The 144,179-nt window shown below is 36.0% G+C and overlaps 1 protein-coding gene across 2 annotated transcripts; it reads left to right on the top strand.

Moving 5' to 3' along the window:
- Positions 1-28,749: 28,749 nt before the first annotated feature.
- On the top strand, positions 28,750-132,152 carry LOC131876373 (agamous-like MADS-box protein AGL8 homolog). 2 transcript variants are annotated; one of them, XR_009372680.1, is made up of 5 exons: positions 28,751-29,048; positions 109,310-109,419; positions 131,602-131,663; positions 131,771-131,870; positions 132,107-132,152. XR_009372680.1 is itself a non-coding variant. In XM_059221573.1 (4 exons), the coding sequence occupies exons 1-4, from the start codon at positions 28,867-28,869 to the stop codon at positions 131,783-131,785; spliced, it is 369 nt and encodes a 122-aa protein (XP_059077556.1). In that variant the 5' UTR covers positions 28,750-28,866; the 3' UTR covers positions 131,786-131,871. The 2 variants fall into 2 exon arrangements, 1 of the variants encoding a protein (XP_059077556.1); XM_059221573.1 differs by lacking the exon at positions 132,107-132,152 and having other exon boundaries at positions 28,750-29,048; positions 131,771-131,871.
- The last annotated feature ends 12,027 nt before the right edge of the window (positions 132,153-144,179 follow it).

Here is a 144,179-nt window from a genome sequence, read left to right as displayed (position 1 = left end):
ATGAATGGAGTCTTGGAGTGGGACATATGCCTTGCATATCCTTTCCATTTCTTGCTCGGTTTCAACTTTGATGAATAATGATGAACAATAGATACCCTAACTAGTACTGAGAGGGGGGGTTGAATCAGTGCAGACAAAAAATTTCTCAACAACTTATCAAGTTAAAGTAATACCAACCGGTTATCTTCATCACTGAACTTAACTATGGCAATACCGGTTAAACATAGTAAGACTTTAGAGAACATAAACTGATAAGTTTGAAGACTCCAAATACATTCAATACTTGATAACAACTTCACCCATAAACATATGCATGTGGTGTAACAGTAATACCATAACCTATTAGCTCTGTATGCATAATCACTCAAACAAAGAACCCTTAATCATCACATGAAAAATGCACAACACATGGCACACATATTTTTCACATTGAAACCCAAATGGGAAAAACCACGATGGGGATGAATACCCACAAACTTGTTTTTGAACTCTTTTGAAGCTCGCTCTATTAGGGGCCTAGTTTGGTTAAAGACTTTACAATTAGGTTCTGCTAGGAACCGATCCTGTTAAAGATCACCTGGTTAAGGGATGGTTATATACCCTGTTAAAGGTTGAAACCCTGTTAAAGGTTACCTTGCTAGAGGATTTAAAGAACTCAATGAACTTGAGTCACCTGGTTAGAGGATTTACAGTAAGCCTATTAAAGCTACCTGGTAAAGGGATTTTCCAACTGTTGAAATGGTTAGAAGACAACAAGTAAAAACTCTGATCTGATAACAACACTACATGCCAAGGCAGATCCTTTTTAGTTCCTCTACTTCTGCAATCACACTCTACAGTTTTCTTTTACTGGTCTGGCAGGTATCTCATCACTTGGATACACACACAATATTTGCCAATAACTTACAATAACAAACATCATCGACCTTATAGACAACAATTAGGTCAGTAGCATAAACCTTAAACCCTAAGCATCTAAGGTTTAAAATACAAGCGGTCCAATCCTGACCATCCAAACACTTTGCATAGAGCAATACAATCTCAAATAGATCACAAGACAACCTACATCATTCATTCTTCACCACACATGGGAATCAATAACTCATCACGCTTTCTTCTCATACTGCTAAGAAGAATGTTCATTCCCGAGGTAGACTTTTAATGCAGTCAATCTTTTCATGCAAGATCCTCAAGGAAATCCTTCATGTACACAAAGCTGATGTGGCACCTCGATCTCATCCTCATCTCTTAGCTAACTTATCACAAAATGTCATCAGTTGTATCACACAAGCTGGATTGCCAAACTAGAAACCCTAGAGCTGAGACTCCCAACCGATAGTCGCACTTAGTGAAACCCTGACACTGGTTCACTGCATTTCTTCATACCAGTTCACCAACTTCTTTCAATCTACATACCGGTTTACTTACACTTATTGACATCAATGACAACATATATTGTCATCATATCAACATGCTGGTTCATCATATGCTAGCAAACTTGACTCTTAGAAATATTAGAGTAAAAGAAAGAAACATTGGAGGTAGAGGCAAGATACTTTCCTCCAGATTCAATAGCTTTCTTCAACAGAATTCCATTATGAGATAGAGTCATTTTGCCACTTTCAATGTTCTTTGCCAGTTTATCTCCATATTTCTTCTTGTGGCTCTTCTTAGCAGACATTTGAGCAGCATCTTCAAGTGACTTGATTTGATCAGATGCATCTACAACTAGCTGACCAAGTTTGCTAATGGGTGTAGGAAGATGTGCAACAGTTGTTTCCAATAGTAAACTAGATAAAATCTCTACTGCATTCTGGATTGTCTTTGCTTCAATCTTTTTCTCTTTCAGTCTCTTCTTGTGTGCTCTAGATTGCATAACATTAGCAATCTTCATCATTTCTGACGCACTCAAAGTGTTCGTGTCAATGGGTCCTAAAATACTTAAAGAATCATCATCATCATCTTCAAGTAGTTTCTACTTCACTGGTTCAGGGGGTACACTCTTAATGATAGCTCTCTCTATGTTCTGCTCTGTTGTCTCTTTAGGTAACTGAGTGACAACTCTCTCAGTAGACTCCTTTTGAGTATTTTCAATTACCGGTGGAGATTAGGGTTTCTCCAATTGTTTTGTTGTTGGTTCATTGTCCACTTTTAGTTGAACAACCGGTTGATCAACTAATGTAACTTGTACTTCAGTGATTGTAGGAGGCTCCATATCTGGTGCAGTGATGTCTCTAGATAGGTTTACTGTGTTTTGAACATCTTCATCAACAAGAATAATGAAATCATCCTTCTTCTTGATTGGATAGACTATGTCAGATTGTACAATCTCCTCTTCATCCATTTCCGGTTGAGGAACATCATCTGTAGTATCATCCTTATTGCTAGAGTGGATGAGTTCTTCCCTCTTTTTTATTACACAGGCTAGCTGATGTGTCTCAGACTCAATAACTACCCTTTTTGCATTAAGAAGCTTCAATCTTCTCATTTTAAAATCAAAACATACTTTGTATTGCTCAACTAAAGCACTAATTCCATCCGATGATAAATTGGGAAAATATTGTACAAATATTTCATCAATAATCTTCTTTTCCAATTGAATAGCTTCCTCCCATTTATCTAAAAGAGTATTATACAAAGAGATTGAAATATCTTTTTCCAAGTCATGCGGAAATCTTTTGTAATGACCCAAATAAGTTATTACCTGTTGAATGACTTGCTTCTACTCATCTTCAATGAAAGAATCAAAATATTTTTTGACATTGTAAAACCTATTTCTTCTTAATGTCTTCATTGTTCTCTCAAAAACTGTGTTAGGTTTGTAGGTAGCAATATCTATAGGTGTAGTTTCCTTCGACACTACCTTTACCTTCTTGGGTGTTCTGCCAGTTGATTTTTCCTTCTTTGGTTCTTCTTCAGAATCTGTACCCTCAGACTTTGGTTGCAAAATCAATTTTTGATTTCTCTTCTTTGGTGCACTCTCCTTCTTTACATATACTTTAGGTGTGGGTTCCTTTTTGGTTAGGACACTCCAAGTCACCCTTGTGATCTTTTTCACGAGAGACTTTTCATCAGACTTCTTTTTCTTTCCTTTCACATTGGTTACAGGTACAATACTGGTTTCTGTTGGTGCAACTTGGACTGCCACATTGTCCAATTTTTCCCGTTGTTATCTTTAGGCAATGCTAACATGGTATTAGCATAGCCAACCAATAAATCATGATTAACCTCATAGCTCATATCTTCCATCTCTTCCTCTCTAGGTTCAATTGCTTGCATTAAGCAAAAGTCAGTGGTAACAGTGAAGACTATGTCTTTTGCAAAGTGTTTTACCACATCTTTAGGTAATCTCATTCTCATGCTTATATTTTTCTAAAATTCATTAAAATACTTATTCACGGCAACTGAAAAAGTATTCTTCATAGCCTTAATGTTGTTCTTGATCTGTTCATTGACCGGTAGGTCTTTGGACCATTCAATCTCTCCAATACCCAGTAGGAAGTTCTGAAAATAGAAAAATAACCCAGCTAATAGTTGACCATATTTGAACTTTTGTGTGTTGTCCTTCTTAATGGATTGCAAATTTTGAAATAATTGCACTCTGATGGCTTCACAAAGATCATAATCTGCATTATCAACAATCAATCTATGTGTTGTATGAATTGATGTAGATGGAACACTGTTAAGTCTACTGGAGTAAAATACCTGGTAGCCTATCACCATTGCTGCTAGTTTCACTGCAGGGTCTCTAATATTGTTGATAGAAAAAGCACGCTTATCAGATGTAGAACCGGTTAATTTGAAGATAGTATCCTTTGAAATTCTTGTTAGCATAGGAATTTCACCGGTTGAGAAATAACTCGTTACAACCTGAATAGCTTCCTTGGTTATTATATGAGTCCTTTCTAAATACATGTTCTCTTCGTGGACTCAACTCAAAATGATTCTTATGTGTTCTTCCTCAAAATATTCAAGAAAGTAGGTGTCATTATGAAAACCTTTTTCAAAAACCCTAGCATATTGTGTTTCAATCTTTCCATTCTTATCACAGAGTGATTTCAACTGTGTATAAATGTAGAGTTCCTAAATCTTCTATCTTGCAATCTATATAGCTAGACAAGTCACCTTTGACCACAACACTGCTCGCGATTTGCGACAATGCATTATAAGACATAATTTGGTCTTCCTTTAGAGCTTCCTCGGGCTCAACAATGATCATCAACCTCTCTACAGACTTAGAATTAGATGCCATTCTAGATAAGAAAGTTTCAAAGTGGTATACAAAGAAATGCCTTGTTTCTTGCACGTTGCTCCATTTCCCAATTGAAATGCCCAAATGCACACCCGTTCGCCTCTCTGCAACTTTCGATTCAACTTGATTTCTCTAAACACAAATCAATTCGCCAATTGACAACAAGAAAATCTTGTTCAGCTCTGCAATCACTTCAAATTTATTTTTTGAAAGAGTTAGGGTAAAAATGATAAAGTAAAACTTGATTTTATCCCATTTTACAAACTGTAATAAATGCTCACACTTTAGGTTACAAACCCTAAATTCATCGCTTAAGTGAAATACCGATTGATAACATGTCAACAAAAAGTCACCAAAATTCAAGATTCACAAATTCTTTCCCGCTCATTTTACAAGGGGTCCGGAGATGTTTTACCATTAATCTCTCCTTGGCCATGTTAAAACAGGCTTAAGTCACCGGTGTTGGGTTCTCTTCACTAGGTGAAGGAACACTTTCTTCTCTAGGCGATTCATCACCTTTCTTTTTCAAAATTTGATTCATATGTTCTCTGGTTTCCTCAACATCAACTTTATGCTTTCCTTTCTGATCCTTGAAAGAGTTGATTGGTTTGCTATTTCTTGATCTTCAAAATTTTGCTAAGTGCCCCAGTTTGTTGTACTAGTAATAGACCATACCAGATGATCTCCAAGGTCCTACATTTCCTCTTCCTGTTCTTCTTCTACACTTCATAGCCACATGACCAAAGTTATTATAGAAGGTGTAAATTGATAACTTAATGATGAGCAAATAGTACCAAACCGGTACTAAGAGGGGGGGTGAATCAGTACAGACAAAAATATAGTCCAAAACTAGTTTGATATCAAACACTTCAAAAGACTGGCAAACAGTGAAACCGGTTTGAAACAGAGTGCAATCAGTAAAGCTAAGAATGTTTGAGACAAGCATTAACCGGTTACTCACTTAGCTTTTCACTCAATTCAAGACTACTCTACCATTTCACCTTTATGCATAAACAGGTGATCTATCATCAGATCATAATAACAGCTAGTTCATCATGTTTTATTGATAGGCATAAAACACAGAACCATCATATCCTTGACAAACAATAGCAAAGCATCACAAGATAAAAGCATCACACATGACACACATATTTTTCACGTGGAAACCCAACTGGGAAAAACCACGGTGGGGATGAATACCCACAAGCTATTTTTGAACTCTTTGGAAGTCTGCTCTATTAGGAGCCTTGTTTGGTTAGAGACATTAAAATAGGTTCTGCTAGGAACCTATCCTGTTAGAGATCACTCGGTTAAGGGATGGCTACAATACTCGATTAAGGGTTAAACCCTGTTAAAGGTTACCTTGTTAGAGGATTTCAAGAACTTAATAGCTAAAGGACTTCGAACTCAGTATCTTAGAGTTACCCTATTAAAGGATTTACAGCAAGCCGGTTAAGGCTACCCTATTAAGAGATTTTCCAACTATTGAGGTGGTTAGAGATCAACAGGCATTACACTGATCTGGTAACAACACTCAATGCCAATGCAGATCCGCTTAAGCTCCTCTTTACCTTCTGTACTTACACTCTGCAGGTATCACTTCTCTCCTTTTGGTTTGGCAAGAATCACATATCCCTTCTCTTGGATACTCACACATAACTTTTGCCAACAACCCTAGAAACAGTCACAACATCGACCTTATAGAAAATAGTTAGGTCAGTAGCATAAACCCTAAACCCTAAACCTAATAGGTTAAGGAATTCAAACGGTTCAATCCTGACCATTGAGCATACTGCATTAATCTCCATCATTTGTTTTTCGTTGTTTTCATGGCGGTTGATAACCCATCACATGTTATCACCATTTTACAGTCTTCTCATATTCCTGAGGTAGATAGGAAATATCTTCTTCATGCACGATCCTTCACGCACATAGGGCTTACGTGGCAACACGGTCTTGTTCTTTGTTGTCATGCTAACTCATTGTACAAAGTCACCGGTTGAGCCACACAGGCTTGAAACACTTCAACCGAAAACACTAAAGTTGAGACTACCAACTGGTAGTCATACAGCGCTTCCATGTGTCAGTTCCCATAACCATATGTCAGTTCACCTTGAACAAGCACACCACTTCACTTTGGCACAAATGTCGGTTCATATTGTTATACCATTTCTCACATATGCCGGTTCACACCTCTGCAACATATTGACATCAATGACAACATACAATGTCATTATGTCCTCATACCGGTTCACATAATGCCAACAATCTCCCCCTTTGGCATTGATGGCAATATACAAAGATATCTCCCCGCTTCGCATCTTCTCCCCAAATTTCAGGAGATATCTTCTCCACTTCACATCTTCTCCCCCTTTGACAACAATGCCAAAGTGGAGGCACAAGCTTCCCTGTTCCATTATGCTGCTCCCCCTGAGGAGTAGCATCCTTCAACACATCAATCCAAAATAAATTTGACTATGCAATACCTGACTGATGTGGAGCATATGCTTTTAGTTCACCTCGTGAAGGGGCAGTACCCCTAATTCACCTCTTAAGTATGTAAATGTAGTCTTTGGGAGAGGCTTGGTGAATATGTCTGCTAACTGCTCCTTACTGGACACATGCTCTAGTGCAATCTCTTTGTTCTGAACCTTTTCCCTCAAAAAATGATACTTAAGCTCAAAGTGCTTGGTTCTAGAATGTAAAACCGGATTCTTGGAGATATTAGTTGCACTAGTATTGTCACAAAATATACTTACCGATTCAGATACAGGAACTTTGAAGCCATTCAATACATGCTTCATCCAAATTGTCTGAGTGCAGTTCATGAAAGCTGCAACATACTCCGCTTCCACTGTAGACTGAGAGATACAACTCTGCTTTTTATTCATCCAGGAGACTAGTCTACCACCAAGGAAGAATGCACCACCAGTTGTGCTCTTCTGGTCATCTACATTACTAGCCCAATCAGCATCTGTGAACACTTTCAAGTTGAAATCCTTGCTATATGGATACCACAATCCATAGTCAACAATTCCCTTCAGATACCTAAGAATCCGCTTGACTGCAACCAAGTGGGATTCTCTTGGACTTTTCTAGAACTGTGCAGTAATGCCAACTACATTTGCAATATTTGGTCTGCTATGCACTACATAATGCAATTTACCAATCATTGATTGGTATTCCTTCTCATCAACCAAAGCTGAGTCATCCTCTTTGGATAGTTTACAACTGGTTACCATCGGTGTACCAACCAGTTTGCTATCTTCCATGCCAAAGGTCTTCAACACCTCTTTGACATACTTGGACTGAGTGATAAAGATTCCATATCTCATCTGTTGGATCTGCAGTCCAATGAAGAAATTAATCTCCCCTATGAGTGACATCTCAAGCTCTTTCTTCATCTCATCTGCAAACACATGACTCATCTTGTCGTCTCCACCAAAGATAATGTCATCAAAAAATACCTCACAGATTAGGATCCGATCTCCTTCAGACTTCAAGTAGATATTTCTATCTTCACTTGTTCTCTCAAATCCAATCTTCACAAGATGGGAATGCAGGCGTTCATACCATGCTCTAAGTGCTTGCTTTAGACCATATAAGGCTTTATGTAGCCTACACACCATGTCACTGTCTTCAGTTAGGGCAAACCCATCTGGTTGCTCAATATACACCTCCTCTTCAAGTACACCATTTAGGAATGCAGATTTTACATCCATTTGATATACTTTGAAGCCTTTAAAAGCTACATATGCAAGAAGCATACGAACTCCTTCCAATCTGGCTATAGGAGCAAAGGTTTCTCCATAGTCTTCTCCTTCTTCTTGAGCATATCCTTTGCACACCAATCTGGCTTTGTTCCTAATCACTGTGCCATCCTCATTCAGCTTGTTTCTAAACACCCATTTGGTGCCAATGACATTTTTATGCTCCGATCTGGGTACCAAGGACCATGTACCATTTTTCTGTATCTGGTCAAGTTCCTCTTCCATTGCCTTGATCCATTCTTCATCTTTATGAGCCTCTTTGAATGATTTAGGCTCAAATTCAGAGATCATACATGAGTTTTCTCTAATCTTTCTTCTTGTAAGGATTCTTGCATCCTTATCTCCTATGATCTGCTTAGGATCATGATTCAGCTTGACATACCGAGGAATAGTCTTGACTGGTTCTTCTTGCTTTTCTTCTTCATCCTCATCTTCATCAGTATCAACATCTACATCTGCCAGTGTAGGAACACTGTTACTAGTACTCGGTTGATTAACAACCGGTTCCTAGAAGGTTGCAACTGGTTCACTTACCGCTTGCTCATTACCGGTTTCCTCAGTTTTCTCAGAGGTTTCATCAACTCTTACATTGATGCTTTCCACAATTCTCTGAGTCCTATTGTTGAAACACTTGAGAGCTTTGCTCTTGGTGAAATATCCTAAGAATATTCCCTCATCACATTTCGCATCAAATTTGCTCTGGTGTTCACTTCTCTTAATGTAACATTTGCTACCAAACATTCTAAAGTAGCTAACCACAGGTGTCTTACCGGTCCAATACTCATAAGGAGTTTTATCCTTACCTTTCTTGATGAGTACCCGGTTCATTGTGTAGACTGTAGTGCTTATCGCTTCTCTCCAAAAGGTGTGAGCTACCTTTCCTTGAATCAACATGGTTCTAGCTGCTTCAACCATAGTCTGGTTTTTCCTCTTTGCTAGGCCATTCTGTTGTGGAGTCTGGGGGGCATAGAATTGCCTCTCGATGCCATGTTCTTCATAGTACTTCTTGAATTCACCGGAAGTGAATTCCCCTCCTTGATCAGTTCTCAGGTACTTGATCCTTTTACCGCTTTCCTTCTCCACTGATGCTCTGAAAGCTTTAAACTTTACAAAGGCTTTAGACTTATCTTTCAAGAATGTGACCCACATCATTCTTGAGCAGTCATCAGTGAGAATCATGAAGTACCTATCACCCTGCACACTCCTAGTTTTCATAGGACCACACAAATCAGTATGCACAAGATCAAGCGAGTTGTCAGCAGTGAAAGATTTACCTTTAAAGGTTGAGGAAGACATTTTCCCCAATTGACACTCTCTACACAAAGTTTTATCCAGTTTGCTTAGCATCGGCAACCCTCTAATTGCCTTGATCTTACTGGCCTTTACAATGTTATCAAAGTTTACATGGTAGAGTCTCCTATGCCATATCTAGCTATCATCAAATTTAGCCATAAGACATGTACTTATATTTGCATTTAGATGAAATAGGTTACCTTTGGTCTGCATGCTAGTGGCCACCAATACACCATCTTTTCCTTTGATTCTGCAAACTCCATTCTTGAATTCCAGAGTGAGGCCACTGTCATTCAGCTGGGCAACACTCAGAAGGTTGTGTCTGAGACCATCAACCCAGTACACATTGTCAGCACTACTCTTTCCATTTAAAGAGATGGACCCTCTGCCTTTGACCATGCATGGCGCATCATTTCCAAAGCGAACCACATCACCATCATACTCCTCCAAGGATAGAAACTTGCTCCGGTCACTAGTCATATGGTGAGAATAGCCACTGTCAATGATCCACTCATTGGAATTATCAAACCGGGAGACAAGAGCCTTCTTGTCTGACACATCTTGTTTGACAACAACAAACACAATATCTTCATTTTCTTCATCCTCTGATTCTTCATCAATGACACCTTCATCAACTGCCACAAAACAGTTTCTCCGGTTTCCTCCTTTGAATTTCTTGAACCTTTCCGGTTTGTCCTTGTTGTCACCATTAGGATAGTTTACAGCAATATGTCCTATCCGGTTACAAGAGAAGCATTTCAAAGGTAGCTTACCTTTGTATTTGTCGGTTCCCTTAGGAAGTTTCCTAGCAAGGAGAGCTTGAAATGCCATCAAAATCTCCTCATCATCCATTTCTCTGCTATGTCTTGGTTCACCACTAGTGCTAGCTTCTTTTCCTTTTCTAGATGGTATAGCAGAAGCTTTAAAAGATGTTTTCAGTCTTTTGAACACTTCCGTCAAAACTATTTAGCTCATAGGCTATCAAATTTGCTATGATGGAGTCCAAGGATACCTTAGTCTTGTCTATTGATCTCAGCTCCTAAATAGCAACAACCCTTATTGCATAGACCAGCAATAGGGATCTCAAGACTTTGCTTACCACAGTGGAATCTTCTATTTTACCACCTGCACTCGTGATATCTCCAACAACGGTTTTGATTCTTATTCCATACTGTTGAATAGTCTCACCTTCAACAATCCGCATATCTTCAAACTTTCTTCTCAAACTTTCTTCCTTAGCCTGTTTTACATGTTCATCATCGCCATAGATATTTTCAAGAGCATCCCATACCTCTTTGGGATTTACCTTGTCCTGAACATCAATAAACTCAATGTCAGATAAACTACTAATTAGGGCTTCCATGACTTACCCATTTTCTTGTATCTCTCTCTTTTGGTCATCGGTGAGAGTATCGGTAGGGGCAGCATAAACATTCTCAACATAGCTCCAGTGTTGAGCACCCATGCTTTTGATGAATATCTTCATCCTGTCTTTCCATATATTGAAATTTTCTCTGTTAAACTTTGGATCTTCCCTCTTCATCATTTGACTGGGATCTTTACCTCAAGCAGTTAAGCTGATAACACAAAGGACCTGGAGGACACTCTGATACCAATTGATAACTTAATGATGAGCAAATAGTACCAAACCGGTACTAAGAGGGGGGGTGAATCAGTACAGACAAAAATATAGTCCAAAACTAGTTTGATATCAAACACTTCAAAAGACTGGCAAACAGTGAAACCGGTTTGAAACAGAGTGCAACTGGTAAAGCTAAGAATGTATGAGACAAGCATTAACTAGTTACTCACTTAGCTTTTCACTCACCTCAAGACTACTCTACCATTTCACCCTTATGCATAAATAGGTGATCTATCATCATATCATAATAACAGCTAGTTCAACATGTTTTATTGACAGGCATAAAACACATAACCATCGTATGCTTGACAAACAATAGGAAAGCATCACAAGATAAAAGAATCACACATGACACACATATTTTTCACGTGGAAACCCAACTAGGAAAAACCATGGTGGGGATGAATACCCACAAGCTATTTTTGAACTCTTTGGAAGTCCGCTCTGTTAGGAGCCTTATCCGGTTAGAGACATTACAATAGGTTCTGCTAGGAACCGATCCTATTAGAGATCACCCGGTTAAGGGATGGTTACAATACCCGATTAAGGGTTAAACCCTGTTAAAGGTTACCTTGTTAGAGGGTTTCAAGAACTCAATAGCTAAAGGACTTCGAACTTAGTATCTTAGAGTTACCCTATTAAAGGATTTTCAGCAAGCCGGTTAAGGCTACCCTGTTAAGGGATTTTCCAGCTGTTGAGGTGTTTAGAGATCAATAGGTATTACACTGATCTGGTAATAGCACTCAATGCCAATGCAGATTCGCTTAAGCTCCTCTTTACCTTCTACACTTACACTCTGCAGGTATCACTTCTCTCCTTTTGGTCTGGCAAGAATCACGTATCCCTTCTCTTGGATACTCACCCACAACTTTTTCCAACAACCCTAGAAACAGTCACAACATCGACCTTATAGAAAACAGTTAGGTCGGTAGCATAAACCATAAACCCTAAACCTAATAGGTTAAGGAATTCAAAAGGTTCAATCCTGACCGTTGAGCATACTGCATTAATCTCCATCGATAACCCATCACATGTTATCACCGTTTTATAGACTTCTCATATTCCCGAGGTAGATAGGCAAGATCTCCTTCACGCACGATCCTTCACGCACATAGGGATTACATGGCAACATGATCTTGTTCTTTGTTGTCATGATAACTCATCGTACAAAGTCACCGGTTGAGCCACACAGGCTTGAAACACTTCAATCGAAAACCCTAAAGTTGAGACTACCCACCGGTAGTCATACAACGCTTCCATGTGCTGGTTCCCATAACCGTATGCCGGTTCACCTTGAACAAGCAAACCACTTCACTTTGGCACAAATGTCGGTTCATAGTGTTATACTGGTTCTCACATATGTCGATTCACACCTCTGCAACATATTGACATCAATGACAACATATAATGTCATTATGTCCTCATACCGATTCACATAATGCCAACACAAATAACATTTGTTACCTTTTCCATCTCGAATGGACTAAACCAGTTGTCGTAGGATCTTTACCAGTTCAGGTTTACCCGACTATCAAAGTTTCTTATCCGGTCACCATTTGATCTAGGATGCATGTGTGGTACAAAATTGTTTGCTCCATATCTTCACTCAATATGTCTATCCCCATACATTCCACATGTGAAGCAATGACCTTCAAACTTTCTAGACACGTACCTAGCATTACTACTGTAATTTGCATTTATGTTAGGTTTGTCTCTACAGACATTTGCAGTATGACCAGGCTTATGAGAAACAAAGCAGACAGGTTTAAAAACCTTCTTACCGATAGTCTTATTGAGTTTAGGAGTAGTTTTGTTCTTTGTACTAGAGGATTCACCTTTTTCAGTTGTATGAAAACCAAGTCCAGAGATATCACCATTCATTCTCTGTGATTGAATTTGTTCTTCCAGTATGGTAGAACTTTTGATGAACTTCTCCAATTTCTCAATGGCTTCAGTAAGCTTTTTGACAAGATCTTCATTATGCTTAGACAGGTTCTCTTTCATAGATGATGCCAGCTCAAGATCTAGCTTTAGGTTTTCCTTTTCTTCTGTTTCAGCAATCAAGTTCTCATGCATAGTGTCTTTTTATCATTTGATCTTTATATTCTCTTAATCTCTTACCTTGATAAGATCTTCAACAGCTCTTCTGGCTTCCAGTTTTTGACTCATGTGGATAGTTAGACCTTCTAGCTCCCTCCTTAGATTCAGTTTCTCACCATTCACCTTTTCAACTTCATCTGCTAAAGCTTCAATATTCACTTCATCTGAAGAACTATTATCAGATATTTCTAATAGTTTTTCAGATAGCTCTCTCCTTTTGACTTGATAAGCTTTTAGTTTTCCCCTAAGGGATTCAACTTCATTTCTGCTAGCTTCTAGGTCTCCAGCCATCTCGAAGTAGCTTATGTCCCCCATGGTAGTTTCAAGACTCCCTTCTAAGCGGCTAGGCTTCAAAGAAGTTAGGCTTTGATACCAATTGATGGACTTGAAAAGAACTGAGAGGGGGGGGGGGTGAATCAGTGACACCAAATAAAACACTACTTCAAACACTAACCGGTAGATGAACTTAACCAAGCATTAAAACAAAATACATGCTATCCAAAATGATATAGCAACATCCACAAAAAGTAAAGCATCCACCATAACACAAGTGTTTATACATGGAAAACCCAAATAGGTAAAAACCGTGGTGAGATGGAACTCACAAGTTAACTATCTGTAGTAATAGATAATTGACCGGTTAAGGTCTTACAAAGTGCTCTTCAAGGAGTGAATCTTGTTAGAGATCCCAAAGCTTGATTAGAAGCTTATACCCTGTTAAGAGTACTACCCTATTAGGAGTAACCTCGCTGGAGGATTTGAGAATCCAAACTAATGGATCACCTTGTTAGAGGATTTGTACAATGAAGCTTGTTAGAGCTAACCTGGTTAGCGGATTTGATTCTATTGTAATGATTAGAAAACAACAAGAGTGGTTTGATCTATTTTGAGTAGCACAATATCTACTTGATCAGATCATTCTAAGTACATTCAACACTGCTCTTCATCTTAACACTTATCGCTCTTCAACATAAGCTTTCACTCTTGATGTATATCAGTATTTGCATAACATCATTCTCTATCACTATATGTTTCAAATGATTCACTAAGATGTCTTTAAATAGGCATTCAAATCTTATGTCGACCTAAGGAAATCAAAACACAATTTCCTAGGTGCAGTGTATCTAGACAAGTAATCAAAACTCATCACAAAAATGACCACCAAGAAAACAGTGTTGGTAACTCATCACAAAATTAGATACCGGTTAGAACAATCAATATCGGTTGGAATTAAAACATGTGAACCATTGTCCTAGAATCTTCTACTTGATCTCCATCTTCATCTTCATTTTGATTCTGACTTAGTGTAGCCACAGGTTATCTCTTAAGCACATACCGATTGACACAAAGTACTGGTTAGAGATAAACCATAAACATACTGGTTGACAGTGTAAACCAATTGAAGTTACATCGGTAGTCAATGTAATCATATGTGTGTGTGAGAGTGTTTCATTAATGACAACAAGTGATGAATACATTACAATCATCATCAAGCCAACAAAAATATGCAACTCAGAGGGATCCAGAGTGAAACACGGTAACTGAAACACAGAACTAAACAAAACTAAAAGCAAATATTTTTGGTAGATGCAAGGTCGCTAAGAACCAAGGATGCTCCTACATAAAAAATAGAAAGGTAAAAATTAGTCTCTGAAAATAAAAATTTTACAATCAGAAATGAAAGCACTAAAATAAATCATCTATGTGATATCTTGTGGTATGAATGTGCTATTCTTTTAAACCAAAACGCTAATCTGTAAAATTAAAATGCTAATCTATGAAACCAAAATGTTAATATGTGAAAGCAAAGCACTAATCTGTGAAGCCAAAATCCTAATAGAGATGACGTATGTGCTGGAACAAAAGCTTGATGTGCCAAACTTAGTCACTAAAATGCAAGACTGGGTCTTCCAATGTACCTGTCAAGAAAAAAATATGCAAGAAAACTATTAAAAATTTGTGGTTGGGCCCCATGGTGGGCACCAAAATGTATGTGTATAAATCTATTTAACAATTATTCAACACAAAATTCAATGAAACATTACATTAGAGAGTAAAACACATAAACAAGTTAAAGCACTCCCTCAAATTGTCCCATTGTTCTCTATTCTCAAGGACCTTGCGGGTCTATGGGCTGGCTCTTAGCTGCATGATCACAAGATGGCTACCTGAGAACAAGAGTGAAATGATGCAATTCTATGATCTAGATGATGATATGCAATTCTAAATTATCATGATAGCTATGCTAAGAATGCAATGAGTGTCATTATCATGCAATGATACTATTGATATGCTAAATTATGATGTTGAAACCATGCTTTTAGGAATGCTGCTAATGATGCTGAGATTTCTAAAAATGCTAAGAATGCTAAGGGTCCTCTCATGGTTGAGAAGAGATGTATTTATAGATTTTATAAAGCCAAAGATGAGGTGGCAGGAGTCAACGATGGAGATTTGGTCTGGAGAGATCAACGGTCAAAAATGAGGAAGTTGGAGAGAATCAGGGAGATATGACACTTGTCATCCTAGAGAGGACAAGTGGCATAGAATAATCCTAAGAAGGCCACACGTGTCCCTTAAGAGGGAAAGTGGTATGAAATAATTAGACATGTGGCAAGAAAGCCATGTATCATCAAGAGAGGATAACCAATCCATAGGACTTTAAGATAAAATTGGTTAGTGATAGGGAGACTCTCTCAAAAGAGTTGCAATTTGGTTTATAGATTAGGAAAAGGTATTATTGTGGGATTCCTCATTTTTTTATGCCCTACTCTCCTTTCATGAATCTATCCCAACACCCAAACTCCTTTGGAGAACTCTCTACCAACTAGATTGCTCCAATTACTCAAACCCAAGGTTAGAACTCACTTGAGTAAGTTCAACCTCCAACATGCCTAATTCAAGGCTCTTCACTTGCACGAGAGTAAGAAGGATCTGACATGTTTTACCAACTACCTCCATTCTTTTTGGTGTCTAATCCCTTTCATTTTCCTATCATTTTCATAGTTCCTATAATTAAGGGCTTGTAGCCCTAAGAGCCCCTTTTAGCCCTCCTTTAATGGTTTTTGCTTTTTGGTTCTAAAAACTGTCAAAGGACTCCTCAGAAGATTTGTAGATATGAATACCCATTTGGACACCCTTCAATATTTTTGGGGTTAGGTGGTCTGTTATGTTCGTACAGGTATTGTCCCCAAAATGGCACTTTTCAAGGGTTTTAGACTTGTGTGCATTCACCAATGGGGTTTACATGTCTCAACATCCTGTCAAGCTTCCACACTTACACTAAAGCTCTGTCTAACATCCATCCTCAATACCAAACACTTGGCACTATTAAATTTATCCACCCCTGCAAGGACTAAGGTATAGTGCAATCATGTTCCCTAGTCGGGCTATGGCAGAGCTCGCCTAGGGCATGATTTTAAAATGATCAAATGCAACTTCCTGGTCACAAAATTTACACTACACATAGACTCCATAGCTTGAATTCCAAAGGCTTTTTGGAACCCACAATGGGAATTCAAGATGGAGTCATTTTTAGGGCCTAAACCCCTTGCACAGACCGAGAACAACGAAGAAAAGAAAGAATTTAAATACACCTACTAAAATTGCAAAATGAAAGGACACAAATACTTTTTAAGAACCACAACAAAAATTTCTAAGCCTCCATGAAAGTCAAGTATGAAAACTAGTCCATTTGGTACGTGTAGCGTCGTAAATTGTATGCACTTGCTAGGGTGGTACAATTTCACACCTAGTTTAGCACCCGCCTTGGCGCATTTTGTATTTTGCATTGCATTTCCCCTTTAGCACTTAATTAATTAAATTAATTAGGTCTAAGGTCCTATTTTATCATTTCCTACATCATAAAGTTGGGCCCTTTCATTAAAGTGTGCCCCTTTCATTTTATTCTTCCAATACATCATTTAATCAAAAACCCTAATTAGGTCCTATTTTGAACTTGGGGGCTTGATTTCGGGGGTCAAAACATCTCGAAATCAGCTGTAACTTCGGGATTCTCTCTAAAATCATCATATCCGACGGCCCTGAAAATTTGGTGAAAAGTTGTCGGGACCATGGCGCCCGGAGTGCAACATGGTCCCGGACATTTTTCCCGAAATTTTAGGAGCACAATCCAATCATAAAATAAAGCTTAACCCCAAGAAATTGGTGGGATATTCAATCTCTAGGTCGGCCAAAAGATGAAATTAAGACCTAGGGTTTCATACATAAGAGCTCTCTTTCTTCATTTGAAAGGATCCGAATTTTGGTTTCAGGGACCTTCTATGCAGCGAAAGAGCAGATCTTTGAAGACTTCAACAACATTCAACATCCTTCTATCAAGCATTTATCAATTTCATTCATCCATTTAGGGCTTGGAAGACATTGAAGAACAATAGGAGATTACCGACTGAAAATTGGCTTGTACTCCTCCCTTGAGGGTTGGGTATGATTTCATGTTGTTTTCATGTCTTTGCATAAGCTTCAATATATCACTTATTCATGCTTTAGATCACTTTGCATCTTGATTTAGAGCATTTACATTATCATTCACAAGCAATTAGGGTTTACTTTCTAGGTTGCTCTAGTTTGCTTTCTTGCATTTAAAGACCTTGCACACACACTAGGTCTGCACACACAATACATTTTACAATACAACTTGGCTATTCGTGGAGGTGGAAATCACCGAAGTGAGGGTTTGACTAAGGCAAAACCCTATATAGCCGCCCAAACACCTTTTCAGATATAAGTGCAGGTTTCAAAATTCGGACGACACCGCAAGTTACAGATCCGGAAGACGCAGACGGAGAACGAACAACACACCAAATCTCAAAGCAAAAGACCAGGACAGGGGCGTGGGGCGCCCTGGTCCTGCCAGGACAGGGGCGCTGGGCGCCCTGGTCCCTGGGACAGGGGCGCTGGGCGCCCTGGTCCTCCTGACAGACAGCATTTTCAGCATTTTTGACAGCTTTTTTCCAAAGTGCAAAACAGCAGTTTCCGGAGCAGTTTCAGGGGTAGAATCAGGACAGTGGTGCCCGCGCCCCCGTCCCGAACATTTTCAGTCAAATTTTAACTCCGGGTACGCATTTTCATTCTTGTCTTATCCTTGTGTTTACAGCTTTCCATCATTTAAGTTCAATTCTGTAAACTTGTTATTAGTTCATACTTGCACTTTGGGGTTAGGGATTGAACTTGCATCATTTTATCTTTCAATTACAACAAAGGAATAGAAATCCTAATAGGTAGCCCGTGGCTCTCTCTTCCACAAGAAGAAGTAGCCAATTGTGTGATACCTCTAGGCTCTTTCGTATTCCACAAGTGTGTGGTTGAAAGTGAGATTAGGGCATGTTTGCTTAGTGTCACTTTTTCTCCCACACAGTACGGACTGCAATAAGCAATTTGACAAATTTAAATGAAAACCAGGAAATTGCTTCAGTTTGCTAGTGAAAATTCAATCACAAAGGTTCTAACTCTTCTACAATGTTTTGAGTGGCCTTATATATGCCCATAAAATCATATCCATCCACCAATCAGACCACTAACTACCTCTTTTAGCATTTTTCCAAAATTGCTCATTTTTGACAAAATGTTAAAAATGTTGTCAAGCCACCATGCCAACTTTTACTCTATAATGCATTTTGACAAATATGTCAAATCTTCACAATCTTTACCACCTAGGATGATTTCCTAACATCAAATAAACATCTTTAAAATCCTTATGAGGCCTTACAAGGACTTTTTACAAGGTTTGCTATGTGATGCCATTTAAGGCTTACAAAGGCACATAGGCCCAAAACAGAGTAAGAAGCTAAGTTTAATGACAAAATAAACTATAAAATAAACTCAAAGCACACTTTTGGACTCTTCAATAGTCCTTTATTCAACCATTGACCCAATGAGGATCAATCACAACAAAAATTGAAAGTTTACTAAGAAACCTCAGGTGCTCCTGCACCAGTTAGAGGATAAGAGGTTAGGGTAACCTATGGTTAGATAGAGGTTGAGTTGGAGGTAGGTTAGAAGGTGGTTAGGAGTAGGAGACATATGATTTAATTTAAATTTAAAAATTCAAATTAAATGAGAGACACATGTGGGATTAATTTGAATTAAAAATTCAAATTAAAAGGGAAGAATAATTAAATGGAACAAATTAATTACCCTTAGACATTTAATGGAGAACTGAGGAAATCATTTAGAAAGGAATGAATTTAAGAAAATGAACCATATAAATTAATTATTCTTTATTTATAGGTATAAGACTTAAGAATTCATTAATTAAATATCTTGTATATAATTAGTTCTCTAGACCACATTTTAGGGTATATAGAATGAAATTCAATGTTGTCACAAAGTCTGATAGAACACAATAATATGGACAATATAAGGACTGATTAATATGATCGTATAATAATGCTAAACTAAGAGAGCTTGTAACCCTTACAAGATTGTTATAAAATCATATCAATTGCAAACTCGTTGCTTAATGTATGTGGGACCCTCTCTTAGGTACGCCACTCCATAGTGGATGCCTAACCCCTACCACATGGAGCCAAGAGGGATGAAGCATCTCCTCTTGTGATTAAGAGAGGAGGTGGTTGTGATGCGAGGGAAAAATGATAGGATACATCACTAGGTATGCCACTTTATGATGGATGCTTAACACTTGCCACATGGAGCCAAGAGGGATGTAGCATATGCTCTTGGGCCTAGGGTGGAGGGTCTCTTGGACACCATATCCAGCGAGCCTACCCTAGTGCACTAAGAATTGGATAATAAAGAATGGAAACTAAACTACAAATCTAATTTTATTTAACAAATATAATACTAATGGTAATTAATACATTAAATAATTGTATTACTCAATCTAAATCATTAGTATATGTTTCAATTTATAAGTAATACTTTATATGTGTTCTATAATTTTGTGTTGCAGGAAAACAATATACAAAGGTACTCCCATAAACTTAATTACCTATTTCAGATTTGGGAAAATTTTGGTTAATTTAAAGCATAACTAATTAGAGTACATTACATATTCTAGCATGTGATATAACTTCTTATTTTATAATATTTGTAACAATATTGGTATCCGTAAGACACAATAAACACAATAAACATACACCTTCAAGCAAGATTAGACATTTCTAACATCTATATACAACGATAAAATGAATAGATAAGCATTTGCACAAACAATATGCACATACATACTCATCCACATCAAAGGGAAGTACACATCACAAAGATACACAAGAAGCATGTTTTTCTAGACAAGTACCCATGCTTAGTCACAAAGAGCATCCAAAACCATTGCCTATAGTCCGAGATCCATAATTCACAACTCTCACTTAGTGGATTGATGGTGCTAGGCCACAGACATATACGATGAGACCATCCATACACGACCACAATGCATATCGCTTGTTTGTGTAAGGTGGTTAGCCTCCAAGAGATAGTCACCACACTTAGGTGGGTAGTGGATCCTAGTTGCATAACAGCCTCGCATACCTCCATCCTCAAGGTTCCCAGCATGTAAACTTCCTTGTTTACACTCAACCAAGTTTGCCTCATACGTCCTTGGGGAGAAATCACATTACCACACCAAACTAGCATTCAAAAACAATAAATATAAACTAGTTTAGCCACCAAAATTCATAAATGAAAGAGAAAAGAGAATTTATATTATCAATTTCAATAATAAAGTAAGGAAAATTATGGGAATTGACAATATTAAATCAAATGTAAGTACAAAACTATGATAATTCTTCACAAACTATGGTTAAACTATCATGGATAAAGATAAATGAAGTTGATGGTCTAAGCAAACAAAATAAAAGGAATTGTCATAAATTATATATTACATCACTATGTGACTAAAATTAGCCACCAAATGAGGAAGGAGGGAACAATGTCTCCAAACCACTCTTCGACGAGAAGAATACACCACATATAAATATACATCCGATTCTTCACAAATCAAAGATCCACTCACACCACACTCAAACTTGAGGGAAAAAAGGCTAAGAACATATGACCATGCAAAGGGGGTCCAACATAAAGTGAAGTAGTGAGTACTTTTCTTGAGATGTGGAAGTTCAGGCTGCTTCATGCCACAATTACTCTTTCATCATTTCGTGCAACCCAAGGAGCTTGTTATTTCTACTATCCCTTCATAAGGTGTTCTGGCAACAACTCGTGGGTTGACACTCAATGGGTAACAAATAACACATAAATGATATGGTATCCCCATAGCCTATAAGCAACAACATAAACTCCATGAATGATTACATAATTCACCATCCCATGGGATTCACAACACCCATCAAATGCATTGGTACTGGATATTCACATTTATGGCATTACTCTACCAATAACAATATCATTCCTTAAGAAATAAACTTCAATAATTTTCACATGATAAATAAAATTAATATCACTTTTCCAATTACAAATACTCCAAGCATCCATGATAATTTTCTTTCCCAAAATAACATTTCTAACAATTCACTTTGCTTTACATAATATGAAACTAACCACCCAAGCCATACTTGTTAACAACTACATTTTTGTTTTCACGAGATATCACACTATGTAATGCCTACCAAAATACCCTAGAGAAACTAACCAACTAACAAGGAATATAGACTATTTTTAAAAAAATAGTCTAATACAACACATGTAAACTCAAGATAAACATATATATTCAAATAAACATCATCATAAGAACATAATTATGCAAGAAAAAATAAACGTACATCGCATAGATTAAAATTCCTCTAGGGTATCCCAGCATCATCACTTAACATAACAACAAGATATGAGTTACATCAATTAATACTAATGCATAATTTTCCCTTTATTATTCCTAACATTCATTTCATCATAAAAAAGGAGAATGAATATGTAACTACAACATATCACATACATGGATTAAATAACAATGTCCATTAACCATATTATCCTTTAATCAAGAATCCAAGACATATCAATACTACAAATACGATGAGATCATTTTAAGATACCAAATCCAAAAGTTCCTACTAAATAGTCCCAACCAATAGATAACCATATCAATTCTAAACATTGTCATTAGCCAGTTTATAATAGAGACAACCACGTAGATATTTCATATATTATACAACTCCTATTACAATGGATACAAATAAAATCATTTACTCCAACAAGAACCATAATCTATGTTTACAATAATAACAATTATCCAAGGTTCATTTCGTGTCTTACAAAAGTATATCCTCGTATATATAACATCTACTATAATTATGAATCATAGTCTCAAGCTTACAATATTAATATCCAATGTACATATGATATAATGATGTCTTCCAATCATGAAGACTACATAATAATTTGCTTCAAGAATCCAAGCTCAAGCTGAAGGGATAAATAATCTTCATCACGCACACAAACATCCAATGAAGAGAAAATCCCAATGGAAGAAGGCATGAAACCACCCGACCATGTGGAACCAATAAGGTCCACCCCCATGCTCCGGAGAATGACATGGGGTCCCCCACACACTCTAGATCGTGTGCCTTCTGTGTTGGTGTTCTGCATTGATCGTTGAGCTTGCAATTGATAATTTTCTTCGGTGTATTGGTGTTCTTCATGTTCTTTGCCAACTAGATGCTTGTAGCCTGTTGTGGATATTTGAGACATAATTCTTGGAGGTGTTTCATGTTCAAGGTGATGATTTAGGTCCATGCTATGTCTTAGCTGACAATGCTTTGGTCCACATGAGATTATTTGTATCTGATCAACAACTATATCATTGAAATTGTTTTATGTGTTTCGAGCCAAACTTGTTGATTTTTCCAAGGTTGATGTTATGTATAAATAAATGTAATAATATTATGTGAGGCATGTAGAGTGAGAGAATAATCTATTGATCTTTCGAAGGCAAAGAAGAAGTGTGGAGAAAAGAATGAAGTTGTCATGTGCTTAACCAAAATTGTAACCAGACATTAAGGATGTTATTTCTCAGTTTATGATTTTAAGAAGTAATCCGTAATTGTTTGTAAGACAGTGAGCCTTCCCTAGGTTGTAGCCCTTTTTATTTTTGAGCACTGAGCTCTAGGTAGTGTGCCTGAATGCATGTGCATTCCCCATTGTAATACTTCTAACATAGTATACCTATTTTGTGGGTTCATCCCCGCTATGGTTTTTACCCTAACAGGGTTTCCACATAAAAAATATTAGTGTTACGTATGTTGCTGATTTATGCTTTCATGCTTAATTATTGGATCTGAGAACAAGTTCAAATTGTGTAGGTTTTTGGTGATTATTTGATTCAGAGATATTTCATCATTTTCATCACAGAACTTTCTAAGTCGCACTTAAGGAGGGTGGTGGTGTGAACAAAGGTATTTCCTATCCATTTTCCCGCTTTTCAGTGTGAACAAGGTATATTATCTAGGTAATTTCTAGTTAGGACCTTTTCACACATGTTCACATGTAAAGTTTACTTAGTGAGATAGTAATCTTTCTATAAGACCTTAGGTGTTATGTGATCTTATCCTATCTTATCACTATTTGTCATATGACATAAGATTAAGACACTTGTCATCATCATAGTTAGTCCTATCTCTCAACATTGCCTATATAAACATGGTCCCATATGTATATTTCACTGTATTGCATTATAGGTTGTATATGTAGGGTGAGTGCAAGAAGTTGGGTACCAATTGGGCGGAACTCGGAGCATTGGAAAAAATATCACTAGGAACGCGACCCTGTTATTTTCTAAATGGGGCCCCCGTTATGGCTCGAGTCCCAATTATTTTCTAAACGAATCTCATTACGACTCAAGTCCCTGAAGCCAAAAAATAACTAGGCCCCATTATGCATCGGGGCCTAGATTATAATGGGGCCCCATTCTATTTTCATATTGGGGTGTCATGCTTTAAATTTATGTTCTTTCTTTTCTCTCTTGTGAAAAGTTATTTTGGTTTTTATAGATGATTTTGGGAGCTCGAGTCCTTAAGTGACTCTAACAATCCATACACAAAAATGTTGACAGTTATCCAAAGTCTAGAGTACCACTTGTAACATATCCAAACTCTAATCATAAAAAGGGAAAAGTACCTAGTTGGTAAACAAAACAAAATGAGAAACCCAAAATGTGAATAGGTCTAAGAATACCCAATTCGCTAACATCAAACAAATATCCAACGTTTCATCCAATAGGCACTTAGCTACTCATTAATAGTCTTAAGTACATAAAACCACACATAATGCACCAAATTGGAACCAAAGGAGGGCCAAAAAGTCTCCATTAATACAACCACAAGAGAAAAATGCAACCCACTAAGGTTTTGCAAGAAAAAGATATTAGATGTACAACATGACCAATCAAATTAATATTCCTTACGTTGTAGTATATGTATGCTACATTCAATCCCTCAACATTACTTATACTAGCCTAGAAAGTTTTGTTGCCTACCCCTCTTGGTAGCAACACACATTATTACCATAGATTTATAATTTGGTTTATTTCCCAGTCTGTACTTGTATAACATGAATGCATCACTTATTGGAAAAGCCCTATGAAAAAAATGTTTATAATTTTGGTTGTGTTGAAAAACATATCTTCCTTAATTGAAAAAACCTAAAGGTGACTCACTTATTTGATATACAGATTACTGGAGATGACTGCAAAAGGTAAAGAAAAAATAATGAACTTATAAGTTAATAAAAAAATTAGAAAAAATAAATATATCTTGCATTGCTTTCAAGAATATGTAAGAAAATTGAATAGGTTGTCAAGGAGCTTGGACATGTTTTAAGTTGGACATGTTGCCACTAGACTTGCAACAATGGAGTTGAAGCCTATGACAAATGAGATGTATCCTACATGGGGCGTGAAGAATCCTACAACAAAGGCAATGACAAAGGATAGTTTATGTTTGGTGATTTCTTTATATTAGTAAATATTAGATAGTTTAATATGAGTTTTTAGGTAACATTAGAAATAGGATATTGTGTAAATAAGTTTAGGTTTTTTAAGAATAATATTAGTTTAAAACCGTTTAATTAATAATGTCAAGTTGCTTAATTTTATGATTTTAATTTTTCATATTTATGAGCAAATAATTTTTTTAAAGATGATGGTAATGTGGATACGAGAGTGTTTGTACTTAATTTAGGGAGAATATGTTCAACTATTGGTGGAAGTAAGTTTAATTATGGGTCATGGTGGGATATTGGTGTTAGTGAAAGAAAAAGAAGGGCATCTCATTCAGCTTGAAAAAGAGGACTCCAATAAATAGTTTTTATGGTTTAAGATCTCAGAAAATTACAATTTTATTAGGATTGCAGCATGTTATTTTGCTCCGCAGGTCTCCAAAACTTACAAGAAATGTGGTCTTGACAGCAAAGACCCCTTTGCTGCCCTAAAAAAAGATATTGATTTGTTCTCTCAGCTTGGCGAGGTCCTCCTTGTGGGGGATTTCAATGCTAGAACTGCAAGTGAACAGGCTTGCATCTTTAGCTGTAAAGATGATTGTAATCCTATTTAGCTCCTAGAAGAAGAAAATCATCAATAGGAGAGAGTGTCAGAAGACACCAATGATTGCAACCAATTTGGGGAAGAGTTGGTTACTCTCTGTGGCATGTTTGACTTAATTATCTGTAATGGTCTGATTAGATGGACAAATTCCAGCAATTTCACTTGCAAAACTTACAATGGGGTGAGTGTGGTTGACTACGTTGTTTGTTCGCATAGCCTATGTGAAAAAATCGAAGATATGGTGATTGGTGAACATTTATGGGACCTCAAATCAGATCACAAACCGATCTATTTAAGTGTTGTTTGGGCAGAAAAGAGGTATTATGTGGAAAAAAATCAACCTTCCCTACAACAACATTCAAAGGGCAAAATTCTTTTGACGCAAGAAAATGCTTGTATCTTCCAGGTTGCTTTGGAGAGACTTCTTAAATGGGAGAAAAAGACATTTCATGATCTCAACAATCATAAGTTAACAAATATGATCCATGTGGCCCTCTTAAAATGCAAAAGAACAAAAAACAAAAAATCTGAGACAAATTGTTGCCCGGTGAATGCTTGGTTTGATGAGGAATGCAAAATGGCTAGAAGAGGTTTAAGAAAGTCAAATAATAAAGAGACTCACATCAAAGCTTACAAACAGATTTTAAAGAAAAAGAAAGCTGATTTTATGTGTATTAGGAGGGAAGAGTTAATTTTTCTTAGCAAATATAATCCCAAACTTTTTTGGAAAGAGCTGCAATAAAAAAAGAAATAGATTGACAATAGTATCACAACCACTCAATGGTTTGATTATGCTAGGCAACTTTATGAACATGATTTGGAGGTGGCTCCCCCACCCTTGGTCAACATTTCTACCAATCTTTTCACCATGCACGAAATTGAATTGGGTATTAAGAAATTGGGTGTTGGTAAAGCTAAAGACTTAGGTGAACTTCAAGCAGAGTTTCTCAAGTGGGGCATGAAAGTCTTTGCCCCTCATATTGCAAAAATATTCAATAACATCATTCCTCATGGGTTTCCTAAAGATTGGACTACAAGTCTTGTTATACCTCTTTTCAAAAATGGAGATGTTAATAACCCCTCCAACTATAGGACTATAATGATCAATCCTTTGTTTGTTAAGTTATTTGGCAGCATGATATAAAATAGAATCAGCAAATGGGCAGAAGAATATCATAAACGTGCAAAAGGCCAAGCTGATTTTAGACCTAAACATTCCACAGTTGATCATGGTATTACTTTGAGACACATCATCGAAAAAACCTGGGAGAAAAAGGAAGATGTCTTCTGTTGCTTTGTTGATTTCAAAAAAGCTTTTGACACAGTCCTGCATGACAAACTATGGCACATAATGGAAGAGCTTGGTATCCCGGCTCATCTTAGGGCTGCTGTTCATAGGCTTTATGAGGAGGTTAAAGTGAAAATCAGAACTCCTGATGGCATTTCAACTAGTTTTAGGAGTGATATTGGTGTCAAACAAGGGTGTCCTCTTTTCCCTACCTTGTTTGGCTTATACATTGACAAACTTGAAGAATGGTTAAACATACAGAATGGTGATGGTATTCAATTGGGTGAATTTGTGATAAGGCTGCTCCTTTATGCTGATGACCTCATTTTGCTTGCTAATTCCGCCCTTGGTTTGCAAGAGCACTTATTTGCCCTTGAGCACTTTTGCAGTATTGTGGGAATGCAAGTTAACATCAACAAGACGAAAATCATGGTTTTCTCAAGTAGAAGGAAACAAGAGCAACATAAGTTTTACCTTGAAGGTAGCATTCTTGAAGAAGTTGCAGATTACAAATACCTTGGAATTGATTTCAACAAGAGTCTTAGTTGGGAAGGTTGCAGGAAGAAGAGAACTCTAGGCGGCTGGAAGGCACTCTATGCACTTCAAAATAGATGCAGAGAGGCTGAGCTTTGGGATTGGAAAACCATCCAAACACTTTTTAGGCTTTTGGTGTTGCCGGTTATTCTATATGGTTGTGAAGTTTGGGCCAGTAGTACCTTAGATTCAAAATGGAAGCAGATTGAGAGAATTCAAAAACGTTTGATCACAAGCAAGTTCAAAATTAAAAGCACGGTCCCATATGATATCATGTTAAGTGAAATGGATGCTACCCCTATTGAGGCAGCTGCTATGGTGCGTCTCATTAGCTATTTAAAAAGAACCGAGCAAATGGGAGAAGATAGATGGCCTAAGGAGGTTGTCAACGACACTTTGTGCAAAAGGAAGAAGATGTGGATGAAACAAAACATCAAATGGTTGAAAAAATGGGATATTTATTTGAACTCATGCCCCACAAACAACAAGGAGATAAAGGTCTTCGTTATGGAAAAGTTTTACAAGAAAAATTGGAGTATTGGGTTAGCAAGGAAGAAACAATACTATATTAATGAGTTCAATCCCAATTATGATCATCTTCAAAAAGTCTATATAGGGGCTAATATATCATGGAAGGCTAAAATTCTAATCGGACAACTTAGAACCAACTCTCACCAACTTCGGTGTGAGACCGGGCGGTGGAAAAGGCCAAAAGAGATTTGGGAAGAAAGAGTTTGCCCGTTTTGCGTCAGCGGGAGTGTGGAAACTGAAAAACATTTTATCTTAGAGTGTGAAGCACTTAAAGTCAGCCGGGAGAAGTTTGCCAATTTCCTAACTGCTAGCACATGGTATAACCTGTTCAGCGAGGAGCATATCGTGAAGATGGGTGCTCTCATCATTAGCCTGAATAAGCAGAGATCAGACCTTAAAAAACTGATTCAGCTTGATCAGATTGTCCCATAGGCTATTCTTAGCCTCGTGGACGTTAAAATTCTTTCTTTCTTTCTTATGGGTATGGTAATTAACTATGATGATTTATGCATCCAAAAGATATGTTTTTACACTTTCTACAATTACACATTTGAGACATCAAAATTAATGATGAGTATTTGAAACGTTAGATTTAAGAGTAAAGTAGACAAAATAACACCGAAACAGCTGTAGAAAATTTAAAATCATTCAATATTGACACATAAGATTTTGAAAAACACAAAACTAGAATACACCATAAGTACCATAGGGGTGGTAAGTTTTAATTTTGTGGGCACATCGTCTCAGGCCATTTGTGAAAAGGCCAAGTCAACCATCGGCGATGATTTCAAATAAACGCAAGCAAGAGATTTGAGTAGTGTGGAAATTACTAAAAGGAGGATAGACGGTGTATTATTATACCGACTTGCGAGTGTGGTGGGGAGCTCTTCTTCGGCTGAACACTATTGCGGTCTGCATAAGATAAGATACAGAATGGTGAGGGGAAAGGTACATCTGAAAAAGATAGAGAACCCTGTAAATCGCAGGGTTACATTCTCCAAACGGAAGGCGGGACTATTGAAGAAGGCTAGCGAACTTTCTGTTCTCTGCGAAGCTGAAATTGGCCTCATCATTTTCTCATCCACGGGGAAGCTCTTCGAGTATGCAAACCCCAGGTAAGGAATCCCCATCTTCCCTCTCAATGATATTCTCTAGACAACAGAAAATTACAGTTTATATTTTTTTCCAAAGTTAGATAACTTAGAGATATAAAAGTTCTTCAAACAAATACAAACATATAACGAATACAAACAAGTACAAAGAACCGTAGCAAAGTTTCCTTGCTCCTCCTTATCTGTAGATTTTTCTGTCGCAAAGCAATCGGTGTGTTTGAGAAACCCTAGTTTAGTAATCTCTGTACAGCGTGGAAGGCACGCTATTAATTAAGTGCAGGTTGCGTTTAGATGGAGTGATCACCGTAGCCAATTTTGTGAATCTATTAATCAAGTGCAGGTTGCGTCTAGATGGAGTGATCACCGTAGCCAATTTTGTACTGCTATTCACAAGGCTTGCTATACTACACGCATTCACATTTAAAACATCCATTGTCATCGTTGCGCCAATGCAGAGGTACAAACCAACTAATGCTACCACTTGTCTGCATCCTCCTCGTGTTTTTGAACCTTTGTTTTATATTCTCATTTGAGAAACACCTCTTAGGAGAAGCATATAGTAGTTGTAAAGCTAATTTTGTGCACACACATTTCAGAGTGTTGTCTCATACTTGTTTAAAGATGCTCCAATAACTATGTACTTAAAATTGCCAAAACTTATGCATAAATGCTCCAATAGTTGCGTGCTATGGTACCAATAAAGGTGCACAAATAGGCCAATTATGGTCCAAAAATGCTAAAAATTAGGTGGCTATTGATACATGTGAAATTTATTAATGGGCTTTTTAGTTTTTTTTAAATTTCTTTAAAGTAAGTAATTGGGGGGTTGGGTGTGCAAGAACTAAATGACTATTTGAACATGGACGATAACTAGTGCTCTTCCCCTAGTCCAGGACAGTGCCTTATGCCATATAATGTATTCTTCCTAATTTGCCCTAAAATCACAATTGCAACAAATTAGGGTTAGGGTTACATCTTAACAAGTGAATATCTTTGTAAACAACACAATCCTAGATTTGAATTCAGCTATATATATATATATATATCACAATTGCAACAAATTAGGGTTAGGGTTACATCTTAACAAGTAAATATCTTTGTAAACAACACAATCCTAGATTTGAATTCAGCTATATATATATATATATATATATATAAACCCTAATTTGTTGCAATTGTGATTTTAGGGCAAATTAGGAAGAATACATTATATGGCATAAGGCACTGTCTTGGACTAGGGGAAGAGCACTAGTTATCGTCCATGTTCAAATAGTCATTCAGTTCTTGCACACCCAACCCCCCAATTACTTACTTTAAAGAAATTTAAAAAAAACTAAAAAGCCCATTAATAAATTTCACATGTATCAATAGCCACCTATATATATATATATATATATATGGGTAAGTGCACAAAGATGGTGGTCAGAAAAGTGGACACAAAAAAAAAACATGAAAAACACCAAAACACGCACGGGGTATTTCAAATTTAAAAAACCCCGTACGCGTTTAGGCTCGTTTTGCTGAGCCTAACCAAAGCTAAACTGCATGCACGGTTTAAAACATACTAACCGCGTACGCGGTTTAAAGAATACTAACCGCGTACGCGGTTTAAAAACTAAAACCGCGTACAGGGTTCTGTCTGTCAATAAAATGCAATTCACTTACATTCCATTAGGTTTTTCAGTAGGATATATACATAAAATATAACATTTAAGTATAAGTGAAATGTCACTTATACTTTAAGTTATATTTTATGTATATATTGTCAGGATGTTTGAGAGTGGTTCCAGATCTCTAAAAGAGTTATAATGCAGATTCTAGTTTTTTGAGTATTCTTATAAATTTCAGACTTAGTCAAATTTCAGTAATTAGCATGCTCATATCAGCATTATGTCTCTCATCTCTTCTCTACATTCCCCCTCTCTTCCTTAACCCCTACCTTTTTGTCTCTTAGGCATCTCCCTCTAATTTCTTCCCTCTCCAGTGAAAACTTTAGTGGCTAATATTCGCCAATTGGCTATTTTTTTAAATTCAGGAATCAAATTTGACTAATAATTTCAACTTTTAAGGTGACCCAAATCGCCACTTTTTTACAAATTTTTATTTTAATGTTATTTAAATCGTGAGAGAATTTATTTTATTAATTTTTTTAACTTAAAGATTCGCCGCAATATTTGATACATGATTGGATCAAATTCGCCAACATTTTATAATTTATTGTAGAAATCCAAATTAATTCACCAATAATATATCATAATTATTAGTTACTTTAGGGTTATATCAACAATATTTTGTTTGTGGGGTTTAAAATTGCTTTTGAATTGTTGACTTCAATGAAAACCAATGGTCTAAAAGCAATTTTTGGCCCCATGAGTATTACAAATTGTTTGTAAATTTTATCTCACAAAATAGAAAGAGGGCTATTAGATTATTTTAAGTTAATGGTAGAAATCAAATAAAGTAATTTCAACCTTCATGCCTTTACTTTTTTATAAAAGTTTATTTTTAAATGAAAGGAAATGCAATAGTAATTAATGCATACAATGATTATTTTCCAATATTCGCCAATATTTTCTACCAAAAAAATTGATAAAAATGAATTCGCCAATAAAATTATTATTTTTTTAATAAAAAGGAAAGATTCACCAATAAACATTATTATCATTTTTAGAAAAAATTAAATATTCGCCAAGATTTTATGCAATTTTTTGAAAGGGGGTTTCTTAAAGTTATCATTGTCCCTCTCTCGGGTATCTTTATGTCTCTTTCTCATCTCCCTCACCCTCTTTCTCTCTTTCATATATCCCTCTCTTTCTCTCTCTCTCTCTCAAATATCTTTATCTCTCACTCTCTTCCCCTCTCTTAAGTATCTCTCTCTCTCATGCTCTCCCTTTCCCTCCTCCTCCCTTTCTCTTCCTTTGTCAAGTATTTCTTTCCCTCTAACTCTCTTTCTCTCTCCCCCTCTCGCTCCATTTCTCTTTCTCTCAAGTCTCTCTCCTTCTCTCTATCACATCTTTGGCTATCAACCTCCCCCCCTCTCTCTCTCTCTCTCTCCCCCATTCTTTCTCTCTTAAGTCTCTCTCCCTATGTTCCTCTATCTCTCTATCTCACTCTCCTCCTCTCTCAAGTGTATCTTTTTCCCACTCTCTCCCTCTCTCTCTCCCATTTTTTATCTCTGAAGTCTCTCCCTCTCATCCTCGTTCTCTTTATCTCACTCTCTCCTTCTCTTAGGTGTCTCTCTCTCATTCTCTCCCTCTCGCCTCTCCCTCCCTCTCTCCCTTTCTCATTACCTCTCTTTCTCACTCTCTCCCTCTCTTCGCACCTCTCTCTCTAGTCTCTTGTAATATCCTTCCACCCCTTCCTCCCTCTCACTCAGACTCTCTCTATCTCTCACCCTCTCTTTCTCTCTCTCACCTTTCCTCCCTTTACCTCTTAGGTCTCTCTTTCTCTCCCAATCCCTCTATCCACCTCTTAGATCTCTCTATACCTCCCCCCCCCTCTCTCTCTCTCATTTATCTCTTGTCTCTCCCTCTTAGTCTCTATCTCACTCTCCTCCTCTCTTTGGTGTATCTCTCTTCCATTGCCTCCCTCTCCTCCCCCTCTTTAGGGTCAAAAGGTATTCTTAGGGGTCATATGGTATCCTAGGGATCCATGCATGTGTCCTAAGGGGCCATAGGACACCATATGACTCCTCAGGACACCATATGACCCATAATGACACATAAGAGGTCATATGGAGTCCTAAGGGGTCATAAGACACCATATGACCCCTTAGCACACCATACGACCCATAATCACACCAAATGGTATCCTAAGGGGTCATAAAACACTATATGACCTTTTAGGACACCATACGATCGATAACAACACCATATGGAGTCTTAAGGGGTCAAATAGTATCCTAAGGGGTTGTAGGAGACCATATGACCCCTTAGGACACCATATGACCCCTAATAACACCATATGGTGTCCTAAGTGGTCATAAGGTGTCCTAGAGGTCATACGACATCGTAAGATACATAACGATACCATATGGTGTCTAATGGGTCATTGGACACCATATGACCCTTAGAACACAATACGACCCCTAACAACATCTAAGGGGTCATATGACACTATATGATCCCTTAGAATACCATAGGACCTATAATGATGCCAAATAGTGTCCTAAGGGGTCATAGAACACCGTATGACCCTTTTGGGCATCATATGGTGGTGTTATGGGTCGTATGGTATCTCGAGGGGTCATATGGCATCCTATGACCCCTTAGGACATCATATGATGCCGTTATGGGTCATATGGTGTCTTAAGGGGTCATATGGTGTCCTAACAATATGACCTCTTAGGAAATAATATGACCTCTAGTGACACCCAAGGGATCATATGGTGTCCTAGGAGGTCATAGAATACCATATGACCCTTTAGGACACCATACGACCCATGATGACACCATATGGAGTCCTAAGGGATCATAGAACACCATATGACCCGTTAGGACACCATATGACCCATAACGACACGTAAGAGGTCATATGGAGTTCTAAGGGGTCATACGACACCATATGACCCCTTAGCACACCATATAACCCATAATGACACCAAATGGTGTCCTAAGGGGTCATAAAACACTATATGACCTCTTAGGACACCATACGACCCATAATGACACCATATGGAGTCCTAAGGGGTCAAATAGTCTCCTAAGGGGTCGTAGGAGACCATATGACCCCTTAGGACACCATATGACCCCTAATGACACCATATGGTGTCCTAAGTGGTCATAAGGTGTCCTAGGGGTCATACGACAACATAAGACACATAACAATACCATATGGTGTCCTAATAGGTCATAGGACACCATATGACCCTTAGAACACAATACGACCCCTAACAACATCTAAGGGCTCATATGGTATCCTAAGGTGTCATAGGACACTATATGATCCCTTAGCACACCATAGGACCTATAATGACACCAAATAGTGTCATAAGGGGTCATAAAACACCAAATGACCCTTTAGGACACCATATGGTGTTGTTATGGATTGTATGGTGTCTTGTGGAGTCATATGGCATCCTATGACCCCTTAGGACACCATATGGTGTCGTTATGTGTTGTATGGTGTGTTAAGGGGTCATATGGTGTCCTAGGGGGTCATAGGACACCATATGACCTCTTAGGAAACAATATGACCTCTAATGACATGTAAGGGATCATATGGTATCCTAAGAGGTCATAGAATACCATATGACCCTTTAGGACACCATATGACCCATAACGACACCATATGGAGTCCTAAGGGGTCATATGGTGTCCTAAGGGATCATAGAACACCATATGACCCATAACGACACCTAAGGGGTCATAATACACCATATGACCCCTTAGTACACCATACAACCCATAAATATTATCCAACCAATACATCCACACAATCCAAAGAAACCAATACGTTCATTTTCTTGAAACGTTCTACTTTATATCCTATCTTAAAAAAACCAAAAAAAAACTGACCACCTTGTCAATCTTCTTATCACCTTATATATATGCAAACAAAAAGAAGATATATTGGAGAGAGAGAGAGAGAGAGAGAGAGAGAGAGAGAGAGAGATGGGGTATGGAGGAAGGGAGAGGGGGGGGAGAGAGAGAGAGATGGGGTATGGAGGAAGGGAGAAGGGGGGGGGGGGAGGGAGTGAGGGAGGGAGGCACCTTGTATGCGCTTGAGAGGGGGAGAGAGGGAGACAATACACATACACACACATATGTGTGTATATATTTTTAATATATTATATATTATTATATACATATATATATATATATATAAATATTATATATATATATATACATATATATATATAAATATTATATATATATATATACATATATATATATATAAATATTATATATTTTTAATTTTTTATATTATATATAAATTATATATTATATGTATACACACACACACACACATATATATATACACACTCCCAAAATTTAAACAAGCTTAGCTCATACGTGCTATTTATAGTAAAAATAGCACGTACGCGCTTTTTATAGTACAAATAGCACGTATGTGCTTTTAATACTAAAAATAGCGTGTACACACTTTTTATAGTTAAGATAGAACTTACGCGCTTCTTACACCATAAGTACCTCGTACACGTTTTTTATACCATAGGTACCCCGTACGTGCTTTTGTCTGTTTAGGCTTCGAAATAGACCTGGATGACAAAGCTACGGTTTGGAAGTTTGATTTCCCTCCATTTCCCTCCTTTTTGGCATGTTTTATTTTATCACTTAGTTTTTCAACTTTGTTATCATCAGGTTCACACATCATCATGTGGGTATTTCTAAAATTTCTACCATATTTTCACCCATTTTCTGAGCTTTCTAACCATATAATTTTTAAAAAATTTGAACAACAATAACATATTATTATTGAATTTCTTTTACCAGTGTCTCCATAGTTCTCACAGACATACGTGCACCATTTTTTTAATAACTTTTGATATAATTATCCAAATTTAATTTTTTTTATATATTATTGTAGTGAACTTGATTCTTTACAATTTAAAAAAAAAAAATTGCATTTTCGATTTTTTTAGTGCAACTTTATGCTTCGCGCATGAACAGGTACCTAATTTTCAGGATGTGCTCGATCGAAAAAATCATTAAAAAAACAAATACTCAACAAAAAATTACAAAAAAATACACATCTTCTAGTGCTCACTCTTATCTATCTTTCTGCCAAAGGGTTTTTCAAAATACTAAATCTAAATATGACTTTTTTGATGCACACGATAGACACTAAGTTATGTTTTTCTGAAAAAATTAGGGTCTATTTTTCGTGCGCGAAGGATTTGACCCTCTTAATCTTATCCAATTTTGAAAAAGTTTAGTAGTTTGGAAACTAGATTCAGAGTACTACAATATTTGTTCTTTGATTATCTTTATATCTTGAGTGGATGACATTCAAATTTTGCCTCCAAATTCAGGTTCACTTAATTTCAGAAAAAAAGTGTCCACTTATACCCCCCTTTTTGACCACCATCTTTGTGCACTTACCTATATATATATATATATATATATATATATATATATATATATATATATATATATATATATATATATATATGTATGTATGTATGTATGCATACATATATACATATATATGTATATATGTATGTATACATGTATGTATACATATATATATGACTATTCATATACTATCAATAATATTATACAATCATATTAGGTTTGGAGGAAGAGACATGATGGGTCTGCCCAAAGCCATTTCTACATTAAGCCCAAGAGTAGATGTGTACCGCAACCCTCTTGCTTGCTTAATAGCTTGTACCTACTTTCCCTATCGATGTTTTATCTCCCTAAAGACAAGTGTCAACTTGTGGAGTTGGGCGGAGGTCGTAAGTGGGTTCCTTGGCTCTTATACATAAGTGCCCTTTGGTCCTAGGAGCCATTATGGTCAAGTCTAGGACAACCTACTTAGCCCTCTTATACCCCTTTTGCTTACACCCCAGGACCTTCCTAAAAGGTGGGTTTTAGACAATCAAGCACACCTTATATTCTATCGTATGAACATATACTTAAGCATTCGAGTTATTATGCATAAGCAACAGGTATACATATATAAGACAATGATTGGCAGAAATATCGAGTATACCACTGAATAAAGGTTTGGTAGTAATAATTTGAGAAAACTAAAATTCTATTGTGGTGAATTGGAATTGTCTCCTTTGTCATTGCTTCTCTCTATCTTATGAGAAACGATTTTTCTTGTTCTTCAATCTGCTTGAATGACTTGATCTGCTTTGAATGATTTGTTATGCTTGAATGATTTGATCTATTTGAATGATTCGATGATGATCACCTCTTGGATTGATTGATGTTGCTGATCATTCTTGATGCTTGATGTGTTTTGGGAAATGGTTGCTTGTACCTTCTAGGTGTATTCCCTATTTTACTTCCACCCTTATCCTCTTCTTATGATTGGAGTTCTCAATTTATAATATAATATTCAATTGCTTGAGAAAGAGATCACTACAGACTTATAATATTTAATTGCTTTGTCGTGGAGTGATTTTTCTTGGGATCCATCCCTTTTTTTATTGCTAGCCTCTGTTACTTATATTCTCCTCTTTTACCAACACACCTTTTCCTTTACTAAATCGCACCCGCATCTTTGTTAATATTAATTACATTCACACCTTTTGGGATGCAACTAGTATAAATATCTTAAATACATCTATCTAGAGAAATACCAAGAGATATCAATTGAAACTGTATGCAGGAAATGCGGTGACCAAAATGAATAAATCGAAATCAAAAGACCCACATACCAATGTGACTCTTGGTGCAAGTATATGAATTAATTGAATTAGTTCAACTTCCTAAGGGGTGTCCCATTGTTCTCTATCTCAAAGGATCCCTAAATCCAATATTTTGCTCTCAGATCATTGAGCAAATGACTTAGGAATGACAACTCCAAGAATGAATGATATTTGATCTACATGCATGAATGCATTCTAAGATCTATATGATGTGTTAAAACTATGATGATTAAGTTTAAGATGAAGATAATGATATGATAAAGATTAATAAATTATCCTAACATGATATACCAGCCTAGCATGAAGATTATATGATATGAAAAATACTTCTAAATGCTATGATGATGTTTTAACAAAGAGAGGCTAAGATGCTTAGTAAATTAGGCTGTAATGTAGATGCATAAAAACTTGGAGATCTGGTTAATGAAGAATGAGAGCTCTATTTATAGGGAAAATAGGGCAGTGGATGGTTGAGATTGAATAATCTTAACAAGGGCTAGGATTGAAAGCTAATCAATCCATGTTTACAGTTCTCACCAATGAAATGGTGAAAATTGTCAACAAGAGGTTGCTTGAGAGGAGATGCAAGAAGCATTAAATGCCTGAGAAGATATGAAGGTTACCTTAGGAGGTAAGGGTTAAGGTTAGGTTAGGGTTATCCAATGGATAAAGCTTTTACCCCAGGGGCAAACTCTTGTGCAAGGGTTAAATGGCTAACTATGGTCAAAGCCATAAGTGTTTGATGAGACACTTGATTCAAAAGGATGGTTGGATGCTGAGGAAGCTTGGGGCTCCTTGTTGTGTGGAACTAGGCTATCTTGAGCTGCTCCCATAGCATTGCAATATTGTAAAGGGTTATCATCCGCAGATATTGAAATTTCTTGTCTATTGTAGGGGAACTTGATCCATTGATGGTACGTGGAAGGCACCACCTACATTTTATGGATCCATGGATGACCCAATAGTATATCATATGTCAAGTCTATGTCCAAGATTTGGCACATGGTGTCTCTTTATACAGGATCTACCTAAATGGGTAGTATTAGTGCCTTGATTAGCACTTTTTTGATCATTATTGGATGGTGTATTGCCTGATAAAGTCAACACTGGTTGTTTAGACTTCACATTGTTGGCATCGATTACCCCATCATTAACAATGTTTTTGTTCCTTGTCCAAAATTTGGACTTATCCGAATTGTTGTTATTGTCTTGATTGTTAAAGGTGTTATTGTTTGACGAATTAACACCTTCCTTAAAGAACTTCAATGTTCCTTTCTTGATGGAAGCTTCCTCTACTTGGATACCATTTCCTATTAATTTTGCAAAAGATGGTATGCATTGTAGTTTGAGTTGATAACTCATCTCACTATTTAGATTGTCTATGAAGATTTCCATCTTTTCCTTTTCAAGCACGTCTCGTGGATATCTTGATACCATGCGCCTCCATCGTTGTAGAAACACCATGAATGTTTCATTTTTCTTTTGTTTCGTGTTACACACATCTAGCATGGTGATTGCGTGTTGGATGTTATACGAGTATTATGTTATAAACTTGTTCACCAACTCATCAAATGATCTGATGGGAGGTGTGAGTTTTGACAACCACTCCATTGTTTGCCCTCCCAAACATCTTAGAAATAATCTCATTAAGTATGTGTAGTTGTGAGAAAACTCTAAGCACATGGTACAAAATTCCTGAACCTGATCACGGGGATCACTCTTACCATCTTATTTGTCATACTTTGGTATATCTGAATTTGTGGGAAAAGGTACCATGTTCAATCTCCTATCAAAAGGATAAGGACAAATGTCATCTAATGAATATCGTACCGTGGTCCCTTGTTGCATGTCTTGCATTTGTCTTTGGAGTGTTTGGAGTCGTTGTGTAAGAGAAAATAGGGGCGCATTTGTGCTTTGATGGGGAGCTTCCCCTCGTTCATTAAGATTGTCCAGACTGTGGGCATGGTCTTGTTTGTGAGTGTTGTCTTGTTCATGGGTGTGATCTTGGTTGCGTATATTTTCTTGATCACGTGTCTCTTCTTCTCTCCGTTGTTCTTGATAAGCTTAGTTTATCGCTCTTGTTCTTGAAATTCTCTTATCTGTATTCCTTAAGTTTTCTGTGTCGAAATCCTCAGGAATATTGACTCCTTTGCTAGTTAGCATGATTAGATATTTTTGCTTATCCGTTTCTATAAGTCTTTCTAAATTTTTTTGGAAAGCTGTATTTTCTTGACATTATTGGAGAAGTTCGTTGGTGATCTCTGTTTCTCCCATATTCGCATATTCATCAAAAGGATTGGACAGTATACGACTCATACTTGATTCTGGTTGTGATTCCTTCTTCTTGTTTCTCTGAGATCGAGTGACAATGGGGCATTAATATATCTCTACCGTGGTGAATTCTTCTTCTTCTATTGGGGATCTTTGTGGAGTTGGTGGCTCAGGTCAAGCTTCGTTGTAAGTGATAAGAAACTTTGGAAACAAAGCGGTGTTAATCCTTCCTCCACTATTAAGGCGTTGGTTGAATGTTGTTTTTTGATTGTAAGCCCTACTTCTCAAAGGTTCTTTGTCAAATTTGTTGGTTTTTCCTTGGATATACAACTGCATATGACGCAAAAATGTGCGATGTGATGTAAAGAGTTGAAAGTTGATGTAGAGAAATTTATTCTTTTTGATAAGTGCCTTAGAACTAGGTTGTCTCTTCTTCAACTTAGTCTTTTGATGAAGACTTCCTCCTTTCAAAATATGGGGAGTGGTCATACACAAATGATCAATGTTGATGTTGATGTTTGGATATGGATACTTCGTTTTGGAAACTCAAGTTTACTTGTCAAGTAGAAGTTTAGTTTGATTCGCTTTTACAACAAAGTGTGTCAAATGATATGATCAAGTTTCATGATCTAGAAACTTAATTTGACAACTTGAGAATCTAACTAGGTATTGTTTTGATATGACTCTTTGGATGGTGGAACCTTTGAATACTGTTCTGATACTCCTTAATCTTGTTGGCTGAAATCTGATCTCAAGCTAGTTGAAGATTTGAAAACTCTTTCTAAGAGTGCTTTGTTGGATTCGGCAGTTTCTCACTTATGATTCTTTTTTGAAGTTTCGTTGCTGGATTTGTTAGAGGACCTAAAAGGGTATCCAAAAGTGTTGATGAAAGTTTCACAAGGTGGTTGGTTTGCTCTTTGTTTTTTACTAATTTTGACTATGCACTAGAACAGAGACTTGATGCGCTAAAGGATGCTCTCAAAGCGCTACAGAATGTTCCAAATGCGTTATGCTGCCTCTCAAATGCACTATTTTATATTGTTTGATAATATAATTGCTGGATAGGTTATGGGCTAATATGTCCCTTTGACGTGCTGATGTTTGGTATATATGCGCTATAATATGCTTTGGATGCGCTAGGTTGATGCTTTTATGCGCTATAGTGATGTTGAGAAGCTCTATCTAAATTCTTACAAGTATGATATTGATCATGCGCTAATGTAAATAATGAAAGCGCTAATTTTTGGTTAAAATGCGCTATTGGATGGTTGAGATGTGCTAGGATGTTGCTCCCACACGCTAATTGTCCTGATAACTTTGTTTTGATTTTTTTGCTGTGATGTTGAGAAATAACTTTTGTGACTTGATGGATGAGTTTCTGAAAATGACTTGAAAACACAACAGATAGAAGTGATAACAACTTGTCTATGCTAAACAAATAGTGTATGTTCTTTTGAGGATGTTTTTACTAGTTTGGATTACAAAAAGACAGATCAAGTAGACTCTTTATTCAAGGGTCATTAGCAATATCATAGCCCACTAGTCTCAATACTCTGTCAGCTCAAACAACCTTGTCACCCCTTAAGGGGCGCCCATTTTTTTTTCCTTTTGCCATAAATGAACCCAAAGTGAATTGCTTCTTAATTGCGTAGTTATCTTAGGAGATATATGGTGAGTGATCTTGGGAGCGGATTCTTGTCCACCCTTGCACTATGATATTGCCAATGTTTGGTAACTGTCTCGACTCAAAGCTTCTAATTATATGGTTTTTAATCAGGTTTACGTTCGGTCTTCAGTGATAAAATCCCTCAGGAGGCTTCCCAACTTTTAGAACAAAGGCTTTACATATCTTAAAGATACTAGAGGAAGACTAATCACTGAGCAAAACCATTGGAGGGGATTTTCATCAGCCTCCACATTTGATTATAGTGGGTTGGAACACTTGACGATAAAGTCATTTCTGACTTAGGTTGTTCCCCTCTCACTGGCCTTAAAGGCGCCCTAAGTGCAACTCGGGAGGGCAGACCTTCTAAAAGATTTAATTGCTTGAAGTAAAATAAAGCATAAAAGAGTGGTTTGGTTTTTTGGTCACCCAATTAAGGGGAGAGCATATACCTACCACTTTCGAGACAAGGCAAATAATTTTCTTTTTATCCTTCCAAAACAATGATTAGCTAAGACCTATTTGGAGATGTTGCTCCAACAAACATGGTGTTTTTTTGAGTCCCATAAAACAATTTGTTTGTTTAATCTAGGAAATGAAATCCTGGTCAACTTAAAATAATGCACGTTGCTTGAGATTGAAATTGCTTTGCAAAACAAAATATGGATTGTTCTTTTTAATCTTTCAAACAAGTATAGATTGTGAATTTTAACCTTTGCAAGAAAATAAAAGATTGTTTGTTGTTCTTTTTATAACCCAAAATTTGAAGTGTGAACCTAACTTGTAAGAAGGAAAATGTGAAGTTGTTGTTCTTTTTAACCTTGCAAATTTGATTCCTTTTAAACCCCCAAATTGAAATGTGAGTCTTTCACCAATTGAAACTTAATAAGATTCTTTTTAGCTTGAAAAGAAAATGAATTAATTTTAGCCAACTTTGAAAAAACTAGAAAAATTAAATGCAAATCCTACTTTAACTCCTTCAATCTTGCATCAAATTGTTAGACCTGCAAGAAAACACAAGTTAGAAAAATCAAAACTCATATGGTGAGCTTCACAAGCCTAATTTCTCTGACTCTGTCACAAATTTTTCTTTTCTGTCATAGACGCGCTAAACTTCTGCACAGATGCACTACAGTATGGTGTAAAATATTTCAAAGAGAGAACCTACGCGCTACTCTGATGCCTGAATGTGCTAAACTGATACTCTTATGCACCAAAAAAAGTAGAGAAGAACACGCGCCAGGTAGAAAGCTAAATGCCCTAAGAAATGGTTTCTATAAGCTAAACAATGCGATGAATACGCTAAAGTTTGCCACAAATGTGCTACAATATATTCCAAATGCGTTAACAGAGTGTTCTAGCATGCTTGTAATCCTTAACTTATATAAAAAATGATGTTATTTTTGGGGACGGGCCCACGGTGGGTGCCAGAAATGTATGCGGGAAAATACGGTGACCAAAATGAATAAATCAAAATCAAAAGACCCACATACCAATGAGACTCTTGGTGCAAGTATATGAACTAATTGAATTGGTTTAATTTTCTAAGGGGTGTTCCATTGTTCTTTATCTCAGAGGATCCCTAAAGCCAATGTTTTGCTCTCAGATCATTGAGCAAATGACTTAGGAATGACAACTCCAAGAACGAGTGATATTTGTTTTACATGCATGAATGCATTCTAAGATTTATATGATGTGTTAAAACTATGATGATTAAGTTTAAGATGAAGATAATGATATGATAAAGACTAACAAATTATCCTAATATGATATACTAGCCTAGCATGAATATTCTATGATATGAAAAATACTTCTAAATTCTATGATGATGTTCTAACAAAGAGAGGCTAAGATTCTTAGTAAATTTGGCTATAATGTAGATGCATAAAAACTTGGAGATCTGGTTAATGAAGAATGAGAGCTCTATTTATAGGTAAAACGGGGCAATGGATGGTTGAGATTGAATAATCTTAACAAGTGCTAGAATTGAAAGCTAATCAATCCATGTTTACAATTCTCACCAATGAAATGGTGACAATTGCCAACAAGAGGTTGCTTGAGAGGAGATGCAAGAAGCATTAAATGCCTGAGAATACATGAAGGTTACCTTAGGAGGTAAGGGTTAAGCTTATCCAATGGATAAAGCTTTTACCCAAGGGGTAAACTCTTGTGCAAGGGTTAAATGGATAACTATGGTCAAAGCCATAAGTGTTTGATGAGACCCTTGAGTCAAAATGATGGTTAAGTTAGAGGAAAGTCTCTAACCAAAGGTCAAAGGTGAGTTAACTGTTATCTAAAATTTCATTACCCATGTAATTTTAGCCAAAGGATGCATATTTATCGAAAGATTGCATTTACATAAAGATACATCGCAGTGTTTAAAAAAGAGGAAAAAGAGGATATTTTTCATTTGTATTGAACAATGATAGATTACAAATTGAGTTCATGCATCTGGAGCATATTTATATACACTGAGTTTCTTAAAACCTCACACAAGCCGTGAGCTTAGCATTCTTATCTTTCCTACATATCCAAAACAAAAAAGGATAGAATTAAAAAAATGGGTGTGAGGATAACCAGTCATTGCCTTGGGTTGCTTTGACTGGTTATTGGCTGCCCCGTTGCTCTTGTGAATGTTTTCTTGATCTTCAGACTTTGAAAACTCCTACTTTCCTGCACAAAAAAAAAAAAAAGAAGAGGTGTTAGATCCAACCGATCTAAGCAATGAAAGATTATCCTACGACATATCATTTATTATAGCCTATCATATCTCTGTTTTGAAAAGGCGGGAAAGATAAAGACAAATCACTGCTTCAGGAAAAAGAAATGTTTATGCTAATGTGTTTGTTTCATGTGCAGATAATTAGTTACTCTAATTGGCATGTGCCCCTGACCGAGGCTCCCTTCGGGTATGAGCCCGACATACCCTTTAGAGTAACTAATCTTAGATTATCAAAGTGGAATGATGAAAAAACCAACTGAAGTATCAAAGGGACATGTTTGTTTTAAATATGAAACCTTTTACTTTACTATTCATGATATGCATAGAAAGAAAATGTTAATGCATAAATTGTTTTAAGGGACATATTATTTCAATGTGAAACCTTACAGTATTTTAAAAGGATCAATACTACATCATGAAGTTGAACAATTTAATGCAACAAGTTGGTAAAGAAAAAGAGTATTTGAATCTTAAATGCATGTTCAAACAGTGAGCTGAATGAAAATCAGAATTAACTGGTACAGGAATGAGTGTCATGAGCTCGTGCTCGAACTTCATTTCTACATAAGATCAATCCCAGCATGTGCCAAAGTCAGAAATTCAATAAGGATAAAACACAATCTCATCAAAAGCTGCAACAAATGCTGAAGGTCAAGCATTATTTGAACTCAAAGAAGGACTAAATGAATCTACAGGATTACTTGGAACTTGGGATCCAAATCTGGAAGAATTGTATACAAAATGTGGAAGAATATAAAAAGTGCTGGAATTGTTCGATAAAATGCCTAAAAGATGCGGTATCATGGAATGTGATGATTCCAGAATATGGACAAAATGGACACTTCCAAAGCTGGTGCAGATCATCTTCAAATGTCAAACGACACAACGATGGCATGCCAGGTATCAGAAGAAAGATTAAAGAGTTTGAATGAGAAGCTGTCACAGGCCCTTTTAGACAATACTGTCAAAGATAATTTAGTGAAACAGCATGCTAAAGTTGCAGAAGAAGCTGTTTCAGGTTGGGAGAAAGCCGAAAGGGAAGCAATGGCTTTAAAGCAACAATTTGACACTGTAACACAACAAAAGTTTGCACTTGAAGATCGAGTATCTCATTTGGTTGGTGCTTTAAAAGAGTGCATGAGGGAGCTTAGGAATGCAAGAGAGGACACAAACCTAAAAGAGCTGAACGATGCTCTTCTTCGTGTTTGGTATAACCACAAATGATATATATAGAATATATACCTATACACAGACATGCATGCAGAGGATTAGCAGTTTGATATATGCATAGCGTAACAGGCCACATGGAGACTTCGAAAGATTTCCTTTCAGCCATGGTTCAAAACAAGAGATGGTAATGCTAGACGAGCAAACAGAATGGGAGAGATGGTCCTTTCAACAACTCATGTCTGATGGTTGTGATTTGCTTGGAAAATATGTCCTTCCTCAGTATTTTGTTCTTGCCAAAATATTGCTGTTGAAAACAAGACAGATTACAAATGAGTATGATAATATGTCCATCATTTGCCCCAAAAGCATTGCCTGGTGGTCATCTCGTCTGCTTTTGGTTCAGCAAAAGCTTTTGGATGAAAGGTCTCGTTCTTTGCATGATCAATTGCAAGTGACAATGGAAGAGACTTTGAAGCATTTTGGTCAATCCACTAATGTTATGGGCTATTGGGAGAACGAGTTACACAAAGGAGATGCTTCTGATATAGTAGCAGCTGCAAACCTTGAAGCTGGCATCAAAGAACTTGTCTACAGTTATGTTGATCGTGCAAGGCAATTCTTCAAACAAGCAGAAGCAGCATGTGGCTTGAGACTTTCTGTTACTGGTGCACTAGGCTTCCGTACAGTTCATCAGACAGAAGCAAAGGCTCAAATGGTTCTGGTAGCAGCTCCCTTGAATGAAGAGAGTGAGCGGAGAAGTGACAAAGTTCAAATGGACAATTCTCTAGTGCACAATAAGATTAAAATTCTCGAGGGACATACTGAGCACTCATCTAATGATTATGAAGACAGTGACATACCGTTAGCTCCAAGGTTAATTGAAGCAGTTGAAGATGGAGGAGTTTCCACGAGTGTTGAAAATGTTAGTCAAAGCAATTCAAAGATATTTGATACCATTAAGCAGGCAGTTATATTGGCAGAATGTCTTGACATTAAAAAGAGTACACCAGATGATGACTTGCAGGACTGGCAGATGGCTCCTTATATAGAAGCTGTGGGTGCTCAAAATTTCTCCTACTTTATGGTGAGATGTTTATACCAGATTCTTCGCATTCGCTGGGAGCACAAAAGGAGCCGCACAAAACAGCGTTCTATGCTGATGATGGATGAGATGGTTTAGTTTGACTCTATCTTCCTACAGGCACAGGAAGTGCGAGGGTACTTAACACCAGCTGCAGACAGAATGCACTATGCTTACTGTGTTGACTTCCCCACCATACCAGCACTTCTCAAGGAGTATGCTGAACTTATGGTGAGCTGTGGTATTGTTGGAGATGCCTTAAGGATTTTCGAGGAACTTGAGCTGTGGGATAATCTTATATATTGCTATCGTTTGTTAGGCAAAAACCCAGCAGCAATTGATCTCATCAAAGAGCGCCTACAACATAATCCAGAGGACCCTAGACTATGGTGTTCACTGGGAGATGTTACTCTTAATGATGATAACTACATCAAAGCCTTGGAAGTTTCTGGTAACAGATTTGCTCGTGCTGAGAGATCGTTAGCAAGAAGTGCATATAATAGAGGGGAGTACAAACTGTCCCGAAGTCATTGGGAAGCTGCACTTGCTCTAAATTCACTACATCCAGACGGATGGTTTGCACTTGGTTCAGCAGCCTTGAAGGCCAGAGATTTTGATAAGGCCATAGATGGTTTTACACGAGCTGTACAGCTTGATCCAGATAATGGGGAGGCTTGGAATAACATTGCTTGCTTACATATGATGAAGAAGAGGAACAAGGAGGCCTTTACTGCTTTTAAAGAAGCATTAAAAAATGAACACAATAAGTTTCCTGGTAAATGTGGTGCGAGCATACCTGTAGAGGAAAAGATTTGCGTTCAGAGATGAAGACTCAGGAAGCCCAGTATCCTTCATCCATGGCGGCACCAAACCCTCGAAGATTTTCCTTCGAAGTTGTTTTCATTTTGCAAAATGAAAAATGCGATGGGAGTGAGATATTTTTAGGGTTATAAAACCCTTTGTTATATTTGATAATTCTTCCTCAAGTCCACTGGGCTTTATTTTATTCAATATGATAAAAATCAAACATATTTGATAAATAAATGTTTATTAATATATCAAATATGTCTTACTTTTATTATATTTTTGTTTTCATTTTTGGTCCAAGACTGGTATTTATTTGTAAAAAGTATTTAATTACAATGCAATTATAAATTGTAATTAAATATTATTATTCGAAATGTAAAAGGTATACTCATATGCAAGAAGGAGACTAAGTCTTTTGACTTAGTTTTGAAGGAGGAGTTAATTCAGGAGAGATAAGGCTTTCATTGAAGAGGTCTTTTCAGTTGGGAGACACAAGGAGAGTATATAGGATCACTCATAACCACTTGGGAAGCATTCAAAAGGAGTTGAGATATTTTTGGAGACAAGAGCGTCTTTATAGGAACATGAGGTTGTTTGAAACCAAATGGAGCAAATCTAGGGAGGTTGGAGCATTTTTAGGTAAAGGGTCGAAGTTGGACTTTTCCACCATTTTGGGGAGCTTTTATTACTTGGTTAAGTGTTTTGAGGCTGTTTCTAGTGCTTTTTTGGGTTGATTATTTATTAAGGAAGACTTTTCCAGGTTTATAGCCCTCTTTGGTGTCTTCTAGACTCCTCTTTTTGAGGCATTTTTCTGGCATCCGACCCAAATCAGTTGGGGTTTTTTGTACTTAGTGCAAAAAGACACTATTTTTGGAGTTAGTTCTGATTATGCAGAGGAGGCTCTTGTGACAACATTTTGTCCTTAGCATATTTTCTTGTATAATTTCTGTAACTCAATTTTGGAGACTGAATATATGATGACAGCATCTTTTGGAGCAAGGTTTTATTAAGTTTCTTTTTCAAGCCTTCTTTTCTTTCTGTATCTTTGTGTTCATAGCATGATTGATAGAGGTAACCAGTGAATTGTATTATTCCTTGTTATTTTGTCTCATCAAGAGCCTAGTTGCAGAAGTGTATTTTGTTTGCAGGTTGCAGTTTGTGTCCACAAGAACATGGAGCTTTCATGTGAATATATATTTTCCTTGATTGCTCAGTCTAGGACCTTTCTGTGAAACATTTATGCAGGCCTATATAGAACAGAAGTGTTACCCACTAAAATAGAAATTTTTGCAATAAGAGACCTGTCATTATCATTTTAGTTTCCCTCAAAGTTTGGTGAATCACCTAGTTACTTAGTTTATTTTTATTGTTTCCTTTTCTCTTCCCTTTTCCTACCAAGTTTTCAGTTGTTAGAAGAGCAAATAGGCGATTTATCCAATAGGAACCGGCCTAGGAACCGGAGGTTTCATTTCAAGTTGCGCATTGCCCACATGCAGAAGTGAATCCCATGTTAGGCCAAATTACTAAACTTGTAGTTTAGTAGGGTGCAAATTTGAGCCTTAACATTAACCATAAATGGTTATGTAAGAGCCTTTAATGGTTTGGAAGACTTTAGAGGTTAACCATTTGAAGACATAAAACCTTTAAAGGTTATTTAAGATTTTGGAGGCTTTGAGAAGTGACTTCCCTTTGCTTAGGAATGTGACAATAATCAGGAGATGAATTAGGCTAAATTGGAAGTGATTAGAAGAATCTAGAAGGGGTTTAGGAGGCAAGTGGGAGATGTAGAAAAATGCAAGTGGATGAGGGAAATTTTTTTAAATTAAAATAAAATTACTTTATTTCAATTAAAATAGATGCAACTTGCATAAATACAAGTAGGGGATTTAATAAATGAATAAGATTTATTTGTTTGCTAGGATCAATTTAATTAAATGTAAATTTAATTAAAAAGGGAGAAAGGGGTTTTAACTAAAATAAAGTGATTTATTTTAATTAAAGGCTAGAAAAGGTTTATATGAATGTAATTAAATAAACTGAGTAATTTATTTAATCAAATAGATGAATGCGAAGAAATCAATTAAATAGAAATTAATTAATAAGGGGATATGGTTAAAATAAATATTAAATATTTATTGAGGAAAGTGGTCAGATTTATACGTCTACAGAAACTATTTTATTTATCTTAAAATTATTTTATTTCATTTTAAATTATATTTACTACATACAAAAATATTTAAATTATGTTGTATCTACTTTATTTTTCTTTGCTACAAATTTTTTATTGACAATTGATATCTAATTTTTTATATTTAAATTTAAACTTTTTATCATTGTTCACAAAAATCATTTAAAAAAAATTATAAAATATATTTTTTAAAGAATATTGTAATTATGAAATGGTGGATTATTTTTAAATATCTTTGTTTTTATTTTATATTTATATATCTATCTAAAACTTATAATTTTGATGAGGATATATTTTGTTTTATATAATGTATTTTAAAAATATCAAGTTTATAATTAATATTAATATTTTGACATATGAATGGTTGTCAAATTTAAACAAAAAGATTAAAGTTAACATTAACACACTCATGCTATTTCACTCCACCCTTGCTGTCATTGTAGAATGCCTCTTGACATTAATTATATCACTGCTTTATTAACTTCTATTTACTTAATCGTTAGTCTTTGGCTATAATGATGTTAATCATTGTTATTCTAATAGTGACGATTGATTATTATTAATATATGCTTTTCTAATGAATCGATCATCATACTCGGGGGACAAATCAGTCTATCAAAACTTGCATATTATACTCGTTCCTTCAATAACGTGCTCCTTCCTATCATCGCAACACAAAGGCTCATTTTGTTGCAGATCCTTGTCTTAGCATATTAATTTATGGATCGGGATTTTTGCAAAATCGTGAGGTCTTATGAATAAGACGATTTTCTGATGTTTGTTTAGGTATTTCATTTTGAGGACATTAGAGTCCTCCCTTTCCTGAGTTTGTTTGTCCTTAAGCAATGATTCAATGATCATAGAGTCTAATTCTTAATCCACCTTTTGTTACGCTCCTCTAATATTATTGCCGATTCAAATTATGACATATATATTTTCTCCCTTAATTTGAATGTGAGTTACATGACCAATAGTTGGAAACTGACAAGTTTTCTCTCATCTTCCAAAGAAAAGGATCAAGGCCATCTTATAATAATGCCAATGTTTGCTCATTGGATATCTTTGTGAGAATGTGAGGGTGAGTTTTTCCACATATTAGGATAAGGTTACGACACACACTTATGACCTTATTTTGGTTGTTTTCAATGAATGCATGTTGTTCTAGAATCCTTCATCTGAACAGTAGATACTTGGTTTTTCTTGAATTAGAAAGTAGCCCAAGAATTAATCATATTGAAGGACGCAAGTAAGAATTACATAAAACCTTTGAGGTTGCACATGCTCTCAACAACAATGATTATTTTCTTGTATCTTGACCTTAAGTAATTTGAAGGCATGCTGGAATCCCTTATATACTAATGATCCTAGTAACTACTTGATGAATGCTATATACTTGAATTCCAAAATAAGTTTGTATCCATGTCTATATCTCTTATTGTCCAAACAACTTGTCTCTTGTGACTTCTCCTATACACAATCCCAAGAACCATTTCTTCTTCTTAAACATAAGGTTGACCTTGAGATCTGTATATCATCCATGGTTCATGTAAATCAACAATAATGATGTTCTACTCATCAAGAATCTCTACCTTTTGATCAGCTATCTCTCTTATTAGTGAATGATTTGATCTTATTAGACTGACATTTCAGTTTGGATGCTAGGATGTTTTTATGTATATCCGACTATTTTTGTTCATCGATTTTTTTCTAAGGGTCTTATTTGTACATTGTGACCTTTGCCATTGTTACTTATGGTGAGTCCCAATAATCATATGTTATTCACCTATACCTTCATAAGGGTGTCACTACATTTGCTACTACTAGGAGATGTTATTTTCATCTTTGTTAAGCATGAGTAAAATCATAAGACAGCAAGAATACATTAAGAAGGCACACTTGTAACACACACATGGGATAGACATGATGAAAACACATCAGTCACAAAGAAAACACACGTAAATTACGAAGCGTATATAAAACACAAGGCATACATTAGAAAGGTGTATACTCACATAGGGTAAATATGCTGGAAAACATGTCAGACATAAATATACATAAGACATGAAGCATAGATACACGTAAGGTATGAAACATACACATATATAGACATAAAGGAAGGAAAAATAGAAGACTAGAGGGTAATGCATAATTTGGAAATGTAGAAAACTATTAAAAACATGTTATTATTCTCTTTCTAAAAACTAAAAAAGAAGATCTTGTTACTAGAATAACCTTGCTTAATGAAGAGAAAGAACCACCTCAAAGGAATAATTTATTTTGAGCACAAGATTTAAGTGTGAAGGTAAAGTTCGCAATGTAATTATTGATGGAGGTAGTACAGATAACCTTGTTTCAGAAGAAATTATCAGTAAGTTATAGTTAGAGAGAAGAAGACATCCATACTAGATTACTTGGTTGTAGAAGGACCATAAAGCTTTGGTCAATGAACAATGTTTGGTAAAGTTCAAGATTGGAAATTATAATGTGAGATATTGTATAATATTATGCTTATGGATCTTTGCCATATGTTGTTAGGGAGACTGTGGCAGTTTGATTGATGTGCAATACGTGATGGACATGCCAACACCTTTTCCTTAACAAAGAACAGAGTTTGAGTTATAAATTGAAGCCCCCAAAAGAGGTAGAAGAAAATCTATGTAGTAATACTACAATATATTTAGTTAATAGAAGAAAAATTTTGGAAGAGAGGAAGCATGAACATTTTTGTTATGCTTTTATTGCTAGAGTTGATAGAGGATGATATAGAGATACATATAGAGGTTTCAAATTTGTTCAATGAGTTTTGGGACATTGTGTTTTGATAATGTGCTTGAGAGTTTGCCTCCACATAGAAAGATTAGTCACCACATGGACTTGATTCCTAGAGCTAGTTTGCCAAATAAGGTAGCTCATAAAATGACTCCAATTGAAAAATGAATAATTGACCAAACAAATACAAGAACTGTTGCAAAAAAGGATTGATCCAAATGAATTTGATTCCAGGTATGGTACCTGTAGTACTAGCACCAAAGAAGTATGGAGAATGGAGGATGGGTATAAAGTCCCAAGCTATAAATAAGATTATCATCAAGTATAGATTTCCCTTGCCAAGGATGGATGACATTATATATTATTTAAGTGGAGTTGAGTATTTCACAAAGATAGATTTAAAGAGGGTGTTTTTTCAGATCCAAATTAGAGAAGGATATGAATATAAGACAACCTTCAAAACCAAGGAGGGCTTGTATGAATGGTTAGTCATACCTTTTGGCTTAACCAATGCACCAAGCACATTCATGTGATTCATGAATGAGGTACTAAAATATTTCTTGTTAAATTTTTTTATTATTTACTTGGATATTTTGATTTTCAGTAGGGAATTGGAGGAGTTTTTATTATATATTCATATAGTCTTTGAGATGCTAAGAGAAGAGAAGTTGTTCATTAGCCTGAAAAAGTGCAGTTTTCTGAAGGAGTTAGTGTACTTGAGATTTGTTGTCTCAGTAGATGGTTTAAAATAGACCTAGAGAAGGTGAGGGCTCTCATTAAATGACCTACCCCAAGGAGTGCTATTGAGGTGAGATCTTCTCAAGGTTTGGCTAGCCTTTACAAAATATATATGAGGAATTTCAGCAATATTTGTGCACCACTAATTGAAATAGTCATAGGGGATAGAAAGGAGTTTAAGTGGACTACATGAGCAATAAATAAGTTTGACATGTTGAAGAAGAGAGTCATAGAGCAACTTGTTTTGGCACTTCCATATTTTAATAAGGTATTTTGGGTAGATTGTGATGCTAGTGGCAATTCAATAGGAGTAGTATTAAGTCAAAAAGGTAAACCCATAGCTTATTTTAGTAAAACATTGAATGATGCCAAGAGAAAATATTTTGTTTATGATCACGAGTTTTATGCTATATTTCAAGCATTAAAGAAATGAAGACATTATCTTTTACCAAAAGATTTTATTTTATTTACTAATCATCAAGCTTTACAATATTTAAATAGTCAAGTAAATTTGAATCAAAGGCATTGGAAAAGGGTTGAGTTTTTGTACAGTTACACTTTTGTTTTGAAACATAGGGTGGAAGGTCTAACATAGCTACAAATGCCTTGAGTAGAAAGAAAAAGTTGTTGAAAGAGATCCAAATCAAAGTTATCAGGTTCAATGAAATCAAGAGTTTGTATCTTGAGGATCATGATTTTGGAGAGGCTTAGAGAGTTTGCATAGAGCTTGTTACTTTAGGCAAGACAAGATGGTTGGATTTTATAATCCAAGATGATATGTTATTCAAAGGAAGCTAGTTGTGCATTGTAAAGAGTTCTATGGGGGAGAATTTAATTAAGGAAAAGCATAGTGGAGGATTGGTAGGACACTTTGGTCGAGATAAGACCATTTCTCTTCTTAGTAAGTATTATTAGTGGCCAATTTTAAAATAGGATGTAGGGAAGTTTGTGCAAAGTTGTAGAGTATGTTAGATGGAAAAAGGAACAAATTAGAGCATAGGGGTATATCATTCATTACCTGTGCCAGAGAGGCCATGGGAGGATATTAGTATGGATTTTGTTCTTGCTTTATTTAAGATGTGCATAGGACATTATTTCATTTTCATGGTAGTGGACAAACTCTCAAAGATGGCACATTGTATTCCTTGTAAGAAGACTATTGATTTTATTAATGTGGCAAAGTTATTTTTTAGATAGGTGGTGAGACTACATTGTGATGCTGGAGCATCCCCAGTTCTTGGCAATCTTGCATCAACCAAAAACATTTCTTTCAATTTGTTTTTTGTTTTGCAGTTTCAACATTTCTTTCTGCACTTTCTTGCATTTTCTCATCAGATCTTGCAGAGACAGATTTTGCTTGTAAACATGATTATTTTCGTTATTTTTGAACCCCGCGACGTTTGGATCTTTTTCCGGCAAGTTATCGCTTCCAGATTTCGAGACAGATTTTTGGCTTAGAACATTGGAGCCTCTTGGAGCTATTTGCTATTGGCAAATCTTGCGGATCCTTTCTGTAGCTTGTGGAGCTTTAGTTTATTGATTCCAATGTTCCTTGGCGTGTGGCTGACCTTCCCTTCGATCTGCACTTCTTCCTTTGGATTTTCCAGAGGACTTTTATTGGTGGAGGCCGACATGGTGGTTTTGCATGTTTCATCATGTTCATCGTTGTTTGATTCTTCTTGGGCCGACCGGATCACTCTAGACCATATAAATCAATGTAATTAAGCATCATAATTCATTCGAGAAAATATAGAAGATATATCTTAAGATTTAGAGATCCGGAGTTGATCGATTCTGTAATCGAGCATGTATGTAGTAGGCTAGTGAGCCGATATTAAAGTTGGGATGTTATCAACCATTTATAATAAGTTTTCATGATCTAATTCATGCAGTTCTACATTGCCTCCATCATCTTGTCTTGCTTTCGTTGTGTTTACTCTTGCTGCACGGTCTGGATAGATCTCATTGAGGGCCCTCCTAACCGTGACTACACAAAGTGGTATTAGAGTGAGATTTCGTTCCGGAGATTGCGTTGTCCTGAAGATTTTTTTGTGGGGTGGTGGATTGTGGATCTGACCTGCAGCTGCAGAGGACTAGTGTGAACATGGAACAAAAAGGAAATAGGAATGGTGGAGCGCGTGGGAATGCAGACCCTGCCATGATAGAAATGTTGAGAGGAATTGCAGCCCGGTTGGAAGTTATTGAAACAACCCAGAGAAGAGGTCGACATATTGAAGATGTGAGCGAAGATGAAGCTGTAGCGTCGTAAAATTGCGACACTTGCAATTTCGACTGCATTTGGGTCTTCACGATGGTGGCACAACGTTGAACTTGAATGGAGACCCCGAAACCTGTTTACGACATCAAAAACTGCATCTTTTCTGCACCTTGGCCTGATCCTCCTTGCACCCTGCTGTCCCGGGAGGTGGGACCATGGCGCTTAGCGCCCTGGTCCCTGGCCCTATTTTGGGCCCGGTCTCTTGTTGGGCATCGGGTCTTCAAGTTTGCAATTTGGAAATAATGTTCCTAGGTCGGCCTAAGGTCGGAAAAATCAATCTCCTAACCCTAATTGACAAGTATATAAACTACATTTCTCTTCCCATTTGGGAGGAGGAAAAACATGTGTGCAAGAGGCTGAAGCGATAGGCAAACATTCAAACATTCAAGCATTCAAGCATTCAAGCATTCCTTCAATCAATTGAGCATTCTAGGTCTCCATTCAAGGCTAGGTGTTGCATTCAAGACAAGGATTCAACCATTGAAGAGGAGATCACCTACAACATACAACATACAACATCATTACACCTTCGCATGTAAGAATACAAACATTCTTACAACAAGGTATTAGTACTTGATTACATTACAAACATTTACATTTACAACATTCTCATTTCTTGGTTAATTCCAAAACCAGGATTTGACCTGAAGGCAAACCCCTAATCCCTAACCCCCCAACCGTCCTCTCTTTTCTGTGTGTAGGTTGCAGGTACGCGACTGTAATTGAAGATCTGGAATCCTTGTGCAGAGACGAACAGATCTCCCTTTGTTTCGTGGATTTTTCGGAGGACCGTGTGCACTCCGGGCGCCATTGTCCCGTCAACTTTCGCTCAAACTTGCAGGACAACATCGTTTCGACATTTTACTGCTAATTCCAGGTTCGTAGCTTCATCCCGTGTCTCTATCTCCGTCTATAAGCAAATCTTTCTTATTTTTACATACATTCCTAGTTCAATCCTTCTATCTACATTCTTTACAAAAGAGGGTATCCTTGTTGTCTCAACCCTTGAAACTCATTTAGAATTCAATCTTGCATTGTGTGGGATTGGATCTTGTGAGTTTCAACCCCTCTTTTGAATGTAAAGTCTCTCCTAAGTGAAAACCGTCAATCCTAGTGACCTCCTTTCTCTCTCTTTGGAGTGGGGGGGAACACCTAGGGTTCGATTTTCCGCTTTACATTTTGGTGAACCCAACGTGAACATCCTAATTCTGATTATTCATGATTAGACCTGAAAAATTTGCTTCCTTAATTACATTTCCATGTTTGATCTTTTGCAAATTTTAGAGGTTAATTGCATAAAAACCCTAAATTTTCTTTTTAGTAATTGAGCTTGTGAAATGTTTAATTGTTAATGCTTGTTTCAGATCTACTCTTCTATTGTAGATTATCAATTCATATTTGTGCTTTAATTCTGAAAATTAAGTGGTTAAGTGTCAAAACCCTAATTTTTAAAACCTTCTTGATTCAACCTTTGACTGATAATTTCAATGATCAAAACACCTCCAAATCGGCTGTAACTTTGGATTCCGCAACAAAATCATAATATCTTTCATCCCTGAAAATTTTGAAAAAAGTTGCGAGGATCGTGTGCACCTCGAGCGCCATCGTCCCCGACATTTTTTCCGAAATTTCGGGAGCTAGATCTTATTGTATTTTTCTGCTAAAATCCAGAATCTTGGCTGATTTCATCAATTCTAACACTTTCAAAATTAAAGTCAAAGTTGGTCTAGTGATTGCTTGGATTAAGGCTTCTAATCATTCAAAAATTGTGGAAATTGAAATTTTGTGTCAAAATTGTGTTTCTTACTGTCCTAAATCTGAAAAGTGTGTTGGCATTCATTCGAAGTTTCGGTGCTTTATTCAAATTTTTTCAATTTGTGGCTTTTGAAATTAAGTGTTTAATTGCAACAACTTTGATTTCCACTTTCAAAATTGAATTTTGCATGAAATTGAGCCAATTTTTAAATTTCAAAGCCTGCATTGCTTTTAGTATTCCCTCTAAAATCATAAAATTCAAAATTTCAGTTTCCCTCTCTTTTTCAAAATTCAAATTTTGCATTTTTCAACAATCTTGGTAGGGTTCAATTTTGAGATTGCAACTTTAATTTGGTCTATCTATAGATCGTAAAATCACTCAATTTTTTCAGATTAGCTTTAAAATTATCATAACTTTCATCCCTGAAAATTTTGAAAAAAGTTGCGAGGACCGTGTGCACTCCGTTCGCCACGGTCCTTGACATTTTTTTCCGAAATTTCGGGAGATTGTCGTGATTGCATTTAACAGCTTAAATCTAAGAGATTCGCTAATTTTATTGAAATTTGCTACCTCTAAATTCGAAAAAAAATAAATTTCAAAATCTTCTCTCTTTCCCTAGTGCATGAGTTTTACAACAATAAGCCCTACTTACACTATTCCTGCTAGATGAAGCCTTAGAATTAAGTCTTTCCAAGGTTTAATTACCGAGGAGATGGAACCTAATTTGAATGGCCTCTTTAACGAGGACACGGGTAATTCCTCTAATCCTCTTAATGATGAAGAAGCTCTCCATGAGGTTTCTGTAGAATAACTTTCAAAATTGGATAACCAATTTGATGATTTTCAGCAATGGATGTCTCAAGAATACCCCGATAGTCAAACTCTTTCATTAATTGAGGGTCTAAAACGTATGGTTCAAAGTGATAAGAATGGAATTGATATTTTGCGTGGTATTGCACACATCGTGGATTCGAATGTGATGCCTATGAAGAGTTGTGCCGAAACTTTAGGTTATACACAACCTCCTACTCAAGTCAATCATTCTATCCCTTTGACAACTTCTATTGCTAGTATACCTACTTTTACATCAAACATAATGACTACTTCAATACAAAACATTCCACCTATGATCACCAGTCATGGGGGCAATCCTTCTTCTTCAATCAACCCTCTTCCTTCATTCAATCCGACTTCTTCATTCATTCCTTCAATGAGTGTCCTTATTACATCTCCACAAATGAACATGACGCAAGGGGGCAATTAATTCAACCATTCCATTCCTCCTTGTAGTGTCCCTTCTTTTCAATCATCTCCTATGCTTAACCATCATAGTGTCCCGCCACCTTACTCTCAATCAATACCTTCTTTCAATAACATAATACCTCCATCACAATCTAACATGTCTAATATGAACTCTTCGACTGAACCGACCATTAACAATCTTGCACAAACTGTCTCTTCTTTATAGCAACAAATTGCCTCTATGAATCAATCTAAGTTTAGTGTGCCCACATTTGATGTTGTGAGCCCACTTTCTCTTGACATTGTTCAAGCTATCCCCCCTAAGCATGTTGAAATCCCGCAGTTGGAGCTTTATAATGGTAAAGGTGATCCTCTAACACATGTTAAGACCTTTCAAACAATATGTACCGATTTTGCTCATGACCAAAGGTTGCTTGCAAAACTGTTTACTAGAACATTAAGAGATAAGGCTTTACAATGGTATTGCTCGTTGCCTTCGTATTCTATTACTTCTTTCCAACAACTTGCAAATGCTTTTATTCAACAATTTCAAAACAATATAAGTCCTAAAGTTACTTTGATTGATTTAATGCATTGTAAACAAGGTGTTAAAGAAAAAGTGACTGATTTCATTGGTAGATATAAGCATTTGTGTGCTCAAATTTCTTTTCCAGTACCTGACAATGATATTCAAAGAATCTTTATTTCTAATTTACAAAAAGATATTAGAGAAAAACTTATGTTTTCTGAGTTTACTTCTTTCCAACAGTTGTGTGCAACTCTTCACAATTATCAACTGACTGTGAGTCAAATGGAACAAGCAAATCCTATGGCTCCGAGTGATAAGGGTGATAGTAGTCAACAACCATTTGGGAAGTTTAAACTGAACAGAGGGTTCGTTAATGAAAACATCATCAACAATAATGTGAATGTAACATCAGGTGTGCCTCCTATTTCTAAGTTTTTCAAGAAAGAGAGAAAGTTTACTCCTTTGAATGAATCATTGCATAGTATTATGAATAAGTTATTGGAACAAAATGTGCTTACTCTTCCTCCTATAAAGCAAATCGATCCTGCAAAGATTAATTCACCCTATTTTGATAACAAATCTTTTTGTCAATTTCATCGTCAATCTGGACATGATACTAAAAAATGTTTTGCTTTAAAGGGTAAAATTCAAGATTTGATTGATAATAATACTATCTCTGTTTCAGGCGTGAATGATAAAGGCAACACATCTGTAGCTCTTCCTAACCAAAATCTTAAGATTTTTACTGATCCATTACCTTCTCATACCTCTAATGTGATTGAGACTAATGATTCCTCTTTCTCACCTGATGGTCTTGTGTCTATGACTCGGAATGTGATTAACTTTGTAGAGCAGCAGAAAATCCCTTAAGAACCTTCCATCACATTTGATTCCAGTGAAACTATCAGGGCACCTGATGGTCCTTTATATATAGTTGCAAAAGTAAAGAATACACCTTGTCGTGGAGTGCTTATTGATCCTTCTTGCATGGTTAATGTCATTACTGAAGAATTTCTTTTTACTTTGCAATTGAATCAAGTGATCTATGACAAAACAAATGTGGTTGTGAAATTATTTGATGCATTTTCTTCTCCTGCAATTGGTTCTATTACATTACCTATTGAGGTCCATAACAAATCTCTTGATGTGAGCTTTGCTATTATTCCATCATCCGAACAATTTCGTGTGAAGCTAGGCTATCCTTGGCTATCTTCCATGAAAGCTATTGCTTCTCCTATTCACAAGTGTTTGAATTTTCCCCATAATGGTGAAGTTGTTACTGTCAATCACAGTCTCTTTAAACCAGCTGAAAGAACTTCTAGCGTTCCTATTGATTATTTTTGGCCTAAACAATTCCAATCTGTTCCATCGCGAAGTGATCATCTTTTCAAATCTTATCAAAAGTGGAAAAAAGATATGATCCTATCTCTAAGTGAACCTAGAACACCCAAACTTGATATTCCTATCGTTCTTGAGAAGGAAGTTCTTCCTTTGAAAGATAAAACTAATGTATTTCCTCAAGAAGATTCCCAACCCATTCCTATGGATGTGACTATGTCTATGTCTAATAAACTTTCTAAAAGTAGACCTATACCTCCTCGTCATGATGGACTTGGTCTTCTTCCTAAACCAAATATTCCTCCTTTATATGGAGCAGTTCCTCCTCCTTCCTCTTACAGAGAGAAGAGACCTTCCTCTTCTCCTATTATCCAACCTAAGAGACCACAACCTAAACACGCAAGTGATAAGGATGAGAACATTCCTCCTCCTCAATCTTCTCCACTTCCTACTAAGAATAGACGAAATCGTTCTGCGCGTGAACGCCGATGAAAGCATCATCTTAGAGCTCGTGCAGCTGCTTCTCAAACTTTGCAATCCCCAAAAACACCTTCAGCTAGTATTATTCCATTTTCTCCTCAGCCGGAAATTGAGCCAAAATCTCCTAGGCATAAGATGCATGATGGTTTTGATCCTGTGCGAGTTAAAGATCCTATTTTTATAAATCTTGATGATGATATAGATGAAAATGTTATTCATGATGAAAATGTTACTTCTCTTGCTTCTGATAGTGAATATGAATATGTTGATATTGATAACCATTTATCTAACGAATTTTCTAAAGCACTTATCCTAGCTCCTAGACAAGAACAACGTGGCTTGGAACATGAACATAGCCCTTGTTTGGATCTTGTGATAGCTCCATCTGCTGTGTTGGATGTTCCATTTTCTAAAGCACTTATCCTAGCTCCTAGACAAGAACAACGTGGCTTGGAACATGAACATAGCCCTTGTTTGGATCTAGCATGTTTCCTGCCTTCCCAAAATATTGATCAAAAAGATCGGGGGGTGGATGATGTGCTAGACTAGTTCATTAGCATAGCAGACTCTCTCCTCCTCTCTTTTGGTACTTCTTCTATGTGTTATTCTCATTCTTCTATTTGTTGTCCTTAGTGTTGTCTACTTGAGGACGATGCAAAGCATTGAGATCTCTTTTGGTCTCTCTCATGTTGACTCAAAAGACACATGTGTTCCCTTTTTCTAGGCGACCTTCCTTGATTGGGGAATGGAGAACAATTATGCATACATACATATGATAGACATGAATTATCATACAACATACTGACCCCAAGGAAAGCGAAGTCACCTCGTGCTTTGTGTTTTGTGTCTATTATCCTTGGATTTATCTCACACTTGGGGGCTAAATCTTTGTGGTTCTTTCTCTTCTCATTTCTTATGTGTATCACTACCTTAAAGCAATCACCCCCGATGAGGCATGTGCGATTGCTTTAACGTAGGGGGCATACACTCCGTCCATATCTCTTCAAGATTCTTGAAAATTTCTTGGCGAACTTAGCTTTGCCTTGAAAATTTTTGGTATTTTTCTTGCATGACTCATAGTGAGGGAGCCTTACTACTGACAGTCATGGTTCTCCCTCGTGATCTTCCCTTTTACTTTGTCAATCGAAGTCATAAGATCCTTAGTCCACTGGGGGCTTGGTGTATCTTGCCTCCTTGACATGGTGAAAGTCTTTCAATGTTGTTTCCTTGTACTTTACCGGAAGTATGGGCATACGCTTATACTCCCGCTAAAGTGGGGGCTAAATGTAGCATCGTAAAATTGTGACACTTGCAATTTCGACTGCATTTGGGTCTTCACGATGGTGGCGCAATGTTGAACTTGAATGGAGACCCTGAAACCTGTTTACGACATCAAAAACTGCATCTTTTCTACACCTTGGCCTGATCCTCCTTGCACCCTGCTGTCCCGGGAGGTGGGGCCATGGCGCCCAGCGCCCTGGTCCCTGGCCCTATTTTGGGCCCGATCTCTTGTTGGGCATCGGGTCTTCAAGTTTGCAATTTGGAAAATAATGTTCCTAGGTCGGCCTAAGGTCGAAAAATTAAGTCTCCTAACCCTAATTGACAAGTATATAAACTACATTTCCCTTCCCATTTGGGAGGAGGAAAAACATATGTGCGCAAGAGATGGAAGCGATAGGCAAACATTCAAACATTCAAGCATTCAAGCATTCCTTCAAGCAATTGAGCATTCTAGGTCTCCATTCAAGGCTAGGTGTTGCATTCAAGACAAGGATTCAACCATTGAAGAGGAGATCACCTACAACATACAACATACAACATCATTACAACTTCGCATGTAAGAATACAAACATTCTTACAACAAGGTATCAGTACTTGATTACATTACAAACATTTACATTTACAACATTCTCATTTCTTGGTTAATTCCAAAACCGGGGTTTGACCTGAAGGCAAACCCCTAATCCCTAACCCCCCAATCGTCCTCTCTTTTCTGTGTGTATGTTGCAGGTACGCGGCTGTAATTGAAGATCTGGAATCCTTGTGTAGAGACGAACAGATCCCCCTTCGTTTTGCGGTTTTTTCGGAGGACCGTGTGCACTTCGGGCGCCATCGTCCCGTCAACTTTCGCTCAAACTTGCAGGACATCATCGTCTCGACATTTTACTGCTAATTCCAGGTCCGTAGCTTCATCCCGTGTCTCTATCTCTGTCTACAAGTGAATCTTTCTTACTTTTACATACATTCCTAGTTCAATCCTTCTATCTACATTCTTTAAAAAAGAGGGTATCCTTGCTGTCTCAACCCTTGAAACTCATTTAGAATTCAATCTTGCATTGTGTGGGATTGGATCTTGTGAGTTTCAACCCCTCTTTTGAATGTAAAGTCTCTCCTAAGTGAAAACCGTCAATCCTAGTGACCTCCTTTCTCTCTCTTTGGAGTGGGGGGAACACCTAGGGTTCGATTTTCCGCTTTACAGAAGCATTGGCAGAACAAGTAGCAAATCCACTGGCTATTGATCCAGATGAAGAAAGGTTCTTGAGGGTTTTGAGTAGGGTGAACACCAAACCACATTTTACTCCACCGGAGTATGATGACAAGTTGGATTCAGATGAATTAATGGATTGGATCTCAAAGATGGAGAAAATTTTTGATTTTGAGAACAACACGAAAGAAAGAAAGATGAAATATGTGTATACTCGGTTGAAAGGTCATGGGTAAGTTCACAATAATGGTTCCCACTTTCACCCACGAAGGAAAAACGAGGTGGGAGGAAAAAAAAATTGGAGGGGGTTCGAGCGAAGTGGGGGTGTTTGAACGAACTACCCTTTGGGGTTCGAGTGAAGCCCCCACTTCGCTCAAACCCCCCCTTTCAAGCGAATCACCTTTAATGCTTGTTTATGTCGTTTTTCAATTATATTGGGGGTGGGGGGGGGGGGGGGGGGTTGATCGATCCCCCCTTCATTCGAACCCCCCTAAAAATGGGGGGTTTGCTTGAACCCCCATTCGTTCGAACCCCTTTTTTAACACTTCTTTGAAGCTTTCTACATTTTTTTGCAGATTTTTGGCCCTCAAATCTCTGGTTGAAGGCTCAAATGGAATGATCTTGACAACCCAAAAAGGAGTATTGTAGTAATCGAAACAAGCTTTCCAATAACTATAATTTTATTACGTATTGAGTTTATTATGAACTTATATTTTTAATTTTACCAAACGTCAGTTTTTTACCAAACAAGAATTTCTCTATTCAACGCATTGGGAAAAATAGTAAACTAATTCAAAAAAATTCTGAAAAATATCTATATCCTAGGTATTGATGTCTTCTTTCTAACAAAAAACAAAATTGAATTTCGATATATATAGAATAAGTTATGTGTTCAAACGTACACCTATGTGTAAAATATAATTAGTCGGACTTCAAAACTTAATAAAATGAAAAATATTCAACATATCACTATCAAACCAACTGCAAGCCCTGGATATTTATGTTACAAACCAAAATTCGAAAGAATTGATTTTTTATCATTTATTAAAAAAAAGTTATGCGTTTCGGGCACATCACTCTTAAAAATGTAGTTTGTTGTAAAAAACTACTTTTTGATGGAGATGAAAAAATTAAAAAAAAATCCTTCAAAAAAATTTGAAAAAAATACATATAGAATCTACAGACAAAATGCTACAAATCACTAATTTACATCATCTTCAAATTCTTAATAGTTTAAAAGTTATAGTTGTTGGAAGTTGAAGATTATTTTAAAATTGTTCATCTCAGTGTCAAAAGTGGCAAAAAAGTGGGAACCATTATTGTGAGTTCACCCTCATGCATCTCTTTGGTGGGAACATTTGCAAGTTGATAGACAGAGAAGAGGTAAAGAGAAGATCAAATTATGGGATTAGATGGTTGCCAAGTTGAAATCAAAATTTATGCCAGCTAATTATCAAGTGAATCTATTCCAGAAGTTGCAGAACTTGAAGTAGAAAGAGTCTAGTGTGAAGGAGTATACCGAAGCATTCTACAAGTTGAATATTAGATCCAAACATGTCGATGATGAGACTGAACAAGTTGCAAGATATTTGAATGGGTTACGGATGTCTATACAGGATGAACTCAGTCTGACCAAGTTGCAGAGTGTCCAAGAAGCTTACCAATATGCCTTGAAAGAAGAAGAGAAGTTGAACAAAAGACATGAGCAAAGACAAAGAGGTAAAGGTGGAAGGTTTTACGGAGGAAGATTTCAAGAACAAAGAAGATATTCTAGAGGAAGATGAACTTGTATATCTTAGAATAAGGACAAGGAAGTAAGCAAAGATGGTAGTTCATATCGGAAGGATGACAAAAATATCTACTGGAGAAGAGAACCTGATAGTTACCGGAATGAAGGTTTTGGAAAAGATGATAGAAGACAAGATAAGAGTGTTTAGGGGAACTTGCGTTAAGTATGGAGAAGAAGGACATCGTGCTTTCGAATGTAAGAAGACAAAGATCATTGGGAGAACAACATTGGTAGAAGAAAGCCCCACCAGATCAGCTAACAAACTGGAAGATGGAGAAATGTTGATGATGAAGAGAGCCTTGTGTCATACCAGAGAGGATGAAGAGCCCTTGCAAAGGCGAAATTTATTCAAGACCAGGTGTAAGGTATTCGATAAGTGTTGCAAAGTAGTTATTGATAGTGGTAGTTCGAATAATCTTGTTTTAGAAGAAATGGTGAATAAACTGAAGTTGAACAGATTGAAACACCCTAAGCCTTACCAAATAGCATGGATTTAGGACGATCATAAGTTGTTAGTGAGTGAGCAATGCTTAGTGAAATTGAAAATTGGAAATTATAATGATGAAGTTTTGTGTGATATTATGTCTATGGATATTTGTCACCTTTTGTTGGGTAGACCTTGGCAGTTTGATAGGCAGTCAATACATGATGGAAGGAAGAACAGATACACTATTGTAGCAAACAGGATGAAACAAACCTTGCTACCCTTGGAGGAGCCCCTGAAGAGTGAAGTCTGTATGAATGCTAGAATCTGTTTGGTAGATGGAAGGAAATTCTTGGATGGATTGAGACATGAGAACATGTATTTTGCCTTAGTTCCTAAGAAGACCGGGAACCCGGATCATGAAGAAGAACAACCAGAGGAGATAAATGAGTTGTTGACAGAGTATGAAGACATCATTTCAGATAATGTGCTTGATGGATTACCACCTGTGAGGAGTATCAGTCATTGCATGGACCTGATTTCCAGAGCTAGTTTGCCTAACAAAGCTGCACCCTGGATGACACCAACAGAGAATGAGGAGTTGAATAGACAAGTGCAGGAATTGTTGAAGAAAGGTTTGATTTGAGAAAGTTTGAGCCCTTGTGCAGTACCAACTGTGTTAGCACCTAAGAAGAATGAAGAATGGAGGATGTGTACCGATTCCAGAGCAATAAACAAGATCACAGTGAAGCACCAGTTTCCTTTGCCTAGGATGGATGACATAATGGATTGTATGAGTGGAGCTAAATACCACACAAAGATGGACTTGAAGAGTGAATATCATCATATCAGAATTAGAGAAGGAGATGAGTGGAAGATAACATTTGAGACAAATGAAGGATTGTATGAATGGTTGGTGATGCATTTTGGGTTGACTAATGCACCAAGTACTTTCATGAGATTGATGAATGAGGTATTGAAAAAGTTCTTGGGTAAGTTTATTATTATATATTTGGATGACATTTTGATTTTTCAGTAAGACAAAAGAGGAGCATTTGTTGCATTTAAGACAAGTTTTACAGAGGTTGAGGGAGGAGAAGTTGCTCATAAATTTTAAGAAGTGCAGTTTCACATGAAAGAAGAGTTAGTCTATTTGGGATTTGTGATATTTGGGGATAGATTCAAGATGGACCCTGAGAAGGTAAGAACAATTGTTGAATGGCCTACACCGGAAAGCATTAGAGAGGTTAGATCATTTCATGGATTGGCTAGTTTTACCTGAAGTTTATCAGGAATTTTAGTTCAAGTTGAAGCCCTATGACTGAGACAAAGAGAGGAGATAGGAAAGAATTCAAATGGACAATCAGAGTAAATAAGAGTTTTGAATTATCAAAGTAGGTGACTGAACAACCTGTGTTAGGTTTACTGGATTTCAATAATGTATTTCAAGTAGATTGTGATGCAAGGGGGAACACCATTGGAGCAGTGTTGAGTTAGGAAGGGAGAGAAGTATCTTATTTCAGTGAAAAGTTGAATGATGTCAAGAGGAGATATTCAGTGTATGATCAGGAGTTTTATGCCATAGTTCAAGCCTTGATGAAGCGGAGACATTATCTACTACCTAAGGAGGTTGTGTTGTATACTGATCATCAAGCCTTGCAGTATTTGAACAGTTAGAGCGAGTTGAATCAGAGACATATGAGATGGGTAGAATTCTTGCAGAGTTACACCTTTGTGTTGAAGCATAGGAGTGGAAAGTCAAACAAAGTTGTTGATGCATTGAGTAAAATAATTTTGCTGACAGAGATGAGAGTGACAGTGTTAGGATTTGAGGAATTGAAGACCTTGTATAATGATGACTCAGATTTTGCAGAACCTTGGAGAGCATGTAGAGAACCGTTTATGGTAGATAGAAGTAAGTGGTTGGATTATTTCATTCAGGATTAAGATATTATTTAGAGTTCACTTGTGTATACCTAAGAGTTTTATGAGGGAGAATCTGATAAAGGAAAAGCATAGTGGAGGATTAGCCAGACACTTTGGTATTGACAAAACATAAGCATTGGTGAGTGAACATTACTTTTGGCCTCAAATTCATAAGGATGTCAGGAAATTTGTGCAGAGCTGTAGAATTTGTCAAGTTGCAAATGGTAGTAGTCAGAATGTGTGATTGTATAAACCTTTGACAGTTCTGGATAGACCTTGGGAGGACATAAGAATGGATTTCATACTTGGATTACCTAAGACACAGAGAGGAAATGATTCTATATTTGTGGTGGTGGATAGATTCTCGAAGATGGCTCATTTCATACCTTGTAAGCAAACATCAGATGCAGTGCATGTAGCTGACTTATTTTTCAAGGAGGTAGTGAGATTGCATGGGTTACCTAAGAGAATAATTTCAGATAGAGACATTAAGTTTGTTGGTTATTTTTGGAGATTACTTTGGAAGAAGATGAAGATAGATTCGAAATTCAGTTCTACTTTTCATGCACAGACTGATGGATAGACAGAGGTAGTAAACAGGAGTTTGGGAAATTTGTTGAGATGCTTAGTAGGGGAGAAGAGCAGAAGTTGGGATATGATTCTTGCACAAGCTGAGTTTGCCTACAACAATTCAGTGAACAGGAGTATCGAAAGAACACCTTTTGAGATTGTTACCAGAGCGGACCCTAGAGGTATATCAGAATCACAGGATGTAAGTAATGAAGATAAGAGGAGTGCAGAAGCAGAAGATTTTACAGATCACATGAAGGCCTTACATATTCAGGTTAAGCAACATTTGGAGGATATGAACAATATGTATAAGGAGAAAGCAGATGAGAAGAGAAGATATAAGGAATTTGAAGTTGGCAATGAAGTGATGGTGTATCTAAGAAATAAATATTTCCAGTTGGAACCTATAGCAAGTTATCGATGAGGAAGTTTCGACCTTGCAAGATCTTGAGGAGATTCAGTTCCAGAAATGCATATGAAGTGAAGGTACCAGATGATTTGAGTATTTCACCTATATTAAACATTGTAGATCTACATCAGTATCATGAATCAGAATTAAGTGAAGATAATATTGCAGACTTGGAGAAGAAGTTGCCTCAGAAGGAACCAGATCAGATTGAAGACATTTTGGATAGTAGGATTGGGCGTAGCACCCAGAGAAATCAATATAAGGAGTATCTTATGAAATGGAAGGACAAACCAGTTGAATATTCATCTTGGATTTCTCAAGCAGAGGTGGACCACCTTGGTTTTCCTCTGACCCCAACAAAGTGAGGGACTCACTTTTTCAACAACCTTGAATGTTTGATGTAGGAGCATCCCTGGTTCTTGGTAATCTTGCATCAACCAAAAATATTTCTTTCAGTTTGTTTTCTGTTTTCTGTTTTGTAGTTTCAGCATTTCTTTCTGCATTTTCTTGCATTTTCTCACCGGATCTTGCAAAGCTGGATTGTAAACATGATTATCTTCCTTATTTCTGAACCGTGAGACGTTTGGATCTTTTTCCGACAAGTTATCTCTTCCGAATTCCGAGACAGTTTTTTGGCTTAGAACACCGGAGCCGCTTGGACCTATTTGCTATTGGCAAATCTTGCGGATCCTTTCTGTAGCTTGCAGAGGTTTAGTTTGTTGATTCTAATGTTCCTTGGTGTGTGGCCGACCTTCCCTTTGATCCGCACTTCTTCCTTTGGATTTTCATTGGTGGAGGCCGACATGGTGGTTTTGCACGTTTCATCATGTTCATCGTTGTTTGATTCTTCTTGGGCCGACCGAATCACTCTAGACCATATAAATCAATGTAGTTGAGCATCATAATTCATTTGAGAGAATATTAAAGATATATCTTAAGATTTAGAGGTTTGGAGTTGACCGATTCTATAATCGAGCATGTATGTAGTAGGCCAGTGAGCCAAATATTGAAGTCAGGATGTTATCGACCATTTGTAATCAGTTTTCATGGTCTAATTCATTGAATTCTGCATTGCCTCCATCATCTTGTCTTTCTTTTGTTGTGTTTACTCTTGTTGCACGGTCCAGATAGATCTCATTGAGGTCCCTCCTAACCGTGACTGCACCACATTGTCTACCAAAGAGAATAGTTTTAGATTGAGATACCAAGTTTGTTGGGTATTTGTAGAGATGGAAAATTTTGAAGACAATTTTAACGTTCAGTTCTGTGCATCATCCAAAGATTAATGGGCAGTTCTAGAAGAGGTGGAGTTTGGTTAACCCTCCGAGATGCTTAGTAAGAGATAAACCCAAGGGATGAGATTTGATTTTACCACAAGAAAAATTTGATTACAATAATTATGTGAATAGGAGTATTGGTAAATCACCATTCCAGATTGTATACATGGAAGTAGTCATAGAAATGTGTCCATGTTACAAAAGATGAACACAGGAGAAAAGAGTAGTGTCGAAGTTGATGACTTTGCAAAGCACCTAAAGAATTTGCATGAAGAAGTAAGAAAGCATATTAATAGGATGAATATTTAGTACAAAGGTAAGTTAGATCAACAGGGGAGATATAAGGAATTTCATATTATAGATGAAGTTATGGTTCATTTGAGAAAATAGAGGTTTCCAATGGGAACATATAATAAGTTGAACCCAAAACAATTTGGGCCATGCAAAATCTTGAAGAAGCATGATCCAGTAAACACTTATGAGGCAAAGTTGCCAAGTGGGCTTAATATTTCACTGTGCCTAACATTTAAGATTTTACAGAGAATCATAAAGGATGTATTAGAGATCAAAAGATAGAAGCATAGTGGAATATTCTAGCACCTACTTCAAAAAAGGAGCTATAAGACATCTTGAATAAGCATGTGGGTAGCACACAAATTAGGCAATATGGAGATTGTCTATTTAAATGGAAAGGAAGACATGTTGAAGGTTTGCCATGATTATCTAAGATGGAGGTTGATTGCCTTGGTTTTCCTCAAAACATTTGAGATGTGATAATGTTGGTTCTCAAGTTACACTAGGCGTCTAATGTAGGAGCATCTAGGGTGTAAGACAAATATTGCATCACCCAAAAATATTATTTAATTTTCTATAAGGCTTAAAATTGGCAAGGTTACTATTTTTAGCAAGTTGGCATTTTTGCACAAAATCTTACACAAACCTCCAAAATGGTGAAATGAAGCCAATGGTGAAAGGATCATCCCAATATCATGTGACATTTTATATATATTAATTGTTTTTGGGAAATTTATGCAATAAAACTTCAAATTCAATTTTGAAGGCCTTAGAAGCCTCGGATGGGATTGAAAGTTGAATGAGTTTGTCATCAACCCAAATCATCGTAGTAGGTCTCTTCACAAGATTTCCAAGAAATATGATGACTAAATATTGGACAATTGGATTAAAAGTTATGGCTCCCAAAAGTTTGACTACAAGAAATCCAAAATTCCAATTTCTAATAAAATATCTTCTTAAGTAGGAAAATGGACATTTAGGCTTTTGGCACCTAAAAAAGAGGTTACAGTTTTCCAGAATATTCAAGGGTGCTTAAAAATTCTAGATAAAGCAGACAAATGGGGGTTACAAAGGATAGTTCAAACAGTGTAAATTGTGGTTCTCACTTACAAATTATTGTATGAGAAAGTCCATGTGGCTATATAATTTTAATTCTGAATGTTGTAGTTTTTATTTCATTGAGATAATAGAAAGCAAGTGGTTTTTATTTATTTCTTTGTTTTTGTTATATATTTGGGTTTGTAAGGGGAGGACCATTCATCAATAAGTGATTTATTTTGATTGTTGACAATAGTCCATAAATCTCCATGTGCTTATTGATCCCAAAAATCTTGGCTTGGGATGTGATACCACATTATGAAAAAAATAACACATAATGATTACCATGATATTGGATATTAAACAAGTAGCGAAAGCCTCATTAAATAGGATTACAAAACAATTTATCTAGATAGGATAAGAACAACAACTAATAGAATAAGACTTACAACTAATAAAGTAAAAGAATGAATAATATTCCTAAATTCTATAGTTAAACCTAAATCGACCACTATAAGATAAATATTAAAATAATAATTGAATAATAAAGGTGTCAATAAGAATTATTTATTCTTCCACAAGTTGTGGGACTAAATCAACTGTAATAGGTTATTCTAGAAATAAATTTTGTATGCAAGCACTTTGATTGCATATTTGACTCTAGGGTCGTTAATGTCTTCGATAGTGGCTCTTCCATCCCATCTAGAGCCGGTCAAATTAGATATCGTGTCATTCTTCACAAACTTTTTCATCGGAATAGTGCCCTTTTCACATAAGACAGCTAAAGCCCTGATGTCATTTTTTGTAATATTATAGGGTTTATCCAGATACATTGTATCTCGATGAATTCTGCTTAGAATAATACTTATCTAGTTGGTTTAATAATAAAAGTTAGGAACAACCCTCCAAATGTTTAATCCTAACTCGACAATGTTCTTGTATTCATTCTTCAAAGAAATTCCACCACTTTTAGATATTTTCTCCCAAAGGTCATTGAAACTTGCATGACTTACCTCTCCTATTTCTGCATGAATGTACGCTCTAACATCCTCTATATACAAAGGGTAAATTGGCACACTCGAAAATGCACCTTCCTTATCTTTGACAGTCGCAAAAAATGGATATGGCTTCAAAATAGGTCGTGGCTTGAGCTCAGGGTCAATACCAACTGGAATTGGCATCATATTTGCAGCTAGGGTTTGCTCTCACTAATGTTTTTTACTCACAAAATGTACAATAGATCTTCTTCACATAGGAAATTAATCACTTCGCAAGTGAGCAAAATGAGTTTAAAAATTGAATATATTCAACTCACCCAAGTATTGCCCGTCGTAAATGCACTATAGCCCAAAAGATGATAAATACTTTGTTTCAATTCTTTCACTATGGACCAATCAGATCATCTAGAATCTACTAGAAATAACTTCTTGAACACTATTGAAAATTCTTCAGCATTGAATTGCATGTGAGTTTGTAAGATATACTTTGAAATCTCGCCCTCAGACCTAGCTGTCTGATTAGGTTTTGGAAGAGGTCCCAACACCCACAAATGGTATGGATCCATCTTCACTCTTATCCTCTGATTTCTTTATCGGTGTCATCTTTATTTTCTCTCTTTGTTGATTGATATCAGTTTTCTTTGTTGGACCATTAACCTTGTCTATCTTGCTTCTGCAATGTTATGCAATGTGACCCATCTTGTTACAGTTATAACATAGCAAACCTTTCTAAGATTTTGCATTATTCATCCTGTCATTTTTGAATCTCTTGTTTGTCTAGCATTCAACGACTTTGTGTTCATATGTATTGTAGGCATGGCAAATTCTATTGAAAGACTAAGTATAGCTCATGTTTCTATATCCATTCCACATCATCCTACTTCTGCATTTAGCAGCCTTATGCCCAAGCTTATTGTAAGAGGAACATCTTATGCTAACTGATTGATTTTTGATTTGACTTCTACATTCACTAGATCTATTATCAAATCTATTACATGAAAAATAAATTCCATTAAAAAAATACTTGGATGTAGCTTGTGAAAACCTTTTGTCATTCTTGTTGTTGTTCCGGACTGGAATGAAATTCATATCCTTGACCTTTTCTTTTCCTTTGTCTTTCGAAATTTGACTTTTCTCAAAACCAAGTCCATCCTTGTAGTTATTCTGCTTCCGAGCACTGAGCATGGCATCAAGTACTTCACTTTCTCCTTTTAGTTTTAGACCTTTATCAATTTTCTCCTTTGCCTCTTTCAGTTCCTTCCTTAGTTTATGTACTTTTTCAAATCTGGTACATTCTTTTGTTTTGCTATTCAATTTTGCATCAAGATCATCTATCACTTTTCTTCCTTCATCAAGTAGCTTTCCCAAATAGGCATGTTTGTCTTCAGCCTTTTTGCACATGAATCTATTTTCATCCAGATTTCTTAAAGCGGATCTTAATTCTCCTTCCATGTCAACAACACCTTCAACTTCCTAGTCATGATGACTAATAGCATCCATATCTTTAGATTAAACAAAGTGTACAAATCCTAGATCTCCCTTAGTGATTAAACTATCTCTTTAGGTACCAAAGCTCTGATACCAATTGTTGATCAATACTGGATGCAGAGAGGGGGGGGAGTCAACATAAACTAAACTAATCAAATTAAACTACTTGAACCAAAACCATCCATCTAATCCAATGTGCATGAAAGTAAATAACAAAAATAATAAATGCATCCACACAAGAATACCAATATTTTTACATGGAATTCCCAAACTGGGAAAAACCACAGTTATAATAAAAGACAATATATGTTAATTGATTACAAAGTTTAAGGCCATAGGCCAGGGAGCTCACTACAGAAAGGGACTTGCACAACTGAAGATTACTTCTTCAGGACAAGATACAAACAATTATCCAAGTACAATACATATAAGAAATTGTTTAAACTATATAAAGAAAAAGCATCTATCAAAATGCAAGTAATAGTTCGCTGTTAAGCAATCATGTGACAACTTTGTAGCACTTCTAGACCTCATTTTTGCCTTATCTTCACATCATATTCATACTACTTGCATTATTGTCTCAAAGCCATACACACACTATTACCCAACAATTCTAACTTATATATACCATCCAGATCATCAATCCTCTTTCATGAAGTCTGCTCGGTGAAGATGTAACACGTATTTTACCATTGGCCCAAAAGGATCGATTTAACCAATGCGGAACTCACAAAAACATGTAGAGACCTTCATACTATCGACCCATCATCTAAAAAGAGTTCTATACATTGCACATGAAATCGCATTGCTAAAAACATCTTCAAGGGATAGGTCATCACCCACTAACCCTTAATCGTAAGCAAAATTAAGATAAGCTGATCATCACAATAAGAATTAGGAACATGATCTAACAAAATGTATCAGCCTTTGCATACCAGCAAAATGAATTCCTCTGCATCAACCTGTACATAATTCACCCAAACACATATCTGAGACTGACTGGATCAAATAGAGTCCTCATATATTTTAGAAACACATCATGCTAGCCTAATTTATCATTTTGAACATCTTAAGCTAATTTCTAACCATCTATATGACGTCTGGCACAAATATACATAAACTATGTTGAACCGAACTACTTCCAGACCAGAGAGTTGACATTAATGACAAGCTAAAAGGCATATTTGCAACATGCAGATGCATAAAAATGATCAGTAAGAGCACAAATATTCAAAAATAACTTGTAAATCCAACAAAAACTCTTGAAAAATGTAGTCAAATCCAAGACGCGAGGTGTTACTAGGCATGCTAAAATGTATGCCAAAAAATCTAAATGCAATGATTCTCCTAAGGAAACCACTAAATCTTCAAATCAAACAAAAGTATAGATTAACAGTGAAGAGAAATTAGAAGGAATACAAAGAAATTGAATAACATAGGAAAGCAACATCAAACATTCTCAAAGTCTTAGAATGATCAATAACAATCTCGAGTAACTACTAAATATTGATATGTATTGGGAAAATGGTGTCTCAACCTTGCATTTACATGAGGTTACTATTTATAGTTAGTTTTCATTTTAGCATTTCATGGTGCGAAATTCTCCCAAAAGCTTCAGATTGGGTAGATAAGCATGCCAATAAATTTTCGTTGCAAGATCACAAATAGTTTGAAGATATTAAAGTTTTTGTTTTTGGAGGGTGTGATGAAAGGTTTAAATTTAATTTTGTGGACTTTAGACCCTTCGAAATGCCTTGAAAAGTGGGTATAACCAATGTAGTAGGTTACGAGATAATAGAGAACTTCGAGAACTTTCCGACACATCAAATGGTTCGTCAATCGGACACACGGTTCACAGGTTATGGCCTCCAAAAGTTTGGAATCCTAAAATAAGAAATATAAATTACATTGGATACATAAATGAGCTGTAAAAGGGAGGAACACATGTTGATGTGTGTTTTGACATGTCATATGGCATCTAGAATGGAGATAAGGTCAACTCTACTTTATTGGGTGGTTTTAGCCCATGGTTTTGTAATACTGTTTGATGATTTCTTGTATTGTATCTCCTATATATGAGGTGCACGAGATAGAGGTTGTGTGTAAGAGTCTTATGATTATTGAGTTATCTCTGAGTCTCTGATTAGTGGTACTCCTGTGAAGAGTTTTCTTTGCAAGTATATTGCAATCTGTTATTGTTTCTTGAATAATATATTGAGTTACTTTTGGAGTGTGGGTTTTTTTTCCCTAAAGGGTATTCCCACGTAAATCAATGTGTTGCTTTGTTGTGGTATGCATGATATTATGTTTATTTTTGTTAAATTTTTGTAACTATTATAACGATCTATAAGAGTTTTGCATTTGCCTCCTCTCAAGGTTATTGTAGGAAGTTATTCTACTACTTAAGTTCCTTACAAGTGGTATCAAACCCTGATCAACTTTGGTTTTAGTGGTGGGTTGTTGAGTTTTTTTAAGTAATCCAGATTTGAGTAGGAGCTTGTGCAGAACACACTTTTTGATCTTGTTGCATGAATTTCCAAATGACAAGTTCGGTAGGGAGAATAAAGGTGGAAAAATTTAATGGAAGTAATTTTGAGATGTGGAAGCTGAAGATGGAGGATCTACTAATAGATTGATATCTGTGGGATGCTATTGATATGAATGTCTCAAGACTTGCAGATCCTACTGTGGTTGTTCAGTATAATATTATAGACTGAAAAACTAAGGGTCTAATCAAATTGTGCTTAGTAGACTCTGTTTTAATCAATGTCCATGAAGAGAACTCTACATAGAAGCTATGGACTAAGCCTAATGAAATGTATCAAACAAAATCCTTATTGAATTAGATTTTCTTGAGGAAAAAATTGTATTCTTTGATAATGGAAGAGGGTGGACGAGTTACAGGCTGCCTGGAAGCGTTTAATATGTTGGTGGCTCAATTGGCATCTGTTGGTGTTAAGATGGGTGAGGAAAAGAAATGTCAGATCTTACTTAGTTTTTTGCTTGATTCGAGGGATTCTCTTGTTATGGCTATAGGTAGTACTTCCATAATTTTGAAGGCTGAAGATGTGGTGGGTACCCTGCTTGGTGAAGAGATGTGGAGGAAGGTATCCATCAGTTCGAAGGAAACCCTAACTCTTCGTGGAAGACCTAAGGAAAAAGGAAAGAAGAATGAGAAGAGTAATAAATCCAAGTCTAAAGGGAGATCAAAATCTCTTGGAAATTCCAAAGTTATCTATTGGAATTGCGGTAAACCAAGACACATCCATAAGGACTACAAAGAAGAAAATAGAAGAAAAAAAAGAAGTACGATTCCAATTCTAAGTCCTAGAAGGAAGATGGTGATGCATTCATTGTAGCTTTGGCTACTCATGCAGATAATGATGCATGGTTAATTGAGTTAGGTGCATCTTTTCATATGACTTCCAATAAAGATGGATTTTTGAATATGAATAATTTAATGGAGATAATGTGTACTTGGGTGATGATTCAAATTTAGATAAAGGTAGGATCAGGTTTCCTGATGGTAGAATAAAAAGAATTAGCAATCGTGTGCTACATATTTATGGATTAAAATGAAATTTATTATCTGTGAGCAAATTGATAGATGTGGGTGTGTAGGTAGTCTTTTTTGATGTAGGATGTAAGATGATTAAGAGTGCTATGGTGATTGCTAGAGATGTCAAACTCGACACTTTGTATAAGTTAGAGGCATACATTGTTGAGTGTAATAGCACTTCGGTAAAAAGTAAATCTATGGATACTTCATCGGAAGATTTGAGGGTTTCACCTTTAGTAGATGGACATGGCTTTTGGGTACCTAAGGGTGCTATTTCTTCTGAAGCAAAGTTATCTGCAAAGAACACTATGTTATGGCATCAGAGACTTGGCCACATTGGAGAAAAGGGTCTAAGGACCTTAAAAAATAAAAATCTTGTGGAAGGTTTGAATGATTTTAATCTCGACTTTGACATCTGTGAGCATTGCATTTATGGAAAACAAAACGCGTTGAGCTTTACTCAAGTTCTCATAAATCTTGTGTGTTTTGAATCTTATTCATTCAGATGTGTTTGATCCTATAGATGTTCCTTCCATTGGAAAATCCACATATTATGTTTCATTTATTGATGATTTAAGTAGGATATGAGTATACTTTCTAAAGAGTAAATCTGAAGTTTTCAATCGTTTTAAAGAATTTAAAGAAATGGTTGAATTGCAGACTGGGCATAAATTAAATATTTGAGGATTGATAATGGCAGTGAATTTTGGTCTATTGATTTTGATATATTTTGTAAAAACTATGGCATTAACAAATAGAAGACAACTCCGTATTCTCCACAACAGAATGGAGTTACAGAAGGAATAAACAGGACGCTAATGGAGAAGGCTAAGAGTATGTTGAGTGGTTCTGGTCTAGAATAAAAGTTTCGGGCTGAAGCTGTCGCCATTGCTTACTACCTGATTAACAGGTCTCTTACATCAGCTCTTGTTGATAAAATGCCTATGGAAGTATGGTTGGGTCACAAGTCTTCATTGAGACATCTTAGAGTTTTTGGTTGCGAGGCATATGCACATGTGCCAAAGAAGAAGCAAACAAAGCTGGAGAACAAGGTTGTGAAATGTATCTTCATCGATTACAGTTATGGTGTGAAAGGATACAAGCATTGGGACCTAGTTGCAGAAAAGGTAATTCATATTAGAAGTGTTATTTTTAAAGAATTTAAGTCTCCTTCTGTTACATTGTAGACGTAATAGACTAAACAGGGAGATGTGATTCAATTCCCTTCTACACCTAAAAGAGTTGAATTGAGACCACTTGATAGGCAAGAAGTTGAGGAGAGCTCATCTAGCTTTGAATCTTCAAAACAGGAGGAGAAACCCCCAACTTAGTTTTTTTGAAGGTCTACAAGACATAGACAACCACCTGAAAGGTATTCACCTAATGATTGGAGATGTATTTTAGCTTTGAATACTAATGTGGATGAACCTAAATCTATAAAAGAGGCATTAGGTATGAATGATGCAGAATCCTAGAAGATAGCTATGGAAAAAGAAATGACAGCTTTGAAAAAGAATGATACATGAGATCTTGTACCATTGCTTGAAGGACGAAAGCCTGTTAGTTGTAAATGGGTATTCAAGAAAAATATTCATTCAGATGGAAGCATTGAGAATTATAAAGAAAGGTTGGTTGCAAAAGCCTACTCGCTGGTTGAGGGTGTTGGTTATGGTGAAATATTTTCTTCTGTTGCAAAAATAACATCCATTAGATTTTTGCTTTCTATTGCTACTGGTTATGATTTAAAGGTTGAGAAAATGGATGTAAAACTGTTTTTCTTCATGGTGATTCAGAGGAGGATATTTATATGACACAGTCAGAGCACTATATGGTGAAAGGTAAAAGTAATTTGGTCTATAAATTGAAGAAATCTTTGCATGGCCTCAAACATTGTTCTAGGATGTGGTACCAGAAATGTGATACATATGTGTTGAGTTTGGGATTTGATCATTCTAAATTAGATCACTATGTTTATTATAAATTTTATGGTGATCATTTCCTGTACATTCATTATATGTTGATTATATATTATGCATTGGTAAAGGGAAAGGTATGATTTCAAAACTAAAGTCTCAGCTTCCTGCTAGTTTTGAAATGGAAGATCTTAGTGTAGCAAAACACATTCTTGGGATGGAAATTAGAAGAGATGGAGTAAACAGAAAGATATGGCTAGGCCAAAGTATGTGAATTCAGTTTTACGGAGGTCCAACATGTAGGATTGTAGAACATTGTGTGTTCTTTTTATAGTTGGAACAAAATCATCTGTGTCAAATTGTCCTACATCTGCATCAAAGATGGAAGACATGAGCAGAGTGTCTTACCAGAGTGAAGTTTGAAGTTTAATGTATGCTATGGTTTGTAATAGACTAGACATTGCTCAAGCAGTGAGAGTTCTTTCCAGATATATGTCTAATTCTGGTAGAGTTCATTAGGATGCAGTCAAAAGAGTCTTCAGATATTTGAAGGGTACCTCAAAGTATTCTTTGTGTTATCATGGTAATTTGTTTGGAGATGTAATTTCCCTTGATATTTATGGTTATGTGAGACTGGATAGGTGAGATTGATAGCAGAAGATACACCAGTGATTATGTATATACTTTATTTGGTGGTTGAATTAGCTAGATAAGTGAGTGACAGGTTGTAGTTTCTTTGTCCAGTACAAAAGAGAAGTATATGGCAGCTACTCATTCTTGTAAAGAAACCATTTGGCTTAAGAGACTGCGTTCATCTATTGGAATAAAACAAGGTGTAGTGATAGCTTATTGTGACAGTTAGAGTGATCTGCCTAGCTAAAAACTTGACATTTCATGCCTTGACCAAACACATTGATGTTCAATATCATTTTGTTAGAGATATGGTCAAAGATGGTAGGGTGAAGTTGGTTAAGGTAGAAACTTTGATGAATGTTTTAGATTCTTTAACTAAGGTTGTGAGCACAAAGAAGTTAAAATGGTGTTAGGAGTCTATGGGCCTCATGGCCCCTAGTAGTTAATTTATTGTGTTGATACTCCCTTTGCTCTTGCAAGGTGTTTGACAAGTGGGAGATTGTTAGGAAAATGGTGTCTCAACCTTGCATTTACATGAGGTTACTATTTTGTTGGCAACAACAATAAAAAAAAACTGAGAGGGGAGGGGGGGCGGGTGAATCAGTTTTCACCGGATTAGCAAACTCAACCAGAATTTCAAATCTGACAAATTGTAGCAACAACAAAGATAAGAAAATTGATAGCACAACACACAACACCAAGATTTTGACGTGGAAAACTTGGTTAAGGGAAAAAACACAGTCAGAACCTACCCACAATAAGATGACACTCTGTAGTAGTATGTGTAAATTTTACAATGGGGAATGCACCAACATTTAGGCACACTGCTCAGAGTTTACAACTTGAGATACAATAACCCAGAAGCCTACAACCCTCAGGGACGGTTCACTACCTTACAAGGAAGTCTCACTGACTTACAAAATGATCGAACAATAATCCAGAATGAAATGAACCGCAATAACAACATCTGCTAATGCTTGATGACAGTTTCAGTTAAGCACAAATGTCTACTCTGCAACACCAATATCTACTCAATACATTACAGTGAAAGATGAATTCCTTGTTCGCACATACATCACTCTTTGATAATACAGACACAACCTTGATACATAAATTACATGACTATACCACCTATTTATACAATTCATCAACTTTGACAAAAAGGTCGGCTAAACCCTCAACTCATAATTACAAAATTACATCACACGATACAAAGATCGACCACTAGACCAATATAATGATATACATTATATAACATGGACCTAATTGAAATATCCAAATGATCATCACCACCGGTAATCACGCCAAGATCAACCGCAACACACTACACTAGCAGGAAAACCACATAACATGAAGAACATCACCAGTTCAGCAAAAACACCAAGAACTTGAACAATGATCAATGAAGATCATCAAAACAAATAGAACACAATTAGGAAACATTAGCAAGCACGTTAGAATCATCAATAACAGCTGTATGAACACTAATCAAATCTTCATCGATCAAAATTTGAACCTCAAGAACACTCAAACAACAATAACTATCACGAAGAAAGATAACTTGCGGAGCACCAAATCATGAACCATCTGAAATGAAGATACATAAGACCATCCCAAACAATCTCCCAAAGACTCCACTCAAGATCTGATCATAGCAGAGTATACCGGAGGAAATACTGAACTCTGCAAAGCAGTGATCAGAAAAACAAATTGCAAACCGGATCATATGATATGATCAATTAAGCTTTTCGGATCACCAAAACCAATATAGAAAAATATAATTATACTAGAAATACTGCATACACCAAACCATGATTCCAATAAACCAATTTGCAATCAGCGAAGCAATAAATCATAATAATATGTTGACATCAATGACAACATATCCTAGCAACAACAATGTCCAACATAGTAAGTTTTTTTAAACCATGAAACAGTGTGAAATTCTCCCCAAAGCTTTGGATTGGCTAGATAAGCATGTGTTGATGTGTTTTTTATGCACATGTGAACATACAATAAAATACCAAGGTATCTTATCCTCTCTTGAACAAAATTTCCTCGAATGCTGAAGATTTTGCCTAAGGATCATTCGAGAAGACTTCAAGGTTCTTATATGTAGGGTCTCTACGTGTGATTAAGCTCTTGTGGTATGATGTGATTTTACTGGAATCACAAGGGGACTTACATCTTACATTCGACTTGCTGAGCGTTTAATTTTCTGGAACTTGAATCTTATCTATTGGCTGGAAGATAAAGAAATATCAAAAGATTTAGGGTTTGAAGAATCTAATCTAAGACCTAGAATGGAAGAAGATGGATGAACGACTAGCTGGAGTTCTACTGGGCTGGGTCTCACCATCAGGTTGAACAATCCGAACCAACTCAGTGCAATCTTCTAAGGGAATTTTGAAGATGTTCAAATTGTTACGCCATTAGACACTGATCACCATTCAAGTGAATGCATAAACAATAGATGCATAACGACTCGAAATTAAGCTTATTTTATTCCAGTTGACCACGCAAGGCGCTCTTACAATCAACAAGAGGCTAGTGGTTTGGACTAGGCAGATTCCCTGCGAGTGCATTCAATAACTTCCTTCATTCAATCTAATTAACTATCATCTAAAATGAAGATTCAACAAGAGACCATGCATATTGCAAAGAAACGACACATTTCACCATAACTTCAATGAAAATGGAGTTCATTTACAATCAAGGCAACAATTTCTTGCCTTCTCTTCCTAATCTACTCTAATTGCTATTCTATTCACTATTCTAGCTACTAACTCCTAGCTATTAACCTCTATTAACCAACTATTAAGCTTTATAAATGAAGAGCTTGAGCGTTTTATAATGGTCTCAATACAATTCAATGGCTCAGATCAATTTAAGATCAATGGCCAAGATTTTACAATGAAAACCCTAATTAGGGTTTGTTACAAGAAACTCTCCTTAGCCAATGAGAAAATTACATTCGATGAAAGTGGACCAATAGATGTCAGGGGTAGGGTGCCTCAAAGTTTGTGCTATCACTAGTGTGTCAGGTACATTGAATCTGGACATGCTGAGGTGGAGCTATCTGACTGGAGGAATAGTGACTAGGATGCCACCTTGTCTTGCATTTGCCCTTGCATTGACCTTGATTGATCTTCCTTCATCCTTGATGTACTTAGTGAATGATGTAACCCCGACTCTCATATGTTTGATGAAGCCTCCTTATGGTCAGATCACTCCTTAGCAACCCACTTCACCTTGAAATGCTTACATGATCTTCTTCTGATATCATGTGGTTTCTCCATATGGCAAAATGAGGTCCTTGAGGATAACTTGGTCTATTACGTGCAACTCCTTGAACACTTGAAGTCCTTCAACTTTGAAGCACCTTGAGTCCTCTCTCAAGCATTTGAAGTGTCCTTGATGATGATGGAACTTGAGTAGTAGGTTTTCCTTGTCCTGGCCTGATCCACCTCCATCTTGATTTTATTAATCTGCAAAACAAACAAAGGATGATTAAGTATACATGATATATTTGGTCTAACATGATATTTCTCACCTTAAATCATCAACAAAAGGCATTAGAATGAAATTCGCTTAGGATCCTCTCTAGGGACAAGCCCTATAGTGAAATTCGCTGTGGATCCTTTGGAAGGGTTAGGAGCAAAATTGGACAAAGTTGCTCAATTAGATCTCATTTTCAACCTTACCTTACCAAGATCAAATCATTCACCTCTAAAATTGTTTAGGAATGGGTTTTGCTCAAGGACTTGGTCAAAACTTTAGATCTCCTAGGAATTTCGCTCTAGACCCTTTGGAAGGGTCAGGAGCGAAATTTGCATTTTAGCTCAATTTTCATCATTTCTTTGCCTCAAATATCTTCTCAAGGAAAGAATACATCAATCTTATGCCATAGGGACAAAATCTAGGCTTCAAACAAAGACCAAAATAGTATTTTAAGAAATTTCGCTTTGGACCTTGGCCAAGGACAGGACCTATAAGGAATTTCACTCTAGACCCTTTGGAAGGGTTAGGAGCAAAATTTGTGATTTAGCTTCAATTCCATCACTTCATTGCCTTAAATCACCTTTCAAAGGAAAGTAAACATCAATTCTATCCCAACCATGCCTTAGAAATCAAGATCTTGGTCTCAACAATGAACAAATAGAGGTATTAGGAAATTTCACTCTGGACCCTTTGGAAGGGTCAGGAGTGAAATTTGCATTTTAGGACAAATTCTTCACATTCTGTGACCACAACTTACTCAAATGCATGCCTAAGGATGCCTCTAAGTTCAATCCACCTCAATCAACACTAGGCTTGATACAAAATTGGGAGCAAAAGGAGGTTTAATGAATTTTGCTCTGGAAACTTTGGAAGGGTCGGGAGCTTGAAAGAATTTCCCTCTGGACCCTTTAGAAGGGTCAGGAGCAAAATTTGTCTTTTACCTTGAAATATAACATTGCTTTTACTTCCATTCAGTTCCTAAGGCAAGTATATATCCATCCTCTCTCCACCATGTCCTAGGAACAAAGATCTTGGCTTGAACAAGGAAGAAAATAGTGTTTTAAGAAATTTCGCTCTGGACCCTTTGGAAGTGTTAAGAGCAAAATTATTCCATAGGCTCATCTCACACTTCTTTTCTCCTTTCTTTGCCTTGAATTGAAGTTGTCAAACCTCCTTCTATCACCATCAAGTCAACTTTCTCTCAAAGTGGTGTCCATTTCAAGGTTTTGGTGAGGAAAAAAGTTTTCCTAAGAATTTCACTCTGGACCCTTTGGAAGGGTCAGGAAGAAAATTGATGTTTTAGGCTCAATTTTCCATCATTGACTTCATTTTCAACTTTTTCTCATCAAAAACAAGTGATTTGCCTTCAAGAATGCCTAGGAATGGATTAATTCAAAGGTTGGAGCAAGGGATAATGCTTTATGGAGAAATTTGCTTTTGACCCTTTGGAAGGGTCAGGAGCAAAATTGCTCTTTTTGGCTCAATTCTCATCCTTTTTCAATCATCTTTGCTTTAGACTTGATCTTTTGAATCCTTTCCTTGCCATGTATGTCGACTGTTTGATGTCCTTAGTGAAGAAATAGGTCTTTTGGGGAATTTCGCTCTGGACCCTTTGGAAGGGTCAGGAGCGAAAATTGACATGTTAGTCTCTCTGTCAGGATTCATATATGGAATATAACATTTAAGTATTCTACTTTAAGTTATATTCCATATATATTGTTAGGATGTTTGAGAGTGGTTTCAGACCTCCAGAAGTTATAATGCAAAATCTAGTTTTGGAGGATTCTTCAATTTTCCAGACTTAGTTAAATTTCAGGATCAGGATGACATTCCAGACAGCCAAATTTCAAGACATTTGAGGATTAAGATGACATTCTAGACTCCTTAAGGCGAATTCGCTCTGTCCTTGGTGTAAGGGATGGGACCTAGGAGGACATTATGCATTCAACCGAGGTTTTATTTAGCAACTTAAAGTGCGACTAGATAGTACACAAAAAATACCCTAGGAATGATTTAAATAACCCCTAATCACTCAATTGACCTGACCTCTTGAGGAGATCCACTTACTGACCCCCTTCAACTTAAGAAGAGCCTGCTATCCTAATGATCTCTCTGACAACTCTCCAATGCAAAGGCTAAAAGCCAAGACCAGACAACCAAGCAAAGGAAACTAACCCTAGAAAGCAAAAAGTAGGGGTCCCCATTTGCAATGGGGCGATGTGTGAATATGCCACAACAACATGCTAGTAAATTTTCATCGTAAGATCACAACTAGTTTTGAAGATATTAAAGTTTTCATTTTTGGAGGGTGCAATGAAAGGTTTAAATTTAATTTTGAAGACTTTAGACCCTCTGGAATGCCTTGAAAAGTGGGCGTAACTAGTGTAGCAGGTTATGAGGTGATAGAGCACTTCTCGATCTTTCCGGTACATCAAACTGTTTGTCAATGAGACACATGGTTCACAAGTTATGCCATCTAGAAGTTTGGAGTCCTGAAATAGGAAATATAAATTGTGTCGAACATATATATTACTTGTAAAAGGGAGGAACACATGTTGACGTGAGTTTTGACATGTCATAGGGTATTTAGAATGGAGATAAGGTCAACTCTACTTTATTGGGTGGTTTTAGCCCATGGTTTTGTAATACCGCTTGACGGTTTCTTGTATTGTATCTCCTATATGTGAGGTGCATGAGATAGAGGTTGTGTGTAAGAGTCTTACAACTATTGAGTTACCTATGAGTCTCTGATTAGTGGTACTCCTTATTGGCATTGTGTTGTCATTGATGTCAACCGGTATTGGATGACTACCGGTAGAAGAGATGGTTGTGCAACACTGCTATGGAGGAGTACATGATGTGATATCTTTGATATCACCTTGCATTGCAAAACACTGGTATAATAAGAAAGAGTGATCATTGGTGAAACCTGTACATAAGTTAATGCCTATTTTGTGTGGATGGAATGGTAAGGTTACAGATACCGGTATAGTGTATCCCTGGCAAGGAAAGTATGTCAACTGGCAAATGGTGTTTGTGATAAAGATGCAGTCATCACGATAAGCTATGACTCACAATGAATGTGCCTGTTTGAAGAGATGCTGCACAAACAGGGAAGCCACTTGAGTACATTGCAGGAAGATAAGGTGTCACTCCACTGGTAAGTGGAGATTATCTCTTATTATGCACTGTGTGCATAAGTGTGAAGAGGTAAAGGCTAGTACTTGAAGGCTCACATCGAATACATCAGTGAATTGAGGGAATGCCTTAAGTACATGAGATCAGGACCGACAGAGAAGGCATGTTGAGATACCAATTCAGAGGAAGTGAGAAGTGTTTGTCACCTTGACAAACCGGTAGAGGAATGAACATAATTGATCAGGGAAAAGGTAAGGCTAAGGAGATGCAGTCAGAAATAAATTGACCTGATTAAAGATGGAGTCTTGTGAAGGTTGATGACATGGTGTCATCAAGAGTGGCAACTAGTATGTAAGCTCATCGTTATTATGGACAAGGTGCAGATACTTGATGGGAATGTGCATGCATAGATTAGTCATGTCTAAAGATGGATTTGAGGGTTACACCGACAGATTAAGAAAGGTCATGACCAAAAGGACAACTGGCAAGGTGTCATATGCCAGTAGGGTTTGATTATCTGTAGATGGAACCCGTTGTTTGAATGTTCGGTGACTAGGCATAAACTGACAGAACAGTGTGATGAGGTGGATACCAACAATGATGCCACGAGAGGATGAAATGGAAAACGTGCATGAGGTGGCGAACCTGCATCAGATAAAGATGGAATGTACATTAACAAGATAGGTGTAGAGTTGGTCGACATTAATAGAAGGTCCCACAAATCAGGGGACATGCTACAGATTATTGCAGGGGTTTGTGGCTCAAGGTTTGAAGGACAACTACGAGCCAGCTAAGAGCGATTGAGGAGATCAAGGCAATGCAGGAAGCAACACGACGGATCTTGTGTGTCTTGACCAAGAGATCTGCTCTTAGGATAAAAAGTAGATCACCAGAGATGGAAGGCATGATCCAAGAGGGACGTAAATGGCGAAGTTGTCTAGACTGGGTGTCTGAAAGATCAGATCAGATAGGATTTGATTGGATTTGGTTTTGCCTCGAGGGTGGTGAAGAAACCCTAACCGCCTGATTTTTGAAATTGTCTTTTGGCGGGAAACCAGTCTATAGAGATTAAGGCAAAAGACATTATTAGAAGCTGCTGTAATAGAAGAATATTGTGCTACTGTGTAGTGTGATACTTCTGTAGGTAAGAGAAAATCAGCCTAGTGCTTGATGAGCATCTGAGAAGTGAGTGAGAGTGAGGGAGAACCTGGTTGAAGCGTTCAACCGGTAGGAGAGAAGAACCCATAGTGTTCATACTGGTAGAGCAGAAGTGAAGGAGGCTGTAGAGAAGGAAGACAAAGAACTAGCAAAGTGTTATATTGGTGAAGAGCAGAGAGTGAGGTGGAGATCCAGCAGAGTAGAAGAAGAGGATAAGTGTACCGATAGAGTTCATCGGCAGTTAAGCAACAAAAGAGAGCAACAAAAGAGTGAGTCGGTGTAGCAGAGAAGGTATCTCACCGACAGAGTAAGACATGATAAGGTTGCAAGATTCACTTGTAACAAGATAACTACTTAGGTATTTGATGTTTATATTATGAACACTGAGTTGTAGCTGGGTGCAGGGGTTGGTGCTCCTTGGATAGATGCCCTAAAGGCAGGGGTTGCAGCCCATAAATCAGGCAGGGGTTGTAGCTCCTTGGGTTTGTGCCCTAAAGTTAGGGGTTGGTGCCCTAAACTTTGTAACTATGTTTTCATTGTGAGGCTGGATTGGAGCATAAGACTCTAACAACATTGCTCACTGAGGTTTTTCCTAGTTTTCCTCGTATATGCTAGTGTTATGTGATGTCCCTTGTGTGATTGCATTTGTGTTGGTCTCTCCACTAACCGGTCAGTCTGCATTGAGGTAGATCTATGCTCACATAGGATTAAGTAAAGGGAAAAGATTTGAGAACCACTGATTCACCCCCTCTCCCTCTTAGTGGTGCATTGTGTCTAACAATTGGTATCTAAGGCTAGGTTCCCAATTAGACAAGCTTTATCCAACTTGGGTAGACTCGGGCTTAAGGACACAATGGTTTGTTTAGTGTCAATCTCTACTCCTGTATTTGATGGTTCGAGTTTTTTTATTTGGAGTTGCAGAATGGAAGTTTTTTTATCCTCTTTAGGGTTTGATGTATGGATGTCAGTAGTTGATGGTCTCCCTAGAAAGATCAGTCGTCCTACCACTATTGTAGAAGAAAGAAGAAACCAGTCCAATGAAAAGGCTATGATGGCTATGTTCAGTGGACTCTCAGTTGATGTCTCTTCACAGGTGGACAAGTGTAAAACAACAAAGAGCTTATGGGAAAGATTGAAGAAGCTCTATGGAAATGAACCCTGAACTGTAGAACCAACAATTGAAGAAAATATGAGAAATACATCTCATATTTATTTGGATGATGAAGATAGATCTGCTAGTAGCCGTAGCAGTGATGAAGAAGGAACTCACCTCTTCATGGCTCAAGAATCTGAAAGTGGCTGGGCAAACAGTCCCCCCTGACAAGATGTGTTTGGAAGTGATGATGAAGAAGAGGAAGACATGGCAGGTAGATCTAGCCATCTAGATCCATTTGATAATTAAGAAGAAGCAAAAGTTGACCTTTAAGGAGAGCTTGTAAATGCACTTGAAGAACTCAATAGAGTAAGAAGGGAATACAAGCTATTCAAGAATGCTGCCATAGTAGAGCAGAACTGGCTATCAAAATGCCTTGAGGAATCTGAGAAAAGCCTCTCAGAGTTGATGTCTCAAGTAGGAGACACCAAGGAGTGCTGGTGTGAAGATCTAGCATCTAGGCTAGAAGTGAAGAATGAAGAAAATCAACAGCTTCTTGGAGAAATGAAGATTCTCGAAAATAACCTTGACAAGTGTCAAGATGAGCTCAAGGTAAGAGTCCGATTTGATGGCAGCAAAGATGCCTTGGACAAGATACTGAAGAATCAAAAGCATGCCAAGGATATTGAAGGTTCAGGAAGTGGTGCCGGTGAATGCTCCACCAGCAAGAATGTCCCTCACAATGACATTTTGTTTGTCTCCTCTGATGGAGAAAACAAAGGCCAAACCTTCTTAGTGAGAAATGCTCCCTGGAAGAAGATTGCGCTAGATACAACAAGTGATGACTTACGGACAAAAACGAAGACTGGTGCTGCAAGAAGAAGGAACAATAAAGATCCCAAAGGAAAGGGGAAGATGAGAGTAGAAAGCTTCACTGGAAGCAAGAAGATGAGGAAGCAACAAAGAAGACCTCCTACTGGCAGAGGACAGAGAAATGCTATAACCCACAGGGGAAAACAAATGTGGGAGAGGAAGAGACCAGATGGAAGAGCTGCACATAATGAACAACCAAGGATCCATTCTCAAATAAGAAGAAATGTAGATGCGAAATCGGCAAGATATCCTCATGCATGGCAAAATAAATTTGTAAGTCATATGCCATCATTTACCGATTATTGTTTTGCATGCAATGCCTATGGCCATAGGGTAGAAGAATGTAGAAAGAGATCTAGAAGGAATAGATACATGCATGTGCCCTCTCCCAGTTATGAAAAAGTTATTTGTCATGACTGCAATGGATCTGGCCATAGAGAGTTTGAATGCAGGAAGAGCAACCTGCAATCACATGGAGGCTGACAAAATGGCTATGCTCTGCAGAAAAGTGAAAACAAAGCATATGGAAGGCAGAGACCTACATGGAACCAAAGGAGAAATCTCCCTGCAGGAGCAAGAGGTCCACTAGTTTTGGCTGCCAGTCACAACAACATGATCAGGAGAAGATGGTCAAACCGGTATGCTAAGAGATTTCCCAATCATGATGTGGGGATGGATGTTGTGTGCTACTATAGCACTACTTCTGGTTGTGATGGAGAATTAGAAAATGGAAAGCCCCTTCAACAGAAGAAGGAAAGACCTGCTTCCCAGACTGAAGATGGGAAGATGAATGAGACCAAGCAGGTATGGAGGAAGAGGACCATGGCCCAACACTGTGCACCTTTTGCACAGGTGATATCTCCTAAATCCTAAAGGAAATGCAAGATCTTAGGGGGAGTAGCACATTGAATTTATTATTCATCCCCCCTTAGTGAAGAAGGTAACATGGAAGAACATACTGTTGCCGATGAAAAGGAAGGAAGTAATAAGTGTGTGTAGAGGTTGCATTAACTACACACCTACTGATCAGTGTTGGATCACCACTGCATGCTTCAATCAATAAAGGTTAACAATTGGTTTTAGGTGTTGACTAGTTTGTGCAGGATGTTACTGACTTGTATACTAATAGGTACTTGCAGGTTATGTAAGACAATGAAGTTGGATACCATTTCATTAGCCTCGGTAACATGGAGTGAAGTTATGTCTCAAGTGGTGCTGATGAAGACCTGAATGACATATGTTCACCCCAGTTGTTGATCATGCAGAGTTGCATGTTTTTTGGGCTAACCAATGTCTCTTGGCATGATGATGTCATTGTATGACATTGGGAAAATTCAAGATCATGTCATAGGCTGTGGTGAAATAATGGAGCTGAAAGATCATCAGATGATCTCATATGCACAGCTAAATCGGTATATGGAGGAGATCGGAATCCCGATAGTGTACCTGACCGGAGATAAGAACCTAAGGTGTATGACTCAGGGCCAGTTCAAGTGCTCATGATGCAGAGTTGGCTTGCTTGAACTTGTAAGGATACTGACTGCCAAACTGCAGATGTTACAGGATGACCGGCAGGTGAGTAGTATTCACTAACACATCTATAATTGGTATCAACCCTTCTCTAAATTGAGTACTCTATCAAATAGGATTAAAACCTGCATACTCAATTGGTGTCAATCGATCGATAAGATCCCTCATCTGAAGTGCTGTGACTTGAGAAGATGTAACAACTAGTAACAAGCTAACAAGTGGTATCAACGAAAGTGTTACATCCAATGACGACAAAGGGGGAGAAAGAATTCTGTCAGTGATCGGTAAATATAGGGAGGAATGATATCTTGACAGTACCCTTTATCATTGTTGTCAAAGGGGGAGAAGGATTCTGTAGTATACTGCATACTACATGTGTGTGAATCCATGGGTCACAGTAAAGGGGGAGAAAGACTATGTAGTATGCTAGATACTACATGTGTTGACATCAATGCCAAAGGGGGATATTGTTGGTATTGTGTTGTCATTGATGTCAACCGGTATGGGATGACTACCGGTAGAAGAGATGGTTGTGTAACACTGTTATGGAGGAATACATGATGTGATATCTTTGATATCACCTTGCGCTGTAGAACACCAGTATAATAAGAAAGAGTGATCACTAGAGACATCGGTACATAAGTTGGTGCCTGTCTTGTGTGGATGAAATGGTAAGGTTACAGATACTGGTATAGTGTATCCTCGACAAGGAAAGTATGTCAACTGGTAAATGGAGTGTTGACAATGAGCAGGGTGTTTGGATGGTATTTGTGATAAAGATGCAGTCATCATGAGAAGCTATGAATCACAGTGAATGTGCTCACATCAAATCTCATGTGCCTGTTTGAAGAGATGCTACATAAAAAGGGAAGCCACTTGAGTACATTGCAGGATGCAGAAGATAAGGTATCACTCCACCGATAAGTGGAGATTATCTCTTATTATGCACTGTGTGCATAAGTGTGAAAAGGTAAAGACAAGTACTTGAAGGCTCACATCGGATCCACTGGTGAATTGAGGGAATGCCTTAAGTACATGAAATCAGGACCGACAAAGAAGGCATGTTGAGATACCAGTTTAGAGGAAGTGAGAAGTGTTTGTCACCTTGACAAACCGATAGAGGAATAAAGAAAATTGATCAGGGAAAAGGTAAGGCTAAGCAGATGCAGTTAGAAATAGATTGACCTGATTAAAGATGGAGTCTTGTGAATGTTGATGACATGGTGTCATCAAGAGTGGTAATCGGTATGTAAGCTCATCATTAATATGGACAAGGTGCAGATACTTGATGGGAATGTGCATGCATAGGTCAGTCATATCTGAAGATTGGTTTGAGGGTTACACTGGCAAATTAAGAAAGGTCATGACAAGGACAACTGGCAAGGTGTCATATGCTAGTAGGGTTTGATTATTGGTAGATGGAACCAGTTGTTTGAATATTCGGTGACTAGGCATAAACTGACAGAACAGTGTGATGAGGTGGATACCAACAATGATACCACAAAAGGGTGAAATGGCAAACATGCATGAGGTGGCGAACCGGCATTAGATAAAGATGGAATGTACATCGACGGGGTAGGTGTAGAGTTGGTCGACATTAATAAAAGGTCCCACAAATCACGGGACATGTTGGAGATTGTTACAGGGGTTTGTGGCTTGAGGTGTGAAGGACAACTACGAGCCAACTAAGAGCGATTGAGGAGATCAAGACAATAAAGGAAACAACACGATGGATCTTGTGTGTTTTGACCAAGAGATCTTCTGTTAGGATAACAAGTAGATCACCAGAGATGGAAGGCGGATCCAGGAGGTACGTAAATGGCGAATTTGTGCAGATTGGCTGTCTGAAAGATCAGATCGGACATGATATGATTGGATTTGGTTTTTCCTCGACGGTGGTGAAGAAACCCTAACCGCCTATTTTTTGAAATGGTCTTTTGGCGGGAAATCAGTCTATAAAGATGAAGGCAAAAGACATATTTAGAAGCTACTGTAATAAAAGAATATTGTGCTACTATGAAATGTGATACTTCTGCAGGTAAGAGCAAATCCATCTAGTGCTTGACGAGCATCTGAGAAGTGAGTGAGTGTGAGGGAGAACCTGGTTGAAGTGTTCAACTGGTAGGAGAGAAGAAACCGTAGTGTTCATACCGGCAGAGCAGATGTGAAGGAGGCTGCAGAGAAGGAAGACAAAGAATTGGCAAAATTGTTAGAAAGGTTAGTGTAGGAAGTTGTTCCACTACTTAACTTCATTACAATATGGGGGCGAATGATACAATTCATTATGTTAGAATTCAAATTATTTTAATTAATAAATTATCAAATTTAATCAAGTTAAGGTCAAGAGTAGGGGTGTGGAATCAATCGATTGAGATTGAGGAATATTTTTTTTTGTATAAGGTGTCATAGAAGAAATCATTTCGAAGTAGATTGTCGGATTGCTTTGGATAAATTTTAGACAAGGAAGAACAGAAAATGGAGGAAGAATCGGAGGAAGAAAATATAGAATTAAAAGATATGCAGAAAAATGATGGGGAAACACTATTAATAGAATATCATTGTTTAATCAGTGTAAAGGTGAAAGGAAAGTCATCACTAAGGGAGTGTGATAAAGAAGACAGAGTAATTTGTACGGATACGAAGGAAGATAAACTTGTGTTGGAACAAGACAGGGAAGAGAGTGAGGGAGAGCTATATATAATATAACCTAGAATGATTAGTCAGTCTCTAGCACAAATCAAGGGCTTAGAGCCTTCCAAACCAAGAGTAGGAAGGAAGACGAATAGGAAAAAGAGAGCGCAGTACTGTCTTCTACAAGATCAATCCTTTATCAAAACTTATTGAGATCCAGGGAGGCAAACCCTCCCTTGGAGGGCAATGAAGGTCCTCACATAGAATGTTAGGGGCATTTATGCCACTACCAAGAGGCGTATGATCAAGCGCCAACTTAACAGCCAATTTATCGATAATATTCTAATGTAGGAAACAAATTTAACAAAGGAAAATACAAAGACTTTTTGAAAATACTATTATGGATGGGGCAGTTATGTTCATGAAGCAGAGGGATCCTCAGGAAAATTATTTGCATAGTTCTAGGACTCGTGAGGAGTCCTGGCGAGTCCCGAGCTGAGTGACCCTAGCCGAGTCTTAGGAATTCGGGACTCTCCATGGACTTTCTTTAGGTGAGACTCACTAGAAACTAGTATTTTGCCTTGTCTTGTTGAGTTTTGCCGATATTTTTGCCCCTTTTTTTGCCGAGTCCTGAGTCGGGTCAGTCTTGCTGAGCCCGCGCCGAGTTCGAGTCTTGTTTCTATGATTATGTGTAATGTGGAAGTCAAATGAAGTTTGTGTTACGATCTTGTCCTCAAACAAAAATAGGATTAAATGTGTAGTGAAAAGCCATTTGTCTGATTTAACTTTCTTTCTCTATAATATATATGGCCCAAACAAAACTCATGACAAAAAGGAAGTTTGGGCGACTTTAAGGATGGATCTTCAAAACTAGCAAAGCAAAGCCATTTTGGTAGGAGATTTTAATCCTATACTCCACCTGGGCAATAAGATAAGAGGTTTGGGGCGAATGGCCTAAGTGCTGGTGGACTTCAACGATTTGATAAAAATACAGGATTTGTGGATGTTGTGGCAAGCAATGGCAAATGCACATGGATGAATCGAAGACTAGGGTGTTTTAACATAGCAGAGAGATGATATTGTTTCTTTATTTCTGAAGAATGGTTAGAAATGCCCATCTCTCCAAATGCTTTAATCAAACCGATTCCAATTTCGGACTACTACCCCCTAGGATTAAATAATGTTGAAGAAACGTGGGCCATAAGAAGTCAATTAAAATTCGAAAAGATATGGTTTTGATGGTCAAATTTGACAGAAATAATCGTAGGATGGTGGGAGGAATCAAGACAAATAGAAGGTAGGAGAATATTCACATTTTGTAAGAGACTGAAACTCTTAAAAGAGAAACTGAAAAGGTGGAATGTCGAAGTTTTCAAAAATATCTTTGACGAAAAGAATAGAATATTTAATGAATGGTAAGTTTTAAGCGATTTTTTCATAGAGCATGGAATGTCACAGGAAGATTTTCATAAAGAAAAGTCTCTATTGAAAGAATATGAGGAAATTCTTGCCAAAGAAGAATGTTATTGGAAAGCCAAATCCAGAGAGATGTGGCTTAGGGAAGGAGATTGAAGCACAAAGTTTTTTCATAATTCTATAAAAATGAAGAGATGTTTGAATAAGATCACATAAATCATCTAGGATGATGGCAAGATATTAACAAAAGAAGAGGATATAGAACAAGGAGGATTAATTTTTTTAAGAGGCTACTAGCGGGAGAAGAGTAGGCAAATTGGATTGATAATGATTTTTTAGATGTAGTACCATGTTTGGTCTCTGATGAGGACAATCAAACGTTAATGTCTCATGCAAGTTTGGAGGAAGTTAAAGCTGCTACATTCCAATTGAATCATGATAAGGATCTAGAATTGGATGGATTTACCTCTTTAGTTTTGTAGAAATATTGGGAGTGTATGGGGAAGGACATCTTGGTCGTGGTTGAAGAATCAAGGAAGAAAGGTGTATTTTTTAAGGAATTAAACAACACCAACATTATTCTCATCCCAAGAAGAAAGAGGTACATACATTCTTTTGACTTTTGCCCTATTTCTTTATGTAACACAATTTGTAAGATTGTTGCAAAAGTCATGGAAAATAGATTGAAAAAGATTCTCCCGAAGATTATATCTTTAGAAGAGAGTGGCTTTATCCCAAATAGAAATATAATAGATGGAATAATCATAGTGCACGAGGTACTACATTCCATCAAAAAGGATAATTCAAGAAGTATGATCCTGAAGTTGGATATTAAGAAGCGTATGACCACATCCAATAGAGATTCTTAATGTTGGCGATAAAGAGATATGGGTTTGGTGAAAAATAGATGAAATAGGTGTTTGGTTGTATGTTGAACCCAAGATATTTGGTCTTAATAAATGGCTCTCCATGCAGTTTTTTGTAGGAGGATGGGGCATCAAATAAGGCCATCCTTTATCACCCTTTCTTTTTATCATTATGGCTAATGCATTGAGCAGGTAAATTTTTGCTTTGAGAAGATTGGAGCAGTGGATAGGGGTCAATATAGTCCAAACAATGTTATCTTTTACTCATCAGTTATTTACAGACGACGTAATTCTATATGGAAAAGCTTTGTTTGATGAAGCAACAATGATCAAAGAGCTTCTAGACAAACACTGCAGGGTGTCGGGATAGGAAATTAACAAGGACAAGTCAAAAAAAAAATTCAACAATACAACATTGGCAGCACAAAGGAGGATTATCTGCATCACCGGGTTTGGAGGAGAAGTCTTTCCAACAACATAGTTAGGAGTTCCTTTGTTCCTTGGGGTGGTAAAAAACAATCTTTGAAAAGAAATGATTGGCAAGTGTGAAAAGAAAAGAAAATGTTGGAAAGGAAGATTGTTGACATTGGTTGGGTGGCTGACAATGGTGAAAATAGTTTTAAGTGCTATACCAATTTATATGATGTCATATTATAAATGACAAGAAAATCCGCACAAGACATCTCAAAAAGGTTAAGCAATTTTCTATGGGATGGTGTCAATGACAATCACAAAATTCCTCTTTTGGTGTGGGGTATTGTTAAGAAACAAAAATGGGTAGGAGGAGCGGGAGTTAAAGATTTAAGAATGTAGAACAAAGATTTGATAGCAAAATTAATTTGGTGTATGTATTAGGAGCCAGACACACTTTCGAGTCAGCTTTTACAACATAAATATTTGGATGTGGATGAAGTAGATCGCATTCTAACAATTGTTAAATCCCCCTCATGGATCAGTGGTATGGAATTTCATAATAAAAAATAGGGAAGTAATAACAAATCACTTGTCTTGGAGAATCAAAGATGGGAGTAAGGAAGATTTTTGGATGGATTCTTAGAACAAATATAAAACAAGAGTATTCCAGGGATGGAAAGAGCAAGAAATTTTTTGGTTCCAATCATGGGAGTAAAATTTAGAGATTATTTAGAAATTTATATAGAGTTTGGAATGATAAAGTACAGGGATGTATTGGATGATGAGACCAAAAAATACTTAAAATAGAGCTAGACAATAGGTCGATTTTAGTTTACGAGGGATCAGATGAGGTTTTTTGGTGTGCTATCAAATATAGCAATTATACTCAAAAATTAGGATATGAAGTCCTAAGGAAGGATAGAGAGCAATGTGAGTGGAGGAAAGTGCTGTGTTGGTACCCTTGTATACTCCCCAAAGTAGACACTTTTACATGGTTGACAGTTTAGAACAGGGTTCTTACAGAGGACGGGTTGATGAAGATGGTATTTGTAGGATCATTCGCATGTGTGATGTACTAAAATCGGGAGGAAACACTTGATCATTTATTTGTATAGTACGAAGTTGCACAAGAATGTTGGCTCCATGTGAGAAGAAAGCTAGGATACTATGATGCTATGCCAAATAATTGAAAGACATATCCTTGCCTTGGCCAATGTTGTCGAAAGGGTTTGTTTGGGAGGGACTTTCGATTGTGAGTCCTGCATCAATTGTTTGGACCTTATGGAAGGAGAGATACAATCGAATCTTTAATGAGAAGGGAAACAATATAAATAGAATTATTCAGAGGGTTGAGGTAACTATCAACAAACACCTAAATGCTTATGTGGCATCCACATCACATAGCAACTTCTTGGCTTGCAACGATCGAATGACTAAGGAATGGCAATATCTTAGAGTACCAAAAATTATATCTTCTCAAAACAAAGAGACAAGAGTAGAGGCGTGGTGGAGATTGCCCCCGAGATGATGCCTCAAATTGAATTTTTACAGTGCTTCGAGAGAGAACCCAGGCCCTTTGAGTGTAGGTTTTATCATTAGAAATGATTAAGGGCAAATGTTATGAGGAGGCTCTGTCAAACTGTAGATCGACACTAATAATAAGGCTGACTTCCCTGCCCTGTTCAAAAGAGTGATATTGTGTAAGAAGAAAGGACTTCTGAATCTAGAGATAGAAGGTGACTCACTAAACATAGTGTGTCCAATCTCCTCAAGTACAACACCCAACTAGAAGATGAAAATATAGACAGAAGGCATCAAAGAGATTTTGGAAGATTTGAACAAGTACGATATAAGACATGTTTTTAGGGAGGCAAACACAAAAGAAGATTTCCAGTCCAAATATGCAGTAGACCAAGTTGTAAACTCTATCATATCGGAGAATCTTGAGACGTGGGTAGGACTATTAGTGAATCCAAGATGAGTACAAAAGGTGAAGGAGGTTCAAGAATGATGATAGGGACATAAGATCTTACAGGAAGGGAATGCCCAATAGGAGTGGAGTGCTTAGAGATTCCTATCCTTTTTGAATGAGGATTTTAGAAACGACAGTTTGAATGTTTGGAAAGAGTGCAGAACCTCATCCTTAAATAGCGAGAGGGTGTTGACGTGTCTAAAGTCGCATCGCTGCAAACTCCATCCGGCCAACGTAGAATAGAATATACTCTATGAGTATCCTATCCTCTCTTGAGATACAAAAATCCCTAATGTTGTTTTTGCGTTTGATCAAAGGGCATAACCTCAAGGTTTTGATTGTCATTTCTTGACTATGGGATTACTCTTTGGTTTGATGTGTTTGTTGGAAACACAAGGAGACTTACGGTGAAATGGACAATTGCTGGATGAGTTCCCCAAAATTCTGACTGTCTCATTATCGATTGGTTTCAGTTAGATGATACTATTTCAGTTGGATTGTGGATTCTTCTTAGTAAAAAAAGGGGAAAAAGAGGGATAGGGAAAAGAGATACAGGAAATCTAATTATTTAACTAAGATAGCATATTCAAGAAAAGCAAACAGACACCTCCAAATAACCACACTAAACACTATCAGCTATTTAAGTACAATATTTGTATGAATCTAGTGTGTTCTTCGAGGAAAATAGAGTTTTCATGCTATGAAACGTAGATTCAAAACTTTTATATTAATTCACTAAGTGTACAATAACCGAACTAAGCACGTGAGAGGGTTCAGATTAACCATGCAGGAGGAATGACAGTCAGTCAGTCCCTAATGGTATGAACAACGAGGATTCTATCAGATGTTTATCTAGAAAATGCTATAGAGAAAAGAAAGAAACATAACAGAATAATTCAAATATTGAAGGAGGAGACCATGCACTCACAATGAAATAGAAATAGTCTCAAGTTTCCTTTAAATCTTGTGTAATTTTTGCTAGAGCTTCAACAACAATCCATGAACTTCTTATAAAATGAGGGAAAACCAATCCCCTTTAAATAGGCTTCCAAAAATAGATGAATGGCCAAGATCTAAACTTAAACAAGTGGCCCAGATTCATCCTTACAAAAAGGTACCCATACCCATAAATGGAGGGCAAATATCAGCAACTACCCAAAAAGGGGAGCAATAACTACCTAAAAAGGTAATTAAATAAAAGCTACCCATAATAATTCAAAAAGTGCCCATGCACAAAGTTTTAAAGTTTACAGTTGACCTGGTAGTCAAATATGAATTTTGGCCAAAAAGTGACTTTTTCAAATTTAAAAGAAAAAAACACTTTAGGAAAGCAGTTTCTCTTTTCCGGCTCTAGATTCCTCAGTGATAAACTCGACCTCGTCATGCAGGTACTCTTCCCAGATATCTCGATCGATTGCACGCTCTACTCGAACGTAGTCCTAAAATCTCAGGCATAACTTGAATAATTCGATTGTTGGTGACATAGGTGGATTGAACATTTCGTAATGGATACCCTGTAGGGGGCTATCCAAATTCTCCAGCTCCTCTCTCCAGTATGACTTATGATTTTAAAAACATGATATGTCTGCTTGAAGCCCAACAGCAAAATCTAGATCCTCTACGGAGTAAGTGACCCTGGGATTAACCTTGTCCTCCCATTATGGTTGTACTTCACTATCCTCCATACTATTTTTCCAACCGGGAACCATGGATTTGAGGATGCTTTCACCAAGATCCTTCACATTTGATAGTGTCATTGCACTTATCATGCATCTTATTGATATTATCCCTCATGTCGTCCTTCATGCTGAGGGTCCAATACTACTCTTTGAAGGTATTGACACTATAAGGATTTAGGATAGTATCAATAGCAGGGATCTGAGAGGAGGTCCAAAATAGAGCCCTAATAAGGGGCAATGCCCTGGCAATCGCCTAATGAGTGTTATAGCATTCTTTCTTTAGCTTACACATTTTGATAATAATTGCTTCCCTATGGAGGGCCATTTCGTGTAGATCCTTGAAGATTTGGTCTCCTCTTTCTTTAATGCCTCGCATCCACTCTTTGACGGCCTTGGTAGTATCTCGTACTCCTTCAAATTCTATGGTGGTCCTTTGTGCCAATGCTGTAGGGGGAATGTGGGATTCAGAAGCATTATGCAATGGTCTGGGGAGTTGATCAATGTATCCCTCGGCCTGTTCAGCATGAACTTGATACATGTCCTTTTTAGCTATTATCTCTTCGAGTTGTCTGAGCATATTTTGCATGGAGTCTTTGAATTCTTCCCTTTCCTACTCCTTTGTGGCTCGTCCGATGGGGACGGTCGTAATGCTATAATCAACTAGTGTAATTAGATATGCTAGCTTATCGACAAGCGGGGAGGCGATATGAAGGGTACGGTTCCTTTGCTCATCATGGGTTATCCTGGAATACGCCTTATCTTTTTCTTTCTCTTGGCCTTGGCTTGGTCTATGCATGAGAAGATATCTTCCAAGTCAATGGGTGGCTTGGTGGCTGCCTTATGCTGAGCTCAAGCAATTAACCAATCTTGAGGTACAGTCTGGGCTGATGCAATGGTTAAATTGGCACTCTGTTCTTTAATGTTTTTAGCCGGCTCATTGCATATTTGCAGCTACTCGGTTAATGGAGGAGTGGAGGAAGTGTCAAGTTCCTTGCTCGCAGCTGAATTCTCTCCCACTTCACTGAACAACTGTCTAGTATTTTCATGTGATGGTTGCTCTTTTGTCCTTTCAGGCTCACGGGTCTCATTTGTCATTTGCTCTCCTTCAACAGTGGAATCATCCTTGGTAGTATTATGCAACTGCAATTCATGGCGGCTCTGCTTGGTGGGTTCATGCATCTCCAGCCCTTGAATGGATGGAATCTCTTCTTCCTCCACTTGATTATTAGGTTTGGCGTGTTCAATGGCTCTTACCTCAATATCTAGCTTGTCTTGTTTAGGAGGATCATTAGCTCCGAACGCCTCGATATCGCTCTGGGAAGGTGGAGCAGGTATATAATCTAGTTCAACTACATCATGAAACGAACTGGGGACTTTTGATGATGAAGTGACTTTTGGTCTCCTAATAGGGATCTTTTCCCTTCTTGTTCTTTTAGATGTCCGAGTTCCTTTGCTGGCTTTAGCCTTCTTCCTTTTTTCTGGATTTTCAACCTTTTCCTTTGGTGCACTGGATGTTCCCTCATCTTCAGAGGACTGAGAATCAAGGCTACCCATCATTTGGTAGGTGAATTGGACTCCCTCATGAATCAGTCGCTCAATTTGCTGGTGCAACCACTGGTCAGTGTATCTTCTCGGGGCTGCCATAATCGCCTCAAAATCAGTGATTGGATCCTGCGACCAATTGATGCCTGGCAAAAGGTGTCTTACTCCCTCAAATTCCTGGACTTGTAGGCAATTTCCTGAATCTGCTTGTTGATCTGGGACCCGACGGTATTCATAGAGTCGCATTTGCTGCACACTCAGCCTTGAATACTTGCATCGTCGGACCTCATAGTCATTAGAGAAGTTCTTCCAATAATCTTCAACTGATTCCTTTTCTCTGTATCGCCTTCCATAGGCTCTCTTTGCCAGATTGTTGTGATCAAAGCATTTCCTTGGAAAGTGCTCTTGTAGGCCGTAGGAGGCTAGTTCTACAAAGGATTCCTTTGCCTGGGCTAGGTTCTTTAGATGGACATCAACGTTACCTATAATCATAGGACAGGCGAATCCAGACTGCTTCCTATCTCTGAGTAAACTGTTTGCCGGATGTGACTGCCTTGCGACTTCCAGGAGAACTATTTTGTTAGTTGGGTATCGCGAAAGTCGGAAAGGAGCACCCTCAAAGCCAGCTATCTGCAATTTCGAATTTCAACGGTTAACTCCCATTCGTGATTTTCGCACCTAAGGCTCGGAGGGAAAAAATGCAGTTTTTAGAAACTTAGAATTGGCAATTCTTTTACCTTAATGATTTTGCCTCCTGTGTGGTAAAAATGAATGGGGGAGTTGCAATACTTTGAAAACCCTATCTTGCGTTTTACCTAATGGCGATTTTCAAAGGATGGGGCTTTTGCAAATTTTTAATCCTTAACATCTACACCTTATCTGGTGAATTTCGGAGATTGGGAGGGTTTTGCTAACTCCAGTGAAAATCGTGATCTCCTTGAAATTTTTGTTGTCTTACCTTGGTGACTTGGGTTAATAGCGATTTTACCTTGATTGGGATTTTGACTTCTGCGGGATTCTTCAAACTTAGGGAGTTTGGAATGATTGCAATGTTTAGGAATCGCGATTTTCTCCTATACGATTTTCAGCATTTTACGTGCCCTTGCAAACTTCTAAGTATAGCGACACTTGCGCCCTTTTCTGGCGATTTCTGGAGAAGGGGGGGGGGGGTTTCATGTAGAGCTTAAAATCACGATTTTGCCCTTGGCGAACTTCAACCTTTTAAGGGTTTTTCAAACTTTTAAACTTTCTTGCAACTATCCCCAATAACGCGATTTTCGGCATTTGGGGGTCTCTTTGCAAGCCTTTCAAAAATCGCGATTTTGCCTTATTGCGCGATTTCGGGGTTTTCAATTGCTTTACGAACTTTTATTTCCCTCACTATCCTCCACAATGCAATTTTCAGGGTTTTCGGAGGTTTTTTGAAACTTCAACATTTTAAGAGCTATTGCAAGTTTTACCCTTTTCACACTTTACCCTCCAAATGTGAATTTCGGCGAATTGGAGGAGTTTTCAAACTTTCTAAACTCTCCACTTATCTCTCATAAGGTGATTTTCGGCATTTTCGAGGGTTTTGCCAATTTCGGCACTTTAGTGCACTTTTCAAGTTTCCAACTTCAAAACTTTTCTCTTATAGTGCGCTTTTCGGGATTTAGAGGTATTTTGCAAACTTTTTAACTTTCTATTAACCTCTATTAACCTCTCATAAGGCGAATTTCGGGATTTATGAGGAGTTTGCAAGCCTTTTAACCTTTCGCACTTTACCCTCCAAATGCGAATTTCGGCATTTTAATGCACTTTTCCAACTTCGGCATCTTGAGAGCTTTTGCAAGTTTTTTATTTTTTACCCTTGAATTAAAACTTCGGCTATTTGGGATTTTTTGAAAACCTGGACACTTTTCAATATTTGCAAACTTGCATTTTCACGCACTTTTTCCTCCAAATGTGAATTTCAGCGTTTGGGAGGAGTTTGGAAACTTCAGCACTTTATAGTGACTTGCAAACTTCCGAATTTCTATGGTATTATGGAAATTCTTTACAAAACACTGCGATTTTGCATCAAGTTCGTATCTCGGCATTTCTGGAGGTTTTGCCAATTTTTAAAACCCTTGCAATTTACCCTTGACTGGCGAGAATCAGGATTTTACCCATCTTGTAAACCTTTCAGAAACTCTATATCCTCTGGCGCCAATCAGCACTTTGGGTCCTTATGCGACCTTCAGACGCTTTATCTTTTACTTGGAGGATTGTGCCAGTTTCTATCATTCTACGCCTATCTTAGACGATTTTACAAGTCTGAACGATATCTTGGAATTTTCATGCTTGAAGGCTCAATTGATCTCACGGATTCACAAGCTTTTGCTCATGACATCATCATCTCATGGACTGACTACGGGCACGCTCAAAAGGACGCGAGACACCTTGCAAGGAACTCAACAGGGCAAAGGCAAAAAAGACCAAAAAGGAAAGGGGGACCCTTTCGGCAACAGGGAGTGTGTGCAACACACAACAGAGGGATAAGTGGATTTTGACCAAATTTAGAGAGAGCAGAGAAATTGACAGAGCAATACATCAAAATCTTAGAATGTAAGTGTGAGTGTGGACAGGAATCCATTTTGGTGCAATTGAAGGAAGCTTTTGTGCTGGAAGGAGATGTCATAGAGCAAGTGATAAGAGACATTATCAAAGCTAAAGGCTGGAAGGGGAGCACTGCCATAATGGTGAGCTACTAGAATGTTTTGCATACAATCTGGTGCGGACCATAACAAACTATGAGGTCACAGAGTGGGTGATAAGGAAGATGGTGGTTCTTGAGCTGGTAGATCCTACAGTCAAAGCTTTGGAGGCCCTCAATCCCACGACTTTTGAAGGCTGGTTGTAGATGCCTTTGATATTGAGGAGGTGATCAAGGATGTAGACAAGGTGGACACTATCAAAGTTTTTAGGGATCAAATCTTGAGGAACAATCTAAAGACTTATGAATGCATGATATCTGAAAATGGGAGCATCTTCCTATTTGATCAAATAGAGAGGTTGTAGGATGTCATGGAAGCCATTAGAATCCTGCTTTTCTCTTTGTGTTTGAATGTAATTTTTGTTTTGATGTAATGGAAGGTAGCTACCCCTAGGTAGCAATTCACAAAAAAGAAAAACACAACACCAAACATCCTCCTCATAGTGGTTGTCCATTGCTCATGAGTCTTCTTCAAAATTGACCTATAATTGCCCTAAAAAATCTGCAAGCACAATGTTAAAATGATATAAGAAAAACTCATGAAGTTTGGTTAAAGAGAAAATAGAGGGAGGGATATGGATTTATAAATTTGGAGGGAGACAGATCAAGGAATGACTTTGAATGCATCCCAGTCATAATGTGCAACCCAGATTGCATAGGAAAAAGTTTTCCAAAGTTAGGGAGAGAGTGGGGAGGTGAGTGGAAAGGGGAGAAATTAAATAATAAAACTATTTAATTTCACTAGCAAGGATAAAATTAAATAGGCATTTTATCTATTTAGCTGGTTGAAAAGGGAAAAGGGTGAATGGTGGAATGGATTAAATAACTCATTTGACTATAGAAGAACAATTATATTATTAAATAACTAACATTACCTATTTATAAAGGGATAGAAGAATGTAAAGACTGCATTAATTAATTAGTTAAAGGGAGATGAATAATCAATTAAATAATAAAAATGGTTTAATTAGGGTTAGAAGAAAATTGATGAAAGGGGTGGACATAAGAACGATCAATTTTTAATGTCTATATTTTCCCCCTTTTTGAGACAACGTGATTTTAGGTGTTGTTTCAATGAAGAAGAATTCAAAGGAATGTGTCCTAATATGCCCCAGATGATCAAGATAAGGATGATTAAGCAAATGTTTTTCAAAGGAGCTCAATTTATCGACAAGATGACTAGGCTAGAAAGATGGGCTTAGGTAATAAAAATGTAATGAAAAGTTAGTAAGAAGGGAGGAATGTTAGATTGGTTGGGGAAATGGATACAACAAGGGGGCAGGAAGAATGGATAGAAGAAAAGAGAGAGTGGATAGATAGATAGGAAAGATATGGATAGATGTGGAAGATGAGGATTTTGAGCTCTCTTTAATTAAAGGGAGATGAATAATTAATTAAATAATTTGTTTATTTAATTAACGTTAGAGAAAAATGGAAAATTAGTAGGGTGATTGAATAATTAATTGTTAAAGAAAATTGATGAAAAGATGTGGATATAAGAAGGTTCAATTTTGAATTAAATATTAATTTATTTGAATTCACTCACATTGGATAATATATGATTCCTATGCACTTATTTTACACAACAATCTTATGAAATTCTGATAAAATCATATAGAAACAGTACATATGGCACATGTATATATAATATAAAGTTTTCTATACATTTTTTCATGGTAATGCAATATAGTGTATATATTATGTCATGAATATAATGATTGTACAAATAAATTCATACATATAATGTTAAATGTTGGATAAAATGTATGTACAACAAAGTCATATCGAATACAAAAAAATGCTATAATATGTCAGTCTAATGGACTAGGATGGAAGATGCAATGACTCTAATTTTTTAGAAGATGGAATAGTGGCCAATGTCTATTTCTTTTGAATTGGTTGAGGGACCTATTTTTTAATCTTATTAAAATGTCCACCTATTAAGATAATCAAACCATATACACAGTAATATATAAAAAAGGAAATATACAATGAGTGAATAGCCACTTATCATAAGATAATAATTTACGTCAATCATCCTCTAATTCTCTTCATACTTCTAATGGAAATGTGTACAAATTGTAGTTGTGACAATCTATGATAATAATGAAGAAATAAATTAAGCTAAAGATTAATATCAACTAAATATACACTAATTGATGTGGGTTAAAACAAGAAATATAAAATGACATCTACATTACTTGCTCATACCTCTATCAAAGGTATTGAAGATAAAATTATTGTATTATACCTATCTCTAGGGTACCATTAATATTATGAGGGCTTGGATTTGACACAATTGACTAAATATAAAATAATATTATTTAACAAGAATCTATCTAACATTATTTATAACCATAATGATAAAAAATAATTAAGTTAAAGTTGACAACAACCATTACCACCAATGGGTGTTGATGTTGTAGTTGCAACATCCATTTGTTCATCATTAATATTAATTTTAAGATTACCATTAATTTATGCCATCAATTTATTTGTAGTATATTTACTATTTTGTTATAGTTACATACATATGGATTCAACATTGTTGCAAAATTTGGAGCTAAAGGATTGATAAATATAGGATGAATACTCTAACTTTAGAATTTCATTATATGCAATCCTTTACATTAATTTTCATTCATAATGGATTAATATAATTAAACTTATATTTTAAAAGAAAAAAGTCATAAGTTTGTAGAACCTTATTTAAAATGACCTGTTGATCGATATTGAATTTGTTATGGAGAAAATTATTTTTCAACACGATATTGACTAATACAGATGTGTTCTCTTTGTGGCCCTATCTACCATACTCTTGAACTCTAAATTATCTTTTATAGTTTCTTTTTCCTTATCATCCTCTAACCCATAGTCTTAGGTAAATCCACAATTGTGGTAAAGGTGACTTGAGCGTGTACACCTAGAAGTCTTACCCTCAACATTCGATAAAAATGGCCCATTATACTATATAAAGGTTTGTATTGGGAACTCATTGACTATACACTATCCACCTTGATACTCTCCTTCATAGAGGAAGGGATCATCACTTATTGAATATTTTTTTACCTAGGGTTCATGTACATGGTCCTAGGCATGAGATGCCCCTTCTCTATTTTGTACAATTCCTTTTCCTCTACCCTAAAAGTGATGCATATCAAAATAATTTGGGATTTCATTTAGTAAGAAATCAAAATAAGGTTTCCTCAAAAAAATATTATGGGACCTTATTTTGTTGTATGGGGATAGTAAAAATCCATCCACTTGCCTATCTCTAAAAAAATATTATTCTTTTTTGTTGCCACCATTATATACATAATCTCTTGCAATACTCGTGTAGGTGTGGATTGGTTCTGAAATCAATAAATAATGCACACAAGTCATACTTTAAATTATTCCATTTTACTTATTTATATGGTAATTTTGTGGTGTAGAATTATCATGTGCTCTCCCTATGATTTAGCCATATGTCTATTTAGCCACTAATAGAATTTATATGAGAAATAGTATATTCCAATAATGATATGAGGGATCTTTATGTGGAGTAGTTGCATTAAGATTTTTCAATATATTAATCAATATTTGAAATTTATTTTGTTGGTTTTAAATTAACCTAATAATTTTGGTTGTGTGTCACAAGGAGGTCCAAGAATAAATAGAGGAATTTAAAAGGGGATAACCTCTACTTTCTCTTAAATGAGAATTCCTTCCACATATTTTGGAGAATCAGTGTTTGAGGGTGTACAAGGGATGAATCAAAATATTAGAAACATATTTCATTATACTTGAAACCACTAAAAAAACCTAAAAATCTTATCTTTGTAACCTCATGTATGTCATGGTAGAATTTTGCTAGCTTGCGTTCACTCAAATATTTCACAAATGTACTCATGTTTTTTCTCTTATGTTAGGGCTTGACAAATATGGGGTTAGGTTCAAATGAGGTTGAAATCTTTTTTCTGTATTATAAATGAGAAATAATGTGAGTGCATTATAAGACCTGTTAGGTATTAGTATAAATGGGGTTGGGCTAAAAAAGCTTGGCCTTTTTCTTTTAGTTTTAATAGAGAAATAGTGTGCTTGTATTATGGTTTAATAGCGACTAGGCTGGGCTCAATTGCTATCAAATCACGAGTGTGTTATAAGATACATTTTTCTTTCTATTAACTAAATAGTCTTTGTGTCCACTTTTTGGCCCCCCATATTTGTGCACGCATTGGTAATATTAAATTTTTGCACTATCATAAGTTTCTTTTTATTGGTGAGTTTTAATATTTTTAGTCTAGCTCAAGTCCAATTGAAGCCACAATAATGGGACCTCATCCCCGACATGAATGCACAACATGAACATGAATAGTTCAGATCCAAAAGAAAAGTTGGCAAACAAGGTCTCAAAAGTCATGAACGCACTAGTCCAATGAGGGTTTGGAGCACAAGGTACTTTGCATGGACACCAATAGCATTGACATGAAGGTTCAAACTTGTGAGCATATTAGATCAAGGAGGGCACAAGGCCTACATGCACAATAGCTTAGCAAGATTTGAATGTTGGTGGCAATAACAACAATGCTATGACTTAACCATCACACTATGGGACGAACCCCTAGATTATCATAAATTTTGTTGCTAAGTGAAAATGAACATCAATTAATATTCTTATAACTTTTATATTATAATTCAAATACTAAATATCAATATATCAATGTCCTTATTCAAATTGATTTTATGAAGTTTCTTTATATTTTATATTCTGCAAATAAAAAAATACATATGACTATATTTTATTAATGGATTTATTACTGCTTAATAAAAAAATCCATTAGCCATAAATTGTTTGAGTTCTTAAAGCATATTTTAGAGTCTAACTATTTCAATTTAAATGTTAATATTTTTATATTACGAATTAGTGTAAATTCCGTCTATACTATATTTCAAGCAATATATATTTACAAGAAATCTTCTCATTTTATATATAATAATTTTATTATTTTCAAGAGGAATCTCAAAATTAATATATAATATGATTTTAAATTATATCGACCCTCGGTCTACACTGTTTTTCCATTTTAGTCCCTAGAATGGGCCATCTTGAGTTTCGTGCCTTTTACTCATAATCGTGAGATTACTAGGATATAGTTTTGTTAGAGGTTTAGAGATTTTATTCGCATTCATTGAACAATATGAGGTTTTCCAAAAGGTTAAATAATATCTTTAACAATATTGTCATATTAATGTTGACCGAACATTAATATCAAGCTTATGTGATGTGAAGGAAACATATATTTTATAAGATAAGGGACTTTGACTATATCTATAGCATTGGCCTTCATGATCCAATATTCTTACCTATTTGTTGACCTCTTTCATCTTTTGTTTTTTTAAACAAGAAAAATATAATCACAACAAAAATTATTTTATTTCTGTTAGATTTTTATAAATAATATTTTTTTATTATGTTTAAATTAAATTATAAATCGATAAATTTAAAATTATGTAAAACATATTAATTTGTTACATTTTTTTACTTGATACAAGTTTAAGTGATTGGAGTGATTCTTTGATAAAGTATGAGCAGAATAACTGGGAAGTATCAAAAGCATGGTGCTTCTTTGGGACACAACAAACTATCATCAGAACATTTAGAGGTATAATTATTTTTTACTTTAATGATAATAATTAAAAATAGTTAAGTAATAATATGACCATCTTCTTATTTCAATTTGTTTTGTAATCTAGTTTTAAAAATTTGTCTTTTTAAGATTTAATTTTATTATATCACTTTAAATATTTTATGGAACTATTAGGTATTAGGAATTTAAAAGGTAAATTTTGTAGCAAATGATAATTTGAATGAATAATATTAATTGTTATTTGAGTAGAAATAAATATAAAAAATGATTATAAAATATATCTATTTTGACGTATAAGATATATGTTTCTAAGAGACAATAAATATAACATAACATTAAATATATATATTTTTTGATAATTTGATAGCCAATTATTATCAATAAGAAACACGCAATACCAACTTGTTCAATAACGAACTCATACATTACCCCAACTTGAGAGATGTTGTCTTCATGGAATGATCTATAACAAGAAGAATTCAGTAGACAACATACAATCCATAATTCTTCAAAAGTCATACAAAACTTTCATATCACACCATATTGCTAGTATTGCTTTGCTGCGAATTGAGAAGAAAACCATGTTGTGTCCCTTATATATGTATGGGAAACTATGTAAGGGCTGGAAAATCTCCATGAGTAACCACAATCTAAAAATCATTCTTTCCCATCTTTGAAATTTTTATTGGAAAATAAGTTGCAGCACTAATGAATGCGTTCATATCAACTTCGATGTATATACAAGAATGCAAAAAGCCATCCAGTATCAAGGAAATTTATGATCATCAATATAAATGGAATATAGTAGTAGTAAACCAGAAATATAGGTCATACAAAAATTGGAATTAACCATACAATGATTATTTATTCCGCTATAAGCATTTGAATGCTACATCAACCATTCAAAATTAGCAACCCTTTGAAATTATTTATACATGGATTATGTAGTGCTATCATTTCATAGTGGACATGATAGTTTGGAGTAACCTTGTATAAATTATTTATACATGGATTATGTAGTGCTATCATGTCATAGTGGACATGATAGTTTGGAGTAACCTTGTATAAATTACTTGCTCAAGAAAGAAAACATTCCCATTATATCTATTTCCTGTAACATCACATTTTTGAGTGCCGATGTCCTGACTCATGAGTGCGATATCAATCTCCCGAGGAGGTGGACATGATGGTTTGGAGTAACCTTGTATAAATTACTTGCTCAAGAAAGAAAACATTCCCATCATATCTATTTCCTGTAACTTCACATTTTTGAGTGTCGATGTCCTGACCCATGAGTGCGATATCAATCTCCCGAGGAGGTGCCTTATGAAAGAGCTTGTTTTGCTGAAATAAACCCATAGATATATCTAAATACTCCTAAGAATATTTCCAAAACTAGTTCTAGATCAAGATATCATCAACATAAATAAATTCAAAATTTCTCAGCTGATTCACTATGAATTGGAAAGTCACCCTATAAGTAAAGAATTTATACTTACTTATACTTCATGTGCTTCTTGCAAATATGCGACTGAGAGTATCATGATACCAAATTGAAACTTAAGATCAATATGTGCACAATCCATGGCATGCTAAAATATCCTTTCCAAAAATCATCGTAGAAGCATATATCTCAATGCTCTTCTTTGTTGATTGTGAAGCAGTGGAATGATAAAAATAAATCTATGATGCTCGTCGGTGAATATCACAACTTGCATATTCTTCATCTTGAAACAACTTTCTAGCCCCTTAGATTCTCCTGCAAATGGTTGTGAAAAATCACAGCGTGTGAAATACAAAATATGAATTGATTACCTCCATTGGCCTTTCAAAAATCTCAGTGTTGCATTCTCTTATATGTAAAGAGTGCTGATGGCATGGTTTGTGTATTGAATAGTATTGTCCTTGGAGTCATTCAGATGTTCCTTTATATCTTCTACTCTTTAAGATTTTGATTCTGCCTCTAACACTATCGCTTGTTTAAATGCAGGATCATCAATAAGATGAAACCAACTTGAAACCATGGGATGTGTAAATGTTAAAGCATTAAAAATAACCCTTTCCAAACTTCTTACTATCAAGACTAAATGCTTTTGAGAGAATACTCTAATTTTCTTTCCTTTTATCTTCAATAATGAGATTTTTCTCCAAAAGCTGCAAATATTGAACTTCACTAATCATGTTAGTCTTCGTAGCATAGAACTCAAAAATACCTTACTTTTTCTCAGGGTTATAACTAGCTTCCTACTTATTCAGGTCCGTGGAATAGAAAATCTTGTCGTGACTATGATATGAAACCATCAAGTATTTCAGCCTTCAAAGGGATTTGAATGTTTCTTTTCTGTGATTGCTCAAAAAAAGAACTGAGGTCCCTTATTATCATGCATGAATAAGTGAAAACCATAGAAAAATTATTTGTATCACATTTGGATAGATTCAACTAGATCTCATATACTATAAAATGTTGAAGAATGATCTACCCCTCTTCCATGATCTCCAAAATGTCAAAAGGAAAGCGACAGATCTAAAATATTATAATACCTTTGGTTGCTTGTAGGGAGCTTGTTTTCATTTGGCAAAAGAGATTTCTCAGTAACTCCATTTTTGTGATCCAAAACCCATGAGTTAGGGCTAACCAAAATGTTGCTCTTAAAAGAAAATTAATGGACAATGTTAATCTGTAACTCCATCAAAGGATCACCATGTGTCAAAACCGTTTTCTTTATACCAAACTCTTGATTTTGAATAAGTGACCCTCCATCATCTTGCATGTTAAACGCATTCTCTTCTTGTATAAAGAGAGTTTCCTCTTCACTAATTTCAAAGAGCATCTCTTTGACAATATCAAAATATTTTGAACTATCTTCATAATCAACCGAAATACTAATTTTGTATTAACTTCATCTAAATAATCACATCCTTTCTATGAAATCGCATTAATTGAAATACCGTTATCCTCTAGTTGTATGATCTTTTGTGTCGGCTCTTTCTCTTCAATGCCCACCTTCTTCATGATACCTTGAGATTCCACCTTTAACTGAACTTCTTGCTTCTTGATTTCTTCAGCCTTATGCAATTATTCTCCTCTCTTTCTTCTTCTCGTGAAGTACTAATCAAATGATATTTCAAATCTGCCTTCTGAAAGATACTCAAAAGTGTTAAACACACTACAAGATTGAGAGGGAGGGGGTGAATCAATCTTGATTAATAACTTAAACTTTATTTCACAAATGAATGTTAATTCAACGTTAACCTTATTAAACAATGCAAGACAAAACATTAAACACTATGTAGAAGAGAACACAAAATTTATATGGAATTTCCAAAAAGGAAAAAAATATGGTGAGAGCCAACTCATAATATATGAATAAGATTACAATATTGTTGTAGGCTCATTGCTAAGGAATCTCACTACTCCCTAAAGGACTTGTAGGCTGAGGTACACTACCCCAGGACAAGATACAAGTAACTTGCAGGCTAAGAGTCACTGAATGAGGCAAGCCACATGTAACTTGCTTGGGAGATTCACTATCTCCATCCAAGGTACATGAATGTATGAATCAAGATGAATAAGCCTTCAACATACTACTTCAAACAATCTCCAAGTATGAAACTGCCCTTGAATCTTTGTCTCAAGCGACCAACTTCAAGTCAATCAACACACACTTCTTTTGTCTCAACTTCATATTACTAACTCTACAAGTGACGTATTTATGTAAGCGTAGCACACAAACTGATTCACACATATATGGCTTCATTCATACAAAATTGATCTTCTATATATACCATCCTCTTCATCATAAATATCAATTAGGTTAGCGAAAATAGGGGACAAGCATAATTCCTAACAAGTCTGCCACCAAAACATAATTATGATGAAAGTGGTCTAATCTAGGAGATAGAAAGGACCTAAAATATCATAACAAATATTTCTAGGTGATTCCAAACATAACACATGCTAATATACATCCTCAAAGTCGACAACAAGGTTACGCATAGATAAACCATGTAGCACATAACTGGTTGGCTCTAAGAATGTATCTTCCATATCAATAAACCTAATGTAGATATTCGTGCACCAATGTAAGACCCAAATACAGAGTAACACAACCTTCAATGCAAGCAAAGGCACCCAAGCATACACTGCAAGAAAGAGAACAAATTTTGTTAGCGAAAACCTTGAAACACAAAGACCAACACAATGTAGCGACAAACAGATCTTCTAGCATCAAGAAAAAGAATGCATAGGCGTTCCTTGAACATTAAAGAACATTTCCGAATATTTATTTCCCACTCACATCAAAAACATACTGGCCCAACACAACTAATACAAGACACTTCATTCTAGAGGGCCAAATGAAACAATCATGAATAAACTCGATTACCAACTCTTGCAGACATCAAATGCACCTTGAACTTGAACTGAGACATAGAGAAAAAATTATAAACATATCCTCCAAGATGCAACACTTGAAACATCAATGTGAAGAAATGCATATGATTTTATCGACCAATGTTGACTGGTAGCCAAACTCTTAGCACACTACAATCACTAACCATATTAGCTGCAACATCAAGGATCTAAAAAGATGGGAGTGCAATATCCATAGAGCATCGACATCATGTCCAAATATGCAAGACCGTATCATCAAATGCTAAGGAATACAGAGCATTCTTCCAAACTTTCTTTAGCATACTTTCGTAGAACAACTTACTCCATCAAACTTACAAGAACCAAAATATCTCGGGAACATCATCTTTTCACTCAGGAACAACCAAGAGATATAACAACCATTCTGTAGCATACACAAGGTCAACACAAACATTTCCATCTATCGCCATGCTGCTTTTCCTTATCTTAATGCATCTCAATGCATGTAATCCTCATCTTAAAGATATTATCATCACGTTTCAATACATTATTGCATAGACATTAGTTACCAAACTGAGTCTAGACATTAGACACAATGAAGGTGGATGTCCACAACACAAAACAATAGTAACCAACAACTTCCATCAATTTCTCTATCATACTAGATATGTTATCAATGACAATACAACAACTGCCAACAATCAAAGACACCACATATTATCAGACATCAAGTTGACATCAAGTTGACATCAATGACAACAAATATTGCCAATAATGTTTTCCTTTGTCATTGATGGAAACACTTAGAAATGGTTACATAATTTAATGTTTTCTCCTTCCATATCTGCATTCTCTCCCCTTTAAATATTATCTCTCCAATATAGTACTATCCAACATCTATCCCCTTTTGAAAAAAACAATCAATATTCAAGAGTATCTCTTCCTATATTGCTCATCCTAGATCTATCCCCCTTTGACATCAAGGATAAAGGGTGCATGTCTTCACTTGTTTCTGCAGTTACATTCTTTTGAACTATCCCCCTCTTTCTAATTTAGCATTTTTTCTCTTTTCATATTTCTAAATTCTTCCCATTGGATAGTAACTAACCTACTACCTACTCCCCCTAAGAGCAACAACTACATCAATCAAAGAGACAAAGGATATGCCTTGAAATTTTGCCACCTAGATAGATACACTAGTTAGAAAAAGGCGAGGCAGTAACTCATAACTTCTATCTAAGACACTCAAAAGCATCCTTTAAAAGTGCCTTAGCGAAGATATCTACAATCTGATCCTTAGTGGGTAAATACTCCACTTTGACTTCCTTCTCTACAACTTTCTCTCTAACGAAATGATACCAAATAGAATTATGTTTAGTTCTTGAATGCATGACCAGATTCTTTGAAATGTTTAAAGCACTTGTATTTATCACACATAATAGGAATGGGCTCATAAGGCACACCTTAATAACTTTTAGTATTTTCTTCATCCATATCACCTTAATAACTTTTAGTATTTTCTTCATCCTCATCACCTGAGTGCAGTAGATTGCTACAACATTATACTCAACCTATGCTATTGAGAGATACTTAATCTTGTTTCTTACTGAAATAGGAAACTAGTTTGTCTCCCAAGGAAAATGCACTTCCACTGATACTTCTTCTATCATCCACATTGTTGATTTCAGTCTAATAATCTTGTCATTTATGTGAAAAGGTTTACTCTTGGGAAGTGTCAACAATGCAATATGTATTCAAGCAAGGTGCATGTTGAATGGACAAAGTTATGTTTTAATTATATCCGACATGGATCGTGTAGCAAGGCTATCGACTATTTATAGATCTCGACACACAGTTGGTAAAGTGAGATAGGGATCACATGTTTTGCCACTTGATTTGGAGTGTTTCCTGGGCAAGTGGCATCAAGAAGACACTATGCTTTTGAGGGGTGAGTTGATCACAGTCACTTTGATGTTAATGTCTTTTCGATGCGACTGTGGAAGTGGGCATCGAGGTGACATGCTCATGTCTCTTCGATCATGGCTTTGACAAGGGCCATCAACGAGAGATGTGGTATCGATAAGAGATATAAACTCCTCTCTTCGATGTGATATTGTCACACCGATATGGTAATTGACAAGTTGTGTGGGATCCATGATGTTGATATCGGTAAGACAATGCCATTTTGATGAGACTTGTCTTAAGTCACATTGATATTGTGATATGTCTTCAATCTGTTGTGAAAGTATATGGATTCAAAGTGTTGACTAAGGTTGAACACATGTCGATGAGACATGACCTATCGAAGAGAGAGCTTTCCATGTCTCTCCAATACAATTTGAGAGCTTAGTTAGAAGGCTAAAAGAAATATGAAGGAGTGTGTCAACAAGAGATTTTTTGAGTCTTTTCTGTGTGATATACAAATGAAGACCTAGGGAGTGTGGAAGTTGTAAAAAGATATGGCGCATGGAACCGCCACGGTGGCAACAATGACCAAATTTTTGGTCAAACCAAGATGATCAACAATCCAAATTTAAAAATCTAAAGGAACTTGTTTTGGTGCGATAATAGGGCATTCTGGGAACTTGCACAAATGGACTTTGACAACTATCTACTAAATATAGTTGGACAAACTATGATGTGTTTCAAAATGAGATGGATTTTCTATGTTGTGATGATAAGAACAGAATGCAAACCGACTTAATGAATGATCCCTATTGCAAGCATAGAAAGATGTACAAATCATGCGGCATGATTATGGTGCAAACAAATTGTTGTATGATCTTTCATGAGGTATCGTCAAATTGGGCATTGGTTGACTTAATAGATTTGAATACAAAGCATACAAATAGAATGTGAATTGATATAGATGTTGATGATTTTTTGTTGAGAAGAGAGACTCAGGAATTGTAGAGAAGCAGAATAGAGTAAGAGCAAATATTGTTGTATCAATTTGAGTAGCAGAGAAGGAGATTTGTGGAACTAAAAATGTGTGAACCAAATTTTTGAATAGACAGAGCAAACCTATAGAGGTTCATTTTGATTCATTTTCTTGGCATTAAGTTTGTTACATCAAGATTGTTGTGTTGTATGTTGTAAAGGGGTTGGTGCTCCTTTGGATTGGTGTCCAGAGAGTCTAGGGTTCGGTGTCTCCTGAAGGTTGGTGCCTTCAAATCAATTGTAATAAGTTGGCACATTTGTGAGGCTAGATTTGGACAGTAGCTCCAAGCAGCATTTTATCACTGTGTTTTTTCCCATATTGGATTTTCCACGTATATCTAGGTGTTGTGTTTTGTTATTGATCTTCACATTGCATTATATGGTTAATTACTTGTGAGTGTTGAAAAGTGATTTTAGAAGTATTAAAGTATACACTAATTCAACACCCTCTTCTCAGTGTATTTGTGTGTTCAACACACACAACCAACCCAATCAACATTAGTATAAGCCTTCAAAGAGAATTCATTTTTCTTCCTACACAATAAACCATAATCCAAAATTCATTTCAAGTATTTGAATATTCTTTTAATAGCCTTTTTCATAAGTTTTCTTAAAATTAGCTTGATATCTGGAAACTAAACATACTGCATGCATGATATCAGGTCTAGAAGTAGTCAAATATAGTAATCCTCCAATCATAGATCTATAGAGAGTTTGATCCACTCCTAGAGGCTCGTCATCCTTATTCAAATGATAAGCAGTAGCCATGGGGGTACTCATTCGTCTAGAATTTTTCATACCAAATTTATTGAATATTTTGCTAATATACTTAAATTGAGAAACAAAGATACCATCATCTAGATAAGAAACTTGAAGTTGAAGAAAGAAAGACAAATCACCAACCATTGCAATTTCAAATTTGTTCTACATTTTTGTTGTAAATTTTTTAAATACACCATCATCTCCACCAAAGATAATATCATCAACATGCTTAACAACTACCAAAAACTTGTCTTTCTCAACCTTAAATAAAGATTGTTATCTGTGGTACCTCTCTTGAAACCTTGTTGAAGTAAATACCCGATCTGTTGGTATTTTGGTATGGTTTTGTCATTGATGTCAACACCTACTAAAACACTAGCACTTTGGAGATCCAACAACATTCACTGGCAAGCAAGTAACTATTGCACAGTTATTGGTATATGGTTCACCGGCAAGATATAATGATCACCGACACTTGGAATGATATGGAAGACACTTGGTAATATCGAAGACATCGTGTGGACATCTTATCTTAATGAATTAAATCATTGGTATATTCATATTTACATATTTGCTTTTACCCGCAAATAGGTCTAGGGTTACACCGGCAGGTTTATCTTTTCCAGATCAGCATGGCACGCTATGGAGATGATTAATTATTGTTGTAAATGCATTAAGCTGACATGTTCAATCGGTTATTGCATCGGATATTTTTATTGTTTGTAAAATGTTTTTATTGTAATATCAGTTATTGCAATACACGCAGACATCATTTGAAGGTGAAGCTAGGTTTTTGTGAAAGCATATCAACATTACACCGGTACCGAATCCAGCATATGAAGATGCTATTTTGTGTAGTACATTCTTATTGGATTTAACCATCCAACTGTAGTTAGTGTGACTCCCATTTTGTGATTGAGCAGTGAGCTCTAGGCTGTTGGCCTTTCTGCATGTGCAGACCCCATTTATGTACACTTACTATTTGCAGTGGTATCATCTGATTGTGGGTAAGGTTTCCCACCGTGGTTTTTCTCCTTACAGGGTTTCCACGTACAAATATTGGTGTTATGTGTTCTGGATGACTTTGTGTTTATGTTTCATGCATTAATCTTTACCGGTATAGCAATTAACTGTTAAAACTGTCTACCGACATACTTAACTGGTTTACCGGTATTAAGCATTAAGTTGGTTAAGTTGTTTTTGGTTTGAATTTATTTGACAACTGATTCACCCCCCCCTCTAAGTTATCTTCGCGACCTAACAATTGGTATTAGAGCCTAGTCCTCTTTTGTAGAAGTTTAACAGCTTGAGGAGATCCAATGTCTACTAACTATTTCAGGAAGGACAGTCCTAAACTTGATGGAACCAACTATGGCATATGGAAGATCAAAATGGAGACACATCTGAATTGCATTGGAAAAGACATCTAGGAAGTTACAAAGAATGGTTATACTGTTGCTGTACCAGGTCAGCCCAGTCGAGCTAACTTGACAAAAGATGAAGAAAATGATTGCAAAGCAAGAGAAATACTTTTGAGCGCATTATCAGATCAACAAATCATGGGACTATCAGATAGGTCTATTGCTAAAGCTATTTGGGATCATTTGGAAACCCTGAATGGAGGAGATTCCATAGTCAAAATTGCAAAACTTGAAAGCTTCCGAGTTGGGTATGAACATCTGAAAATGAAAGAAGATGAAAGGATTTCTTCTTTTATGGAAAGAGTAAATGAAATTGTTCTGGGTATTAAATATTGTGGAAGAACCTTAAGTGAGGATGAAATTGTTTCAAAAGTTTTAAGAGGATTGCCACCGCCATATAAAATGAAGGTTACTGCTATAAATGAGTTGAGAACAATGCTTAACACATCAGTTACTAGGGATACATTGATTGGGAAACTTTCAGCTTTTGAAATTGAAGAATTTGGTCCTGTTGCTACTATAAAGACAGATTTAGCCTTTAAAGCATCAATATCATCTGCTCCATCATTTGAAAAATCTGATTGGAAAGCCTTTTACGCAAGAGAACTTGAAAAAAACAGGAAAGAAAATGAAGAACTTGAAGAACTTGAAGCACTGTTTGCAAGGAAAATGTCTAAAGGTCCAGTTGGAAGTAAGTATGAAGGTAAAGCACCCTTTAAATGTTTTAACTGCAATAAGATTGGTCATATGGCTTCGAGATGCCCTGATAGACATGCTAGACTAAGAGAATAAGCTAGAAAAATATACAAGCCTAATCCTGAATATCAGAGATACAGATTTAAGAAGAACAAAGACAAATCTTGTTACATTGCTGATGAAGGTGTGACTGATGATTCTGATGATGATCTAGTAGACAATGGATGAGTTTTTGTTGCTATAAGAGAAGATCAACCGACGCCTACTGCTCAACTGGTAGAACAAGCCCTAGTAGCTAAAGTTGAAGTAAAGGATGAATGGATCATTGACTCAGGATGCTCACATCATATGACAGGAGACAAAGGTAAATTCTTGAACTTTCAAGAATACAATGGAGGTTTAGTAAGATTTGGAGATGACAAAGCTTGTTCAATCAAAGGTAAGGGTACAATATCTCTTGATGGTAAGCATAACACTGACAATGTTTACTATGTTGAAGGATTAAAGCATAATCTTTTAAGTGTTGGTCAATTAGTTGAGAAAGGATTTCAGTTACAATTTAAAAATAGAAAATGCAAAATCATGAATAGAACTGGTTTAGAAATTGCAACCGGTAATCAGACTAGAGGTAATATCTTTCATTTGAATAACAGTGAAAAGACATGCTTGATTGCACATATAGATGAAAGTTTGTTATGGCATAAGAGACTCTATCATGTAAACTTTGATTGCATGGTAAAGATCAGTACTACTAAGGCAGTTAGAGACTTACCTAAAATTGTCAAACCTCAGAATACAATGTGTAAAGAATGTGAAATTGGAAAACAAGTTACAGCTAGTTTCAAAAGTATACTAGAAAAATCCAATAATGCTTTTGATTTAATTCACACTGATTTATGTGGTCTAGCTAGAACTAAAAGCTTACAAGGTGATAGATATTTCATGCTAATAATTGATGACTATTCTAGAATGTGTTGGGTTACTTTTCTCAGAGAAAAATCAGAAGCACTTGGAAAGTTCAAACTGTTCAAAGCAATGGTTGAAAATGAAACCGGTAAGAAAATCAAATGTTTAAGATCAGATCAAGGAGGAGAATTCACATCTAAGGATTTTAATACATTCTGTGAAGTGAATGGAATCATAAGACAACTATCAGCACCTCAGACACCACAGCAAAATGGAGTTGTTGAAAGGAAAAACAGAACTATCTTGGATGCAGCAAGAAGTATGTTATTAGAAGCAAATTTACCACGTGTATTGGAGAGAAGTAGTCAGTAGAACGGTCTATACATTCAACAAAGTTAACATCAAAGGTGAAACCGGTAAGACCCCTCATGAACTATGGTTTGGTAATACTCCTACTCTTAAGTATTTCAGAATTTTTGGAAGTAAATGTTATATCAGAAGAGATGAGTATATTGGCAAATTTGATCCTAGAAGTGATAAAGGAATGTTTCTTGGTTATTCATCTAAGAGCAAGGCATATAGATGTTTTAACAAGAGATTGTAGAAAATTGTTGAGAGTACAAATGTAAAAATTGATGAACAATTCAGAGGAACTACAAGGTATATAGACTCTGAACCGGCAATAAAAATTGTGACAAATGGACCTACACTAAATCCACCGGTACAGAATGAAGATCCAGTTACCACGGTACCATCTGAGGATTCCACAATAATTGAAGAACAATAGCAAACAAAGACACCCCAGTATGTAAGATTGAATCATTTTGAAGATCAGATAATTAGAAACAAATTTAAAGGAGTTATGACAAGAGGAAGATTGGCAAATGAAGAGGTATGTCGTATTTCTCAAATTGAACCATCATCTATTAATGAGGCATGTGAAGATAAATTTTGGATTAAAGCTATGGAAGAAGAATTAGAACAAATTGAGAAAAATAACACTTGGACATTAGTTTCCTGGCCTAAAGATAAAAATGTAATTGGAACCAAATGGGTATTTAGAAACAAACTTAATGAAGATGGTATGGTTGTCAGAAATAAAGCAAGAGTAGTATGTAAGGGATATTCTCAGAAAGAAGGAGTTGATTACAATGAAACCTTTGCACCGGTAGCTAGAATTGAGGCACTCAGATTATTCTTGTGTTTTGCAGCACACAAGAACTACAAAATGTATCAAATGTATATTAAATGTGCATTTTTGAATAGAGATCTTGAAGAGGAAGTCTATATTGAACAACCTGATGGATTTTCTTTGACAAATGACAATGATATGGTTTGCAGGTTAGGAAAAACTTTGTATGGATTAAAACAAGCTCCAAGAGCTTGGTATGCAAGATTGGATAAGTATCTTTTGAAGATTGGTTTTACTAAAGGAAATGCAGACATCAATTTATATTACAAAATAACTAATGATGACATCTTGCTTATAGAAGTATTTGTTGATGATATAATCTTGGAGGAGAAGATGGATTATGTAAAGAATTTTCTATTAAAATGCAGCAAGAATTTGAAATGTCTATGATTGGAGAAATAAAATTCTTTTTAGGATTGCAGATTTCACAGATTGACAAAGGTATATTGTTGAGTCAATCCAAATACTTGAAAGAGTTACTAAATAAATTTGGGATGGAGAACTCTAAACCGGTAAGCACACCTATGACTACAAATGACAAATTATCTCAAATGGATGAATCTACACCTGTTAATCCAACTAGATACAAATCTATGATACGAGGTTTACTGTACTTGACATAAACCAGACCTGATATTATGAATGCAGTATGTATTGTTTCAAGATTTCAAAGTAATCCTAGAGAAAATCATGAATCAATAGTAAAAAGGATTTTCCGGTACTTACAAGGCACTATAAATATTGGATTATGGTATCCTAGAGATGAAAACTTTGAATTATGTGCATACACAGATACAAATTGGGCAGGAGATGTGGATGATAGGAAAAGCACCACCAGCGGAGCATTTTTTCTTGGAAACAGACTAGTTTCTTGGTTGAGTAAGAAATAGAGTTGTACATCTTTATCAACAACAGAATCAGAATATTTTGCAGCAACAACTAACTGTACATAGGTACTATGGCTTAAGCAAATGTTGAAAGACATAAAGGTAAAATGCAAGGAACCTATTACTATATATTATGATAACATTGCAGCAATTGATATATCTAAGAATCCAGTACTAAATTCTAAAACAAAACATGTTTCTATCAAACTGAATTTTCTAAGGGAAAAAGTTGAAGAAAAGGAGATAAAACTGGTTTATGTGAATACTAAATAACAACTTGCACATATTTTTACAAAACCTTTGCGTAAGGAGACTTTTGAATATATCAGAGATCAGCTTGGAGTCATACCACCACTGGTAGAGACTTAGGAAGTTGATGATTGTCATCAACCAGCAAAATTAACAGACAAATCTTTTATTCCGGTCTTTGATGAGGAAGCTACTTCTCATGGGGAGTAGTTGGTATATTGAATTGATTGGTATTTTGTATATGAACTTAGTTTTGTTGTAACTTTGGCATTTGATGTCAAAGGGGGAGAGATATCTATGGAAAAACACATTATCTTTTGAGGAGAGATTGGTATTGAAAAACTTTGGATAACACATGTTGCTCCCAGGGGGAGAGATTGTTGGTTGGGAGAGACTATTACTCTCTGTATGTATTTTGATTTTTGGTTATGATCTTTTTGGAGATTGTTGGTTTTTGGTATTTGGCATTTCTGTTTTGGCACTTTGATGGTTTTTCCATCTTGTGTTGCCATCAATGCCAAAGGGGGAGATTGTTGGTATTTTGGTATGGTTTTGTGATTGATGTCAACACCTACTAAGACACTAGCACTTTGGAGATCCAACAGTATTCACCAGCAAGCAAGTAACTATTGCACAGTTACTGGTATATGGTTCACCGGTAGGATATAATGATCACCGGCACTTGGAATGATATGGAAGACACTTGGTAATATCAAAGACATCGTGTGGACATCTTATCTTAATGAGTTAAATCATTGGTATATTCATATTTACATATTTGCCTTTACCGGCAAATAGGTCTAGGGTTACACCGGCAGGTTTATCTTTTCCAGATCAACATGGCACGCTATGGAGATGATTAATTATTGTTGTAAATGCATTAAGTCGACATGTTCAATCGGTTATTGCATCAGATATTATATTGTTTGTAAAATATTTTTATTGTAATATCTTGGAGAGCCGACCTACTAAAATTGGTCTTAGGTTATGGTATAAATGTAAGATCTTATTTGTAAGATCAAGTGTGGAATGCGTAAAAGAATTGTGTGAAGGTATATGCGAGATTAAGCAGTGCAATACATGCAGACATCATTTGAAGGTGAAGCTAGGTTTTTGTGAAAGCATATCAGCATTACACCGGTATCGAATCCAGCATATGAAGATGCTATTTTGTGCAGTACATTCTTATTGGATTTAACCGTCCAACTGTAGTTAGTGTGACTCCCATTTTGTGATTGAGCAGTGAGCTCTAGGCTGTTGGCCTTTTTGCATGTGCAGACCCCATTTATGTACACTTACTATCTGCAGTAGTATCATCTGATTGTGGGTAAGGTTTCCCGCCGTGGTTTTTCCCCTTACAGGGTTTCCACGTACAAATATTAGTGTTATGTGTTGTGGATGACTTTGTATTTATGTTTCATGCATTAATCTTTACCGGTGTAGCAATTAATTGTTAAAACTGTGTACCAGCATACGTAACTGGTTTATCGGTATTAAGCATTAAGTTGGTTAAGTTGTTTTTGGTTTGAATATATTTGACAACTGATTCACCCCCCTCCTCTCAGTTGTCTCTGGGACCTAGCACAATGAACCTTGCATACCAACCCCTAGAGGCTTTCTTGAGTCCATAGAATGTATGTTTTAGTCTGCAGACCATGTTCAGATCTTCTGCCAACTAAAAACCATCAGAATGGTCTATGTACACTTATTTTAAATCTTCTTTCAAGAATGCTAATTTGACATCCGTTTGGTACACCTTAAAGTTCTTGCGAGTTGTAGATGTAAGAAAAATCCTAGTTACTTCCATTCTAGCCAGCAGAGAAAAAGTCTCCTCAAATTTATTTCCTTGTACTTGAGAATATCCTTTACAAAACAATCTGGCTTTGTTCCTAATTCTCCTTCTTCATTCAGTTTATTCAGGAACACCCACTTTGTTCCTATAACATTTTTATTTGCTTGTCTAGGGACTAGTTCTCATGTATGATATTACTCAATCTAGTGAAGCTCTTCTTTCATTGCTTTCAACCATCCTCCATTCTTAATAGCATCAGAAAAAGTTTTTAGAATCCATCTTTGATAAAAAACAAACATTAGCTTGCTCTAATTTGTTCTTCTACCATGTAGGGAGCAGCTTTTGATCTGCAATCCTCAAGTTCTTCTATGGTTTGATTTTAGTTTTCATCAACTCTAACATTTGTGCTTTCAACTATATTCCTGATTCTCTTGTAACATTTGTAGCTCTTGCTTCTTGTTGAGTAACCAAGGAAGTTTCCTTCATCAGTTATTGAATAAAACTTTCCAAGATCTTCATCATCTCTTGTAGTCTAACATTTGCTTCCAAGAATTCTTAAATACTTGATAGTAGTAGTTCTTTCATGCCATAGCTTATAAGGGGTCTTATAATTTTTTATCCTTACCTGCCCTCTGTTAAGAATATAGATAATAGTATCGACAACTTGTTTCTAATACACATCAAGTAAATTGGCATCCTTTAACCTTATCCTAGGAATCTCTCTAACAATTATATTTTTCCTTTCTACTACCCCATTCTACTGAGGGGTCCTAGGAGTAGGCAGACTATCCCATTCTACTAAGGGATCCTAGGAGCAGGCAAATATCTCCTAATACCATAATTTTCATAAAACTTATTAAACTCATTTGATGTAAATTTGCTTCCTGTATTATACCTTAAGCATTTGATCTTTGCATCTATCTCATTCTCAACCATAGACTTGAAAGCTTTAATCTTATATAGGGCTTTTATTTTCTTCTTATAAAAGTAACCAATGTTATTATAGAGTAATCATCAACAAGTCCCATAAATACATTTCACCATTTAGTCCTCTTGTCCTGGTTGATCCCCATAGATCAATTTGTATCAGCTTGAAGGGTTTTTTTACTAGAATTCTATTTTCTCTTGAATCTTGCCTTTGTCTACTTTTCCATCTGACATTCCTTGCATAATGTATTTGTAGGCTTGATAATCTTTGACATATCTCTTACTTCTTGTGTAGAGCTGATCTTCACCATTTTATCAAAATTCATCTGTCCCATCCTCTTGTACAGAAGTTGACATTCACTACCTCGAGCCATTAGAAAACTTCCTCCTTTAGCTTCCTTTAGATAAATATTTCCACCAATCCTTGTTCCTTCTGCAATCAATCTTCCTGAGCTACACTTTTTGATTTTATAGCATATCTCATCAAATTTAAGTTTGTATCCTTTGTTGCACATCTAACTAATACTATGAAGATTATGTCTCAATACCTTAAAATAGAGAACATCTTCTGCCTTGTTACTTCTATCAATGGTTGTGTTTCCTTTGCCACAAATATGAGAAAACTCTTTGACACCAAACTTAACTGATTCCCCATTCCACTTTTCAAGATTAATGAACTTTCTTCTATCATCAGTCATGTGATTAGAAGACCCACTATCAATCGCCCAAGCATTTGGTCCTTCTTTTGCATAGAGAGTGTTGGAAACTTGAATAATGCTCTATTGTGTTGTCATTAATATCAGACTTGTATGGAATTTGTCATAATCAATTGATGTAGTTTATCACTTACACATATGCTAAATATGGCCTACCTGACTAGTGTTTGTGATGATTTATCTAAAGTTCAGTTGATGATTTTCCTAGTGTTTAGTTGATGGTCTTATGATGTTCAATTTATGTGTTTAAGTTGATGAGTTGATGATTTGGATGGTGATTAGTTGACGGTCTGATGATGTTAAGTTTATGTGTTGTAGTTGATGGTTGATTATTTAGTTGTTGATTATTTTCCAGGTGCTTAGTTGATGACCAATCATACTATATGCTTTGGAAATACTAGTGCAAATGTTTCTAATAATGGGTTTAGATGTTGATGCTTTGTTTGATGGTTGTGTTGTTGTTTATGTGTGTGGCTTTCCAAATATCTACAGTTGTGGATTTTTTTATATGGAGATGGGAAGTTGTATATTGTTTGATAGTTATGCTGAGTAAGCGTTAATATATAGGTAAGAGTACTTATATTCTGTGTGAAAAAATTGGCACCTTGTCTGGTTGTCACAATTGGTTTGTGTAGAATATGTATCAAGTATTCAGTTATGATAGAGATTTATGGAAAACTGAAGATGATGGTTGTTGATATATTGTGTTATCACAGATATTGGTCTTATATGGTTGATGTTTGTCTTTGATTGTAAGCGTTTAGTAAATATCCATGATTAGATGTTTAGATGTTGCCTAGTATTGATGTTTTGCATACATAAGTTGGTTCGGAAAGGTTACAATACATGAAGTCTTAATATGCAGGAAAGAGTATTTATTGTTCCAAGGGAAGAATGATTTGCATTCTTCTAGATTATGAAGATCATGATGTCTGGATTTGGATATAATGTTTATGTTTTGTGAATGGTGTACTAGCAGTTGTCTAGGTCCTCTGATTGCCCATATGATGAGTTCAATTGTTATTGTTTTTTGATAGTAAGGCTATCTGTCAAATTGATCTTGAAATTATTTGGTGGCTTATGGATATGCAGATCCAAGGGATGTGATTTGGAGGACATGTTTATTTGGTTTGTGTAGTATTCTAGTTCAACTTTCAAGTGTTGGCTTTGATCCATAATTTAGTAATGTTGGTATGTTCTCAGCATACTCTATTGTGTTGAGTCTCATTTATTCAATTGATCTATCTTGTTTGGATAATGCTCTTTTGGTCTGGATATACTTTAGAGGATGAGTTATATTGTTGATATGGATTTCACCATGGCATGTGGTGATCCACACTTAGTAATTTGCATTGGAAGATGTTTTTGGGTTGACCAATTGATGTGTTTCAATATCTTTCTACATGTTTCACTTGGTGCCAATCTTGTAGATTGTGGTAGCGTGTGTGGTTCACTAGAATCTACTTGAATAAATGTATTATGATGTGTTTGGGCCTTCTTTATTTCCTAGAGAGGACCGGTGTAATTATTTTATGTTCGGATGATCTAAATTTTTTAATATGGCTTATTATGTCTTGGCTGGCCTAATTGAGGGTTTTGATAAAGAAATTTGTATATAAGAATGTATGGTTGTATGTGTTGAGTAAAGGAATGAGCATGAATCATTGTGTAATACATGAGAATAATATTCAAGGAGATTTTGTGTTGGTGATGTGCAAAAGTTAGTTAAGAAGTGCCTTGATAGTAAAATCTTTAGAGTGATAGTGATCAAAGATGGTATTTATGATTAGATGTGCTTACCATGATATTGTTCGCTTGATACCAAGGTTTAAGGTCAATTTCATGATCAGGAGATCTTACTCATTTCAGTTTCAACTATTTTTCTTGTCTTTTGGTGGATAGTGAGTTTGTCGTTATACTTGTATATCTTGCCCCGAGATAGTACATATCAGTTATGCAAGTCTCTTTATATCTTGCCCTAAGGTTGTGCGCCTTAGCATTGCAAGTCCATTAGGTTAATATTGCTCCTTGATAATGAGCCTAAAACCTTATAATCAACTTTATTATATTGCGAGTGTGACTCTCACCGTGGGTTTTCCCTTGTAGGGTTCTCCATGAAAATATGGTGTAGAAGTATAATGCTGAACACATGAGATAATTATTATCAAACTAACTCAACACCAAAAAACAACATGCTGGACATGCATAACCAGCAACACATAAACTCACCAAATTGCTCCTATCTCACTCAAATCTCCTCCAAGTAGATCATTTTGGAGTTGTTAAGTGCAGTTGTTGTGAGCAAATAAATTAGAATATGTGCGAATGTGCTTTCATGATCATATCAGTTGCAGAATTGTATGATGTAAAGACAGTGACAGTGTGGTAGCAATTTTTGTTGGAGTTGGCTACTTGTGATAGTAGTTCAAGTGAAGATTCATTTTGGAGAAAACTTTATCCCATTGATTCAGATGTTGTGATAAATTCTATCTTGCCCTAGGATAGATCATCTCAGCTTGCAAGTCTTTAGGTGGTAGTGTGCTTCCATTGCAGTGAGCCTAAAACAAAATTGTAATCATTTTATATATTGTGAGTTGATTCTTACTGTGGTTTTTCCCTCATTGGGTTTTTCACGTGAATGTGGAGTTCTCTTGTGCATTATGTTTCTTTACTTTATTCTTTATTTTTCTGATGAAGTAAAAGATATGTTTATTATGTTCTGATAAGATAAAGTTTAAGATTTAATATTTTAAGGTCTAGATTGGTTCACCCCCCTCTCAACCAAAAAGTGTGTTGAACAACTGGTATCCGAGACAAGTTCCTCTAGAAGAAGCTTAAACACTTGAGAAAGATTCAAGATGGCACAAGACAAATCTTATAGGATCCTTAAGTTTGATATCTCAAATTACTCTTTTTGGAAGATGAGGTTGGAATCACATCTTACTCTATGAATTTTGGGATTTGGAACTTTATTGTAGAAGGTTACACCTCTCCCTCTACTCTTACTACTTTGGATGACATTTGGGCATATGTGAACAACGGAAAAATAAGGAATGCAATCATTAGTGGACTATCTATTAATGAACTCTTGAAGGTAATAGACTGTAAATCCATCAAGGATCTTTGTGACAAGCTTAACCGTATTTATGAAGGAGACAAGAAGATAAAGCAAGTCAAGTTGCAAAATCTCAAAGGCAAATTTCAAAGTTTAAGAGTGTCAGAAGATGAAAGTATTGATAGCTACATGCATCAAGTCACTGAAGTAGTTTCTAGAATTAGATGTGTTGGTGGAGACATGAAGGAGGATGAAATTGTGAGGAAGGTACTTAGGACTCTTCCTAGTTCTTTTGTTGCTAAGATGTCTGCTATTAAGGAAAGTAGATATTTAAATACTTATATTATGGATCAACTCTATGCAGCCCTTACTGTATTTGAGATGAGAGAGATTGAATTAGATAAACCAAAGAAGAAATTTTTATCTAAAGCAAGTAAGAAAGTTGAAGATGATGCTGACCTAGATGACGCAGAAGCAAACTTTGCGAGAAGACTACAAAAGGGCACTCATAAATACAAAGGTAAGTTACCTCTTATATGTTTCAATTGTGGTACGATTGGTCTTTTTGCCAGTATAGATGTCCTTTTAGAGAAAAAAATAGAAGAAGAGATGATATAAATAAGATAATAGATGATAGAGATAGTGGAGATAAGCCTAAGTGAAAGTTTTACTTAAAAGAGAGTAGACACTCATCTGAAGATGAGGACTGTGATGATTCTAATGAAGAGGCCCTATTCATGGTTGTGGAAGTTGATGATGATGAGGAAACCAATTTCTTGTAGTGTAATAAGAGTAATTGAAGATAATTAATTGTGTGGTATGATCTACATGAAAAAGAAGAGCAGAATGCATGGTTGATTGACAATGGTTGCACAAGCCACATGACAGGGGATAGAAGAAAAGTCATCAATTTTGAAAAGAAAAATGGTGGATCAGTTATTTTCGGTGGTGTAGAATTTGCTCAAGGCTGAGACAAAGGGACAATATCCATTTATGGGAAAACCAAGATAGAGGATATTCTATATGTTAAGGGCTTAAGGCACAATCTTCTTAATGTTAGTCAGATGTGCATATTTCTAAATAAGGTCATCTTTGAACTCTTCCTTGTGATCAAATAGAGCAAAAAATAATAAGAAAATTATTGAATGTGACCCATGGATCAATTAAAAAATAACTTGTGCACATGTTTTATGCAAACACAAATTTGATGACAGCTACGTCTTAATATAATATTTAAAAATTTATGAGTGGTGACAGAGTATTAAAATCCCTTGGCATAAATGCAAAACCTATTCCGTACATCTTTCAACTTCTAGCCCTTAATTTGAGTGGGGTCCCACATTTGCATTAATGATGCCCAATTACCTTCTCCTCCAACACCATATTTACAAAAAGAGGATATGAAATAAAATAAATGGAAAGTGTGAGGCATGAGTTGGTTACCTTAATAGGCTCATCAAATACTCAATGTGTTGGATTCTTTTATAGGTTTGTAATAGGGGAGAGGACCCAGTGGTTGTGCACCATAACTTCACGCTTCTCAAAATCTTACGTGAAAATTTCAAATCACTCTGAATTTTTTACAGCAGCTTACTTGGCAAGTCTCCTTCTTATAACTAAGGTTTCAGGGTCACATCATCAAATATGATTCCACATCCACATGCTTTTTGCCAAAGTGTCCAAAACAACCCAAAAAAAAGTGAGACTAATAGGTTTGCAAAAGGGCCCCAATGCTTGTGCAGCTAAGGTGGCATCACATGATTGGTTACTTTTCACAATAAATGGTATATTTCATTCTATTATTGGTACTTATCATACAACTATTAGTGCAATGTTGTACAAAAGTTGGACATTAAATCAGCAAGTATGGGGGGTTCCTTTCCCCTACTATTGATATGATCCAAGTATGAAAATTTTTTAACTTAAAAAAAATTATGGAGATTCATTTGTAGTTAGAGCCTTATCTAGTTCTTGATGGATGATATAAGTAGTTACTCTAAATTGCAAACCATAAACCGCTTTCCAAATTTACAAGTATTTTGCTTGGGTTTTAAATTCTATAAAAATTCTTAAATTTAAGACTTTCTACATAATGTTAAACAGAAAGCATAAAATATAAAATTTTATTTAATTTTTTTTTTTTTAAATATTCATTTTAAGTCATGTATACTTTTTCACCCTTTAGAAATGAGTACACTAATATAATTATCTTTATGTGTAAATTAATGTAAAACACATAAAATATTTGTTACTAGTTTATGACTAACTCCATGTTTCAATAGGTACTAGGTTTGGAAATGGAGAACTTGGAGGAAAGGTTGACACATTTAGAAAAAATGTACAAGTAAGAAATTTTAAATATGTTATGACATTTTAATAGTTGTTTTATAGATTATGAATTTTATTAAATTTAATCTATTTTATCCATAAGAAATGTTTTTTGTATGATAGGCATATGAATGGTGAAGATTTGGATCTGTTAAATTTTAAGGAGCTGAAATGTATTGAGAAGAAAATGAGTTTGAGTGCTAGGAAGATACACTCAAGAAAGGTAACTTATAATAGCTTTAAAATTTGTTTTAAATTTTATTATTTTTCTTGATTATATTTTTTGAAATACATTTACTATTATCAAAGTTAGAAGATAACCTTGAAGTTGTATCTTGAATCTATTTTTTTGAATATTGTTTTTTTAAAAAAAAAAAAAGTTAAACCAACTTATAGTATTCTATATTTATTCAATTAAATTTACATTATCTTATAGAGAACTATTATATAATTTTGCAGGATAAAATTTCACTAGAATATATCAGATCTCTGAAAATGAAGGTATCACATAATTTCCTTTTAAAAACATATTATTTATATCATACATTGATTTTATCACTTAAAATAGTTTTAATTGGATATTTATTATTCTTTTGCAACTAATTTATAATTCATAAAGAATGTAATATATTTTCTTTAGGAATCAAAAGATGAGAGTGGAGATTATTTTAAAAAGGTTAATCCATTTAAAGTGATATTTATAATTTATACATTATAAATAACCTTCCCTTGAATTGTTTAATTAGTTAGCATTCTTAATGGTTCAATATGCATTACCATGGATTCTCGAAATATTTTCATTCTCATTATATTTTAAAAATATATAAATAAACACTAAATATGTAACTATTAAAGAATTTAAATAGAATAACTTAAAAGATATTAAAATTTCTTTAATAAATATTTAATGTTATAATAATTCTATATTAACTTTTTCTTAACTTATGATTAGAAGATTTCTTTTAGTTTTTGGATTTTTACAAAAGTGTGATGGTTGTTCTTCTTATCTCTAAGTATATAATTTATCTAGAAGTAGCATCATTTTGGTGTAGGAGTTTTTCTCATGATTACTAGCTTCTTAAGGTCTTTTATTAAAATATCCATTTCATCAAACTAGTTGTAGATCTATACTTATATTAACAAGTATAATAGATATAAAAGAAGATAGACTCATCAATAAAAAATACATTAAAATCTATGGTGAAGATTGGCTCAACAAGTAAATAACAAGATAAATAAATAGTAAATGTAATAATAAGTTGGAATGTGCTTAGCTCTTAAATGATGATGGTCGGTGGTGTGCTTGATTAAAATTATAATCATGCTCCATGACTACAATTTGATCTTCAAAGCTACATAAGAAGCTTAATTCCAAAAGTATTGGTGGATTGGATAATTGAATTATAAATACTTTGATTTCAGAGAAATCTAGGAACTTAAGGGAGTAAAGAATATTGTAGTTAAGTTGAATGTGCATGTTGTCTTATTTTGGGATTTATTAGTGATGCAGGAGCATCTTAGAGTACCTTAATGTATTTCTGTTTATTACATCAACTGGAACACATCAAACATGTTCAAGCTTTTGGATATTTTGACAAGATTTTATAAATCTGAATCTCAAAAGATCCTCAGGCAAGGGAGATAGCGTAGAGTTTACTAGGAACAGTTTGTGGAGCCTTTTCATTACTTGTAGCATCAAACCTAACACATCATGAGGAACAATGAGATTTAGAGGCAACTCCAGCTAGAATTGCTACAAATTTCATTAATTTATGGAGCTTCACCGTTAAATTTATGTTGAGCTACATATTTAACAGTACATCGAGTGTTTGGATAACTTGTGGTTGACGTGGATCACACCTGCTCAAATTTGATATATAAACACCCCTAGGATTCATTGAAATGAGTTTTGTGTCTTGTTCTTGATTTTATTATTATATTTGCTTGCAAGCTTATAATAAGCCTATCATGGCCTATGCGTCAACTATAATTTGCATGTAGTAGTCTAGTGAACAAGTAGTAACCGTTCTATTATGTTGAATCAATAAATAAAATAAATATTTTCCATTCTTTGGTATTTTTGTTATGTTAAGTCTCACTTCATGGTTGGAAAATCCTCTCTAGACCCTCCACATAAAATTCTAGTTTTCATGTATTTTGGGTTTGCTGTAATCCCAACTGAAATTTAACATGATTGACTACCAATTCACATAGTGGACATGTAATCTCAGAGTGGGTTGTACTGTGTACCCTACAGCAATTAGGCAAAAGTATTTCTTACAAACATAATCTATCCTCAACTCCTATTTAACTCTCGGTCCACCTTTAGAATCTTGTGAATGCTTGATTTATCACTTCTAGAATATTGAAATGATTGACTTCTTCAAGTATCACTGGTTTGGGTATATCTCAAAAGAAGATATTTCCTTGTATTGTCAACTCCACCTTTGACAAGAAGATCAAGCAATTCAGCTCATCATGTGCAGTTGTATTATGGATTCTACATTCCCTTGCAGATGCATAATCATACAAATTCCTAGGGTGTAGTTGTGCATTCAAATCTTTATGAAGTTGAGGAACCGAAGGATTATGTAGATAACAAAAAATATGGAATTGCTACTCATCTATTGAGAAATCTTTTTAGACTTTTTTATTTTCTGGTTTTTTTGAATTTTTGGGTTTGCCCCTTTTGGGGATTTTTGAACATAAAAGAGATCTAACATATCTCAAATTTAACACTTGAAAGCTCATATCAGTTCCAAGTTGTTATACTTGAACATGAACAATCCTTCTTCTAGTGGTAATTTTAGTAATGGACATTTTGTGACACTCTCCAACACAGAATAAAATACTAAGTATTCTATCTTCTGTTGAATAAGGAAACCCAAAATGCTAAATCATTTGATCAATTAAGGTAACCCCAAGGTCCTTATTGTCAATTCTTGATGTTGCAATGTGTTGTGCATTTTGCACCACATCCCCGTCCGTGACAGGGGACCCTCGATTTTTGGATTATGTCCTTTGCTCTGCATAAAGAGAGGAGGTAAATGCTCTGAGTTTCTTCCAAACGCCCTTTGAAAGCCGAAGTAAATCTTGATATCGTAGGGAAAATGAAGCAAAAACAGTGTCGTTTGATCAGTATACCTGAGATTTTTTGCATTAGGGCGAGGGCAAAGTCAAAACACCATAGGATGTCGAATTTGTTTCAAGGTTTGAAATCGCACCATTTAGGCCCGATATCTGCTCCTCCAATTTAGCCCATGGAAATGTAACTAAGGGGGGCGATCTAAAGTTTAAAGTTGGCCAACATAAAATCGCACCAAATAGACTAAAGGCCCGAAATCCATAAAAGAAGAAACTCACAAAATAGCTCCACAGGCCAAAAATAGTTTAGGTTCGCAAAATCGGCTTCTAAGCCGAAAATGAAAGGATTCATATTTGCACAGTCTCACCTCATTCAGCCGACAAAAAAAGAAAACCATCTAAATTCGCGCAAAATGACCTAGTTGCCCAAAAAAATCTTAAAGAAGGTAAAAATCGAACCATGCAAAATAACCCCCCCCCATTCAGCCAAAAGCTCTAAGTCTCGCGACCTCACTCATTGAGCATAAAACACCAAAAGCAAGTTCAAGTTCACAAAGTCGGCTTATAGGTCGAAAAGGAGAGTAAGACATATTCGCTCATGTCAATAAACCGAAAAACAAAAGGGAGGCAAATGAGCATTTAAAATAAAATCTCACATTTCACCTCTATTGGCCGAAAACTAAGGTGCACGACATTTCAACTTAAAAGTAAATCTCTTGAAAAGGCCTTTCACGTTCAAAATTTGGTAAAAAGGCACATAAACATTGAGAAGAAAGTCTTGCAAAAGACCAAATTCGGCTGAAAATCATGAGCAAAGGCACTTCGGCTTGAGCTAAAATCTCACGTTCAAGCTAGAAATCCCGAAATTTGGCAAAGGAAGACAAATGAAGTTTTTTCAAACTTCACATTTTAATCAAAGGGCCGAAATTTGAAGAGGAATCATTTTAAACTTGAAAAGAAAATCTAGCATTTACCTTCAAGGGTTCAAAATTTGAGTAAGGAGGCAAGAAAACATTGAAATAAAGTCTCTCAAAAGGCCCCTTAGACCCGAAATTGCAAATGAGGCCCCTTTCACATAAAATTTTAAATCGTTCAAAACATGTAGAAGGCCCAAATTTCATTTAAGTAAGAGAGTGAATCAAGAGCAAGGGAGGATATTAAAACGTTTTTATTTTAGCCCAAAAGGCCGAGTTCCTCCAGGTCTTGCGATTTTACTTTCGAAGCCAAATTTTCTTCAATTGGAGAAGAGGGGCATTTAAAGATATAATTTAATATGATTGTTAAAATTAATTTATTTAATTTTTCAAAATGATTGATTGAGGTCAAAATTGATTGTTTGTAGATTGACGACGTTGGGAAGAGCTAAAGTGAAAACTTAAGCGCAAAGTGAAGCCTTGATTGCGATCGATGTCGAGAAGCGAGAATGCAGGAGCGTAGGACCAAAGCGACAACCCCAAGCGTTGCCAATGAAGAACGCACCACAAAGCGCAAGACAAAGCACGAGGTATTGTGCCACCAGACCACAAGGTTAGAGTCCACCAGCTAGACCAAAGACAGAGAACACAAAGTGCTACCAAATATGCATTTTTAGAAGGATACACAGCTGGATTTAATTCTAGAAATTTAGTTTCTGAAAACTGAAATTGTTTATTGTAAAAAGAGAGCTTCTTGTGCGCCCCGTCTAATGGATTCAAAGTGAGGGGACACAAATTAGTTATCTCCAACTACCAAATTGATTGAATTAATGCGAAATAGTGATAGGTAGTTGAAAATGTGGTTGGGGGGATAACTAAGAATTGAGGAGGCATGGTTAAAGCTGTCAGGCTTCTAGAGGGTAGACCAGGACTGTTGGATGTAGTAAATCCTGGCCATCGATTGAAATTGTATATTCTATAAAAGGTAGGATGCCTCTCATTGTAAAGGGTTAGAGTTTTTTTGTAGGTAGTTAGAATAGGTTAGATTGTTAGAAGGTTAGAATTTTGTAGTTAGGAATAGAGTAGAAATGTTGCAGGAATTGTTGTAATAGCAACTAGAATCAATATAATAGACATTGATTTGGTGCTTATCATCTTGATTTTATTCTGTTTGCATGGTTTCCTTCAGCAATTTAGATAGATCTTTTTGGTGTGTAGGTATTTGTTGGATTCCGGTTCATACCATTGGGAATATACTGATTGTGTATTCCTGTGAATGGTCAGTCTGAGCCATTAAAATTGTGTTTAGTTCAATTGTAAGTGTTCGTTTGAGCTGCGCTAGAATTGGGTGCTTATCCATGTACTTGCAGTCTGAAAATCTTCTAAGTCCCCTTGAAGATTGCATTGTTCTTGTGAGGTTGTGAGTTATTTTGGTCAAGCAAGGATTGGTTATGTCGAATCTGTCTACCCACACACTAGTCTTGTCAATTTTAGGTCTCCTATCGCTTCTCTTTTGCTTTTGTTTCATAGTCTGAGAATCGCAGTAGACCAACTTGTTGTAAACGTAAGGCCACCTTGTGCTCCCAACAAAATACATCGATCATTGAGTTATCCCGCAGTCAAGAACTAACATTTAGAATATTGAGTTCATCCCCACTGATCAATCTAAATAGCATTAGGGATCTCCTTATTTCAAGAGAGGATAGGATGCTCAGCGAGTAAATTCTATTCTGCGTTGGCTGGATAGAGTTGTAGCAATACGATTTTAGCCACGTCCACACAATGGATAGATAGTGAAATGATGTCATTTGTTGTTATCACAAAGGGACGTACGATATACACTTCTACAAAGAAGTTCAAACTTGAGCATCTGATATATCAATTTAAGTGATGCCTTCCTCCTAAATTAACTTAAACTTATATCAAACAAAGATCAAAGGGATAAGGGTTTGAGAATTTAATCTAAGACCTATGGAAAATGATGATAATGGATAATTCTTTAGATAGACAAATTCCTTATGAAACTACTTTCTTCTTAGCCAAAGATAACTCACAACTCCATAGAAAGAGTGAAATCTTCTAAGGATAGTGAAATATTTTCATATTGTAAACATTCATCAAAATACCCAATGTTGGATCAATCTTAATGAAAATCCACAATTGAACTAATATCACAATATGGTTTAGACTAACCATACATTGCAATTCGCAATCAACAAACTACAAATGGTATGAACCAAAGAATTCATCAAATATCTTCACATTTATCCATCAAAATAAATGAACTTCAACTAAATATTGAGAAGTAGAAACCATGCAAAATATTGAAACAACACACAAAGATCCACCATATCCTCAATGAAAATTATGTAATGTTGACAGAGTCTCGACAACAATTTCCGATCTCGTTTTCCTTCTACTACTTGTATCACTTTTTCTATTAAACTTTACAATTGAAAAGGCCAAGCCTTTTATAGACCTTGAGCTATAAAAAGAAGGGCCCATATTGATTCTAAATTAATGACCAAGATTATTCAATGAAACCCTAAGTTGAGTTGGTTATAAATACCACCTAAACATTTAATTTCAACCGATGAGAAAATTGGAGGTGTTCGAATATGTGTCCTTTAGGGACCAATAATAAAAAGGTTGTAATATTGCATTTAATGTCTTGATACACCTTCATCTCTTCTTCGTTCGATGAGTCGGGTTCAACGAATCTGGACATGATAATCTTTAACTTGTCATTGGTGGAGATGAGTAGGCACCACCTCAACTCTCACACGCCTTGTAGACTTTCTTCTTTCTTCATCTTTATTTTAAATCCAGTCGATGAGTTTCTGATTTTGATTAATTCTGTTAAAACTTCACAATTCCTTTATACTTCATTTCTTTCGTATTTCGATCTTCATCTTCGTGACAATCCTTGAAAAGTCATCTTGTCGTAGTTGTATCCTTCATGTTTTTGAGTCCTTCTTTGAGTCCTAACTTATGTGAAGGATTGGCCATGTAATTTCTCACAACTTAGCCTTCTCTCTATTCACAAATTTTCACTCTTCCACTTTTACATTCAAACTTAATACAACCACATTTCTCCACTTTCTTAATTTTAAGTTTTTGAATTGCATTTCTCAGTTTGTCTTCAATTCCAGTACTTAACCCTAAATCTGCATTTCAACTTACAAAAGAGGGAAAAACACATCATAATCAAACAATCCACTTAATATTAAGTCCTTATCTGATTTGTGATTGAATCTAGTGGATTTATCCCCTCTTTTGAATGTAAAGGATTTCCTCCCCAAAGTGAAAATTGATTTGGTGTTTTCTCCTTCTATGTTGCAAATTGCCAAATCAAATTTTCCCCTTTACATTTTGGTAAACCCAACTCCTTACATGATTAATTTTGATTTTTGTTTTTAGATCTGAGTGTATGCAATTTTAAATTTAAGTTTTCAGTTACAAGTTTGATTTCATTGCAAATTCTAAAAATTTATAGGTTAATTTCATTAATACCATAATTTTTAATTTCAAAATTGAGCTTGTGAATTGTTTAATTTGGGTTTCATTATTTCAGATCTAAGCACTTTTTTCAATTTCAAAATTTCATCTACAAGTCAAATTTCAGAATTAATTTTTCAAATTAAATGGTTAATTTCAAAAACCCTAATTTTTAAATTTTTAAAAATTGAGATTGTGGATTGTTTAAATTTACAGTCCACAATCTCAATTTTTAAAAATTTAAACAATCCACAATCCACAATCCACAATTCAAATTTACAGTCTTGGATCAAATTTCAATTTTAAAATTAAGTGGTTAATTAAAAAGACACCAATTTTTAAATTTCAATTAATCTTGTGCATTTCCCAATTTTCCAATTTTCAAAATTCAATCGTAGATCTAATTTTAAATTTTAAAATTAAGAGGTTCTTTTTACAAGGCCCTAATTTTAAATTTAATTTTCTTGTCGATAAATTTAAATTTAAATTTTAAACTTAAGAGGTTATTTAACGAATCCCTAATTTTAAATTTAAATTTTTGTTGGATAAATTCAAATCTTCTAGTGGGTAATTTTAAATTTAAATTAAGTGGTTATTTTCAAAGCCCTAATTATAAATTTAAATTTCGTAGGAGGCTGCATAATTTTTCAAAAATTGAATAATCATTTTTCTAAAATTTTGCATTATTCAATTATTCCCCAATTTCAAAAAACTTAACTTTCAAATTCTCATTTTCAATCTTCATTTCACATTTTTCAAAATTTACATAAATTAAGTGGTTTTATTGATAAAACCCTAATTTATTTCAATTAATTTTCTTGGATTTAAATATTCATCATGACAATTAATGGATTTGATCTATTTTCTATTTCACATATGATTACATTGTTTTTTATCTACATTTATTATAATCATGTGTTGGATAATGGCTTCTTCCACTTCATGTTACTTCTTTTCATTCATAGCACTTGGACATATTGCATTTGTTCGGATTTCCAAGTTGATTCCTTTTCAAAAATTAGATCTCAAAGATTTAATTTATCATGTAAGTTGTGTTATGGTGATGTTTTTGGGCAAATGCATTTCATACGTAGATCACCTAAAATCTTTTGTAGATCCTAATCCTAGAGATGACAATGAGAAAACTAATACTTGTACTTCTCCTAGGGTATCTAATATGAATGAAGAAAGGGGTAATACTCCTATCAATGATCTCTCTAATAGAGAGAAAGCATTCAAGAGCAACATGGTCCCATCTTCTCACACACATACAATTGCACAAGAGGGGCAAGATCAAAATATTGGTGTTTCCATCTCTTTAGATCCTCCTTATTCTCCAAGAGCTTATCTTAAACATCAAAACATTTGTAGAGAAGATTGTGTCATGCATTTAATTCATGATCTCTCTCCCCATATAATATTAAGTAAAGATGGGGCCTTAGATGATAAGGACCTTCCTTCCCAATCTACCAAAGACGATATGCATGATTAAAGAAAGAAAAATCCTCCTCTACAAGATATTCTTTCTGATGAACACAATGGACCACTGAGAGGGGGGGTGAATCAGTGGTAATTAAAAAGTTTAACTCTTCTAAGTGATCTAAGCTTTGATGACAGAAACCATTAAACTATGAGTAGAGATATTAAACTAATTAGCACACACATAAAAGGTAAACCCATAACACGAGATATACGAGGAAAACCTACAGTGGGGAAAAACCTCGGTGAGAAATGTTACTCAATCCAGCCTCACAAGTAAATCATTGATTACAACATTTATGGGCACCAACTCAAAGGAGCACCAACCCCTAGCTTTATGGGCACCAACTGAAAGTAGCACATACCCCTGCTCTGAGCACCCACTCAGAGATTTACAATGAATATAAATTACAAGTACAAAATAAACACCTTGTTACAAATGAAGTTTTGTAACACCTTACTGTTCTGCTCTTGAGATTGACTTATCTTTTTCAACTCGCTTATATTAGGCCTCAATCTCAGCTCTTAGCTCTCTGTCTATGTCTACTCTTATTCTCTTATCTTTGCTCTTTGTCTTCTTCTTATCTCTGCATCCAGCACTTTGACCTCTGCTCGATTTAAACCTATTTCTCTTCCTATCACAGTGTATATAACCCACTATGTTATCTGCCTTAGCTCTACTCTTGTCCCTCTATCTTCTTTACTATATTATTTGTCCACACTGCTGCTCTTCACTGTTGCATTCTACTATCTCTTCCTTCACTTGCAACTCCCACACATCTACAACTCAAAACTTCCTTCTGTTTCTTACACGTTGCTACACTCGACCCTAGCTGCATTCTTTGCTCTTACATAGCACAGTCTGAATGCACGCCTCTATTTTTTTATCACCAAGCACTTGTGTAGATCTACCAACTCAGCTACCTCATCTGTAGCTTTCAAATCTCATCAACCACATCTCTGTTCAATCAGTTTTGTACCAAAAATGGTTTCCCTCCTAGAATAGATTTAAAATATGATCTTCTCGAGTCACTAAGAGATTGTGTCTGCAAATTGATTAGATTCTCTATACATTCTTCTCAATTAGAGAGGCGTGAATAATAAATGCATTCTCTTGGCAGCCTTCAGTATTCAGATTATATCTCTAAGCATAGATTATTATATTTAGTAATCCTTGGTCTGATGTCTCTGTCATGGATATTCTCGATCCTCTCAACGAACTACAACAGGGCCTGTTAGTAGTCACCAAGAAGGAAGAATGAGAGGGGGGGAGGGGTGTGAATTAGTTTTCACCAGAATACCAAACTTAATCACAAAACAAAGATCTAATAAACTGCAACGATAAAAAGATAAGAAAATTAACAACACAACACACAACACACAACACTAATGCTTCAACGTGGAAAACCCGGTTAAGGGAAAAACCATGATGGGAACCTACCCACAGTAAGATGATACTCAATAGTAGTATGTGTAAATATTACAATAGGGAATGCACATGCATTCAGGAACCCTGCCTAGAGCTCACTGCTCAAATATAATGGCCCAGAAAGCTACAACCTTCAGGGAAGTCTCACTAACTTACAACAAGATTCAAACTACAATACGAAAGAAGTGAACTGAAAGAATAGCATCTCCAAATGCCTGATTATAGTTTTGGTTAAGCACAGATGTCTGCCTTGCAACACCAATCTCACCTCAAACTCAACACCGAATGATAAATCACTTGTTCGCACATAAACCTTTCTCTGATAATGCAGACACAACACCCAAATTACATGAATATATCACATATATATACAAATCATCAAGCTTGATAATAAGATAACAAGGTCGGTTAAACCTTCAACCCTCAATTATAAAATTACCTCACATAATACAAGGATCGACCACTGGACCAATATAATAATTTACATAGAATAGCATGGTCCTAAAACAAATTCCCAAATGCACAACTCCATCGGAAATCATGCCAAGAACAACTGCAACACGCTACACCACCAGGAAAACCGCATAACATGAAAATCATCACCAGCTGATAGAAACCACCAAAAACTCGCACAACGATCAATGCGGATCGCTAAAACAAATAAGACATGACAAGGAAATACCAACAAGCATGTTAGAATCATCAGGAACAGTTGCACCAACACCACTTATCAAATCTTCATTGATCAACATCAGAAATTCAAGAACACAACCAATCAGCAATTGTCATGAAGAAAGATAACTTTTGGAGCACCAAATCAAGAACCATCTGAAATGATGATGCACAAGACCATCCCAAGCAATATCCCAAAGTCTCAGCACAAGATCTGATCACATCGAAATATATTGGAAGATGTACCAACAAAGTTTAGGAAAACATAACTGCAAACCAGATCATAAGATCTTCCCAAAATGCAATCACCAGATCAAATCACAGGAATATGTTGACATCAATGATAACAACATATCTTAGCAACAACAATTGTTAGATTATTCGAGTATTTACTTGATTAATTAAACATTATTTGTTTAATTATTTAAGTTCCCTTTATCTCTTTTACACTTGAGCTAACTTTAGGTGCATATAATTAATTATTTTAATTAATTATTATGTGCAAACCTAGGTTTTCCCTTTTAGGGTTTCTTGACCTATTAAAGGTTGAGTTCTTTCTTTTCATTGTATAAAGAAGGATTATTATTGACAATACATTTTGGAGATTATTGAGTTCTCATCTTTTGGAGCATATTTTTCCTATGTATTCTTTCCTTCTGTCATTTGCTTCATTGCTTTTCTTTGTAACAGGTTTTTCAGCTTGCAAAGATTATTTGGGCTCTTGTGGTGTTGTATTTTCTCAACTCCTATAGCAATGACCAACAATATCCAACAATCTCCCCCTTTGGCATTGATGGTAACATATGAATGTGAAAAACAATCATTACAAAGAAAGAAGATATCACCAGCAAACTCCCCCTAAGATTAGAACATATAAAAAAAAATTTCACATGATTTCTCCCCCCTTTGATAGCAATGCCAAAGATCTCAAAATAGATAACCTAACTCTCTCCCCAAAATAGAAACATGAATCTCTTGTTGGCATTCTACACTCTTATGAGAATAGTTGATGTTGTCATTGATGGCAACCAACTGACAACCATTTGGCAACCAACCGACAGATACCGGCACCGGCAATAGATTTCCACATACACTGGCAGGCACCTCATCGACATTGGCAGCAATGCATACCGACACTCAGGCTGACATGGAATAAACTTTTGTTTATTGTATTTTAATATAAATATTTTTTGTAAGCCTACATGGTACATTGTAATAGATTCATATATGTATGAGATCTTATAGGTCATTTTATATATGCTATGGAGATGGATAAGAGGTATAAGGCAATTTTGTATAAGGTGATATAGTTGACAGCGAAGGTTTTTGTTATTGTCTGAGCTTAAATCGGTACTGAACTTGACATATGAGATGTTTTTTTTAGCAGTATATTGTATTAAATTTGTTAATCCATTTTGTAGTCAGTGTGACTCCTATTTTGTAATTGAGCAGTGAG

Source organism: Cryptomeria japonica, chromosome 5, assembly GCF_030272615.1.
Source record: "Cryptomeria japonica chromosome 5, Sugi_1.0, whole genome shotgun sequence".
Classification (NCBI taxonomy): Eukaryota; Viridiplantae; Streptophyta; class Pinopsida; order Cupressales; family Cupressaceae; genus Cryptomeria; species Cryptomeria japonica.
This window is presented reverse-complemented; position numbering and strand designations above follow the sequence as displayed.

Excerpts from the sequence above, each read along its gene's own strand:
- LOC131876373 (XM_059221573.1), top strand. The coding sequence starts at position 28,867 with ATGGTGAGGGGAAAGGTACATCTGAAAAAGATAGAGAACCCTGTAAAT. Across the intron at positions 29,049-109,309 it reads TTCGAGTATGCAAACCCCAG|TTTAAGTGATTGGAGTGATT; the intron begins GTAAGGAATCCC and ends ACTTGATACAAG. Across the intron at positions 109,420-131,601 it reads TATCATCAGAACATTTAGAG|GTACTAGGTTTGGAAATGGA; the intron begins GTATAATTATTT and ends ATGTTTCAATAG.